At 38.5% G+C, this 137160-nt stretch overlaps 1 protein-coding gene across 3 annotated transcripts; it reads right to left on the bottom strand.

Annotated features, from left to right (window-relative positions):
* Positions 1-17583: 17583 nt before the first annotated feature.
* On the bottom strand, positions 17584-122723 carry SLC24A2 (solute carrier family 24 member 2). Of its 3 annotated transcripts, XM_088054248.1 has the most exons (11): positions 122608-122723; positions 119695-120769; positions 67734-67772; positions 66596-66704; positions 49935-49985; positions 42446-42541; positions 40727-40812; positions 27476-27607; positions 20444-20533; positions 19860-20026; positions 17584-17833 (listed from the first exon to the last, which is right to left on the bottom strand). In XM_088054248.1, the coding sequence occupies exons 2-11, from the start codon at positions 120625-120627 to the stop codon at positions 17584-17586; spliced, it is 1953 nt and encodes a 650-aa protein (XP_087910374.1). In that variant the 5' UTR covers positions 120628-120769; positions 122608-122723. The 3 variants fall into 3 exon arrangements, with proteins under 3 accessions (XP_087910374.1, XP_087910372.1, XP_087910373.1); XM_088054246.1 differs by lacking the exon at positions 49935-49985; XM_088054247.1 differs by lacking the exons at positions 49935-49985; positions 122608-122723 and adding an exon at positions 122387-122453.
* Positions 122724-137160: the final 14437 nt, after the last annotated feature.

Raw genomic sequence — 137160 nt, 5'->3', positions numbered from 1 at the left:
GGCATGTCTTGCTGGCTCTGGCATCTACTTACCCCTTTGCAATAGAGCATGATATGCAGGTTGGGGTTTTTGTGTTCAAAAATTCATATAGTCCTTCCACTCAGGAGACTGACTGTATACACAGCACTGCTAAACTGTTAACCCTGCTGGGGAGCAATCACCTGGGATAACAATCAGTCCTCCGTCCCTTGATGCCTGCCTGTAGCTGGCACTGCCACTGGGCTGGTGCCTACCTCAGCCCCAGCGAGGGGACTCTGTGTGGGAGCTTGTAGCAGGCAATCTGTATCTTCAGAACCACACCCTCCAACACTACCTGGTTTTGCTAACCCAAACCAACCCTTGCATGACTACTGCTACAGAAAAGACTTTAGCTACTGTAAAAGCCAGCCAGCCAGCCAGAAAAAGCAAACATGGGAAACTCCACAACCTGAAGAAGTTGAACTTAGAACACTTCTCTGCCTTACAAATTGAAAACCTTAATGCTGTTAAGGTATTTATAATGTCTCTGGCTCTCCTTCTCATGAATTCCCTATGCTTAAAAGTGCAGAAGGTCATTCACCTCTTTTTAAGCAGAAGCACTTGATAGCAACTATTTGCTCTGTACTAAGGTAGCTGCTTTGATGTAGCTCATGGAAAACTGGATTGCCTTTGGGATCTTCACCTTACTGTCATATCTGAGTGAAAGAATATGTCATCACTGGAAAGGCAAGCATTCTGTCATGTTTTAAAGGAAAGAGGGACAACTGAGATACTGGGAAATCTGTTTCTATTGATCCCCTGTTGTTCTGACTGCAACAGACTTCAATACCTTCTGGATATTTCTTCATTACTCTTTAGAAGACTGAGGTAATTGTCAAAAATCAGCAATTACCATTCCACAGGATGCATTTTGTCTTTTTTTCCCCTACAGCAATACAATGAATTTGAACTTCAGCACTGTCTCCCTAGCCCTTTTGTTCATGAAGAAGTATTGCACAAATTATACCCATCTGAGTGTAGTTTTAATCTTTTGTTGGCACTAATGGATTTGTCTTGCTTTTAGTTTTCTCTGTGCAATCTCTGAAAGCAACAGTTCCAGCAAGTAAGACACAAAGTCACTCTTTCAGGCTCACTCATCATGCATCTACTTCATCTCTCACTGTGAAGCCCACGGAGATTTTGCTATCACTGAGGGCAAAGCCAGTCCTGTAGACACTGTTCAGACTGTGAAATAAGCTAGGTTGGTTAACTCAGGCGGCAGTACAAAATTAAGGGAATGTACACTCCATTAGGAGTAATGCAGACCAGTTAAAAGGAGCAAAGAATTCTGGACCTGACAGAAACAAGACAAGGGACCGTGTCATGAAGAAAACTCTTTCCTTTTTGTATTCTATATCTGACCTATTTGCAACTACAAGATGATCATCACTCAGCCAGCACAACTGTACTGTCTGTGGCTTTGATCTGAAGGCTTTAGAGTGCTCTGTCATTGAAGTCTCCTGCCTGAACTTTCCCCAGTTGTCATCCTGACAAAGGCACTGAAGGTAAAGTGAATAGATTGTTCTTTGCATCTGCTCAAGGAGCGTTTTCCCCTTCTTTCTGTGAATTCTATGGTTCCCAGTATTTCCCTTGACCCAAATAACATCCCACAGTTAGAAGAACTCACAGCAATTCTTCAGCTTCAAGGACTGAACACTGTTTACACGCAGCAGAAATACCTTCCTTGACCTGACAGTCATTGTCAATGACAAAAATGTACTATGTATTGCTTCGGGTATGTATCTCAGGAAGGAGAGATCATTGTTCCTTGTGGGTTCTCAGTCATGCTGCTGTGGACAGAAAGCTGAAATGCATGTTAGAGCTTGTGGTACCAGACTAAAGAAAAGTCAGTAACAGAAATGCTGTCAGTCAAGTTGTCATCGAAACTGCGGGAAAAACCAGAAACTCTCCAACTTCATCTTTTCAGTGTTAGAGAATCAAGGCATTACTTTACTCTGGCCAGGATGTGCAACTGAAATCATTCCATGGTTCTTTAGCAGTCTTTTCACATACCTATATAGGCAAAACCCCACAAAATTCTCATACTTGGTCTTAAATTACACAATTCTTAGTATTCAGTCTCCCACTGATTATCATTCCCTTCACCTTCAGTGCTAATTGGGTCCTCCTTTGGTTCTCTTATCAGTCTTTTCCCAGACCAGGTGTCTCTGACCTCTCCAGGGGTTCATGTTTGGGATAATGTTTGTTAATGTTCATTTCTGTCTTGTGTGTCTTCTGGCTACTCCCAATCCATAGGTTTTAAGCTCATCAGGCCTCTCTGCGTGAACAGAGTCTTTTGTAGAGAAACTTCAATTCCCCTGCCCCTGGGCAAAGGAGAGCAAACCCTTGACTAAAGTTACATTAAAAATATTAAAAGTTGTATCATTTCCAACAAAGTCACCTACCTCAAACCTGTTTTGGCTGAGGAAGCTCTGAAAAATGAAATACATAGTAGTTTCCAGCAGCATTTTATTTTTATGGTTGAAAACCACTATCAGCTGAATAAAAACATGATTGTTCTGCTAGATTTTCATCCTATGCTATCACATCCCAGTTGGTGGGGTGTAAGGGCAGAAAGATGTTAACAGGGCCTGTCAATGCAAGGAATCTAAATGTTTCAAATATTTCTCCCCCATAGGTTTCTGCATCTCTTCTTGTCATAGTCCACAGAGAGCAGATGCCTTATGCCAGGATAGGGTTTTATTTAAAGCAAATGTTCACAAACATAAAGCTGAGAACCTCTGGAAGATGACTTTAAATAGAACAAAAGAAGAGATTAACTATTTCATAAGCCAGAGGAAGATGAGGAGCTGTAACCTCAGGAACTAACTGTGCCACTGTTCACATGCTAAAAAATAGGCAGGCAAAACTATTTGCACCAGGAAGACATTTACTCGAGCAGTCTGATGAAGGTAATGTAAAGGAAGCTTGTGGAAAATCACACTATGAAAAGCCAGTCCATAAAGGAGGCAGAGGAGTCCTGCAACTTTATTTGTATAGAGGGAAAGAGCCCATCCACTCTCTAGGGCATAGCCACGTGGGATTTCCCTCTCTCGAACTTTCAGAGGATGCAGCCTCCTTTTATCCTCAGCTCTTGGCCACATGTTGCCCCCTTCCTTTCCAAGGAAAGGCTTTACCTTTGGCTGAGGTACTAGGAAGGTACAGCCTTACCAAACCACCTACCACATATTCCCCACTGAACATGTAATTTTCCTCCAATATTTAGAAATGTAGGCTGTCTGGTTTCTGCAGTAGACTTTGTGAGGACCCATTTGTCTATTAGCCTAAAGTCAAACTAACTAGGCTCTCTAACAAATTGCTTCAGCTTAAGGGTGATAGAGACATTAAGACCCATTTCTCCTAAAGACCCTCACCAGCTGAAAGAGATGTTTGTAGCAAGAATCCTTCCTCTCAGAAGCAGGGCATCAACTGAATGCCTGAAAATTACAGCATAAGCTATATTCCAGCACTGTGTGTGAAACAAGTTGCCAGACATCCTGTAACTACAAAATCTTTTGTTTCATGAGAGACAGGGGCAGGGGAGGGGGTAAATTAAAAGGACCTAGTTACATGAGGACAAGTCTTATTTGAAGTGAAGGACATGAAATACACTAAAGGCCAGATATATTTTTAGTAATACTTTTGTAATTCTGGTGGAAACAAACATACATTTGCACTATTTCCAATATTCTAAATAGCTTAGATGCCTGGAACTGTTTTGTTTGAAATTTTGTGTTAAAAATATTACCTTATGCCACAGCAGATACTGTTGGAAATGATACAACTTTTAATATTTTTAATGTAACTTTAGTCAAGGGTTTGCTCTCTTTTGCCCAGGGGCAGGGGAATTGAAGTTTCTCTACAAAAGACTCTGTTCACGCAGAGAGGCCTGATGAGCTTAAAACCCATGGATTGGGAGTAGCCAGAAGATACACAAGAGAGAAATGAACATTAACAGTAACGAGCATTATCCCAAACATGAACCCCTGGAGAGGTCAGAGACACCTGGTCTGGGAGAAGATTGATAAGAGAACCAAAGAAGGAGGACCAAACATTGAAGGTAAAGGGATCAATAGGAGATTATCATACTAAGAATTGTGTAATTTAAGACCAAGTATGAGAATCTGGGGGGGTTTTGCCTATATAGGTATGTGAAAAGTCTGCTAAAGAACCATGGAATGATTTCAATTGCACATCCTGGCCAGAGTAAAGTAATGCCTTGATTCTCTAACACTGAAAAGATGAAGTTGGAGAGTTTCTGTTTTTTTCTGCTTTTGTTGACAACAACTGCACATTAGCATGCAAAGCCAAACTTCCAAGAAACAAATTCCCAGATACAAACAAATGCCCAGATATTGTCTCCCAATTCCACAGAATGGCTAGTTTGAAACACTCACTTGATTTCACCAAGTTGTGGTTAGACTGCAATTTCTGGTGCCAAAGAAAGGTGCTATCTTCTCAGACTAACTCTGCTCCCAATAAATGAGAAATTGAGGAAGAAGTACAGTTTAAAGTAGAATAATTACTTTTCCTATATGAATTTGACTTTCCAGGTTTTTATTTCATTCAAATTAGCTGTATATTAACTGAAATTAAAAGAAGACAGCCTTGTAGGAGAAAAAGAGAGGTTATTTCAGCCTCATTCCTTTGCAGTTTCTAGCTCTGTGTAGCTTGACAAACTTCTCAAAGTCATCAGATTTTCATTCTTCTGCTGCTGACTCATTGGTGGTCCACAGCAAGGTCAAAATCAGCAAGGCCTACAGATGCAACCAGTCTGGACAAGTTGTTCCCTGCAGCCTGCTGGCAGGCTGTGTATTGCACAGTGGGTTTGTGTAGCTCAGAATGTTGAGCAGACGTGTGCTTTCACCCAGAGCTCTCCTGGAGGTGCAGAGACCTTCACCTTCCCTTCCCCAGGAAATGATGGGATTCACTCCATTACTTGGCATGGCAACCAGAACACATAGTCACCAGAAGGAAATCTGTTGAATCTCTGTCTAGAAGGAAAATACAATCCAGATCTCTTCAGAGGCGTATGGTGGGGCTGAGGAAATTCACCCTGAGATGAGTGTTAAGTGGGAAGACATCCCCTACATGAAAGGCAAAGTTCCATCCAAGCCCAGCTGCTTCTTATTGTACCTTGGGCTGGTGCAGGAACCTAGAGAAACCTAGAGATTTGTTTAGGCACCTGCCCTGTACTGGCAAATGTAATAACTATTTACTGCACTCTTTATGATCTCTATCACTGCCCTTATTCTTTAACATTCAGAGTTGAAATCAGCCCAGAGGAGAATGCTTTTGTTGCAATGAAGGCCAGCAGGGGTTTTGACTGGAGAACAGCTGTCGTGATGCTAAGTATATATTTGGAACAAGGACACGATGAGATGTACTGCCCTGCTTAATGTCCTTGCCTGGCTGTGCCTTGCTCTCTTCCTGCATTAAGGGTTTTATTATGTCTCCTTGTCAGCAGAGATAATTGCCTGCAAATGTCCGCAAGCACACCTGCTACCAGACAATTTGCTATTAAGGTAATTCCAAGAAAATGAAAGCTTCAGCAACCATGCCAGCACCAGTTATTAATCCAGATAAGCCACCTTCCATGCACTGAGGACATGACCTGCTTGTGTTTCAGTCCACCTACCTCCTCTGACATTCTGCAAGATTAGTGTTTCTCTGGGAGATACTGTGCCCACCTCTTCCTGATTTTGTGGTGGATCTGGTGACTTAGAGATTTTTTTTCCCCTTTCCCAGAAGTGTCCACTCACAAGGAGTGCATATTGGGGTCTGTTTGATTAGCAGCTCTAGACAAGTTGGTACAGGTGCCAAGGTACCTTCATGCCAGTAAACTTCTTTCTGTAGGGCAGGAATGGTAGAGCTCACCAGGGCAGTTGAGGCAGTGGGTGCATGTACATAGCATCACCTTTCTGTTGCTACCCAGACTTTGCACAAACCCACTGTGAAACAACTAAGGATGCCCTGCTTCTGCCACTTGCTCTCTTTTCCTTCCACAGAGCCTGGTGGTGCCTGCAGAGCTGACCTTGCCACTCTATGTTTAGCTGCCAAGTGATACCACAAACAGCTAGAAGTGGTGTCAGCTGTGATGCCAGCTGGGACAAACTGGCCTTGCCTGGAGGATGGCAGTGCAGGCAGTGTGCCTGAAGGAGCACCATGTGGGCATTAGCCCCTCACAATGCTTTTTTCTGTAAGCAAAGCCCACTTCTCTCAGGGGTGTGATGGGTTACAAAAATACAAATGACTTATTGAGATACTAATTAAGATGAGTGTTATAGATGACAATACAGTATTGGCTTTCACATTTATGTATTAGCTTTTGCCTATTATTAATCACAAATATTTTGATATGGTACAATTTGTATTTCCTTTTAACTGCCTTTTGGTGTAGTATAATCTGTCAGTTTATGTATGCACCATATAGTTTATATAAATAGTAGTGTGATAAGTACGTCTTAGGTCGTAGCATAATATTGAAATAGAGACTATGTGAGGTTAAAATGCTTTTATTCATGTAACTAACTCAGAGAATAGTGTAAGATAATTAGGTAGTTCCTCACATTTATGGACTGTTAAAAAGGACTGCAATATGATATTGGCTTTTGCATTTATATATTAGTTTCTGCATTGATTGTAAGTATTTAGATATAGTATCATTTATACCTTTATTTAGCTTTTAGTATAACATAATCTACCAGTTTAAGTATGTACTGCATAGCTTATAGAAGTAGTGGGGTGAATATATGATATTATAGGCTTTAACTAAACACTGGGTGTTAAAATACCTCTATGTAACCAAAACAAATGGTGTAAGTCAATCATGTTACTCCCCTCTCCCCTGTCTTATCCAAGTGATAAGAGAACTGTGACACAAACCAGGGCTCCAGACGACAATTAGAAAATACCATGTTAAATTTAAAGAGGACATACAACAACAGGATGGAGACACAAGAAGGAATAAACCATATTGACTTAACACATAGGATATCATGCAGATAAACCAGAGTACGAAGAAACCAAACAGAAGAATTCCCGTAACATCAAACAGTTCACAGGAATGTGTGAATAATGTATGGACTTTATGAATATGCATGTACCTCTGTAATGTAACAGTATAAAAAAACACTATCAGGGACTACTAGCATGTTCTTTGGCTGTTTGCCAAGAGCACCCCAGCACTGAACTTTTGTCTCTTATTTTATTCCCTATTAAACTTTTTAAAAATTCTGAAGCATTATTCTATCCTTCACATGAGAAAAGGTGAAAATCCCAGGAATACACAAAACGAAGCCTCAAAGGAAGAACCTGAGTCACATCATGACTGTTTCATTCCTGGGCTGTGGATTTACTTGTAGATGAGGGTCCTTTCTGCTGCCTGAGCCTTACGAGGCATCAAAAGGCCTGAGACCTCCTTGCTCTGAGCATCACCTGCCTCCACTGGTGCTGGGGCATCATTGGTGACAGGAATTATTTTGGATGCTGGACAGTGTGAGGAACAGAGAGGATAGGAATGTAGAGGGAGCCAGGACAGTAAAAATAGGCCTGAGGACAAGAAAGATTTAGCTCCACCATGCTTGTCCCAGCTCTTCTCAGGACAACATCCTGGCATGTTTTAAATAGGTTTTTAGCAAAACAGGTGATAGTGGTGGGAGAAAGCTGCCCAGGTAATTTCTTCTTGGAAAAATTGCATATTAACAATCATGAACTTTTAGCAATTCCTTTTTTCAGTCAGTTTCTGGCAAAAGCTTTGCTGAAAGTTGTTCTTCTGTGTGGAAAGTAAACTGAATTTTACGGAATAATTTTTCAAAAATTCACTGTATAATATAACAGAAAATGAGTTTATTTACACTTCTGACTGAGTCAACACTCAAACTGATTTTTCTTCAATAGTCTTGTGTTTTGTAAACTTTAGTGTAACTCTCTAGAGCTAGTTTTGGCTAGCAGTATGTCCTAGTGCCAGAGGATCAGACTACAATATCTTAGTTCTTGAAAATCGGCAAGAGTTGGTCTCTGCTTTGAGAGGCAAATTCTGACCAGCAATATGGCATAGTATCAAGGCAGGCAGGCAGGCAGTACATGACAATAGCGGGTCCAGATCTTCACAGGGAATTTGACAATTCTGGGAATAATTTCCCTTTTCCTTCACACTAGTTAGTAGCAAAGAATAGGAAATAAGTGGGGGTGAGGAGCGGGCAGTGGGAGCATTTTTTTCACTGTTACCATGTTACCATACAGTGCACTAAACCATTCACAGAAACACTGAATTTGTAAGGTTGGAAGGCATCACCGGCAGGCTCATCAAGTCCAACCTCCCTGCCTACACAGTGTCCCGTAGAGGATGTTACTCAGGGTTGTATTCCTTCATTTTACAGCAAAATTAAACTGGGAAGGAAGGAACTGGAGGGAAACCCATCTGTTATATGTCCTTTTAGACATAAATTGTAACTGATTTTTATGTCAGTTTTTCTCAGTCTCCCCTCCTGCCCTGCTCTCAGGATCACAGTGTCAAATGCAGGGTCCATGGAAGCGGCATGTTTTCCCATGCCAGACAGTGCCCGCAAACACACCCTCCCACCCACCTCCTCCTCTGCCTCCTCTGCCTCAGACAGCAAGCCCAAGCCAGACCTGCTCTTCGTCTGACACAACCCCACTGCAGGCAGCACTCCAACACAGCAGAACCAGCACATGCATTTTCATATTTTTAGCAGCAGTTAGTGGAAAGCTGTAGCTGGGGGCTGGTATTTGCTCATCATTGCTGGTGCACAGGCAAAAAGTGCTTGCAGGCAACCCAAAAGTTGGTGGGACACCTCTTGTTCATTTGAAGTTTCATTCTTTTGCAAAACTGTTGTTCAAACATTATATTTGGAGTGTTTTAATCTTACAGGATGCCGGTAACTTCTCTGACTACCCTCATATTTAGCTAACAAGAAATGGTTCAGTTTGGATTTGATGCCTCAGAAGCTATACTGTAGATTTACAACTAATTGCTACTACTTCATCATCCTGCCAAAAAATGCCCCCTTGTCCACACAATATATATGTTGTTCAAACCATGATGTGAAAATTTGCATAAATAAGAGATGAAGGGAGGAAAAACATCTCTTCAGGGCTAAAATCTGTAGGCTAGCTCTCTATACTCCTTGCAAGTTTCTGGCACAAATATTTATTTCTCTGATACATGTGTTGACAGAAAAGGAATTCCTTGTTTTAAAGGGAAATTCTGAAGTCTTTCCAGGGGAGGGAAGTTTGAACTCCGTTTTAACATGCACATTGATTTCTCCTTGTCAATAAACACTCCAAATGCAACTGCTTGTAAAATAAAGAAGTAATAGTGAATGTTTTTTTCAGCACTACTGGTAAGGCAGTGAAGTACTTGCTTGTGGATACATAGTAAGGCAACTTGCCTTCATTCCCCCAGGCAGGACTGTGGTGGATATATAACATGTTTTTCTTTTCTCCCTGCTCAACCCAGTCATATACCATCAAGACCTGCTGTGATACTGAAGGATTTAAAATCCTCCTCACTGCAAATGTCACTGCACCTGAGGAAGGGATTAAATGTTAGCCAGCAGTAGGGTAAGTAAACACACACCCACAGAGCAAAGCTATGAGCACCTCTGTGTGTATGGATGCATGTTCACTTCTCAAAAAAAGTCTAAATGTCTTTTTACAAACCCTCTATCTCCAATCTAAATTTTGAAACATCCCACGTGTGTCTCTGTGACTTGGAGCCTACACCAACTTTGTTTTTTGCAGGATGTGTTTGACCTTGTTGTTTTTTGTTGTTTGGCAGGCATGAATGTCTCAGGACAATCAATGTTGTCAACTCCTTGGCTATCTGCAAATTTCTTTTGTTTCCAGTCTAAAATTTTAAGGCTCTAATCAGGTTAAAGATGAATGAAAATCCCCTCTCCTGAGCTCACACCTTCAGTGTTGGCATTATGCCTCACTAAAAACACCTTAATTCTCTGGGGAGGATGACTTCCTGGGGCTGCTGTGGGAGAAATATTAAGTAATAAAGTCCATGTGCAATGTTTTCTAACTTGAGAAGATGGAAAGTTTGGTTCATTATGGGAAAATCTGACCTTCTTTTGCTGTAATTTATGCAAGATCATTCTTTTATTTAAATGCAGCATTCACCAAAAGACTGACCAAAAAAAAAAATTAAAAAAATGGAAAAAGCCTAACTGGCAAGGACAACAGACTGTGCAGCCTGGAGATTAAACAAGGTGTCAAAATAAAGAATGGCATTCAAAACATCTTGTGACCAAATGTATCAGTAAAGTGTAAGGAAACTTGATCCTGAATGGAGTGACAGGGCTCCAGACATACACAGCTCCAGGTTGTTTGGATTCACATTGTGCTGTAGATGAAAAATCCTTGTCTAACAAAATTTTAAGCTCACTGGAAGACAGGCAATTTCTTTACTCTGTGTATACACAGAAGGTAGCACTGAGACACGGCAAGAGGCAAGCAGTACAGCTTGAACACTAGTAATGACAAGCAGCACTGCAGATCATCACTCAACCCAAACTACCAAAATCAACTGCTAAAGAAGGTTAAATTTTAATAGTTAATATACTATTTTCAGAGTAACAGCAAGACCAACCAAGTAACCAAGACCATTAACACAAAAGATACTGAGCAAACTGACACTCTCTTCAGTCTTTTTATTAATATTTATTGTTGTTATTGTTATTCACACTTAGACAACTCAGTTACATTAAGTGATTTATATGAAGAACTCTGTATTAATATGATAAGGTGAGAAAAGTGTACACACCACAGTGAAACATTCTGTAGATAGTGAAGTAGGACCTTGATAGAAGGGATTATTTCCAAGAGCCTATGTACAAATAAAGGTAACTTTCATACTATATACAAACTTATATTCACAGAGAACGTACTGATTCAGAGACACAAGAGTTTCATCTAGTGAATAATGATCCATACACTTAAACACATGAGAAAAACTTGAATCTTCAGGGGGTTGCCTGGACGTGCAAAATAAAAAAATACATGGCAATGTATTTTTACTTTTAAAGTTTGAAATGAGTAAAGATGGGGAACTTCAGATTTTTCTTACAATAGGCTGAAAATGAGGGGTCATAAGAATATGAAAACTACAAAGTGAAACAAACGTGCTAAAAACACTTTATTACAAAAATAGCATCTGATTGTCAGTTATAACACACTACTATTTTCACGTCACAATACCATGTCCTGATCTTGCCATCTTAAGTGACAGAAATAATTTTAATTCATATAAGTCAACTCCCCAGAGTCAGGATTGCAAAATTAAAACTGCAACAGAGATCTTGATAATGGAAATGAACACAAAACCAAGTGAAATCCTTTGGCATTACTTAATTTTGATAAGGGATTAAAATAAATTATTGATTCCTATTGGATAACCTGACCCTGAAAACTTTTTTGAAAAACTGATAGAAGCAACTCATTTCTTATAAACTTACTAAAACATAAGGAGCTTCCTTTGCTGTGATCTCAGTGGGAGAAAACCTCAGAGTAGCAGAATGATTTAATTGCTTCATTGGGCCTGACTCTGCAAGCATTTTATTCCTTCTCCTGGGGTGAACAAAGGTAGCAGGATTGAGTCCCTACTGCAAAGGTGCAGCATTTTGTACAGTCCCACAGGAAAACTCAAGAGTATGAGGAGCAAACTCCCCTGACTTACTCACAGCATCACTAAGGCAAAACCAGATCCTGCTTTACTGTACATTTATTTGTCAGTATTTGACATTATATCTCAAACAGAGACATGGAATTAATTCTTTACTTTAAAATTAATGATCCCCTTACTTAGAAACCCCATACTAGTCTTCTGGGTTTTTTATGGCTTCTTTTTACATTAAGACAACTATGTGACATAAAATAAAAATAAAAATAAAATAGTAAAGTGCACGATCTTTAAAAACGTGTACAAATTTCATTGTTGGGATTGGTTTTGTGTTTGATGAGTGGTGAATTTACAATAAATCTACATGAATGTACAGTTCATTTACCAATCTTGAATCACTCAGTCTTGTCCTGGGCTGTTTCACTTATGGCTCATGTAGGAATGATATGGCCAATAATGTGTCTGGATTACCCACACTCCAAGGGATTACATGGCTTCTAGGCTGGGGCTGACCTGTGCCTGGCTGGCTGGAGCACGGGCTCAGTGCCATGCTAATGTGACAACATGACTTCTGGAGAAGACACACGGCTTGCATCTGGTCAGGGGAAGGCTCAGACTACCTGCACCCATCCAGGCAGGAAGTCCTGGGGTGCTGCACACTGACACCTAGCAAGTGTGCTAGGTGTCTGACAACACTGCAGACCTACAGCATGGCCTGTCTGAACTACGGGGCGGTGAGCCATACATGACTGTTGTATTTGAGGGGTGCACTGAACAGCAGAACTTCAGTCTGGAACTCCCCAGTTCCAATGGAAATGACAGATACCTCAATACCAATATTCCTGTTACTGATGGCAACAGACCCAAGATGGATAATTTTAATATCAACCAGGAATGAGACCCATGGCTGTTGGAGAACTGGAGCAGGATTCTTCTCCACACTTATCCCATTTGTGCAAACTATCCCATTTGATAATCTCAAAATCACTTTCTGCAAGTATTTTTCCAGATGCAAATTCTTCAATTTAACTTTCCAGGAACAGCAGAAAAAAAAATAAAAAAAAAAAAGAATCACCTGCTCAAATCACTCAAATCAAGCCTCTTTCTCAGTTAGTCATTGCTATTTACAAGAGTTAAAATTTTTTCTAAGAATACAAATGAATGTAATTTATCTCTTTTTACATAGCTCCCAGGACAACCAGGTTTGTTATGTAACTGCATTTATGAAATACGGGAACCTAAAATAAAAGTCTCTGTCTTGTCCAGGTTAATGGCAGAATTCTTCTGTATTTTGTTGGGCCAGTTCTTAGAGAAGGGATTATTTCCTTGTTACAAATAAAGAACCATCTGATTCAGACTCATACTTGACTCAGAACATAAGTTATATGGACCACAAGATGCTATTTTAAGGAATTACCACTGAAAGAATAATAATTAAAAAACATCGAATATCCCCTTTTTTTTTGCAAAATATGTAATGAAGTAAAAGACAATCAGAGAAATAATCCCTTAGAAAACACCCAAACATTAATAATATTCTAAGCATCTATTTTTTCACAGTACTTGGATTAACTACATGTTTAATTTACCACTTTGTGGACCTTCATATCCACACACAACAGTACCATGAGTGACAGTGACCATAAACTACTTCAGAGTAGTATATGTGGAAATTATATGGTAGTTTCATTGCCATTACAAACAACACCTAGATAAGATGCTTGTCACCCACTGTGCTTTATGCTTCATGAAGTTTATGCAGTCAGCCACATCAACTGGATACATAAGCAGAAGCATACAGACACAAGAGCCTGTCTGCACTATAAGAAAGCACTAGCTTTCAGTAAAATAGTTAATTTAAAATACACAGAGCTTTGCTGAAAGATTTTTCCATGTCTACATGTAGTTGTTAAGGAGAGAATCTTCACACCACACTTTAAATCACACTTTCATAGCTTCTACCATGTCGTAACCAGGGTGGCTTCTGCAGAGAAGTTGTAGAACTTCTAGTTAGTTGTAGAACTCCAATGGTATTTTGTACCAATGGGGCCCATTTTCATATTTAATTCCAATGAAGCTAGTGCAGAAAACCTTTAAAACTGGCTACAATCTGAACCATGATCCTATTCAAATGCTACTAGAAACCCCTTCCAAAAACTGTGTTCAACATTTATTCCATTCAGAGATGATGGTGGCACAGAGGGTTGGTTATTTAATCTGAAGTTGCATTCTTATCTTACTTGCTATGTTGCCAAGCTGGTGTCCTGAAAGTGCTAAGCTAGAACAGGATCTTTATCATAATGCCAATTTTTCTACTAATTATTAGTTTCTACTTCGTAAGGATTATGCAGACAGCAGTATCAACTGAGTGAACATAGGCATACAGGCAGGTGGAACAGGCTTCAACACCAACCAGCTCGCTGTAAAACTTGGGCAGTGCAGGGGACCAGATCCCTAGTGAAGTCATTCAGAACATTGGCTGAAAAAAACAGAAACGGGCTTCTAGGTGTGCAATGTTGAGAAGAGTTCATGATTCCACACTGAAATAATTATGAACAATGAGAAGCACTTTATGCTGGGGAGTTTTCTGAGACTGTAAAATAGGAACTTTGCAAAAAGTGTGTGCATTTCTGGCAGCACTGAGCCTGGACAATTCACTGACATCCAGTCACTGGGTTAGAGCAGCTTTTGACTGTTTTCTCACCATTCCAGTTTAAGATTGAATTCCTACTGTACAGGATAAGGGACTAAGCTTCTCCCTCCATCCCACTCCTCTTTTTCTTTACCAGCCAGCAGAGCCTGTTGTCTTGTAATCAAAGAGCACATCAGCATCCAAGTGTCCATGAACAGTTTACCCCAGCAGTAGAAAGGTGCCTTGGCAAGTATAAACATCATTCACAGACAGCCTTCACAGAAAGTACCACACAACTGAAATCTATTGAAGATTAGGATCAATTCAAATCTATTGAAGTCCTATTGCCTCTGGATCTGAGGTGCCACGGGCACAGTTATTGAGCCATTTGGAAAATGAACTGCCCAACAGATACAAGGCAGTGGGAGCCATGAGGTGTCTCACTCTGAAGGAGAAAAAGTTACTTTTAATACCTTCCAAGATAAATATGTGATAGGGACAAACAGACATGTGAAAGAAATGAGACACATTTTAAGACAGTACAGAAAGATAGATACTAGTCCTTAATGGTGTACATAAAGTTCTTCCTATAAGCTGTTGATGCCAGTTACTCTCTACTCCCTACCTGCCCTCAGTGGGGCAGCAGTCTCTGCTCTGCTGCTGATGCCCTGAGTGCACTAGAGTGCTCTTAGAGCTCTGAAGGTCAGGTAGGAGTTTTCTTTCCTTTTCCAGTGTGGGAGTTGTTAACACCATGATGACATGAAGTAAAACAAAATTAAAAAAAAAAAAAAAAAAGAGTAGTATGCTAAACAGAGATCGGACTCTGGTCTGGTTTCTTGACTTGAAATGTCAGATCAGAGAACCTGGGCATCGCAGTATTTTGTAAGTGGCAGCATACACAGCCCTTCCTTTAGCTCACTCCTGTGTCCGATTCTGCTTACTTGGGAAAGGATTGCCTGTTTTGAGCACTGTCATCAGAAACAAAAGCATTTGGTGACTCCTCTGGAATAGACTGTACTGTGGAGTCAGCTATGTATTTTGGGACACACGTTTCAGCTCAGGTCAGAATTTGGGTTATGAATTTGCTTTAGGTTGCTGCTCTGTCAGCAGAGGGTACCACAGTTATGTCCATACACCCACCTTTCCATTGCGTACACCCATGGGAACAAATGTTAAAGAGACGGGCAGCACTATCGTTAAGACAGGTAAGGATTCTGCACCAGTGAAGGATCTTGAATAGAGGGACAAGTTTTTGCTCTCAATGTGAGAAGCTCACTCTAAAAAGCACAAAGAAGTAAGAGATGTTGCTTGTTGTATGGTTAAGATCAAATACTGATTCTGCATGTAGCTAGGACTTAGGACAACATATGAGTAGCAGACATTGCAACTCCTAGTATCCTTCATTTATTTCATTAACATCTCACTTTTTTCTTCATGGTATCACATAATATTAATATTCCTAATATGAATTTTTGTACTGCTTTCTCTACCATTGTTTTCTGTCAAGTCCTTACTTTCTAATCATACACCGTTACATACAAAGACATATAACAGGAAAAACAGTAAAGGAGAAGGGGATGAGTGAGAAACAAACAGTGCAGAGCAGGGAAAAACAGACAAGAAAAAATGTGCTGAGCCTTCTGTTACACAGATGTGAGTGTGGCATTGCCACTGTGAGCACAATACACATATAAAACAATGCTGAAACAGGTCACAGAAATGCACTGAAACTTCATGAACTCTTAATTGCACAAAAGACTTGGACAAACAAATGATGATTATCTGAAATAATTTCTTAACATTCATTCCAGTCCTCTCATTTTTAAAAAAGCAGCCAAACTACAGACTATCATCTACTACTACAGAAAGATGAATGTTAGTTGCTTTCTCCTTTCTTGCTTTATTTTTTTTTTTTTTTTCTCTAGGTTTGGACCTTCTCCTTCTCTCAGTATCTCAGAAAAAGGATGTTGCATTTTCACTCCTTCCTGAGTTTCTTTAGACATGTACACTTCCAGCAATACTGAAGAATTTTCATGTAAGTTTCCTGCAGCTCCACTGTATTTAAATTGTGTTTCTCCTACCTAGTTTCAAGATTTATAACAGCAAATGTGAACTGCCCCAGCTTTATACAACAGCTGGAGATCTCTTCCAGCAATAACTATAGGTAGCTGTGAAGGTCCTTACACTCCAAGGAATAGTGAAAGCCTATAAAGTATATATTCACTTAGCAATTAGGCTGCCACTTTATAACTACTTCTATTTTCTGTATGAAATACTATGCATAAGCAAATTAGCCTTTTTATTCTGGCATGAAAAGGCAAACTCATAACAGCATCTGAAAGCCATTGGTACTGTTGATATTGCTGCATTAGAAAAAATGGTGTGTTCGCATAGCTGTATGATGTCACTGCATGCTGTGTTGCCATTACAGAAGAAAGATTATCCCCATTCTGTCTTTGCATGAGAATGCAATGAAAATCTGCACCAGTTACAAAATGGTCAGGCATCATGGCTTCAGTGCCAGAGACAGAGTTTCTGGAACCTGAAGAGTTTTGCAAGATGTAAAAAAGCCACCATTAACATCCTGCTGATTGCCTTTTCAGACCTGTGATGCAGATGATCGAAACAGTGATTAATCCCCTGGCTTTGCTGAAATCACATCATATAAATCCAGTTACATGAAGAGGCATACAAGCCCTTCCCTGCTCGTGACTCATTGCTTGGTGTATGCTTTCCACTCAGGCGTTTCAGCAGGTTATCAGAAAAATCCTGTACCAGGGTGTGTGGGGGGGTGGTGCCTCCACAAAGTTAACATTAGCATTCCCCTTAGAAGAGGAGAGCTTTACGAGCCGAGCACACTGTGTGTCTGTGTATTCTACTACAGAGAACGAGAAGTCAGCGGGCATGTACCGTAGGCAGAGGAGAAGCAGTAACTTTCACTGTTGCCGTGCGTACGTAGCGTGTCCAGCGCTGAGCAGCGAGGATGTTCTGCAGCAGAGAAGCCCTCGGTGCACCTGGACCCAGCCCTTCAAGTGTAACTGCACTGTCCAGCAGCAGCCACTCTTCAGCTCTGAGGTTCACCCTTTGTATCCTTCTCTTTCTCTTTCTTTCACTCTTTTAAAATTGAGGAAGAGGAAATTTACAGATCCATGGGTTCTTCCCACTGAAGTTTTCCACCATGGTTTTTTTTTTTTTCTCTTTTGTTTTGACATATGTATCATTTCTTTAATAAATATATATGTTTTGTTTTGGTTTTTTTCTTTTTGTTGAGAAACATCACTTTCCACTAGATGGAGACAGGACACTGGATCACTTTGTCCTCCAGGAGGACACTGACAATCAGGAACACAAAATAAAGCCCAAACATGAGGAAACCCAGGATTTTATTCATCCTCCACTTGCAGGAAGCAATGGAGAGGATGACAAAGAGCAGCATGATGAAGAGGAGGACAATTGCACAGAACAGACCATTGCTGCTGACTGTCACCGGGGCAAAGCCGTTAACCACAGCATACAGGAGCCATGGAAGAGGAAGGCTGTCAAGAAACAGAAAAATTAAATTAAAACACTGGAGAAGTCCAGAAGGGAGCACTAGGAAGTTTCTGGCAACAGTTCAAAACACGGCCAAAGGATTCCTGCATAAAGTGAGGCAGGAAGAGTTTCAGCTCTTTTAATAATTGCATAAATACAGATTGTAAGCTTTCTCATGGTTCTTGGGGAGAACACATGGGCCCCCTTCCACCGGTTATACTGGTGAGTTATATGTCCCTTGGTTGGCAAATCACCTGGCATCCTGTCTGTGAAGAGGAAAACCCCTTTCATTTGTTACTAGATTTCACACCATCTGCAGAAGAAGCTATTTGCACTCTTTCCAAGAGCCTGCCTGACAGGAGGGTGGGTTGCATAGAAACATGTCCTTGCCATGAAGAACCAGCACTCTGCAAGGCACTGCCTGCAAAATTTCACCCTTAAATATCTTTGTCCACATTTACTGTATAAACCTCTGTTAAACTGTGAACTTCATTTGAACTTCAGCTTAACTTCTATTTCTGTGTTTGCTGTCATTGCATTTCTCATCTCTCACGCCACAGAAGGAGACTATATCCCTCTGCAGGATGTCAAGCTGAAATAAATATTTAAGACACTGATTGGAGCTGAGCAGGCTTAGAAAGCATGAAGTAAGTTGTCAGAAGCTCACAACATTAAAACTTTGAATAAGCAGCTTAAGAGAGAATAATTTATTACAGCTGCAGTACTAACTACACCACTCTACAGCTCCACTGTGCCATTTCTGTTGTAAATGTAGCAGACTGGTACAGGACAAAACCATTTCCATCAGCAGGAAGATTAAACATTTTTTAAAAAGTAAACAAGCACTGCAAAAGAGAAATAAATTTGAGATGCATCCTCTGTACTCCAAGTTGGAGTTATACTCCAAGTATGTTACAGGTTTGCTGCATATCAATACTTCAAAGACTTAATGCTTCTGGATTAATAGAAAAGTGGCCAAGTTTTCCCACTATGTCTAAAATACTGCCATTAGCTAACAGATAAAGTAAAAAAGATATTTATTATACATTCTAACTTCAGGATCCTTTTCTGTACCTCTGTGCAGTTGCTGGTGTATTTTCAACTGTGAAAACCAGGATCTCTTCTACAACCAGGCTATCTGGGACTGTAACAATGACTAGACCTGTCTTCTTCTGTGTGATAGCAAGAGACAACCAAAGATGGAGAAATTGAAAATATGCACATGATTCTAAGTACCTCCATCCTGTGTTGAAGATGGGACTATGGCAACAAAGACAGAATTTATCTGTGTATTTTCTGCACATTTTTGAAACACTGAGGCATAGATTATATCATTCCTGAACCTGATCTACCATGGTCTCAAAAAATCAAAAAATAATTTGAATTGTAACATTATGCCACCAATCATTACCCTAGAGCTGCCATGAAGCAGTGAGGTGTAAATAGAAAACTTCTGCACCATCTCATGCAGCTTCACATTGTCAGAGCTATAAAAAGGGTCCTTTTTGTTAACAGAGAATTGGTTTGTAATTTGGAACTTGTCAGGTATAGAAAAAAAAATTAATCACATGTCAACAGCAGCCTAAACGAGTTACACAAGACAAAGACTTTCTGTTGTTATTACAGCAAACATTATTACTGCAGAGGCAATGAATTGTTCCTGATCATCATTTATAAATAAAGCTCTAATATAAGCACAATGAGTGGTAGCAGAGAGCAAACAGCAACCTCACAAAAGTATAAAGAGCTTTGAAATTCTTTTTCGGAACAATGCCCTTGCACAATTTTAATGTGCATTTCACTTGCCTAAGCCTCTCTGTAATATATCAAAGCAAGGATTAGGCAACAAATTTATAACATTTCTTCATGCAGATATCTATAAACTTCGGAGCACTTGCCACAGTAACATTTGTTGCATATTTGTATCACTTTCCTTTTTAAAGATTGCTGCTTGTGGGCAATACCACAGCAGTGTGCTAAGAACAAAAGACTTGTTTAAAATAAACACAATTTTCTTGGCGTAGAACTTACCCCACTGTGATGTCAAATATGTTGCTTCCAACAGAACTGGATACAGCCATGTCCCCCAGACCTTTGCGTGCTACAATAACACTGGTAATAAGGTCAGGAATGGATGTGCCAGCAGCTAGAATAGTCAGCCCCATGATTTCTTCAGTGATACCAATGGTCTCTCCAACCTAGAAGGGTTTAAACAAAACCAGAAAAACGTGTCCTGCAGTGAAGAAATGTTTTCAGCTGTCCTGGACTTTCCCACTAGCTTGGAGAATACTAGACAAGATCAGAGAAATACTGTTTTTCACGGATTTCCCCATGTATCAGGAGAAAGATAACACTTTCAAATAGAAGCATAAGGTATTGACAGGCAGTTGCTGATGCTTCTGATGTTACAAGATGATCAAGTCCTGTGGTCTGGTCAACCACAGCTCTCTGAACTACTTTCAGTTTAGTGAGTAGTGATCTGCTTCATCCATGGTTACAGCTCCCAAAATAAAGCAGCACCCAGCATGAGATAGATGGACTCTGATTAGAAATGATCTTTTACTGTGCAAAACATAATGCAGGGCTTTTATTTTGTACCAGTATCACCTCCTTACCTGATGTGCCCACCAGACCATCAAGTAAGAAAAGAAGGCAATCCAGCTGATAGAGCCAAAAAACGTGATAGGAAAAAATTTTCTTGATGTCTGAAACAGAAACAAGGAGAAACAAGTGAAAACCTATATTGAAGGGTGACATGCCATATTCTTAATTATTTCTCAATATGAGAGTGGCTTCTCATTTTTTCTGATGGCCTGTTCTAAGCAACTGTTCTGATAATCATCAGATGATCAAAATACTTGTAAGAAAAGTAAGAAACAGATGCCCTGACACCGGTACTATACTTAACCTATGCCTCACTCTTCTAATTGCTTCAGTCATAAAACAGGATCTCCTAAGATCTTGTATGATGAATGGCAAGTTCTGGGTTGTGATTTTTATCATGATTTGTTACGATGCAGTTTGCATATGTGTTTATCTCAATAGTGGTTTGACTTCTAAATTTATTAATAATTTCATGCTTCCTCAGAATGAATGTTTTCAAATTGCTTCAACAGCTGCCCATATCTTTCTTTCCTACATTAGTAATTTTTTGCAACAAATTTCACAGTCAGTATAACAAAGACTGCCATATGGCAGAGCTAAAAACATGCACACGTAAAATTTATTTCGTCATTTACTCTGCTTGTGAAAATGACTCACTTTCTCAATAGAAGGTATGTTAAACACATACTTTCCATGCTTCATTTTGCAGAGGAATTTAATGTTATAATGTTATAAAAATATGCAAAACATACCATCAGGCCCTTCAATGAATTAAATACTCTGTGTAGCACCAAAGCGACTTAATTTTTCATTTTCACTATCTCTTTTACTAGTGTCATATTTTGAACAGAGTGTTCTTGCAGCCAATGAGTGGGTTATATTCAGATTAATGATTTTTTTTTTTTGTTTATGTTCTTTCCAATCTTCTGCATTTTCCATATTTCCTACTGACTAACTGAATCTACATAACAAAAAGAGGTCAAGTTAACTACTAAAGGAAGGAAACAAAACTGCAGTACTGCACCAGGCAAACACTCTAAATCAAATCAGTACTTAAAATTAAATTTGTCCTGTGAATGAATTCTACCAATCTTTATGTTCATTGCCCCTCTGAATGCAGATGTTACCCCAGATGATTTCTGACATGTGACTAGCAGAGTCCTATAAATATGCATGAATAACCAGCAGGGCTGCCTGTGGAAGTAAGTTATACCAGTCTGAATGCCTCTTTCAGCTGCTGCTGCTCAGTCCTGCAGTACTTCTTCCCATTTGGTCCTCACTAAATCCACTTCCACTCCAGAATTTTTGTGCCCACTTTCATTTCAGGTCATGCCCCAGCTGCACCAGGAGGCTTGTAAGACTGTGGATCATTCCTAGATGTTGTGGGAGTAGATGGGATTGCAGGACTTTACCTCAATGTGACTTTTGGAGAGAAAATACCATTTGTTCTGATTCAGTTTCTTCAAGCCATAATAAACACTTTGCTTTTAGGGAGTTTACTAGCTGCACAGCCAGCTTTTCTTATATAACAAAACCAACAGGCATTTGTATGAAACAGCTCACCTTTAGGAACTGATCAGCATGGAACAGTATGGCTGTAGACCAAGAGATGTATTGGGCTGGCCATTAGAGCTGGTCAAACAGGAATGTCACTCTGTTTTGCCAGCTGAACCTGAAAACAATGCAGCTTGTCTGTAGCTCAATGAGACTGTGTAGACTTTCTGCTGATGTAACTGGAATGAGCTCAGGACATCAACTTATGTAAAAAGGGTGAGTGAAGTCAGCAATGGCAATTGTGCACAATCATCTACAGCATGGGACAAATACAAGGTCCGTATCTGCTCCAGCAGCAGGTGCAGCTGCTGGCTGTGCTACACAGCACTTTCTCACTCCCTGTGTGTACTTTGCATAATGCTAAATGTCCTCCTGAGAACTGAGCATGTTGACTAGCATGACCTATACAATTTCACAACTGGATATACACAGGAACACACATTAAAAAGGATGCAGATTTAACAACACTACTAGAGGGATGGAAACCTATTTTGTGAGGAAAGGCTAAGAGAATTTGGATTGTACAGCCTGGGTAATAGAAGGCTTGGGTTGACCTATTTGCAGCCTTCCAGTACATGAAGGGGAGCCTCTAAAAAAGATGGAGGGAGACTCTTTACAAGAGCATGTAGTGACAAGGACAAGACGACTGAAAGAAAGTAGGGTTAGATTGGACATTAGGAAGAAGTCTTTAGTATGAGGATAGTGAGGCACTGGCACAGGCTGTCCAGAGAAGCTGTGAATGCCCCATCCCTGGCAGTGTCCAAGGCCAGGCTGTACCGGGCTCTGAGCAGCCTGGCCTAGTGAAAGGTGTCCCTGCCCATGCCATGGGGCTTGGAACTAGATGATCTCCTAAGGTTCTCATCCAACCCAAACCATTTTATGAATCTGTGATTCTAAATTCCCTCATAATATAATAACTCCACCTCTGCTGGAGTAAAAGAAGTGGTCCAGTAGGGGTTTTAAACAGATTACCCTTAAATTACCACCATGGCAGCTGGAAACATCCTTTTCATATAAATTCCACTGCTGTCACAAGCACTGTTTTTAGAACTACTGAGAGTACTTTGGTTGATCTATTTCTTAATTGCCTCTCAACTCACTACAGGGTTACTTTTTCAAAACAGAGTTCTAAATTTCTGTCAAACCAGAAAATATGACAATGAGCTTATGATATTTAAAACCTACTCAGATGGACTTTTAAGTTTAAAATCAAAATTTTATATGCAATGGAGGGTAGAAGACCGTAATGTGAAAAGGAACAAAATTTGAAAGAAATATATCTATGTTACAACCATCTGACACCAGTGGGAGCAGAATTAAGACTGGACTAGAAATAAATTAGTGAAAATAACCGTTTCCTCTTTTAAAACTAACCAGCAGCTAGCAGGTTTTTTCCCACCATTCTTAGTAGTCAACTTTTCCAACTTTCAACATTTTTCATCTTCCTTGTAAAAGCTGAGATCTTTTGGCAAGAGATATGGTTCATGAGACAATGGAGTAATAAACTTGTTTGAACTGGTCACAAAATCTGCAAAGAGCACCTTGCAGCAATGCAATTTGAATGATCACCACACAATACTCAAGATTTAAGCATACACTGGCTTAAGCAAAACTAATAGAACCAGAGCCATAGTGGTCAGTAATACCTCTCTGATGGTGTGATTATATACACCAAATGGTTCTGGCAAAACAAGGAGACACTGCCTATCTGAGTCAGACACCCACAGAATTTGGATGGCTAAGAATTACAAGTCAGTAACTTTGCAGCATGTGTACTCTTTGCCTGTCTTAGCTAATCCTCTCCCACTAAAATTAACTGATAAGCAGCAGTCCAAGATACTTTAATAAGCTTAACACTTAAATTACCTATTTTAAAATGGGGAACATTTAAATTCAGAAAGGGCAATATTTAAAGCTTGTGCATTTTACAAGCGATGAAATCAAAAATGGACTCCATAGATGCTGCTATATAATTTGCATATAGATGAAAATTTTAAAAAGCCATAACAAGAATGCTGATACTTTTTTGTATGCTAGATTTTATTCCAGGGTGTAACAATAATAATCTTGCTAGTTTTATAACTAGTTTCAGCATTCTTTTGAGATTTATGTAATTTCTACTCCCTAGCTCTTTGGAATACAGAGAGCTGCCAATTCTAATCATTTTCCTAGAAGTCTTAGTCAGAGACAGCAGACAGCAATACTTCTCTCCATCTTTTTCAGTAGTTGTTGTGGTGGTTGCCTTGTAAAGACAGAGTGCAGAGATTATTAGCAATTGGCTCGTGTGGTCCTAGTAACATATAAATGAGAGAATCATGGCTCATTCAGTTCATATCCTATTTTCCTTTAACAAAAGCAAAAGGATTTTGTAGTTCCACTGTAGATTAGATGTATTAGTGCTGTTCCTGTCTATCAGGAATGTTTAGAACATTTTTCTTTATACATTTCTATAAATTTATTTAATGCCAATGTCTGAAAAACAGGGCTATAAGTAGAAAAAATAATCCAGGTATGAAGGCTTTTCTTCTAAGAGATTGATTCTGGAAAGTAGTGTGTGCTGAATAATTTGGAAGGTAACTCTTTTCATTTTAGCCAGCATTATTACCAACATCTTTAACCTGAATGATTCACATGTTTGTCTCGTACATAAATGTATCTGCATTGCAAAGTTTGATCCTTCTTTCACACTTAACAGTGCTTAACTCTGATTACTCAGAACCTGCTCCTCTAACTGAATCTGTACAGGAACATGTTGTCCTTGTACCCTTGGTAACAGTGCATCTCTGTATGGCAACAAGAGTTCATGGAAGCTGTAGCTCTTTGTTTGTAATGGGAATTTGCAGAGAGAGAAGGAACTCCCCCATATGGGTCCAGTGATGGCAGGACTAGAGCCCCAAGATCCATTTTTCTGGCATGTAATGCAAAGGGATGGACAGTGGAGTATGATTATAATAAAGGAGGTGGTGTTCAATAACTGCTCCTGACCTACTGGGGCACCTTGGTCACATAGCTTTTCTTTCAGTCTTTCAATATCTGCTACTCCAGGAATGTGGGCAGTTACACATGTGACCTCAAAAGAGCCACTGGGGAAACAGCCATTAGTACAGGAAAAACACCCATTAATGCTCAAAACACCTGAGCAAAAACCTCAGGAAAAAAAATTCACCAAGGGCACACCTACCTCTGAGATATGCAAACAACATTATTGATGTTATAGTAAGGATTTAATATATACTGGCTTAATGTGAGCAGGTGTTAAGGCGCTAAACACATTAAAACATCTCAGCTAGTCAATCAGCTGACAGTTAGCTGAACTAACGCATAATCTACTCTAAGTATATAAAAATCTGCATATGTGTGCACCAGACCATAATAAGGCAGCAGAATTTTGCTAACTTTAGAACCAGAGACCTTGTCTACGAAATAATTTTTTCTAGGGCTTCTGGGTTTTATGGCACTAAATGTATCTCAGAATAGTATAAATAAATGCAGGGAAACCATCTTCTTTGTGTGGAGATAAAAAATACATTAGAAAAAAGACTGTAGATGGAAAGAACAACTTATTGAAAAGTGGACACCCACAGAGGATGTCAAAGGCTCCATAGGGTCTTTCAAATCAGTATACAGCACACAAGCATTCACTTTATATATGCATATGCCAATCTGAGCATCCTGATGCAGAATTTGGGTTTCTGACTAAAAATTACCACACTTGCAAATCGAGCCCCTGATGGCAGGCCTATCTAAAAAGTCTGAGTATTATTTTAGGTTTGCTTTAACTTTTATCTCATAGATTTCATTGAAAATTGTTTCATGATGCACATGCTGAGCTGTGATAGCAGGCATCATTTTTTGTTAGGAAGGGATTAGTGGGGATGGCACACAGAAATAAGTGAGAATATTGTGAAGATACAGTAATGAAGCATACTTAAAATGTTAGACAGTTTATGCAACCATCTGGTTAATTCTTTGACAGCAATGCTCAAAGTAAGTAGCTTGTTATACTGATACAGCCCATTACCTCTTCTGTTAATCCACATGTAATTACAAACAACATTTTTTTTTTTTTTCTGTAGAAAAAACTACTCCTTTCCATGAATGGAGTCTTAAAACTCTGTTGTCCACTTGTCTATCTGGCACATACAAGTATGTTTATCTTTCGTGGCATGGCAGGGTATTTTAGCTGCTGGATGTCAGCATGGAGTTCTGTTGTGAATGGTACTAGTGCTAATAATCACATGCATCACACAGTTGCAGGCAACTTGTCAAGATACTCACTTTCCAAAACTATTATTTACAAAACTGTTCTCATTTGTACAGTGCAGAATATTGGATAAAGCTAGAGGTCTTCTTATATTACCTTCAGATTTTCAAAACTCAAAATAATGCCCCAAAATATTTCTTGCTCATTTTAGATCAAAATATGAAAAAAATTTCAGGAATGGTTTGGAATGGTTTTGAATGGTAAAAGGAGGGCAAAAATTCAGAAATAAGTGATCTTGAAATTAATGTAGTATGTTCTATGTGTTATGAGACAAAAATGATTTCCAGAGTTTTCTGGAATTTTTAAGAAAAAGAAAGCTAGAAGATTGGGAAGGGAAAAAGTGTTAGAAGGGAAAGAAGGGAAAATCATCACTTTATAGCCTCTGGAACCTTTTATCTAAAAACAAGTCAGAGATCTTATTTTAGCTTCTTTCTTGCACTGAGTTGCAGTTTTTCAGCATGTGGGATGGGAAGCTTTTTCACTGTCTGTGAGCAGGAAAAAAGAATTCAGGGTGTTGATTTATAAACTTACATGCTGTGCATGCCTCTCTTGCAGCAGTTTTAAACCCATTTTGATCCAGAAAGGAAAAGAGATTAAAACACCACTAATTTTTTTTTTCTTCAGCTTTTGACACTCTTTTACTTTCCATGAGCTTTCCCAGTCAGGTCTATTTGTAGAAAAGTGGTAAGACTTGGTAACTTGTCAGTCTTATATTACTTCAAGCTGTCTTTAGGACAAAACTACCAAGTATTTTATATACAAAAGGACTTATGGATTCTCATCCTAGTATGAAAATGACAAGATTATGGGTAGAAGAGAAAGGTCTAATAGAACATATATTTAAGAGAAATGCATATATTTATGTCTGAACTACAGAAAAATTTTAGACAGTCTAAAATCCCTCCAGTCATACCCTTTAGGGCACAGCAGATACTCAGCACTCATATGTTCAGCAGAGATTCAGAAATACAAATCTGAAGACCCCAAAGAATTTTTCAGACCATCCACTTTATGTCATGAAGTATAAGTGAATACAAATTATAATCTTTATAGAGCTATTACCAACCAGTTGCTCATAAGCACTGATTTGAAGATTTGAATACTAATGTTGTGACCTCTTCAAAGAAGAAATAATTAAAAAGCTAATAGCTCTGGTTCATTTTTGGCATTTAACTAGAGTACCACCCTTTTTTGCAGAACACACTGACTTACAACAGTTACTTACAGGTTTTCTGACGTCTGGCAGGGTAGCCCACAGTGGGAAAACAATGGGTAACACAAGAAGATAGGTGACCTGTTTGCGTGGGGTTTCAGGCCAGGCCAGGCTGAGAGGCTGCTCCTCCTCATCATCTTCATTCTGTAAGAAAAGCTCCAGTGAGCAGATTATCAATGTGGATGAATGAAGATAGGAATTATTTCAAAAAGAGTTCAAGGACAGCACTGTGTTTCAGGGAGAACTATGGGGTCTGAAAACATTGCATTTACACCACACCTACCTAGCAATGTTAGCTAGGACACACTAAAAAAGACTTTGGCCGGACTGTGAGGTATCCCTACAGCACAGGACAGGCTGTCCATTTGTTGACAACGTGGCTGGCCCCCTGGGATGCACAGGGTGTCTCTGACAAGTGTTCCTTGGGATGGCTCTCCCTTGGGATGTGGGCTAGTCTAGTCAGGGGATAAGATGTGTCTGAGATGTGTCTGAGCTGCATCAAGCCTGGCCACACAGACAAGACAGAGAAAATGTGTAGACACACACACACACACTCTCACACACGTATCTTTATGCCTATACATATATATATATATGCCTTTATGCCTACTGTGTGTAGATGTATACATGTATCTAACTTCTTAAGCTTTTGTGAGTAATTTCAAACTTTGCTATTGAATATATATGCATATATATTTGTATGTACTGTGTTCTCTGCAGGGAGGGAGGGTAATTCAGGCACCTGGGGAGCTGTAGTGCTACTCTGCTGGGGTAAGACTGGGCTGCTCAGAGCTCTGCCCACTCAAACTGTGAAACCAGAAAGGGCAGAGATGGCCCAGTTTCTCCGGACCCCAAGACTGTTGCTGGATTGTCCACACAAGGAAAGGGCTTCTCCTTGTCTCTATCCAAAGACTCTTGTGTACAGACCAGTCACAACACAGGAGTGTTCCTAACAACTTGGTGCTAAAACTGAAGACACTCTTCTCCAATTTGCGTCGCTGATTTTCACATTGGTCCCTAGTCTCAATTTATGCGAAAGCTGCCCACCTGTCATCCCTATTATAGAGTAGGTGTGTAGGAACCCTCTCCTATGACAGAAAACATTTGGCTGCCACACACTTCTCTTTCCTTAGACTGCTTCTGTTAACAAAATGGAGCAAGTGTAGTGGGCATGACTCAGCCTTTTGCACTCATGAATCAAAATCACTTTTAAATTGTTAACATAGGTAGGTGATGTCTCCAGAACTGTATATAAATTGCAGAATCAGACAACTGAAAAAATCTCTTGAACAATACTTTCACATAGATGTGTGTAATGCAAACACTGTTAAAACTGTGGAAAGATTTCTAGAGAGCTCAATGAAAGCTAAAAAAGTCTGAAAAAGAGCACCCAGTGAAAACTGTTTGACAACGTGGGTGGTATATGATGACTTTTTCAGGTCGTGTTCTTGGGGTTTATTTTTGAAAAAAGGACAATAATTGAGATCTCTCCACAACATGCATGTTACTCTTCCTATAGATTTATAATTGGTTTCTTTTCAGTTATTGCCCTGTATTAAGACTGCTTATACAAACCTTATGACAATGCTATTTGAAGCAATCATTGAAATGACCAAACTAGTTGTTCTTTTCTAAGCAAAAGAGTTATTGATGAAATGTCACCACATGTTGATACTGCTAATAACTTTAATAACTTTTTTTACTTACTGCCAATTTTGAAGAATTGGTCTTGATTATTCCACTATTATGAACTTCTGAATTGTTCAACTACCTGAAATGATCAGTACCTACAGAAGCAAGCTCAGCTCTTAGCTTGGGATCTTTCACTATGAAGGTATCACCTGACATCAGTGGACTGGAAGCAAATTCCTGTTTACCTCTTGACACACTGACAAGTTGCAGCTACTTTTGAGTTACGTGTTGATGTCAACAGAGGACAATATTTTGCTATGCCCTATACTTTGTAAAACTCCCAAGTTGCACAACTGTATGACAACAGTAAAGTGAACAGGTCATAATGGTTATAATAATTTTAAAAAATTTAAAAATATATAAGCACAATTTTTAGCACTCAACGCAGTACTTCAGAGGCTCCTGAGCAGCTTAAGAGGCTAGCTTTTGCCTTTGGCTTTCAGCTTTTCACTGAAGTGTACATACTATACTTCATTGCTGGAAAACTACTGAAGCCAACTTTAGAGGAGCTGTGCTGGAGGAGAAGTTTGCGAGGCTACTTCCCAAAACCAAATCCATTCATCTTCCATTCTGGTAGATGCTTTTGGGGTGGGAAAATCAACCTGAGACACAGGCTCAGCTTTGAAATGTCATGACTGAGAAAAAATTGGAGCACAAAAGGACCAATTGAAGGGTTGCCTAGGTAACTCTTTCTGAATGGCCTATGTGTAATTCAATCAGCCAACTCAGCTGGAATAAAGCTTTCTAAGTGACTGCTGCATAAACAGCACTGAGTGGCAAAGTACTTCCTGAATTGCCATTTTTAGAGATTAGCCATGATTAACAATTACATTTAATCACAACAAAACTTTACATTACTCTGAGCTTGCATATGAGTCTTAAAAATATCTAGACAGTAATGCCTATGTTGGTTCATGCAACACTGTACCAGTACGCACTGTAGTTCAACACTGGGACTTGCTCTATTCTCATGTCTGTGTCAAACACCTCTGGGTGCGCATAAGCACAGAGGCAACACGAGTGGCTGTAGCAAAGAACCACAAAGAACTGCTTTTGGAGATTGCTAGATGTCTCCTAAGAAACCTTGACCTATCTGTTCAAGATCTTTCACCTTCAGTTGTCCTACATCATCCCTTTCCCCAAGACAACTAACCCCAAAACATAAGACCAAACACAAGCTCACAGTGCAGGAAATACACTTTTTCTTTCTAGCTTAACTCCAGGATACATTACAGATGTTGCAGAATGGATATTAATTTCCTAATTTTTAAATTAGATTTGGCATCTGATTTTCAATGCTGACCTTCCAAAATCAGTGGAAGTAATGAAGTTCAGAGTATTTGTAGATCTAACTTCCATGAATTTCAAAGCAATACTGAATTATCCACTGATGTTGAAGAAAAGAATGGGAAATAATTTCAGCAGCTCTAAAAGAAGACAAATGTGAGTGTCATGCTGTGGACTATGCAGCAGTGACAGAAAATGACTCAGCACAGATTTATGGCAGAGATTGCATGCGCTGTCTGTGGCTACAGCCACGTACATACTGAGTATGCACTATCACAGTTTGTAGAAGCTAATCCTGAAAATACAGTTTTGTTTCAGTCTGTACCATGAAAACTCCCTATTTGCAATGTTCAGTATGATTACATTCTGCAGTGCTAAGAAGAAAACTAAACTATTATGTGATATATACCCAGGAATTCAATTGCCAAAACATAAATGATGGTACCGTTTTAGATACCTTCTGGTATCTGCCTTGACCCCCACATGCTCTAACAGAAGTAAAGAATATCTACTCACTTTATGACACACCTACCATCATTGTGCAAAGATCTCCATTTCTTTAGGGCAGCTGAAGTGCTCCTACCTACCCATCTCCATTCTAAAACTCATTCCCTGCTATGACTCGGTAGCTAATTTCCTCTTGTCCTGTCACTTGCTACTTGGGACAAGAAGCTGACCCCTACCTGGCTACACCCTCCTTTCAGGCAGTGGTAGAGAGCAATAAGGTCTCCCTTGAGCTTCCTTTTCTCCAGGCTGAAAAAAACCACTTCCCTCAGCTGATTCCCACAGGACCTGTGCTCCAGACCCATCACCAGCTCCACTGTCCTTCTTCGATACACTCCAGCAACTCAACGTCTTTTTTGTAGTGAGGGGCCCAAGAGTGAGCACAGGATTGGAGGTGTGGCCTTATCAGTGCCAGGGGTATAGGGGGACAATGACTACCCTGGTCCTGCTGGCCACACTATTATTAATATATGCCAGAATGCCACTGGACCTCTTGGCCACACAGCTGGCTCGTGTTTTGTTGCTGTTGGCCAGAACGGAATCACAGCATCATAGAATAGATGATGTGTGATGGCTGGAAGGGACCTCTGGAGATCTAGACTAAATTAACCCCAGGTCCTTTCCCACCACAAAGTTTTTCATCCACTCTTCCCCAGCCTGTAGCATGGAGTTGTTGTGACCCAAGGGCAGGCCTCAGCACGTGGCCTTACTGAACCTCATACCACTGGCCTCAGCCCATGGATCCAGCCTGTCTGTCCCCTCTGAAGAACCTTCCTACCTTCCAGAAGATCAACTCCAACCCAACTTGTGTCATCTGCAAAATGACAGGGTGTACTCGACCCCATCATCCAAATTATCGATAAAGATATTAAACAGGACTGGCCCCAGTGCAGAGCCCTGGAGAACACCACCAGTGACTGACAGCTGGATTTACCTCCACTCACCACCACTCTCTGGGCCCTGCCATCCACTCAGTTTGTTACCCAGTGAACCATCCACACCCAGTCTATCCATCCACACCATGGAAAGCCAGTATCTCTAGAGGAATGATGTGGGAAATGGTGCCAAATGCTTTGCTAAGGTCCAGGTAGACAAAATCTACAGCCTTTCCCTCATTTACTACACAAGTCAATTTGTCATAGGAGGAGATCAGGTTGGTCAAGCAGGACCTGTGTTTGGAAACCCAGGCTGGTGGGGCCCAACCCCCTTGATATCCTGCACATGCTGTGTGATGGCATTCAGAGTGATCTGCTTCATGACCATCCCTGGCATCGAGGTCAGACTGACAGGCTTGTAGCTCTCTGGATCCTCCTTCCCACCCTTCCTGTAGCTGGGCATCACATTTGCCAACTCCAGTCAACTGGGACCTCCCTAGTTAGCCAGGACTGCTGGTAAAGGATGCTAAGTGGCTTGTGAGCACTTCCATCAGCACCCTCAGTACTCTTGAGTGGATCCCATCCAGCCTCAGAGATTCGGGTGTGTTAAGCAGTGTAGCAGGTCACTGACCATTTCCCCTTTGATTATGGGGGCTTCATTCTGCTCCCCATCCTTTTCTTCCAGCCTGATTGACCCTGGTGACATGAATCTTGCTATTAAAGAATGAGGCAAAAAGGGCATTCCATACCTCTGCTTTTCCCTTATTCCTTTTTGCAACGTTTCCCATTGTATCCAAGAAAGGATGGAGATTGTCTTTAAGCCTCCTTATGTTGCTGATGTCTTTCTAGAACCTTTTATTTCTAGAAACACATTTCATTGTCTTTGGCTACAGAAGCCAAATTAAGTTTTGGCTTTGGCCCATCTAATTTTCTACCTGCATAACCTCACAACATCCTTTAGTCTTCCTGAGCTGCCTGTCCCTTCTTCCAGAGGTCATCAACTCTCCTTTTTCTCCTGACTTCAGCCTAAACTCTGTTCAGCAAGGCCAGTCTTCCTCCCAGACAGCTCTTCTTTCAGCACATGTGGACAGCCTGCTCCTGCACCTTTAATGTTGTTTTCTCAAACAATGTTCAGCCTTCCTGCACTACCTTGTCCTCTTGGGACCACATCCCAAGGAACACTAACAACCAGTCCTGTAAACAGGCCAGAGTCTGCCCCCTGGAAGTCCCTGCCAGTTCTGCTGACCACCCTCCTTACAGCTCTGAGAATAGAAAGCTCTCCTTCCATGGTCTCTGTGCCCAAGATGGCCTCTGACCACCACATCTCCCACTAATCCTCTGTTCACAAGCAGTAGGTCCAGCTGTGCACCTTCCCTGGCTGGCCTCCTTACCCATGGTGTCAGGAACATCAAGGCATGTTTCACACAGTTCAGAAACCTCTTGGGCTGTTCCCTTCTGCTGTGTTATATTTCTAGCCAGTTTCTGGTATGTTGGAGTGTCCCAGAAGAAAAAGGACCAGCAATTGTAAGACTTCCTCCAGCTGCTTTATAGTATATTTTTGTCTTCCTCTTTGAACCGGTTGGATAGTCTATACTAGACTCCCACCAGGATATCAATTTTATTGGTCTTACACATAAATACTCAACCCTTCTATCATCATCATCAAGCTCAAGAAAGTCAAACACTCCATAACATACGGCTACCACAGCACCTCTCCTTCCTTGCCTATCCCTTCTGAAGAGTTCATAGCCATCTACTGCATCACTCCAGTTGTGTAAGTAATCCCACCATGTTTATATTACTGCAATTGCATCACACATTTTCCATCTGCTCAATGGCTTCCAGTCCCTCCTGTTTGTAGTGCATACTGCATGTATTGGCGTAGATGCACTTTAGCTGGGCTATCAGTCCTGTCATGTATTGGGGGGAGGAGCCTTAATTACTATGTGACTGTTCTCAGGTGCTTGCTTCTGTTGGTTCTAGTGGATTGATGATGCTTAGCTCTTTGCAGTTGTGTATGGATCTTGATTCACCATCTCCACTGAGATGGTGAAGGTGCCATGTGAATTAATACAGGGACATTTCCAATGTGTCTCGGTGTACCCAGCCTAAACAGTCTACATGATGGAGCAGACTGAACGACAACACTAGCACACTGTTGCTCAAACATAAATGTGCCACTCCTAGGCTTATCTCTAGCATGCCTCTTTCTTCTTTCAAATCTAGTTTTATCTCTTTCAATAAGCCCTGCTTATCTGAGCCCTCTGCCCCTTTAAGGCAGGTGCATCTTGTCTTTTATCAGCAGGCCCAATTCGTTTAAGCCAATCCATGATAAAAACTCCTAAAATTCTGCTTGTTATTGATCTTCTGCAAGTTATTGAAATTCTGCAATTTATTGATCTTCTGAGTCTTCCTGTTTCTTCCCTCATCATGTCCTGCAACTGGAAGAATACAGAATGACATCATTGTGTCCTTCATCCCTTAACCACTCATTAAAGATTTAGATGTAGCTACATTACATCTTCAGATATAATAGTAATTACTGTGTTTCTATGAAGTCCTTACTAATTCTGTCATAATTATTTTTATTCTTTATGCATAGGATCCTCATTTCTCCTTGCTGATGTTTGAGACTGTATTTTTTTTATAGAAACATTTGCAGTACTGAATATCAAATGTATACTAACACCTAGATGGGATAATTGTGGTACCCTGGCATATATTTTATTGTTGTTATTACTATTATTAATGATGATAAGGAAATGAATACTCTATTAGGAAAATGCTCTCTCTGCATCTTAAGAAATGAGATTAGAAGTGTTATTCTGCTTGGCGTTCTCTTTCATACATCTGTAACAAACACTCTTAAACCAATCTACATACATTCAAAACTCTATTCTTGCTACTTAACTCTTAACTCATTACAAACAATTAAAAAGGGACAAAAACTATGGATGAAACTGTGAAACATATTTCACAGCTCTTCATGCAAAAACATCTATCAAATACTTATCTGTAATTCCAGGGAAGAAAGAACGTACTGGTTTGCTCAGGACCATTTTAGAAACATGAGTTTGGGTTAGTAGGGACCTTAAAATCACCTAACTGCAACCCCCCTGCCATGGACAGAGTCATCTTCCACTACATCAGGCTGCTCAGAGCCCCATCCAGCCTGGCCTTGAACACTTCCACAGTTCCAGCTGGGGCACCCCCAAGTTCTCTGGGCAATCTGTTCCAGTACCTCACCACCCTCATAGTAAACAATTTCTTCTTAATATCTAATCTAAACCTATCCAATTTTCCCAGTAAATTTTTTTCCAAACAGGAAATTATGGTGTGTTTCACATTATGTAAACAATACAAACATGCAGTGACATTTCATCCACAATTATTTTGTTTAGAAACAACAGCTTATAGCAAACTCCATCTGCAAAAGCCACAAGGGAGTCACTCCTTCTAGAAAACATCACAAAACCACTGTCTCCAGAGAAGCTTACAGTCACATCACATTAGAAAAAACAGTTACTTTTCTGGCACAGCATTAAACAGAATTTTACACTTTTTTTCCACACATTAGGAGAAAATGGAAAACAAGTACAAAGAGCCACCTCAAACTTACCAGAAATACTGAATCTGCTACTGTTCACCAACTACTCATATTGTATAACAGCGGTAACATGTGAACTATAAATACCACATTCTGAGGATTAATCTGTTAGTCCATCTAAGATGAAGAGATAAGCTATAAATTCTCATGCTTGTACATTTCTTGTGCATTCTGTCTTCTGATTAATCAATAAAGAAATAGCACAAGGGCTCCAGAAGAAAGGAAACCTAAAACAGGAATTATGTGCAATTCCATTTGCTTAAGCTACACTATGAAAATTGCACCACCTATAAAGAGGTAATTTCTTTCTTTGCTTCTTAAGACTGCTCAGGTATTTTTTTGTTTTGAGGTGGGTTTTTATTTGTTTGTTTGCTTGTTTGTTCATTTGGAAATGAACTCTGTACTACCCAAATTTTCACAATCAGTAAGTCAAGAAAAACTGATGTGATTGTGATCTCAAATGTTCTCTATCCCAGAGGTATGTAATGATTTTCAACATTGAGGTTTATTTCTTTTTATTTAGAAGGCCACATCTCACATTAATCTATTTCACTAGAAAGGCAGAATAGAGGCAACTGGAGCCCTACTATGAACAGCCTCAATCTCTGCCTTCTGTTTCTTGTCTGTAAGCCATATCACTCATTTATCTTCTCCTACATGTCATTAAAAAAAAAAAAAAAAGACAAATAGGGTGAGATAGTAAGCTAGTACAGAAGTATGCAATTTCTATGGGTTGACTAAGATAGAAAGCAACATCTTTCCTCACAAATTCTTGAGTAAAATTCAAGCAGGCAGTAATATTAAATGCATTAGCTTTCAGAATGCTAAGACTTATGTTTATGACTGGATACTCTTAGGACAGCTAATTTCTGCAAATCCTTGCTGCACAGTAAACTCACTGAAAAGAGCTACCTTTTGAGCAGACTGTACAGGAGGGAGTAAGCTCAGGTAGGTGTTTGGTCCAGATTCTCCTGTTGATGCTTGAGTCCTCTTGGGCACTTGCAGAAATAAGTAAAATCACAGCTCCCAAAACTTATATGCTAGTCTTTATGCTATATTATTGCCAGCACTCTTCAGGGAATTTGAGAAGAAATTCTCAGAATGTAACACACAAAACTGCAGTCAGCTTACCAGGAGAAATTACAACCATGGTATCAGGGAGACACTTCTACAAAATAAGCCTTTGTCTTCATGCCATTTTTCACAGTCGTAATTTTCAAGTAAGTCAGACCGGTATACAGCAGCAAAAAATGTGGAGTAGGCAACAAAGTAACATTGTGAAAATGAAGATCAACCCCTTCTGATAGTAGCACCTTCTCTACAAATTACAATGAGCAAACAAGATGCAGACATTTACTTTAGACCAAGTGTGGCAACTGAAAAAGTATTTGGGTTTTGGAAAATAATTTTTTTATGGTGAATCAAACAAATACCAGGGATGCTGGAATATATCACAGCCTTACAATGAAGGCTGCTCTAATCTTCTCTATCCTCTCTCTCTATGAAATAGTCATGTTTAACATAGCTCAGATTAATACCCTGAGACAGAGAAAGCAATGGTACTCACATTCACACCAAGCTAATTTGATGTGAATGGAATGAGTATTCCAGGGCAGGGGAGATATGTCCCCATCAGTGCTCTGTCCTGAAATGGTGCTGCTGCTCTTCAGTGGGGAAGGCAAAACCTGCTTTGCCAGACTGTTGCCCAGGTAAACGGATTAAATCCAATGCAAGCAATGAAGCCTTTGCATCATCCTCCTGTGACATAAAAATTGCCTTATATTTTCATGGAAAAGTAATCTCAGTCATGGTTGGCATGTAAATACTTTCCAGCGGGGTTTCCACGGAAACAGGAAAAACTGTGCGCATGTGTATGTGTGTATGTGTGTATGTGCGTGCATGTGTGCGTGTGTGTGTAGGTGGGAGGAAAAGGTGTTATCTTCAGATTGGAAGCTATTTTTAGGTAAGCCATAGGTTAAAACGACTACCAAATGCTAGTTAAGAAGGTGGTGGGGGTGGAACTGGACTTCTCAGAAGGATCACATTCTGAAGGGCACTTTATAAAACATTTAATGAGCTACTAAGTGTCCTTTTAGTCTTCTTTCATTTTCTTATTCATGCTTGGTACCACTCTGTGAAGCCTTATATAACAGAATCTTCTCCTCTGTGGCAACCTGCTAAAGGTTAAGAGACAGAATGCTCTAAGTAGAACAAAATCCCCAAGGAAGATGCAATATCCAGCAGAAAGGAAGGCAATTTCTGACTTCAAATAAAGCAGTAATGTCTTACAGATGGTATGGTGGGAGGAGGTATTGTTCCCTCCTGTGCTGGCTAAGGAATGGGAAGGAGACCACAGTCGTCTGTCCTTCTTAGCTGATGATCCCAGTTTTATCAAAGAGTAGGACATTGGCAGCTGCTTGTAGCTAAGTGGGGTGATAAAAGTGTTACTGTCTGGCTCAAATGATTGGGTTGCTGGGTACATTTTCTGGACACCCTTTTTAAATTTCTGCAAGCAGCATTAGGAGAGAGGTTTTCTTGTTGCTCAAGGGCTTGAGCTAGAAAGAGAAAAGCTGAATTTCCCGGGAGGACAGTGGAGTAAGAAAAACGGAGTTAAACCCTTAGGAAAAAGGGAAAAGCAAGACAGTGGAGTTTGGAAGAGAGAAATGAAAAAATTAAAAACAAAACAAAAAAACCCTGAATAAAATAGGTGAAATCCACCTAGTCATGACACCTTGCAGAAATCATTAACTCGACACTGTCCTTGCATCTGTCTTGTGTGGTGTTCCAGCTCTGTGTAAGCCTTTTCTTCTTTCTTGAAAAAGAAGGAAGGGAGGAAAGAAAAATAATTTGGAAAAAATATAAAGAGGTTCCTAAAAAGCTCCTAAAGAAACTAGGAGAAGTAAACTAAATCATGGCAATTTGGAGTATTATGCTTAAAAAAAAAAAAAAATTACAAATATATGAAAATTAAAATACAATACGAAAGCTATTTTTTCTCCTTTTCTTGTAGCCTTACTCTGAGACTGTCTTTTCACAAGGGCCTTTTCCTCAACACTGTAGTTTTCAAATAATGGGCATTTATAAGTAAAATTGATTTATGTTCATATTCTGTTTTTACTAGGGGAACACAGGATATTTAATGTACTCATTTGCTCCAATATAGAGACTGATATTCCAAAATGCTTGTGTCTAGGGATCTAGACCCAGACACTATAATCTGCATCAGTGAAAAGTAATAAAAACCCCACAGATATGCTTGCTTTGCAAGAGGGAAAAGCATGAAGAACATACTTCATGGAAGTTGACAATGCAGGAGAAAGAATTAGGTCCCTATGCAGGTCTTCTGTATCATCACAGCAAATACGCTTCAGGATGACCTACTATATGACTATATCCACTTCACATCCTGCAGATTTCAGGACAACATTTTTTTCCCCCAAAGGCATATTTGAAGCTTTGTCAATCCAGATTGACAGTGTCTCTAGTTTTCTCAGTTCTATATTATCATTACCAGAACATGGAGACACCAACAGTTTTTTTAAGGGATTTTTCAAAACAGCACTTATGGATCACAAACCTGTATCTTTAGACTCTATAAGCTGAAAACCAGAGAGAAGCAATTTTATGCTATCTTTCCAAATTCTGACACTACAGCAATTCCTTTTTAACTAGAGTAAGGAAAAATCATCAAAATTTCAAGCTACTTGATTAACTTCTACTTAGAAACAGAAACAAATAGTGTCAATATACAATGGAGACACTTGGTTACAAAAAGATCAAAACTCAAGGTCAAGTTTGGAAAAGCTAAAAAGATGGCTTAGGAGTGCAATGACCAATTTCCCTTCTTCAAATTTTAATTCATCAATGGAAAGGGTCACAGAAATGCTGTGGGTGGGCTTCTGCTGTTGCCTGCAAATTTTATTGTCTTCTATAAATTGAGAGCAATCTTATTAGTGTCCATGAAGTCAATATACAGAACAGAAGGAAACTGAACCTCCAATGTTAGCTTCAGAGTGATGCTAGAGTTTGGAAGGTGTTTAAGGAAGCTATACACAAAAAGTCTGTCAATACATTGAGGAGAGGCTCTGGTACACAATAGAGTTGGCAGAGACCCTGACAGTAGGGTCCTAAGTATTATGGAAGCCTATTTACTTGTTCCATGGATGAGTAGACTACTTTCATTGCAACTTCTCAAAAATTCCAGTATGTATTTTTAAATTACAAAATAGGTTTCAGCATATCAATAACTCAAGCAGCCTAAGAAAGCTGCCAGGATACCACTGGAAGAAGATAAAATTGGAAAGGCCACTGGGGAGGAATCCAGCATGGACCATCTCAAAATGCTGTTAGGAGACTGCTAGTTTTTATTTTAACAGCAGATACCTGAAATCCTTTCATTCAGATTGATGGAGCTAAATCTGCAGACTCATTCCTCCACCAGTTACAAACCTCCTCGCTTTGCTCTATTGTGCCATTTAGATAAGGATAAATAATGTCTCCTACATCTCATACATAAAAATCATTGTTCAGAATGTCCTAATACTTGCTGAAATTAACATAAAAGTTCCAAAGCGTGCATCACTGCAAATTTAAACTGTCCAAAGGGAGATGAAAGGAATTTCACATTGCTGAGTAATGTACTCTTGCAATAATTTTCCCTTCTTCTCCTGCAGTGTCTTGAAACTGAAGCCTTTATCTCAAATGATAAAGCTCCTTGACCTTTCAGATTTCTGAACAAGCCTAGGAAATGTTTTATTGCGATATAAATTGATAGCATGTGGACATTGCTGTGATATGTAATTGCTTAAGATTGCCTTATCTTCATTGTTTTCACTGAACAATCTCAGTGGGAAAAAAATCATATGAAGCAAGGTAACAGAAGGCAGGATGCAGAAGTTTGTGTACAGGTCCTCCTTCATAATGAATTTTGACTATTCCATGAGGCACATCCTGACAGGTTTTCTTAAGAGAACAGGTTTTGTGCAATGTGACAAGTAATTTCTATTAGCTATATTTAGGGCTGCAAACATCTTACCTGTAAAAATACATTTCCCAAAAGAATAGATTCCAGACTCCCACCTTACCTTACAACGAAGGGCAGGAACAGAAGGCAAGATCTTTCATACGTGGCAAACTGTACACTGAGTTCAGTTGTAAATGAAAACTAAATATTATGTAGACAGTTCATACTGTCAGCTCCTTTCTATTAAGATATTCACTTTCAGTGAAAAGCACAATCAAGCATGCAATATATTTACTAACACAAGAATTTAAAAAAAGATAAAAAAAGGCATTAACCTCTTCAACATTATGGGCGATTCCATTCTGCACTGGTCCTGAATCACTTGGTGGTGTTACTGCAACTTCCACTTTTGCACCTTTCTCTGTGGATCATCCATGGATAAGAGCATAAGAGCAGGAAAACAACAGATCAGAACATTAAATTACAAATATACTAGTGAAATAGCTATCATATATTCAGTCTGAGCAAATTATCAAATATTAAAGTTGAACCAACATCTGTGTTAAAAGAGAGAGAAAAAATTGCCTGGTATACATTTTCAATAAAAATGTTATAAGCAGTGAGTTGCATTCCAATAAATTTTTAAGTTCATTGCAATATTCAGAGCTCTCTGATTATGCTAAATGAACTGAGTGTAATACTTCAGGTAAAAAGTGACGTACAGCATTCACCCCTGACATTATAGAATGCACTGTGCTGCATTTACAGGTGAGGGGATACATTCAGTGCTGTAAGTTTTCTAACACACTAACCCCTGCAATTAGTAAAGTTGCTTCCAAGCCATAATCCTGCTGTCTTCCATGCAAAAATGTGGGAAAGAGTAAACAGATGGTGTAATAACATCTAATTAGAGAGGATGATCTTTAAACCAGAATCCTGTAGTCCTTGTGCTGAACTTCCACATGAGTTTAAGGGATGAAGTTAGGCCTTTGGTTTCTGATGCCAAATTTTTAAAAATTTTTTCTTACTTTGACTATCTTGGAATTCTGTAAGCAGTAACCTCCATAAGTATGTAGTACATAAATGTGTCAATGGCCCTAACCCCCCTTGGACAATACAAATGGGGAATAGCAATATGAAATGCCTTACTCAAGTTCAACATGCCTTATGGTATGCTCTTGTGCATAGAAGTAAATACAGCTGTCTAGTTACATTACTGCTATCCTGAGATTCTTCTAAATTAAAAATCTGAGATCACAGCCACAGCAGACTGCCAGACTATCTGTAATTATTTCAGTATATGTGTGTTGTCTCTTAACCCCGCAGTCAGCATTACGGTTTATTAACAGACTGTCCCAACCAACTGCCTGATTTTGGAAACAAATAATATGTAAACATAACACAAGGTCAGAAAAAGTGTCAAGTAATAATAAAATTATTCAGATTTTATTTGACACATTTGTATCTGGTTTTCTAATGCAGATAATATGATGAGGTAGAAAAACCAGATTTTTCATGGTACAGATTTTCCTTTAGCATAGGAACTTTGGAACTAAAATATAAATTCTTGCCTTAATGGCAAACCCTAGTCAGTTAATTTTGCACAATTAGCACAGATGGGCCTCAAAGACTTCTAGCAAGTAGTATACAGACAAATCAAATCTTAAATATGAAGGTGATACTTTTTGTGACAAGAGTGTACCATATAAAGCACATGTTCTACTGGAGAATTTCAGTAAATTAATTAAATTTTCTTGTATATACTGCAAGGAAGTTTTGTCTCTCTGTCACTTCATTACATAACCAAAATCAGCTTTGATTTTTCTTTTCAATGTTGTAGAAGACTTTCTATATGCCTTGATTGGCTTTCTATGATTGCATTTAACTTCTGTCCCACTCATAATTCTCAGACTCTTTGGTACAGAGAATCAGAGTATTTTTATTAAAATAGCATATGTAATGTAGGAGAAAGTAATGATTGACAATTTTCAAACAAAATAAAACAATGAAAATACTATCAGGAGCATGTGATAAATCTGTAATGCTGCACTCACCATGATTAGCAGCTCCATTCTGCCTTTCACTGTCTTCCACCTGGCACTTCTTTTTGGCAATCTTATGCAGAATTGAGGCCCTTTCCTTGAACTTTCCTAAAAGAAAACATTGTCATTATTACAATGCAGCCATTTTGAGATGCAAAGTTTATTTGCCATACCTTAGGCTCCACAGATCACTGCTGATAATCATTTCAATTCCTCCTCAAACAACAAATACCCTATTAAACACTATCTCATGTTCCCATATACAGGGCTGGTGATTTGTTGGGTTTTTTTTGTGGAAATAAAACTGAATTTTTTTTTGAGAACTCAGCAACGAACAGAACAAGAAATTGGAAACAAAAGCTACGATTTTTCTTTGGAAGAAGTCAGTAAAAATCCACCTATAAACATGCTAGTGTAAGATTTTAGCTGAAGCAGAAGACGAATACACATAAATCAAGATATCATAAACAAACCAAAGAGTTTCAGTTCTCAATTAGTAATACCATAGAATAGAATTTCATATTAACACATATATTGACCATACTCGTTATAGTGAATGTGGTCAGCTTTGTCACTTTGGACTCATCTATGTGTCTGCGACTTCTACTCACTTCAGTGCTTGGTAAAATTGTGAAGATTATTCTGGGAGTTACTGAAAAACACCTGAAAGTCAACACAGTCACTTATCACAGCCAGCATGGCTTCATGAGGGGAAAGTCCTGCTTATCAAACCTGATTTCCCTTAATGACAAGATAACACACCCAGCTCATCAATGGAAACCAATTGATGTGATCTTTTTGGATTTCAGTAAATCTTCCAAGACTGTCTCTCACAGAATCCTTCTGGACAAAATGTGCAGCCCACAGCTGGACAAACACATCATGGGATAGGTGGTCAACTAGCTCATGGGTCAGGCACAAGGGGTCACATCAGACTGGGGACCTGTCACTGGTGGGTTCCACAGGGCTCCATCCTCAGCCCTGTGCTCTTCAACATCTTCATAAATTACTTGTATGTAGGACTGGAAGGGATATTGAACAAGTTCACAGATGATATAAAACTCAGAGGAGCTGTTGACACCCTTGAGGGCAGGGAGGCCCTGCAGAGAGACCTCAACAAAGGTTTGGGAAATCACCAACCATTTCAACAAGAGAAAGTGCTGGTTTCTTCATCTGGGATGGAGCAATCCTGGATGTATGGACAGACTGGGAAATGAGATGCTGGGAAGCAGTGTCAGGGAAAGGGACCTGGGGGTCCTGGTCAGTGGAAAGCTGAACATGAGCCAGCAGTGCCCTGGCAGCCAGGAGGGACAACCCTGTCCTGGGGGGCATCAGGCACAGCATCACCAGCCAGGCAAGGGAGGGGATTGTCCTGCTCTGCTCTGAGCTGGGGCAGCCTCACCTCCAGTGCTGGGGGCTGTTCTGGGTTGTGCCACAACATCAGAAATACATCAAACTGTTAGAGAGTATCCAAAGGAGGAAGAGGAGGATGGTGAAGGATCTGGAGGGGAAGCTGTATGAGAAGTGGCTGAGATCACTTGGTTTGTTCATTTTGGTGAAGAGGAGACTGAGGGGAGACCTCATTGCAGTCTTCCAACACCCTAATGAGGGGAAAGGAAGGGGCAGGAACCAGTCTCTTCTCTGTGCTGACCAGTGACAGGACCTGGGGGAATGACCTGAAGCTGAGTCAGGGGTGGTTTATGTTGGGTGTTAGAGAAAGATTCTTCACCCAGAGGGTGGTTGGAAACCAGAACAGCTCCCAGGGCAGTAGTGACAGCACCAGCCTGACAGAGCTCAAGAAGCCTTCAGACTGCTCTCAGGCGCATAGTGTGACTCTTGGGGATAGTGCTGTGCAGGGCCAGGAGTTGGACTTGATGATCCTTGTGGGTGCCTTCCAACTCAGCATATTCTGAGATTCTGTAATTCTAACGGGGAAGAAGAAATCTTCAGATAACTTCAGATATATTAATATCAAGTTCGTAAAGGTAAATTTTTTTCTTAACCTACTAGGTGGATTTTTTTTTGTCTCCCATGAAGTTAACCATGCAGCTCAACCTCTACGCTCTCTGGGGCAACACACTCTCCAGAGGTCCCAAGTTTTGTCACTCTTTATTGACCACTGTCTCCAAATTATACATTAAAACACAGCAATGTCAAAGATGTCAAATACCAAGTGAAAGAAAACCTTTTTCTGCCTTGAGAGATCTTTCTATATAAGGACTCTTTGGACATCTTATGACAACCTATGATGTGTAGAAAGTTGATGTATATGCCTTTACTGATTTATCCTGATTGTAATTGCACTTCTAGTATTTTAAAATATTTTTTAGAAGTCTAACTGGTGGCTATTTTACAGCACATTTTTCTAATTCAAAATACTATGACAATACAGGCCTGTAGCTCTTTTAATTATTCATCTCCAGTTAAAAAATTCCATTGAAAACTGTTGGGTCCCTGCAGCAAAACCAGCACAGACTTAAGATCAGAAGATATTTCAATGGAATTATATAAAAGATTATCAGTGGAAACTAAAAGTAAGAAGTCATTAATTAATTCAGTTATTTGGATAACAGTCACTTGTTGCCAAGCTAAAAACTTGGAGAAATTCCAAGCACACAAGGATAAATCATTAGTCAGGAAAGAAATCCTGTCTTCCCTCCTTAAAACAGAAGCTTCAAACCCCTGTACCCACACTTTTGTACGTGAAGAAACATATGAGCAGTTCACAGGGACTACCAGCTATCATTTGCTGTGAAATGGAGCTAGTTTCTTGACAGCAAACCACTTGGAAAGTAATAAAAATACCACAAATATTTATTAAGATTTTATTTATAAATATTTATTACTGTCCTTTCTGAAGTCCCTATCTTTTCACAAACACATCATGCTCCAAAAAAAAAAAAAAAAAGCAATTCACAATATTTTGCAAATATTATCTTCTTGGCACCTAGAGTAAAACGCCTGCAGAATAGTATTTAAGCATAGAACACAATCATAAATAATATGATTATTTATCTCATTATTTCACTGCACAGGGTAGAACCAGAAATTCTAGTTAGAAGGGAAGAAGTAACAAAGAGTTAAAGAAAGAGTGATAGAAAGAATGAGAATTTTTTTGGAGAGCAGATAAAAAAGAAGAAAACAGGGAAAAATACAAATCATATCCCCAAATATTTTAAGCCAAAATGCTGAGTCATAGTGGTTCCTAATTTCTTTTGAAAGAGTAGGGGCACTTAAAAATTAAAAGAATGACTTAGCTTATCCAGAAGAATGAGTAGATATTAAAAGGTATAATATAATTTCATCTTGCTAAAGGATTGTGCTAGCTTTAAGACTCCAACTAAGCTTTATATGCTTGAAAATTCAGTTTGTGATGCCACATATATACAAATTCATTTTATGCAATCAATGAACATGATGCAGCTGAGACATTTTCTGAAAAATATCTGTGGAGCCACCCATGTCTCCACCTATTCCAAGATGGTGTAGGACCTTCCAATTAAGGGTTCAGTTTTAGAGGTTAATTAAAACGATGAAGATCCTAAGGATATTCTAGTATTTCATTTGAGATTGTATGAAACTCTGTAGGTTTTTTTAACAGAGAAATATGGCTATTATTGAACTGAAAAGAAAATGTCTTCACAGAGAGTCACACCAGTTTAGGTTAGTTTAATTGAATGTGTCCTCCATTTTTTCACAGTTACAAAAACCTCCCAGCATCTTTAGAAAGAATTTCTGACACTGACCTTTAACAATTTTAAGTTACGCCATTTCATTCAGGACACTCTTCAACAGCTGTAAGTCACTGTCACAGAAGTCAAAATCAGCATTTGAAATGGAATATGTGTTTTGCTTTATTTTTATTTCTCAGTAGATGCATGGTTCAGTTTACATTATTTAACATCATTACCTTCCATTAGGTTCATTCAATGTAGGTAACAAAAGTGCAAGGAAATTATTAAAAAGCATTATTAGCTATCAAAAACATGAAACTGACAAAGCAGTAGCACCCACCTACATGAAGACAGTGAAATGTAAAAAAACAGCAGAGCAATGCCCCCTCCGTCCCTCCGTCCCTCCCTCCTTTTTCTAAGACTTTCCTCCTTTAAACCAAATCAAAACTTGCTCACTGAAGGGGAAGCACAGAGCCACCAAGAAAAAGGACCAGCTGAGGATATATCTATGTTATTCCAATTTTTAGAAAGCCACTAAGGTCAATCTTAGGCACAGATCTTCTGTAATGTCCTTTTTCTTATCTTTAGATGGGGTCATTAAATGAAGCATAGGAATCTAATGTCACTGTTCTTTTTTCTAGCAGGTAGGTGCTTATGTTTCCTCTGGAACAGTCCTATGGTTTGTCTTTGTAACAGAGATTTTCACAACAGTTGGTATAATGAGAGCTTTGGTGAATGACAGTGCATGCTTCCATGGCCTTAAAATAGGACAGATCGCTACAGAAAATTCTTAGTTAATCTACGTTCACTAAACCCCACCAGAACTGGCAGCTCATTTTAGTTTGCAAAGAATGTGGTAGAAGGAAGAGCTGATCAAGGCCAGATGATTACCAAAGAAGGTAGCTTAAAACTACATTGTTTTTATTTGAACAGATACAAACAAATCAGTATTGTATAATGTAGATATGCGTTGATCTGCATGAGTAACTCCAGCTGACATCAGCTGGCAGAGATTCTCCTCCTGATAAAGGATATATTAAAAAGCCAATCCTTTATCTACAAACTAAATTGCAGTCTAGAGACTCCCTGGGTCAGAAAAATATCTGATTTGACGTGAAAACAGTTCTTCAGAAATTCACTCATTTAAAAAATTCAAGACTCTATCCCTTGCCTTGTTTTCAGTCTGTGATCAAAGGAAAATTACTGCATCTATATAGCTATAGCCGAGCTTTTATGAGTCTGAACATGTCAAATCTGTGGCTGTTGAGCACTCTGAACTGTACTTACTAATTCTGTTATGACCTGCTGTGGAACATAACTAGTGAGTCACTACCAATCAATTCCAGAAATCCACCTTACATGCTTTCTCCTTGGCAGAAGTATCAAATGAAAACACATTCTATTTTGTCACGTTGTAGGCTATTGGTAGAGCACAAGATTACAGTGAGCCTCTATTCTCGTCTTGTAGGGCACATTTACTCTCCCAGTTTGATCTGATTAATCTAAAATTAATTTAAAGTCACTTTCAGACCAAAGAGAAAAAATCAAAACAACAGAAATCAGTTTCTAATGTATGGAACACTATGGCTCTCTGGCCATTAGGCTGAATCTGATCATGTATTATAGCTTAACCATTAATTCTTGTCCCTGATTGTTCTGATGCAGCAGGAAGAATAAATGCACCTGAGTTTCTTCACTGGAGGACTGAAAGAATATTCCCTATCTCGACTTCAGGTGTGAGGGCTGTACATAAGGGTATATTTTGTCAGAAAAAAAAATCAATGTATTTGTAACTGGATTTATGTGTTCCTGTGACTAAGTTGCTGTGCAAAAGGTACAAAAACCTCAGTAAAAAAAAAAAAAAACAAGAGGAAGAAGAAAATGGGTAATGCAAGTAAGTGTGATGCAGAGTGATAGCAATTAAACTTCTGAAAATCCAAACAGAAAGCTGAAAATATAGTTCACTTTGATCAAAATACAACTTCTGAGATAAACTAATCATTACTTGCTTTGTGAAAGACAAGTGAAAATGATGATGGTTGTTTTTGAGAAGGTAAACTGCATCACAGACTCTTGTCAGTGTTAGTGTTTCTAAAGGCAAAGAGCTTCCTTTTTATTTCTGCTACTGGATTTTTCCTGTTGCTACAGTATGGTCCTGAATTATTTATTATTGAGAAATGCATTCTGAGATGACATTGAATATTAAAAGCATTATTTCTGCAAAGGCACAGTAATAATACACATATATGTATGTATTATACTGCAACAGGTGTTTCCCTACAAATAACTACATTTAGATGTCAATGGAGTATTTATGAATTTCAGAAGGCTACTTTGGAAATAGTAGATTAAATATTTCACCATAAAAAATAAAAACCTTAACATACCCACGATTAAGGCTACAATGAGGAGTTACCTTTTCATTTTGATTGTAATGAAGACTGAGATAAGACATACTGCAAAAGCTTTACCTCTGGAAGTCATATCTGAGTGGCCCAGGTTAATGGCTCCTTACAAGTGCTTGAGAGGTGTACTTAAACAACATAGACACCACTGTTTGCCTGTTAATATCTACTTTAAGACATCTTTTGTTATATTGGTGCCACCTCTGTGGACCAGACGCTTAATATGGGCAATGGAGCTCAGCGAGGCATGATCATTCTACCACTGGAGCTCAGGCCCACCACAGATGAAAACAGCATCTTCCAACACCTGCTGCAAAGGTGCATGGAACCATCTGCCACAGCCAGCCCCAGAACCGGATGGTGGTATTGGTGTACCAACAGCAGATGCAGAAAGAGGGAAACAGACGTTTTCACTTTCCATCCTCCCTGAGAAGCGATCATGAGGAAGTCATGTAATGAAGATTCTCTTAAAATCTTCAAGACTACTCAACACTAGAAAGCAGCTGTGTTTTTAAAAAGAGAGAATTACGGTATTTGTCTTAAATTCCCAAGATTAAAAACAAATAGGAGTAGGTGGCTAACTTCTCTACCTCAAGATTTTCCCCATCCCCAAACATGCTGCTAATTTCTAAACTTAATATAATGAAAACATCTGTCTGACATTATAATCAGAGAGCTGGGCAAGAGGCCTAGATCCTACAGACAATCAGGTCTCAGTTCAGGGATAATTCCAAATTGTAGAAATGCTGACCGCACTAGGATGAAAAGTATGTGTTGGGAATTTAGTAGAGAGTTAACTGCTTTCCTGAATTAGTATGATAGAACTGCAATGCCTTTGAGTCAGCAGAAAAATTTCCTGAGATTTCACTGAGCCCTGATTCAGGCCCTAATTGCTTCCTTCTTGTATTGCTAGAATGAGGATTTCAAACTGCAAATTTTTTGCATTGCAATCAAGCATACAATTAATAACCCAGGATTAAACACGCCTACTTTTTAAAGGTTATTCATTACTTTTCAATAAGACAGTAAACTGAAGTCACTTAGCAATTGTTCTGAGTGATTTGAAAAATCCATAAATTAATTCCTCTTCTTGAATGCATTGTAAAACATGGCATCAAATAAGCACCTGCAATCTATGTTATACTGTGTCATATAATTTCCAAGTATGGGTTTGCACATGTTCTTTGCTAAAGGCAGCCCATAGTATTTCCTTACCTGAAATAGAAGAACTGAAATGTTGAAAAGCTTGAAAAAAGAGTCGTAACTGATTGAGCCATCAATAAAGACATGCAAAAAGGAGTTATTCAAAAATGGAGAAAATGAAACCAGGACCAAGAAAAACAAAGGAAAATGTAAACACATAAAAGGCGCTCAGGGGGCTTCAAAAAAAGCTCATACAAACAATTCTAAAATATTTCTTACCTTCTTCAGTCATTGTGTCATAATATTTTAGGTTTCCATATGATCCAAGCTCTATAACATCACAGTAAAAGACACAGAGATAAGGAACCAGCAGACATTCAAGAAATGTACATGTTTTTTGCATGTGCTTAATAAACTGGAACAGTGATTATGCAAAACATTTTCTAGGACAATGAAACACAGATTACAGAAATGGCACTGCTTTCCCCCTCCAAAATTTCACAAGTCATTGACTTTAGCTAAAGTGTTAAACTTGCTAAAGGGAGATGTAGGAGAAGCACTGAAATCTAAAATTTAGTCTTTTCAGGTTTCTTGACAATTTGGTGCCTTTACATCTGGGAAAAGATAATAAACCTTGAGAGTACCTAAACAGTGGTAATTTTGCAAGCTAAGCTCTTTTATCATTCCCCAGGTCAGATATTCAAATACTTCTGTATCCAAATTAAACAAGAAAGTCTCAAAACACATAATTTTAGGAACTGTTCATAATGCTTTCTCCTGAACACTGTTTTGATACCAGTGCTGATTTTGACTGGCTTTAGAGGGGCAACTTAATTTAACCACTTTCTTGTCACTTGTGAAATCAGAAAAAAGTTACTTGCTTCATCAGGTAATATGAGACCTAAATTAATTAAATCATTAAATCTATCTGAATATATTGCAGTACTATATTCTATCAGGGCAGAAAAAAGAATGGAATGCAGAGGTCTCCAGGTCTGTAGGGCTACTACTATTTGTTTCGGTGTGATACAATCTTGCATGAAATTACCTTTTTACTTCTTTCTTACTTTTTACTTTTTGGCTTTACACTCTTTTTCTTGAAGTGCTTTTTTCTTTACATTTGGCATATATGTTATTATATGTATCAGCACAATGATTAATATAAACCTACAAAATGGGACAATGGGAAATTAAGCTCAACAGGAAATTTGTAAAGGATCCGGCTGAAGAATTTGTGGATGACCACTCATCATTTTTATGTAAAGTTTAGCAACAGAGCTTCTGAGCATCCAACTGTGAGAGAATGTAACCATTAAAAAATGGATACTTAACAATTTGAGGATTTTTTTTCTTTGCAAATATTTTCTTTTCATATTTATGAAATGGCTCAAGCAATTAAATGCAAAAGTGATATCCAATTATTTTGTTTTTTGATGACGCATAATGATTTTTCAAAAATTTTTCACAAAGGTGAATTTCAGTAGAGGCCTGGCTATTAGTTTTTAACTGTAAAGTACTGTGATGATATAAACTCTGACACTTTAAGACATACATTTAAAAAATAAAAAAAAAGGAATCTCACATCATTTGCACAGAGAGAGAGAGAATGCCCTATGCCAGGCAACTAAAACACACAGGATATTATAACTGTTGTATATCTAGTAAGTATGATTGGATTGTAATGATTTTTCATGGGTATATTGTAAAGAAACTTGCAAGTACTCATATATTCTTGCTAGTACAATGCAGTGTCTTACTTGCCCATAAGTAAGCCAAACAGAATAGGACATTAGGTCTCTCTTAAAGCAAAGAAAAACGTAATTTAAAGACAGAATTGAATATATTGCCTTACAGCAATAAAGAATGCATACGCTCTTCTGTAAAAGTGTTCTTAGACTTGCAACAAAATCTTTGTAGCTGCTAGTACATGTAAGAAGCTATTGCCCTTCCACCCTAATTTTAGTCCTAAAGATTAATTTCCTTACCTGGAAAGACCTCCCTATAATGTCAATACAGACTTCCCCAATACAGCATTTGGAACTACTTGTCCTATTTAATTAGGGCTCAGTATTCACTGATTCTGTGGTTATATATGGTTATTCTATGGTTATCTTTGCTTATACTTATTCTCACTGATCTTTGCCTTCATGTGTCTGTGGCCTGCTTTGCTAGAACCTGGGCTGAGGCATTCACTGGAGATTGAGGACAGAACTGGAACACATATGCCAGAAAGAGTCTGCCAAAAGGAGTGTAAGAGTAAATAAAGGAATGAAGGCATATGGAGAACAAAACTTCGGCAGAGGACTGCATGAATGAAGTTGAGAAGAACATTGCACCATGCAAGCTACAAGGTTGAGAATTAACAGAATAGCATGAGACTTCTGACTCAGCAGATGAAGCAGAAGAGATTTCAGAGGAAACCAACAACAACTGTGAATTCTAAATCTCAAACAAAAATAACAGGGTGGCAGCAAGGCAGGACATTCACACACTGGCAATCCCATTTAAATCTGTTTGCTTCCCATCTGAAGCGAGAGATAAAAGACAAACAGGGAGGAAAAAAAAGGGTTGATCTGACCTTACAGAGACCAAAAAAGAAGAGAAACAAGGTGATGCATGACAGTGCATGATGCTGATGATAATCATGTTCTGGGCACTTCAGCAATTCAACAGAGCAAGGATTAAACTAGGTTAATTCCTGCAGTTAGTAAATTTCCAGGAAAACTCTAATCTTGCTGGTGAGATTATGTTCTCCAAATCTTATAGTCCTGTACTCAGAGTAGAACACTTTATACAATCATCAGCTCACTGACTGCAATGCACTACAATGATCCCAGAAAACAGCTGCATGTACTCACATGAATTATATTTAAGGGTTTTAAGATTACTTAGGTCATGCTTTCTTGGCAGCATGACAGATCTGCCTCTATACAGTCTGCCTCCAATATATGGTACTTCTGCTGTAAAATTTGGACTAAATCTGCTCTTTGTTTTTTGAGTTCTCCGGTTATACCATACCAAGATACATTCTGTTTAATACGACTTTAAGTAAACAGAAAACTAAGTACTTTTCAGGAAAAAAAAAAAAAAAAAAGTTATTTTGTAAAAATTTCACAGCTTTAGAAGTAAGCTTGTTTGAAATGGAATTGAAAAGGGTACTTCAAAAATTATCCCCAAATTCAATACAACTAAAATTTGACAATTCCATTTTTGTGAACATGCTATGCAATTCCCATGGTGAGGTCATAGTAGACAGACTGGATGACAGCCAGTACCTACATCCCTGCTGGTCACATGAAACAAAGAGGATGCAGAGATGCAGCTTAACAGCTGATCCCCAACAGAGTCACTGACTTAATTTGTTCCCTTCTGCATATTTTTACACTAGAAAAGAACAGAAGGTTCCTGGTAACCCTGTCTGACATTCCTGAAGGATTACAGCAACTTTGTCTAACTACCTACTTACTGTTCTCTGCTGTGTTTGTAGGTGTCACACCTCATCAAAGCAAACAAAAAAATATTGTTGGTTAATGGGGCTATGTTATTTGTGATTTCAAATTACATTCAAGACATCCAGCATGGCTTGACCAACAGAAAAATCCTGCCTGACCAACCTAGTGACCTATTATGAGGGAGTGACTACATCAGTGGACAAAGAATAATGTCAATTTTCTGGACTTCTGTATGATCCCCTCATGCTCCCTCTCACTGAATTGGAGAGAGATGAATCTGTTTAGTGAAAAGAAATTGACTGGATGGTTGCATCCAGGGGGTAGTGGTGAACTGGTCTCAGTCCTGATGGACGCTGGCAACAAGTGGTGTCCCTCTGAGATCAGTCTTATTTAATTTCTTCATCACCTACATTGACAGGGGAGATCAAGTGCATCCCCAGAAAGTTTGAAGACAACATCAAGCTAGGTGATGCAGTTGCCACATCCAAAGGGCAGGATGTCTTTCAGAGGGACCTGGACAACTGGGGATGGGAATTTCTTGAGGTTTAACAAGACCAAGTGCATGGCACCTGGGTTGGGGCAATCCCTGGTTCCAGAAAAGGCTATGGGATGGACAGATGAGGAGCAGCCCTGGGGAGAAGGACTTGGGGGTGCTGGTGGATGGGCACTCACAGCCCAGAAAGCCAAACATGTCCTGGGCTGCATCCAGAGCAGCGTGGGCAGCAGGGCCAGGGAGGGGATTCTGCCCCTCTGCTCTGCTCTGCTGAGACCCTGCCTGCAGTGCTGCATCAGCTCTGGGGTCCCAGCACAGGGAGGACATGGAACTGCTGGAGAGAGTCCAGAGAAGGGCTACCAAGATGACTAGAGGATTGGAGCCCCTCTCCTATGAAAACAGAACATTTGGGTTATTCAGCCCAAAGAAGAAAAGGCTCCTGAGACCATAGAGCAGACACTTAAAAGGGAACTGCAAAAAAAGATGGGGATAAACTTTTTTAGTAGGAGTTACTGTGGTAGAAAGAAACTACATTAGTTATACGTAAGGAAGACATTTTTTATATGGAGGATGTTGAAACAAAGGCCCAGGTTGCTCAGAGAGATGTGGTAAATGTCCCATGCCTGGACATACTCAAAGTCAGGATGGACAGAGCTCTGATTGACCTGATCTAGTTGAACATGTCCCTGCTCATTGCAGGGAGATTGTAGTAGATGATCTTTAAACGTCCATTGCAACCAAACTATTCTATGATTCTATTACTTAAGACAGCTAATAACTCACTCTATTTTACACTCACTAAGTATAGGACATTTCATCTGTGATGAAATACTCATTTCTGTCTCTTAAGTATATAGCCTCAGGCTGCTATAGAAGAAAAGCAGAACCTGTAATTCTCTTCACTGTGACTAAGATCTCAGATACAGACTGCAGCTGACCCTAGTAAGGTCAGAAATGAGCCTGTCTCAGAGTTTCTCCAACTACTCATAAGCCACACAGCCATTTTAGAGACAGCAACCTGCATTACTAAAGGTATGTATCCCTTCAAAAATGCAAAGTCAGACTCTCAAATGAAAGAAACTCATTGTGGATTTCTTCAACAAGCGTAAGACTTTCACTTTGCATAAAAAAATACATTTGTTATATATATCATATATATTATATGAGAATTCATATCACACTCCTCCAAGTTAATTAAAAGCTTCAAAGTTACTATGTCTATTATTTGAAACAAAACTGGTAATGGGAAATTACTGACAGCAATCCCATAATTTTTTACTACAATTCCACCATTGCATTTCCTAGACACAGCTTTTGTTTAACTTCTACAGTCATGAAGGTGTCAAGGCTTAATCCTCTATCCGCATCAGTGGGAGCTTATCTTAAAAGAAATTTTGAGGCATTCTGGAACAAACAGATGGAGAACACATATTTTTCTCAAGTTTTCATACTCATAAATTCAAACTACCAAAAGGTTGAATACCTAAGACACAGACAAGAAGTGAAATTAGAAAATAAGGGCTTCAAACTGGTAATTAAATTAAGAATATGCATGCAGCAAAGAACTTTAACTTAGAAGCAAGTAAATAATTATGAAAAATTCTAAACTTATAAAGTTTATTTCATAAGTAAACTGAGTACTGGAGATGGAAGAGAATTTCTGTATGAAGGTTATACACATAATTCTGAAAGTCAGCAAATTCCTGATTACCAAGACATTATATTGGAAACCCATTCTCTGCCTTTACATATTTTTAATATGACCTCTGATTTGCACTTATCATTGTCATCATGCTGAACAAGATGTCCTTTTTTATTTGCATTTTTTAAAAAGAAGGACAAAAAATAGGCCAAAGGAATTAGAGGAATTCATGTAACAACATCAAGGAGCACAAGGATGTCTTTACTGTTTTTTCTTCTGGACATCATGGTTTTGAGAAAATTTAATTAGATCTCATCCATAAACAGAAAAAGTGGGCCACTTTAAGAACTTTTTTATATAAGTTGTAGTAACTATCCAAAATAAACTGGAATCAAAGTTTGATTTGATTTCAGCATTGGTGTTAGATTAGGAACAAAGATCTCTTGATGCTAAGAACTTGTGAAAGATCTAGTGAAGATTAACATTGCAGGTTTAAAATTACAGTCCTAACCTCTAAGAGATCTTCAACAAAAGAAAATGCCTTTGTACTTACACTATTAGAGGAAAAACACAAAAGATCCCACCAACTGAAGGCTAACAGGAGTAGTTAATTTTAAAAAGAAAGAAATTTTAGAAATATTTTTTTTTTAGTGAATCTCATTCTGATTCCTAGCACTTACAAAGTTCATAAACCTCTTTGCTTTCTTACTGAGTAGCTATACTCCATCTGGGATAGACAGGGACTGCTGCAGGAGTTTGTATGTAGTATCATTGCAGAATGCAGAAGGGAGAAAACCAATATTCTCTTAAAAAGTAAAATAATTATTCTCCTACTACATCTGGATAATCAGATGCTGTACCCTGTATTTTCACTTGTGGACCTTCCAGCTGCCAGTCCTTCAAAAATGGAGGCCTTGACACTGAGCTGCTTCTGTGAAAAATACAAAAAGGTCCCTTTTGGATATAAGTAATACAGTTTAAAATTGCTTTGAATTTCAGAATTGCACCTTTTTTTGCTTATACTACTACCAGTAATGCTTTAATGCTAAATTAGTAATGCTTAGTAATCCTAAACAAATACAGAAAATAATATAAATGAAGCCTTTCAAGTATTTGGCTATTGGGCAGTAAATTTGGAGTAAATAAATAATTCAGTACTTTGCATATCTGAGCTCTAATAACACATGTGATCACCCTTCATCTTGTCTTTAAATTGCAAGCCTTCTATTCCTGTTGTCTCTCCTCATGTGTCCTTTCCCTGTTTGTTTTTTTTTTTTTTAGGTGTTTTTTCCCTGAAAATAATTTCATTAGAGTTGTCTGCTTTTATATAATTGGTTTATTGCAATTTTATCAAGTTGGAGTGTGAATAGAAATATAACTAAATTTTTTACAATCATATCAGTAGAGTTCTGGGCAGCTTAAGATAGTGACAGCATCCAAAAGCTAGATCTACCCATTACTTTGTTCTTAGTGCAACATTTAAAATGAAAAGTGAAAAATCCACTGTTTTCATTCTATACCATATAACAAATACTCTCGTGGTGACAAAAGGAAGTTTGTCAGGGTTTTAATTGCTATGGGTTAAGAGCAAATATTTTTAAGGAGATAGTCAATGACATATGCAATGGAGCAGAAAGCAAATTAAATTACTGTTGCATGTCATTCCCAGATTTTGATATTTTTAGGTGATTTTATTTTTCTTAAATTAAAGAAAAGCATGAAATTGCTTGTTCATGAGAGCTTTGTTTCTTCTTCCCTCATAAGATACCTTTGTTCAATCTGCCATCTAATCTTGATGACAACTGCCAAACATTCTCTATAATGTAGTAAAACCAAGAGACAACTAATACAACGGAATTTACTTGGCCTGGATCAAACATAATTCCTGCTGACTTTAAAGATAGTATTTATCTTCAAACAATTTTCAAATATTCATGAAAATAGGAATTCCAAGGTGTAGAAGTGAAAACCTCATTATGCTGATGATATTGGGAGTTCAACAACTGATTCTAGTGGGATGAGGATTTACTTGAGTGTCTGTTAGGCCAGGCACTGTAGGGTCTGGAAACCTACAACTCCAACCGAAAAAATTTCATCTCTTTTGCTTTCCAGCATATCCAAGGAGAATAACAGAAGGACAGCATGCCTTCCTTTCACTAGCCAGTCATAAAATCCAACCAACCTGTGGATGATGAAGTCATCTGTCATGTACAAACTGTACTAAAGGGAATCTCCCACTTTCAGCTTCAATGGAAAGCCCCTCACAGACACTACTATTCCCTGACCTGCACAGATTTATGCATTATTTATGATCTTTGTTGTTCATATTTTTAACAAAGAAATACTGACTTTGGAAGAAACTTAAAATGAAGCTAAAGTCATTAAGCATGCAAATACATAGTCAGGACAGCTGTACCCTGTGCTGGGATCATGTTTGTGTTTAAATATTTATGTCTTCCTCACATTCTCTGTAGGAAACCCCAAGAGGAATACGCTGTCTGAAGAACATCAGGGCATCACTGGAAAATATTATGGAGAAGAGAAACAAGAATTCTGCCTGCAGTGTACAACTTGAGTAGATTACATTTAAAACAACTAATCAGGGCATGCAGAAATAAATTGTTGTGAAAATTGACAACAAAACAAACACATGGATTATATTTTGGATTCAAAACTAAATTAAAAAAGTTTCAGAAAACTTTCATAATTTAAATTTTTCCACCTACAAAGATCAACACTGATTTTAAAGGGAGATCTATGCTTCAATTTTATATAACTAGAAATTCTCTCAGTGAAACTAGTACAACAGTGAGTTGTGCCTTCCCTATGAATTTTGGGAACCTCTGAAGCAGATGTGACACATCTTGCTACAGAGTTGGAGAGCATTATAAAAAAGAGCTGAATTTTCCCACTGAACTGCCCCTTCTGAGAGAAATCTGCAAGGCCTTCATTGCCCATGAGTTATGTTCAACAAAAACACAGTAAATTTTTAATATATGTGGGTAGGATAAAATTTGCAAGCCCACCCACCCTATAGTCATGCAAGTGTAGACCTGTATCGGCGAAGTATGACAAAAATGCAATGGTTCCTGTTTGTAAATGTAATAGACCCACTCAGTAAAATAATTCACTTTGAATGTCTACTTCTTTGATTGTTACTATATATTTATGATTGACCTATAAAAAAATCAGCTGAACCAAAACCTCATAATAAAATTCTCTTCACTAGCCCGAGATATGATTTTTCTTTATGCCAGAATCACACATTTTTATCGACAGCTCAGGTTTCACAGTTCTTACAGTGACATTTATTTCTGTATGTTACGTGGAAGTTTGTAAATACAACTGAAATCCATTCTTGGCTTTGAAGTCCTCTTAATACTGGAGGAAACACCTATATAACTTATCTCTCTCTCTTTCTGACAGATATTAACTAGGCTATCTAAAATACTGTCTCTGCCTATTTAAATAGATGTGCCCTTAGCTGCATATAACCCATATGCATTTCTACTCTATGTATGATGTTGCTGACTGTGGTAGTGTGGGATGTTTGATATTGGAGACACTTTTAAAATACTCATCTCATCAACATTATCACGGAATCTCAGGTATCTAAACTAGGAACACATTTTTGGTGGTCTCTACTTGAATTGAAACATAGTGAAAGGTGAAAGAAGACCTTGCTGGAGAATGATGTGCCTCATTGCTTCACCTATCTCATTTAGCTGTTTGAAAACTCCCCCAGGAAAAAGCTTTCTTCTTGCTAATGTCTGTGTGAAGGGTCATGCCACTGAAAGCTAGGAAAGTGCCACTACAGCAAAGGTGATCAACAGCACCCTTAGGGTGCTCCACAAGGAGAGCACTGCCAGCAGGTCAAGGAGGTGACACGTCCTTCCACCAGCACTCATGAGTCATGTGTGGGTGCTGGGACTAGTCCCGGGCTCACCAGTACACGGCAGTCATAGACACACCAGAGCAAGTCCAGCATTGGGCCACAAAGATCATGAGGGGACTGTAGCACCTCTCATATGAGGAGAGGCTGAGAGAGCTAGGACTGTCCAGCCTTGAGAAACGAAGGTTCGGGGATATCTTATCCCCATATATAAGCACGTGATGGGACAGAAGGAACAAAAGGGAACAACTCTTCCCTCAGAAGTGCCCACTGACAGGGGAAGAGTCAGTGGAGACAAACTAAAAACCAGAAAATTCCATCCAGATGCATACTGGGATGATAGGCAAACATTGAAATGGGTCTCCCAAAAAGACTGTGGAGTCTCCATTTGTGAACACCTTCAAAATATGTCTGGAAGGTGTCATAGTCAACCCGCTGGAGTTGATCCTGCTTGAGCAGGGGATTGGACTAGCTGGATTCTGTAATGCAAGAAGTCCCTTCCAACCTACATGAGAAAAACCACACCAATTTTATGAAAGCTAGATGCATAAAAAGAGTATGAGTATCTGCCTGACATGACACTACACTTTGAAGGTCAGTCCAATTGTCCTTTTCACTGGTTTACCACCATCATGTCAGACTGAATTACCACGGGAAGGAGTTAAAGAGAAGACAGTGTAATAATTAACAGCTACTAATGTGTATGCGAGCCTGGCAGGAAGCCCCCATCTCCTCTGGCAGAAGTCCCTTGCAAACATTTCAGTCTGCAGCTGAGGAGAGCCAAAATGGTCTGAGCACTGTGCTGAGAGTACTGTTTTTCCTTGACAGAACAGAAGAGGAACCAAGGACAAGCTGGGTAAGAACAAGAGTGCAAGAAGAAGAAGAAGAATGCTCAGCTTCTTTGCAGGCCTATAGGCATGCCTAAAGGATGCTCAAGAATGATGAATGATTTAAAGCAGAGATAGTTAATAACATATGAAACTACTTTTATTAGTTTTGTCTAGTTTTGCATATTTCTCCATGTTAAATAAAACACTTTTGTGTTTATATAGTTCTGAAGATTTATTTCTTCTCTGGCATAGCCACACCTTGAGTGCTGTGTCCAGTTCTGGGCCCTTCAATTTGTGAAGGACGTTGAGATGCTTGAGCACATCCAGAGGAGGCAACGAAGCTGGTGAGGGGCTGGGAACACAAACCTTGTGAGGAATGGCTGAGGGAGTTGGGGTTGTTTAGCCTGGAGAAAAGGAGACTCAGAGGTGACCTTATCCCTCTCTACAACTCCCTGAAAGGTGGGTGTAGTCAGGTGGGGTCAGTCTCTTCTCCCAGGAACAAGTGACAGAACGAGAAGACACAGTCTTAAACTGTGCCAGGAGAGGTTTAGGTTAGACATCAGGAAAAATGTCTTCATTGAAAGAGTGACTGGGCACTGCAATTATCTGCCTAGAGAGGTAGTAGAGTTACTGTCTGTGGAGGTATTTAAAAAACAGACTGGGCATGGCACTCAGTTCCATGGTTTAGTTAATGAGGAGGTGTTAGGTCACTGGTCTATGATCTCAAAGGTCTTTTTGAACCTAGTTCTTTCTGTGACTCTATGATGCTGTGATTCTGTGATTCTGTGAAGTGCACTGAAGTCCTGCAGCATCACAGAATCAAAGAATGGTTAAAGTTGAAAAAAGACTTCTGAGATCCATGTTCTGGAGATGAGGAAAGCGGAAGTGCTCAGATTACTTCAGCCATGCAGGAGCTGAGCATTACCCATGCGTAGGTGTAAGCTGAGCTGCCTGCCTTACTTCTCTGAGGATATCGCAAATGAACAGCTTCAAGCAAACAAGGTTTCCAATGGCACCAATGGCAGTGAGCACAGACATGATGGTGCAGCTCACCTATGTCATGGGAAGAGTAAGAACCTAAGATTTTTGCAAAATGAGACAAAAGCTGGGAGGCTGCTGAGTAACTGTGCAGGCAAGGGTTACCCAGCCTGTCTTTGGGGTGAGCTAACAGTACCGCTGACATGTAAGAAAAGTATTGAAGTAGCAGCAGCAAATGAAGCAGAACAGTTTGCAGTGAATGGAAAAGTTGGAAAATTCTTAAGACCAGTATGTAGGAACACAACAGAATCTATCAAGCAATTATAAATCATTCACTACTATGTCAAAAACTCTGAGGATTCCTTTTTATTTTCCTGAGAAGTATGAATGCATGTTTTCTGGTTGGTTTTTTTTTTTTTTGTCAGAATAGTGACAGTACTGTATTTTTCCATGTTCAGTGAAGTGACAGAATTGTAAGCTCAGCTTTATGTAACAGAAGGTTACTTCTCTCACCAATAACACGCACCATATTTATATCTTCAAAAAAAAGTACAGCATATAAGACAAACGATTCATTTTCTGCAGAATTACATCCTGTAGTTTTCCATTTTGGAAATAGGACTCGAGATGGGAATAGGAGAAAATTGCCAAAGATACCTACTTCTCACTGGGGACTAAGCCATGACAGAGATTTATATCACACTCATTTTCATGCAGAGGATGGTATTTGCATATGAGTTATAGCCTTGTCACACAGGAGCAAGAAAGTCAGCAACTAGCTAAATCCTCGCTTGTGGGAGATGTTTTGCTGGCCTGTGGCACCTTACCAGCAGGCAGAAAAGGAGTGCTATGATAATGAAAAGATCTCATTCCTCCTCTGTCTTGATAAAGCTGTGCAAGAAAAACAATGTAGCACTGCTGCTCTAAACCCTCACCCCAGTGCTGGTATTTTCCTTTTCAACAGGGCTGCTGTAGAAGCCTCCAGAGAGAAAATTCTCCCTCCACACTCCTGAAGGTATCATTTTTAAAGAAACCCTGTAAACAACTTATAGGAAGAAGGTAGGATTACTGCTCGTGGCACACTTTCATAAAAAATACTTACCATCTTATTCTTGCCTTGCTCCCACTGTGCAACAACAGCCATTGTCTATTAAAAAATGTAAAGAGGTCTTTGTAGAACCTAGGCTTTCATAACCTAGGAATATCCTTTTCAAAACTAGGACAAAGGTATCTGAGGTACAGGACTCAGGAGAAAACAGCTACAAATGATCAGTGATTGTCATGATTTATGTGCATGTTGCTTGGATTTTGGATTGGGGTCTGACCAACACAGCAGGTCAGATGATGCCATCCTTACTCATATGGGTAAGGTTGTTATGAACAGACCAGCTGGATTGCCAGACTAGCACTTAAGCAGAAGCAAATATGGCATAGGATTTCCTGGGGATTAATGACTGGCTGAGAGTTGATGATAACCTGAAACACAGGCAGTCATTAATCTTAATCCTCAGGAAATGATCTCTATCAAGGTCATTATTTCTGTAATAAGATAAATGCAAACAAAAACCTAATGTCATATAGATATTTATATTTTTAATGAATGATGATGCCGCAACTGTAAAGTTCATGTCCCATTAACAAGCAACCTACACATTCACCTGTTAGAGTGGCTGAACTCTTATCTTCTTAGAAGCTTTATGCTGAGACCAAGATATTGAAGGGGAGAAGCCTTCCTTGTCTAGACTGTTAAATCCACAGCATGACTGCACACCTGCCTGAATACAAAGAGCCAAATATCCAGCAGCTCCCAATCATCTCAGATATCATTCATCTTTCAGGGGTGGGCTGAACACCTTGCAAGCCTACTGATTCTGGAGAGCTTACAAGTTGGCTTTCACAAGACAGACAAAAGCCAACCAAAACCACATTTATGTGAAAAGGGAAAAGGAAGGGCAGGTTCACAAGTGTGTAATAGTGTATTGGGACTGCTCTGTTTATCCACATTTTGTGGAAAGTAAATCCTACTCTCTCATTTCTTGTGATCCTATTTGCAATTAAGTGCATTTTTAAGATGCTTTCAGTTGCAGCAGAAGTTGGTTCTGACTTGACAAATGAATTATTCAGAAGTAAATTTGATGAGCTGGTTTTCTATAAATACACTGAATGTTAATGCAATAATAATGGTGTGTAGGTCAAGCTGATCTTTTATAGTCACATGGCCTGTTTATACACTCTATATTGCTTTTGCTACCAAGAAGATGCAGATGGGACTTCTCTGTCACCCTTGCAAAATCTGCACAACTCCAAATGACAGAGCAGTGTGTCTTCTGATGCCCCCATTTCCCTTCTGATGCCCCCATTTCCCCTCCAATTATTCAAGGGAATGTAACAGTGATATTAATGACTTAAAGAGAAAGAAAAGCTGGATCTCTCATCAGAAAATTAGAAATGTAACTTCTAAAGGCAATATTTGATCTAGAAGCCCTCAAGAACCAAGAACAGAGCTCCCCGACTTAACCCATGCTTTTCCAGCCACTGAAAACACAGTTCACTTGGCTGTGACAGCTGCAGTGCTGCTGGTGCCTGATCAGGAAGTGATCTGACCAAAGGACCCAGAAGTCCAGAAAGACAGTGGGGCCTGAAGAAGCCATCTTATGGGAGAAGACTGAAAGAAGGTGGGTGCAGGTGGATGAGATCCAGTATGAGGAAGGCAAAGAAGTAAATGCTGAGAAATGGGGAAAAAGGAAATGCGACATGGAGGAGGATGACGGCGTCAGGAGTACGCCCAAATGCAGGGGGTGCCAGAGTCCCCGTGTGTGTCTTAACTAACTATGATAGACACCCTTCAAACTCTTTTTCTGTGAGACCAGCACTTTTTAATGCTTTCATAAACTGTTCTTTTTCTGCAAATCCAAAAATTTCACCAAATGATGCAATTTTTTTGACCTATTGATCTAAGTCATCATCTGGCAGAAATACTGAAGAAATTTAAGCTGACTAAAGTAAGACTGAAAGATTTTTATTACATCTTTCTGCTATTCCTTTGAGTCTGACCCATACTTCTATCAAATGATTTGGAAAAAGCCCTTTAGTCTCACAGGTCAGGCAGCAGGTCCATAGTCATTCATTACATGAGTGCAGCGGAGCTAATTTTCTTTACCGACACAAAACTCAAAAATGTTGTTTTTTTTGGTAGAGGAAAAGACATGTAAATAAATTGGAGAGAGCAACATGGGCCAGAGAAGGCATCAGGTAATCCTTTACATTTCTACATCTCCCCAAACAATGGGTTTATACAGCAAAGGACTCCATTTCTCAGACACTTTTAATAAATACTATTTCCTTCAATTTGTAATAATTAAATGCTATCAGCTTAAAAAATTAGCTGGCAAAAGACTCTAAAAACAAAGATGATGCACAAATTTGGTTCTCCAAGGTCATTATACACAGATTAAAACATGAAAACACGGGGAGAATCTGGTAGGTAAAATTCATACAGATCCAAGTAGATAATTAATACTGCATATGATAGGTACCCACATCCATTTTAACACATACTTTTTAAGTGAATGTAAGATTAAAATACAATGACATCCAAATTTATTAACTAGTATTACCTTTCTCGACCAGACAAAGTATTTACATCAAATAAAGAAACCTTTTGTTTCACAGAAGTTTGCAGAGTAAGCTGAATACAGAATAATTAATATGGACACTTAAAAGCTTAAAATCTCAGAAAACAACATGAGTGTGTTCAGTGGAGACATCCAATACTGCTCATGTTTGCCCTCCAAACTGCCTACAGTGAAAAAGATCTTGAAACCCAAGACTCTACAAATGAGGTGGTGCCTCAGAAAAGGTTAATAATGTGCTACAGAAACATGGATGCATTTTTCTCAGATTTTTCCTGCGGTTGTAAGTCTGTTTATAAAAAGCTAAAACCAGAGTTCCATGTCCAAAAACAAATTATTGAATGAATTGTACTTTCATGCTCTCATGAACTAAAACTTGAATTCTGTAGTCAGCAAAAGCTTGAAATGCTGTCTTCTTTATATATATTTGCACATACACAGGCTATTTTCCACCAGTTTTTTGGCCACTTCTTCATGAAAGTTTTGCATTAAAATACAGTAATTACTGTAGATGTAGGTAGATTCTTTTCCCCCTTTGTAAATTTAACCCAATGCGTTACTTTTAATGAAATGTCCAGATAATGAAATGGCTACTGCCTTGCACTTACTTGAAAGCCATGACATTATTTCTATTCCCATTTTTTTTAAAGAGTATTACTTCCAGGACAAATATAAGACTTTGGAAAGAAAAAAATCTGTGAACAGTGAAGTACTATGTGTGAAGAAACCCTGAAGAAAATGTTGCTGGATTAATTTAAGTAAGATTTATGCACTGTAAACACCTGTATCAATCCACAGTGATCTCCATCATTTTACTGACATAATGAAAACCAGGACTGAGTTACCTGATAAACTTAATTATAAGTAATACCTAATTTTCAGAAGTGTAGCACTATTGTCTCTCCCAAGATGAATTTCAGATTTCAAACTCCTTTTGTCCTTCACTGTTGTGAAGGGGGAAACCTCTGGATCACACTACACAGTGCAAGCTTACTACAGCAGAAAAGTAGACAGCTCTAAATACTGAACAAGCTATGTATGGGAAACAAGTGAAATAAGCTTGAGCAATGGAAAAATACCTGAGAGATGATCTTATTCTCAATTTACAGTAGGTTCAAATTGTGCTCCAGTCAACAATTCTAGCTTTCTTGTAGTCTAGTCTTCAATCTGTCATGTATGCTCGAGTGAAGTGCTATACAGTTTTTGGTCACTGAAGTTTGAAAGGTCTGTCAGTAATGTTTTAGGTCTCTTTAGTCCTTCCCTATTCCTTCACAAGTGCTATTTCTCAAGACATCTATTACTGCAGCAAGAGAAGTCCCACAGACACACAGACACCAAATAACACATGGCCTTGAAGTTTTTTGGTTCTTCTACGAGAATCCAAGAGTCAGATCATCCCACAATTACAAAGCCCATATGGTATTCCTGCCAGCTTCTCCAATCAAAGAAGTGGTCTTCTTGCTAATTTGTCAAAGAAATAATAAATCCCACCACGCTTGGATAAAGCAAGTAAACCATTTACATACACGTAACACAGAGGTATGTTGGCTGCATTTTTATTAATGTCAGCATTAAACAACCTGAAGTCAAATCAACAGAATCTCATTCTTTTCTACAGTGCACATGACAAAGTGCACCATTTTGACTTTTTTTAAAAATAAGATCAAAATCAGGGAGGAAAACAAAAGAAAATCTTTATGAAAGTACAGGACTATATAGTTTGTGTAACTTTTACATTGCTGCTGAAGCCAGAAGAGAAGAGAATCAGTAGTTATGCATCAACCAAATGACCAGTTTTAATTTCACTGCAATGAACATGTTTCCTAAGTCGAAAGTGTTGGTGGGAGTATGTATATCACACCATAAAAGTGCAGAACTCTCAGAAAATCCAGACACATTCAGAAAAGATTGATGAAAGCAAGAGAAATGCAAAAAATAGTTTCATGGTGAGAAAGGAAAAATAAATCATTTGTTTGCTTTTGCATCAGGAAAGCAAAAACAATAAAAATTAATAGGCATACCTTCAGCAAGTGGGTCAAGAGTGTGAATCATGAGCTGGAAGATGCTGTTCCTCATTAGGCTGTTGTGGAGAGATGCAGAGCTTCCTCCTCGCTGGAGACGTGGCTTGGTCTAGGGTAAAAAATATTGTGAAGAATTTAGGGGGTTTTGTTTTTTGTGTGGAAAGATGTCTGAAACATTATGAATTAATCTCACACCTCACTGCACAGTGAAACATTTTGAACTATCGCCTATAGCAGATTATGTTAAGCCACAGGCTTTATCACCCACTGTCATAAATATAGGCAATTTCTCTGGAGGGGATGGATTGTCAGAACAGCCATTAGTCTCAAAGGGACTCAGGAAAAAAACAGGGCAAAAAGTGTCTGTCTTTGTGAAAACTCATAAAGTGCTAAGAAAATGAAAACCTCATACTTGCATCAGGAAGAACTAATAATGTGTTTCTTTGCAGAACCTTTTGTTTGAATCACTGAAGTAAGTTCTAATTTTTATTACTTCGGTACACTGCAAATATGCATGTATGATCAAAACTACGGAGAGTAAGTGCAGACAGTACTCTTTTTTAATGGCACTCAATCAGAAACATGCTCCTCACTTTGGCTCAATCTACTGAAGTCTCATGGCCAAAAGAGACTGAAAGTGTGGCTAGGCAGTGCAGACATCTACAGCAATGAAACTAATGTACAAGTCTCTTTTGCATGCTTGTAATGAAATACAAAACATACTCTGAGATTCTGCTCCCCATGCAATTGTCTAGTACAATAATCGATGCACTGCATTTATCTCATAGAGTAAGACTGTTTTGTGGCTGTTTTTTTCAATAAAAAGGATAGTGAGAGCCAACAGGCTACTGACTAGAACAACCCTGAAATACAATTAGAGGGAAAAAAAATAACTCTGAAGAAAACAATATTTGGCAATAATACACGGATTAATCTTTGGTATCATACACATACAAAATGATTAATTATAGAAACCAATAAAGAAGATTAATTCACTGCTTTATGTTTGGAAATACAGTAGAGGAGGAGAAAGAAATCACAATAATTTAAAAAAACATTGATGCATGTCAAAGTAAGGTAAAGCTTGCCTCACCACCCCCCTGAGAAACAAATGCTCAGTTGCATAATTGCTGCCTACCGTCAACGTTTGGTCATCCTTGTCTCCAGCATTAGGTGACTGCATGAATGGGAAAAAGAACAAAAAGAAGTGTCAGATGGAGCACATAGGGAATGGAAAGGCAGTAGAACATCACACATGTCTGATCCTATGAATTATGTTGTGACAGATTTTTGAACCACTCAAGGCATCCTACTGATCAAGTAAATCAGAGTAAATTCACACTGCAGTGTGCAAGCATCTTTTAATCTTGTCAGTTTCTTGGACAGGAAACTGTTGTCATTTCAGGGCCTGGCACAGCAGCTGGGCTGCAGATCACAATGTTCACTTTATACAAGTATCCTGTAGAGCAACTAGTTTGAGAGAGTGAAGATAGAAGAGTAAGGGCAACAAGAAACTCAGGATTGACCAAACCGAGCACAAAAGAGTGAGTTCCACAAAAAGCCTAAAAAGGAGTAACCTCGGTATTTTGCATGAAGAGACTAGGCAAAGAAATGAAAAAATATATTTCAGTTTAACCACTCCCTACAAATTACCATTTAGCTCAAACTGGCAGCTCTGATTAAGGGCAACGTGGCACACACTGCCCTGCCATGAAGGAAAATGAGACTCTGAATGGGTCTTAAATTATCTTCTCCATCTCGAGGATTCTTTTTTACTGCTATGTAATACACAGAAAACAAATTACATCACAACAGTTCTATGGAACAATGTCTCCCATTCAGTTAAACCCAGTTTTTGGACACACATCAACACTAATTTTTTTGACTTTTGGGTTAATTAACCTTGAAGGTTAAGTGGAAGCTATGAACAAACACTGATGACAGAGCAAATATCCTTTACGTTCCATAATAAATACAAGAATAATGAGAACCGAACTCTCTGTCAAAAATGTGCTGCTACAGCTCTGAACCATTAACTCAAAGAAAGATAATCAGACAACAAGAATGTCTTTGTTCTAATAAAGGAACTAACTGTCACCTCTAAAATAAATCTAAATTTGTATGAGAAAATAATAGGAAAAAAGTTTTATGCTGCATTGAAGAAAACTACCACAAAAAAAAGTCTGAAGGAATAAAACTAAAATGAAACAAAAAAGAAAATATAAAATCTGTACTCTAAAAGGTCATTTTAAAAATAGATGTGTCTTAGAAAATGTTGGCCTAAGGTGTACATATATATGGTTATATATTATACATATTCATGCATCTTTCAGATATAAACCCATACAAATGAGCAAATCCACAATTTATATGTGGGTATTTTGAAGGATCTTCATGGAAAAAAAATTCATATGACAGCAAAATTTGCAAGAAAGCAAAAAAGAGAAGCTGCGAAAGCTTTTATTGTCTCCAAAAAGAAGCAGTTTAGGGTAGTTGAGTCCTAAGGATCAGTGGTTATAGTTATAGAAGTCTTTGATAGATGGATGAATGCACAGAACTGGTACTTGATTAGAAGTTTAAAAAAAAACATTACTTTTTCTTTATACCTTGATTTTCTGAAGATAGGAAATCTATTTTTTTTTTTATTTTTAATATTGAAAGATATGAGAATTGGTGAAACTGAGTAAATTGTACTTTCTACCTGACAAAGGTCAGAAGACTATCACTTTTCAAAATTTCATGTTGAAGGAAACACTTCTCATTTACTTGAAAAATAATGGGATGAAGCTAAAAGAATGCATAAAACCAGCTAGTTGATAATTTGCACCATATAATTTGATTAGTAAAAGATAATTATATAAAAAAAAGAAAGAATAATGAAACACATTTTCTATATGCGTTAAGGAAGCAGAAGTGTGAAATAATTTAATTATTTGCCAATACAAATTGGGGCATACACCATGAAATGGATTTTTAAAATTATTTTTTCCACACGTGATTAGCCATGCAATTGTTTCTGAGTTGAACTTGCCAGTCGAGTTAAATTCTAGCAGAAGTATTCAGGACAATTTCAAAACCAGGAATGTAAACAATAGTTTGACATTCTGGTGATACTAAATACCTATATTTCCTGGATTTTATTCTGGAGTAACAATAAAAAAACCCACCTTTAAATAACATCTTAAACTATGGCAGTGAAAAATTCAGTTGTGTTTCTGCTTACAGTATTGGATGGCATTTTGACTGCACCAGGATGGAAAAGTCAGAGTATTTTACTATTGTTCACAGCAAGTTTTGAACATGGTCTTTGCTATTTAGTTTTGGTATCATATACTGCATGGGAAAGTATCTTAAAGTATCATTTTTTTCATTGCAGAAACATTGAGTATTCAGGTATTTTATGCCATCTTATTTTGAGACAACACTTAAAAACTGGTCCAGTTGGTGGTGTTTCTTTGCACTGGGAGTGAATACTGCACTTGTGGACACGCTCAACCATGACATTTAAAAGAAAATACACGTTTTTTGTAAAGATAGGTTTGTTCTTAAATCATGGCAACTGTTGCATGTTAGTTTCCTTAGGATCAGAAAGAGATGAAGGTTCCATGTCTTATATAGTACAAATATTTCTGAAGGTTTTACTAGTGAAAATTATCTTTTGCAATTTTACACTTTAACTTCTTTAAACCATGAATTTATTATGATTCTGCAAAGTGAAAAAAATGCATTCTAGCATACCTTCCTATTCAAAAGTATTTGGGGCACAATCCATTATCATGTTTTTATCAGAATTATAAAATGACTAATCATTAGACAGATGACTAATTTTTTTAGAGAATTCATGTTAGTTCTCCCATGCCCCATCGCAGGCCATCAGAATTTGTCCATCCTTCTGCCACCATCAGTGATCATGCATTCAAACTTGCTTCAGATGAGCTAAAAGTCTTAAAAGACTTTGTTTCAGGAAGAATACATAAAAAATATCTACTTGCTATGGAGAAATGTTTTCTGGTACTCTTTTCACACATCTCTCCTCCTCAGTGACCTAAGTCCATCAGTGATTGAGCCTGACAAATTCCTTGCCTTATTTGGGAACATATGTTGTAGAAAACCAGGCTTCTGAGTAATTCATGCAGGAGGTGATGGCTCACTAAGTGCCTGGTGAGTCTACCAGAGCTTTCCTTTGACATAAAGGGCATCATGAAAGTCAAAGGAGGAGCAGAATCTGTAAAGAGCTCTAGGTATTTGACAGAGCATCCCTGTTAGCAAAAGGTGGCTAGTAACTTGTATCATCTGTTAGAGTGTGTAGTCCACAGCCAGAATCAGAGAGCTGACTGTCCACAGCAGCAGTTGTTGCTGTAATTGAAGCTTCCATGTTAAAGGTTCAGTAACCAGAAACAATCAGTGAGCTGGACTGCCCATTCTCTGAGAAATGCAAGCTGTCAAACAAAAGCAAGTAAAAATGCAATGGGATTTCAACACCCTTTCTGCAGAGTGGGTTCACATCTCTTTTCTACCTGATAAATATTTTCCAAATATAATAATGAAAAGCTGTTAAAAATCAATCAATCAATCAATCAATCAGTCAATCAGTCAGTCAGCTTTTCTGGGAATAATGGCATTTAGTGGTGTTTGTTGGTTGGCAGTGTGGTGCTAAATGCAATATGATATGTCCAATTATTGTATTATATGAGCCCAGACAGGAATTTGCGTAATTGTCTCAAGATGCTTTCTAGCACAGGACTTCTGCTGCTCTCTCTTACTCCTGCTTTAGAAAGTGGCATCTGGACACAGGAACTTTACAGCTGGTGGTGAGTCACCACTTGTCAGTCCTCAAGTAAATTCCAGAAGATAAGTTTTCTTGGAGAATATTTCTAGGATTCTCTAATCTTGCACTTAAGGGCTCCTAGGTTTTTTTGTTAGACTGGACTGCAGAAAAATGAGATAGATTTCAAAGGCAGTCACTGAAGTCAATCTAGTTAACATAAGACTTTATTTCTAAAACCAGTATCCTAAGGAGTGCTAGTAATGCAACTGGAATTGAACCATTCCACATTTCTTTGAAATTACATGGTAAGTCAGATTAAGACATAACTAAAATTCCAGCAACAAACACAGATAGGCAGATTTCAGAAATAAGCCTAATAAGCTTAGTGAGGGAACCAAAAATGAAAGTAATACTTCATCTAGTTCTCTTAATACATAAATTATTGAATTTTACCAAATTAGAATCCCCTAGACCTCCTTTCTGTGACTACTCCAAAACAATCCAGAATTCTAACCTTTACCTAGATGGTTGGCTGGAAAGATCAAATCCTAGTGGTCTCGATTATCTTAAACTAAAATTCTAGGTATCCATGGGAATAAAAACTGGCCATCACCACCTGCAGTACCTCTGTCAGTGGGGCCAGTACAACTTTGTAACTCATTACCCCACTCTCTAGACAATTTTTGTAAAAAAGCTGCAAGTAGCTGCAAGGGAATACCTCTGTATTTAAGCTATAGTAAGACACTGCTTAGACATCAGTATCTGAATCCATACTGTGAATTAACACTGCATACAGGACCTTGGATCTTATTTAAAATACAGGAAGAAAAAGCTTTAGTAACCACATTGTAGAAAAATACACTAAAGTTCTCTTTCATTTTGCCTTCTTTCTTCTTTTCACCTTTCCCTTTTCTAAAAGTAAAATAAAACAGGGAGTTTTACCTAAAGAAACAGACCTCTGTATTGTTGAAGAAAGTAAATACGATTCACAAAACCACATCCAAAATTAAAGTGAGGTTGTAGAGTTGCTTTACTCATCAAAATGAAGACTGTATTAAATTAGAGGTTGAACTTCCAAAGACATTAACCTGGACCACCAAAATGGAATATCTGGCTCCATTTACAACAGCTTTTTTAGAGGCACCAAGTGTGAAAGTAGTAGCTCTGGAAAAAGCAAAATGGCTTTGTTAATTCAGATCAGTTGTCTCTTTTACGCCAGTCTGTCCATGCAATTACCCAATGTGCATACACATAGTGAATCCTCATAAATGTTCAGAAGAGATGCATCTTAGCTGATTTGAGCAGTGACAAATAGATGGTGTAAGCCATCAGTTGCTAAATCACATGCTGAAGTTAGGTCAACTGATTTAATTCCAGATATCTGTGTATCCCACTGAGTGAAATAAGGCTCTCTCTTCTAGTCAGACTGTATAACCAATTATATGGTATTTAGTTCCCCATCATGTGTAAGGAGGAGTCTGCCCCATGTCTCTTACCTTCTCTGAACTTGCTTAAAGTCAGGTATCTTTGGCTTAGGGTGGCAATGTAATAGCTCAAGCTTAGACTTCATGAGTTTTTAATCACCTTAGTGTCAAAAGTAATTATGCAGTTTTAAGTTGTCCCTCTTATCCCCATTTCAAGACTTACCAAAGAAGTCACCTTTTGCTATTTTTTGACTCAAATAATTTAGCACCCACCACAGCACTGTATGTCTATGTAACTTTCAGAAGGGGAAAAGAATCCTTAAATAAATAAATAAATAAAATCTAAATCTATGTACTTAACAGTCATTAGATACACATGCAGAGAACATGTGTTCACAAGCGCCAGTTTAAGTACTTCAGTATGGATTTATGTGGCTAACTTTAAAATACATGGATTTAAAGCCTTTAATATGCTGCTACTTCATCAACAACATTACACGAGAAAGCACTAGTGAGTGCTCCAAGCATAAGCTCTCAAAACTTAAGAAATTTTGGAAGTAAAATCACCTATGAAACAAGAAGCAAATTGTAAGGAGGGGACTGGGAAGGTTCTAATCTGAACTGCAATTGCACCATAGAGACTACTGACAGGAAATGCCTGCTCTTCATTTTTTTGCAACTCAATTAAACATGAGTGGCTTAGCGAGAAGCCAGCAAAAAAAGCATTTCCTGATACTTCTCCTTGCCTAAATACACAAAGGATCTGCGACAGATAATGGAGGTTTCAGAGTTTGCCTTAGAAGTGGTCACAATAATTCCCAGAGGGAAAAATGTTTGACAAATCTCAATTGTTGCTGTTGCTATGCTGATTTGCAGCTCCTGAATAAATTTCACTGCAGTCTGTTGGCTGTATACTGCAGTGGCTTCATCACACAGACAAAAAAGCTGCAGTTTCACTGCCTTTCCACCTCTAGCGCCCTGGAGATCCTGAAGGACAGCTCCAGCTGCAGAGAAGAAACCAGCCAGCGCAGCCCATAGGGAGGAAATGCTGAATCAGCACATCCTCAGCTGCCCTCGTTGTGTCCCTGTTCCACCAAGATCTCCTCACTTCTCTCGTCTTGTTTCATGGCTGTCTTTCCCCTCCAGGCGACCTTTGTGTTACCAGGATCTCAGCTGGCAGAAATGCCTGACTGAGCCCTCCAGATAGTGGCTGCAGGAAGAATATAAGCAAATGTATGAGGGGCACATACAATAATGAATGACACTGGGAAAGCTAGCTGAGTGCTGCTGGCAGTGGATGTATCCCACAGTGTTAGAAAGGGACAGAGAACAGAATGCAGAGCACTGGCCAAAGGGAAAACCTTGGCTATCCTCTGGGACCCCCTCTCCCATGAAACAGTGATAACATTTAAAGTGGTCTAACTCACACATTAAAAAAAAAAAAAAGAGAGCAGGGCTAAAGGAAAGTATCAAAAATACAGTTGGTATTGAGGTACAAACATTTCAAATAACTGTGTTTCAAAACATACAATCATCATCTCTGGGAGCTTGCTGGCAGCTATGTGCTGCAGTAACATAGGTATCAGTTTTACACCAGTAATAGGTAAAATCTATCAGTCAGTTTCTGTTCCTCCATTTCCTCATTCATTAACTAGGAGTAAAGACACTATTTTGTGTCTAAGTTTATAAAGAACTTTGTTCTTATGGAGAGGGCTGATTGCTTTAGGGGTAGGTTACTGGGTATGACTGCCCTCTCCACAGCAATTAACTGTGCTCTTTTGGGTTTGGCATCTCCTGCTGAGCACAACATAGAGGTTCATTCCAATAAGCTAAAAAGCAAATCTTCTTTGAGAGCAGCATCTCCAATAGCTATAGGTAAAGGCTCAAAATGTACTTCCTACAATGCTTTGTTAGCTAATAAACATTTAATTTTTTAATCTTTTTGCACTATTTATGTCTCTAACAAATCTGAACCTAGGGGTTTACAAAATTATATAAGAATTCATGTAATCAAAACACACAGAACACTAATGCTTTTTACATCCCATAGGATGTTAGACTAATTCCTGAACACAGTAAGAGGGAAAAAAAATGAAAAAATGATGGTTTAATTTTTTTATTCATCCACTAACTGGATTATGTTACATGTTCTCAGTTTTACAATGTGAAACTAGACATCATGTCCAAGACAAAGTATTACTAAAAGAAAGTATCTTAATTTTACCTATTTGACTCAACAGTATTTCAGGCTCACTGTCCTCCTAACTACATTGAATACCATCTGCCTCTATATTTATCCTTCAGATAACCATTTTCAGCTTTTCCAACGCTGCCTCTTAGGTCCTTCTTATGAAATGAAATATGAAAATGCCATCTAAGGTTTTGTCTTATACCTGGTGCAGGGGTAGGAAGAAAATATTTTATGGAGAAATAGAGATTAAATTTTACAGAAGAACCTGCAGATAAGAAACCAACAAGTGTGCCCAGTGGAGCTGTGGACAGAAAAGCAAGTCAGATTTCCAAATTTCATCTACAACCATAAAATAAAACAAAAAAGTTTTCTTCAGTTTAGGAGAAGAAAAAGAGGACCACGTTAACTTCCGTCTTACTCTGATTTTGACTATTTTCTACAATGCTCTGCTTGGCATTAAGATGAAAGAGATCAAAGATTTGTGGCTCTGAAATCAAGAGCATCCCTGTGTGCTGAGATTCTAGAGACCACCACACGTGCTCTGGACAATGTTCAGTATGCATGTGCCAGGTTACTTTTAATTCTATTCAAGCCAAGAGATGGAGCCCATGCAGAAAGACCTAAATGATACTGTTCTTCCTAAATGAAGGGTTACAACCTTCAGACCTTAAATCAGACCTCCCCCATTTTGGCTCTCACTGTCTGGATCATCAGAAAAATTGTGTTCTTCATGGCATAGCCAAGGATAGAAAAAAAAAAAATCTTTGTGCTCACCTTCCTTAATCAGTTTGCTATTTCACACTGTCTTTTGCAGTACTGATTTGTCCCTACAACTATGACCCAGATGCCTGCAGGGAAACAATTGCCTGTGCAGAAGCTGTTGCTCTTCCCTGCAAAGTCTGGTCCTCCAAAAACAGCTTCCTAATTAATATTTAAGCTAAACATCCAGCTTCAAAGATAATTCCCTTGTGATCAAAGAGGACAGGCACTGGGAAAAGCAGATGTGCTGGAGTTAGGAAGGACTTACATGGATGTAATAGGAGACCATAGCTACGGGAAAGCCAGAGAGAGTTCATGAAGTAGTGAGGGCAGCAGCCTAAGCAGCTACTGATGGTACTGAGGTCCAGCTCTTAGCTGTATTTCACCTCTTTATCCCATTTACAGCCTATGGAAAAAGCATTTCTTTACCTGTAATAACAGGTAAGGTGAAGCCAGATGAGCTTCATGGCAAAACATGAAATTTCTCTGAGACTTTTCTGAGAAATGTTATTTTGGACACCAGCCAGAATAACAATCTGCAAGGTCTTTCAATTAGCAAGAGAAGGGAAACTCACAGTAACTCCATCCATCTTTTATGTAATTCCATTCCACTACAATAAAATTTAAAGTCTGGTATCTCTAAGTCTGCAGTCTCTAACTGCAGAAGTCACAAGCACAAGACCATGCCATTACCCCCAGCTGGACGCATCCTTTTAGCCATCAGTTACTCCCCAAATGCACAGTCTGCTTCTGTCATAAAATCACAGAATCACAGAATATGCTGAGTTGGAAGGCATCCACAAGGATCATCAAGTCCAACTCCTGGCCCTGCACAGGACACCCTAAGAGTCACAGCATGTGCCTGAGAACACTGCCCAAATGCTTCTTGAGCTCTGTCAAGATGGTGCTGTGACCCAGGTAGCGTTTTCCACCCACCTCAAGGTAAAGAATCTTTTCTGAATATCCAATCTAAACCTCCCCTGTCACAACTTCAGTCCATTCCCTCAGGTCCTGTCACTGGTCACCAGAGAGAAGAGATCAGTGCCTGGCCCTCTGCTTCCTCTTGAGAGGAAGTTGTAGATGGTGATGAGGTCTTTTCCTCTCATGATTATTCCCCAAGAACCTGTATCTTCATTGTATCTTAGACTTTCCTGCTACCTCTTTTTTTCTTCTATCTGATTGGCAAGCACATCACACAATGCCCACGGAAACCCAGCCCATTAGGAACATTCTGCTTCAGGGACAGGCGCACCTCTGTATCTGAGAGGGATGTCCCTACTGTTTCAGCTATCTGCTTTCAATAAGAAGTGTGGTCATAACACTCTGCACTTAGCAACAAGAGGGCTGTTACATCCCACTGCTTTCAGTATCGCCCAGCCCAAACAGTCCTTCTTCAGTGTAAAAGGTACACTAAATGGAAGGACTGGGGAGAGTTTTTAACAAAAATTATACCCTTACATTGAGTGAAGTCACCCAAGACAGAAGGGATTTGAAACTAAGAGCTGAACTTGCATAGTGAAGCTGGGCCCTCATAATGAAATAGACTGGGTATGAATTCTACTAAGACAAATAAAAATGCTTTCTGAGCCTTAATATATCCATTTGCTGATTATTTAATAGCCAGACTCCAGTTTCAGTGGCTACATTCTATGCATGTTTTTGGCTTTAACATCCCAAAATAAATCTGTTTCCAGGTAGTGCACACACTCTTGGATCTACAAAAATCTAGCTGGGAACAACCTAGTTCCCTAGGATACAATTTTAATACAATTAAATTAGTCATGTAAAGAAAACTTTTAGTTAAGGCAAAACAGAAATCACTATATGCTTTGCAGTGTTAACCTGTCTGGAAGTAATCAATAAACAGGAAAAATCCCATTGCTATGAATCTACATGTTTCTAGCTCAACATGATTCTGCAATCACACTGCAAGCATGTAAAAACTTCAGCGAACAATGCACATGATTCTTTTCGCAATATTCACCTGAGATTTGGATAATTGCAGTCTGTTTCAAGGTAAATTGTCAGTAAATACGGTTCTTTCATGTGGGAGTTCTTTCATGTGAGTATCCAATCAGGATTTTATGAATTTAAGTTACATTTTATTATATGGGGTTCCATACATGGTCTTTTACATTAAACTTTTGTGTTTATGATGCTGACCAAGAGAGTCAAAGGAATAAAAGAATTTGAATCTTGTAGAGTCATCTTTCCATTTGTAAAAGGGTGTGTGGACAGAATGAGGAGAAGCACGGATTAGAAGTCCCGAAGTCTGTCTGCTTCCTGTTTGTTTTACTGGCAGTTTTACAGTAGACATCCCTGTGTATGTACATTTGTAATATGCTCCATAAATAGCACTCCTGCAGTTGTGCTGTAGATGTCAATGGCAATACCTGAAGCGTGCTTGTTTTATTAAAATATTTTTTTTCTTTTTGTTCAAAAACATGCTTACTGAAAGGGACAGAATCATCAGAGCTATCATTGTTCAACTCCTGCTAACAGTGTTTTGTGTGCAAACGGAACTTTCCTATTTACAATCACAGAAATCTCCTCTCAAACCAATAATGTTTTTAAATATTTTAGTTAAATCTGAATTATCAAAACCTTTGCATTCTGGTTCACAGAGATTTAGCAATTACACAACAAAAATTAAGAAGATCAGGTAAAATCATAATCTTGATAAAAAAAGCAAGTACGGGGGACACTGGCATATGCCCCCAGATCAAAACAACAAAAAATACTGTCTCAAAGTCATATTTCACACCACTCAGAATTAATTTCATGGCATTAGCATAAAACCAAATTAATTGAGAACAGGATCTGATTGTGCATGCAGGAAAAGAGGTGATATTTATTCCACAGCATGCTGAAAGAAGGTGTCCATCTCATAGTTTGTTAGATAAAAAGCAAAAATACCGTGAAAATAAAAGGCATATTTTGCAATGCAAATTATGGTTTTATTATGATTATAATGAAGTTTATCTGTAGGATGTGCTCCTATTTCACACCTTTTCCCAGACCTTTCCGAACAAGGGCTTTTGAAGTCATGCAGTCAGGCTCTACACAGACCCTGCAGATTGCTGGGGTTTTGTCAGCTCAGCCTGGAGCCTCACCAAGCAAACAGCAGGATGCAAAAATGTGAAGACTTTGGTGTATTTTAAAGTCACAAGTGTCTGACACACAACACTGAGAGCTGGGAAAACGGAGGGCTCGACATCGACTTACTTACCCTAACAAGCCAGATCAAACTGCGTTGATGATCTGGAGAGTTCAACTGCTCCAACAAGAACAATTGCCTGACTATTTCTGCAAAAAGCGCTTTAGTCACTTCATATCCTACCTATTCTAGTCAGCTCTCACAGCAATGGCTGTTTAAAAAAACAATTAAAATTGCTATTAAAATTGCTTTCCCAAGGCTATAGCAAATCATGGTGAGTTGTGCTAGTGTTCCTCCCTGATAAAGGAATTCCTGGCCACTCCCAACCGCAGCATCCAGAGCGGCTTCACACACCACCAAGCAGTCACGCTGCGGCTCAGCCATGTGCCACACCACTCACTGCTTTCACTCCTGGCCTCCACCGCAGTCAGAGTCACAGGCAAGTAAGGACAACATTATAAACTACTCTCTGAGCTCATTAAAGGATGGCAAAGCAGGAACTATAACAGGATTCCAACCCTTTTGTGTCTCATTTCTAGCTGAAGGCTTGTTCAGGTTGGGTATAAACAAGAGCTGCTCCTGTCTGCTGGATTAGTAATGCCATCTGTGAAAAAAGGACTGGAGAATCGACCTGGGTGATCGCAGATTTTGTCGTACTAACAGAATCTATCACAGCATTTCCAATCCCTAGCAATCTTTTGGGCGCAGCTAGAGAATAGCAAAATACTGATTTGCATGGCAATGACTTGTCATTTCACCAAAGACTTTGGAAATAAAAGGCAACATAAAATCAACGTTTTGGTACGCCCTTTGGAAAAAATGTTCTTTGGATTCTTATTAGTTCTGTAGAGAAGCTGCATATGTTAATTCCACTGATGGGAATAAATTGTCTAACACAACTATACCAGCTTAATTTGTAACTGTATGTAATACAAAAGAATTCATTATTTGGTTTAGGCCACATTAAATGACATGGTATCTTGGATGAAAACAAGGCAAGAGATGGAAAACTAAAACAGACAGGACTGCTGCCAAGACACAAAAAGCACAAATTTTTGTGTGCCTGAATAAAGGGTGCTACGCACAGAAACACAGAATCAATGCTTTTCTCTTACCTATCTTCTTATTAAACAAAAGATCAAATGACTCCCTATATTTTCTGTCTATAATGACTTTCTTTTGTCCCTAAGAATCAATCACAGACCCATGGGCAGGCTGAACTCCAACCACTGATTTTTGGGGGAAGGCATTGATTTATGTTATGTATCTCTCAGAAACACAGGACAAAAATCTCCCAGAGAAATGTACCCCTGCTGGCTAAATTTTTCTAACCATGACTTCCCAAGGAAGACTGAGACCTATGATTGCATCTTTTTCTACAAAAACCATAGTGATCATGGAAAATTTGTGGCACAAGTTAATTACAATTATGCCTTCCAGGATGATGAAAGAATACCCAACAAAAGGGCCTTCATATGTCTCTGTGGAAACCTAATAAGAAAGACACTGCATACCTTGTAGCTAAAGACAATTAAATGTATCAGAACACCAACAGAACCAGAAGTAGAAATGCTCCAAACAAACAAAACCTAATCACTTTCATCACAAGTTTTGCAAAAAAGAAGTCATGTTACGGACAGACTTGTAAAAAACTGATGTGGCAGTATGGATTCTACTTACATAAAATGTATTTAGAAAGAGAAGGTTTTTTTTCACTGGCATCACAGCACTTTGAATTTCCTATAATCATACCCGGCTTGCTATTTAATTGAAAGAAAATGACTTAAAGCCTTTGCAGCAAGTCTTTTATTATCAATTTTCATGTAATTCTTCCAACAAATAATTGGAGCACTAATTTGTTTAATTACTTCAGGCATTTTTTCTCTCAGAATGTGCAGCCCTCTACTGAAAGGAGAATTGGAATAATTTCTACACTTTGTTTTTGTCATCTAAGACCTCACAGTTTATTCAGTTTATTGTGATGTCTGCATGCCTATTTTTTGTAGAAAAAAATATATTTGCTTTTCTTAATTAATTTGTTCCCTTCTGTCATTAGCTGAAGAGAAATCTTGCTTTGTGGTCTAAATTTTATGAACTCCTTTCTCCTGGTGAAAATAAAAGTATTTCATCATCTAAGTCATTGTTTCTCCTCTAAATTTCCCTTATTTATCACTTACTCAAAGTCATGCCTAGTGTCTAATACCTACAAATTCTGATTTCAGAAACTATGAAGGTGAATCTCAGTTTCATTTATAAAATGCTATTTTTGCTGCTTTATCCTTGTGAGGATAACCTTGTAAACGTAGATGGGCATAAACCACTTATTAGGATTAAACAAGTTAAAGCAAGCAAGCTTCATTTCTGCATTAAAGGGCTGAGCATGGTGGTGGGGCACGAAGCAAGAGCTAGTCTAGTACATACTGAGAAGCAAACCTTCTTATATATTATATCCCATATTTTTGTATTTATCTCCCCCAAGGTATCAGCAAAAGTTTTCAGCAATGACTGCTCCAAGACCAATGGTTCCTTAAAAGGTTATGGGTAAAAGGTATTGGCTTTTCACAGCTGCTTTTTCTTAATTTCTTAGTTTCTTCTAAGGGAAACTTCAGCTTCCAGTAGTACAGGACTCATTCTCACACATGAACAAAAAAAACCCCAAACTTTTCCTATGCCTTTTTACAGTTCTTTAAAGAGAATTTCTATTTTAGGATCTTAAACAGAAATAATCAATTCTACATGCTTAATAATAAAGGTTTCAGAACTTCCTGCAGAAAAGGTTTGATTCAGGATTCTTAGTCTGGTTCTGTTTTGGTCTTCAATCTAATACTCTCAGAAGAAGGACCAATTAATTGTGGGGTTTTTTTTTCCCTCAACACTTTCTGAATCAATCTTCTTTCTTACTTTTTTTTTTTTTTTCATTTGTAAGTTTTACAGCATTAACATATTCACTGCCTTGTCTTGCATTTTTCTGTAAAACTGCCAGGTTTTCTGCAAGGTCTGTCACTGGTCTTAGGACTAAAAGTTACATACGACCTTTGCTGTGGTCAGAAATATGTGATAATTTAAATACCTGGGTGGAAAATGCCATGCAGTACAAATCTTACTTCTTCGCAAGAGATCAACAGTACTACTCTGCTGGCAGTGAATTTGTCTGTTGAATTTGATTTGAATAAGTGTCGTGGAGAGATGCAATTATGACCCCTGTTGGTTCACCCCAAAATGTACACATTTATGCTACTGGAGCCAGAACATCCTGCAGCAATGGCTGCTCCCTAAACTACACCAGTGAATGGGAGACATATGGGAAAAAAAGCCTATAAAAATATCCAAGGAACAAACAGTTGTCAGTGTTAAACTAAAAAAGCAGCCTGTCAACTAGAGAGCCCCCAACACTGAAGTTTCATAACTACTTTTCCTAACTAACTCTTCATTACACCTTTTCAAGTGACTCCATTCCAAGATGTTTCTTGTAGTCCTATGGCAAAACTCTCAAGAGCATCAATTTTGAACCAAGGATAACAATATAAAGGGACTTAATATAAACTTCAAGGTCAAGGAGATTTGGTCCAAAAATCAACATCATAAAGCAAAACAAAAAGCAAGGCTAGAATACACATATGGAAGGTCACCCAGCAGTTTAGGGGATAACAGCAGTGTAATTTTATCCGTGGGAAAACCATGGCAAACAGGGGAGATGTATTGTAGAGTAGATTTGTGTCTCCATGTGAAGAGCTGGATTTCAGAATTCAAATGCAGTAGCCTGATATTTCTACTCTAGGTGATGACTCCGCTTCCGTATAAGTGTCACCGAAGCCCACAGTTTTAAATGAATGCAGTTTTGATTAACATCTACCACACAAATCCATTTGTTTTTTAGTTAGCATGAATGCAAATGGAGCAAAAATCCTTAGCAAGATACTGAGTGGAATGGAATAAGGTAGTTTTATAGGCTGACTCCCCTTGGGAATTTCTTGTACTTCCTGTCTTCTGCAATATTTTTGTAAGCACAGACTGGCTGTCTTGCAGACCCTTAAAGATCAGGCAATTCACCAAGGGGCTCATACAAGTAACAGTTTTTGGGACTGAGCTCATAATTTCTAATAGCAAATACATTAGGATTTTATAAGCTCAAAAAGGCTTGTGAGACTAATAATCCATAAAGCCTATTAAGCTATTAAGGTAACCAAATAAAGCATCTGCATTTTGATCTGTCTCCAATCTAAATGCTCAGCATGAAGCCTCCTTAGTGATATAAAAAAGAGTGAAGAAGTCATTCTGTGTAAGACAATTTTCTGTGTTTCAGCTTCTGTTAGGAAAGAATATGAATCCCAGAAACTTCTTACATTCTTACAACATGTTATGTCAGTGTCATGCTTTAAATATTTGAAAATGCTTTCACTGTTAAAATGATTTTTCATTCATTAAGACAGAGGATAAAATACACTGCTTCCTTTAGCCTATTTATATTTTTACTTGTTTGCACTATTTCACCTGCTACAAAATGCATCAGACGCACTATGCCCATGACCATCTCTGCTCCCCTTACTACTTGTGACTACTGCTCCACACTCTTTTCTGGATGTTCTCCACAAGCATTTGTTTCCTTTTTATTCTTCTCACTTCCATTCAGAATCTGCTTAAAGATAATTTTCTGTGTTCATCATAACAGGCAAGTTCAACAAAACTAAATTAAATGGAACTTTTTAGCTAATGTTCTTTGGAGGTTGTCATTTTGCATCCTAGCTATTTTGTTTTAACTCAGTGAATTGTTAATGTTCTCTGCCTTTGTCTCCTTTTGATGTATCAAGTAGGGAAAATCACAGAGATACAGCTAGCTTAGAATACATTTCTTATAATTTTTTATTAAGTGTCATGTGTTAACATCCCAAGCAATAATCCTAGAGTTTCTGCCATAAGCAAGCAGCTGCACATTTGCTACCCTTAATGGCAGTCTATTAATTTATGTTGAAAACCTAACTTTCATGCCTCTGGATGAAACTGGTTTACAGTACTGGTTTTGTAAATGTGAAATTGTATTCTCAGACATGAGATTTCATACACATATCTCAAAAAAATCATAGTCAAATGACAGGAAAAATGGTAATGCATTCATCACTGCAATGCCACTCAATTTCTGCAGTATTCATGTCACAAATATGTTTAGTATTTCTCATCTCCAAAACTTTACTATTCCAGAGAAATGCCATTCTTTTTTTCCTTTTAGTAAATGTGGTTCAAATGAAGCCATTCAGTAAAATTATGTGCTGTTTATCACTTAATTGTGAAGCTCCCATTTTGGCAAACTATTTCTTTACACTTTCTTTAATTTTAACTGTCTTTCCTTTCCCAGCTCTGAGAAAGTTTAGCTTCCAAGATCATGTGCAATTATAATCCAAAAATAACAACTAGAAAGGCTTTACAGACAAGCCCACCAAACAATACTATACTGATTATGACTGGAAATAAAAAAAATTAGTCTGTTTCCATGGTAAAATGTAACTACTATATTAGACATGGGTACTGCAGCAATAAACAGAACCATCTTCTGCCTGACTCCAACAACAGGCCACAGATGATATTCTCAAGTAAGGCTGATTTTCTTATTTTTCCTCTTTACTTTTTCATACCAGCTAATATTGTAACAACACATCATGTCAAATGACAGTACGTGTCAGAAAGTCTTAGATGACAAAGAATAGTGGTTCAGATGGTTTGTTTGGAGGATGAACTGAGCAGGCACAAAAATAACCCCTTCATCATATTTATCATTTTTATTGTTACTGAATTGTGCTCACCATCTGCATGTTTGAGCAGTATTCAGAAAAAGTGAGCATGGTGAGTTTGGATTTCTAGAGAATATATCATTAGCACTTGTTCAGTGTACTATTAGATGGTTTTCATATTTTCCATATATAGATACCCCAGGTTTGGCTTCAATGACACAAAATGAATAAAAAATATTTTTACAGTGTGAGGTAAAATAAAGTACCCATATCCCAGCACCCAGCCTTTGATTTGTTCAGCTTGCAGGAGGAGAGACTGTAACATTGAAATTTCCATAGTTTCATTTATTTTAAGCCTTGTGTAAGTAATGTAGTGATTGCATTTATTTTATAAAGCACTTTTGAAAGAGTGGAATGAAAACCAGTAAGCCTGCTCCTGAAGTTAAACTTCTGGTGACTTTAATGCCTTTAGTTCTCTCTGTCTATCAAAGAAAATCCCTTTATTTCTCTCTCAAAGACAGCTACAGTTCACTGTAAAACAACACAATAATTTGAGACATGGAGAGACTAAGAAACCTCTTGAGAAAATCAGGGCTATTTGGTCTATATTAAATATTTACTGAAGGGTGTGACAGTTTTCTTTATTTTTATTTAAATTGTCACAGACTGTTGTAGCATGTTGCCACATGGCTGCTGCATTTCACTTGAATTTCACTCATCTGTCAAGTGGCTTGTGAGGTACTCTACATCTATTTTACTCATACTGAACCTTTTTCTGGATAACATGAATTGTTCCTTTCAATATTTTATTATTAAAAGACTTTTATATAAGTCCCAGAAAGACTAAGCCAAATGTCAGTGGAAGCCCACATCCACACTGTGATTAATGAGGCTTCTTTCCTTGCTGTATACTGATTCTCATCATACTCTCATATGTACCATCCTTGGTACAGCTACACACAACCAAAGGCAGGAGTCACACAAGGATGTCATGTGCCCTCCTGCATCTAAATTCAATGAAAGCCTGTATAAATCAGTAAATTAGACCAACATACCAGAAATTTTGCTAAGTCTCTTTTACTGCAGTTGACTGTAAACTACTGAAATAAGAAGAACAAGGGTAGTCCTCTGTGGTTTTGGGGAAAACACTGATCTGCTGCTCCTCCCACACAGATGACAAGCACTGAAGTGGAATAGCAGGATTAGTGAAGAAAACTGCAAACTGTTTCCACCTTTGAAGGAACCACAGAAGCCATGATGAAATCTCACTTGCATCTGTATGTATGTGGATTTTGCTGTGCTGGACAAGTTAGATAAGTTCTAAATGATTTTGCACAAACATCTTTCCTTCAAATGGAATAAAATTAGTAGTGGACTTAAGTCGCATTTAAATATAAGATCCTTAGGCTATCCAAATCACTCTTACCAGAGGTGCTTTACAGTCAGCTTAGATCAGCTGTGCTGTCCCTTATGCAAATGGAAAGGATAATCAGGATCTGGCACTTGACCAGACAAATTTGTGACATCTCTTTCCTCCCTGAGATTTGCTGGGACAGAGCTGGGACATAATTTTGCCTGGCACACGGGAGGGAACAAGACCTCACTTTCATTTCTTCTATTAGAACAAGATTGTATTTAACCCTGGACATCTCCTGAGTGTACGAGCACAGGTTTGTGGTACTACAGTACTTTTCTCTTAAAAGCCTCCAAACTTATTCACATACTTTTTAAAGACAAAAATTACTCCCACACTGTGCGAGAATATCCATTTCTTATAGCCTTATGTATCTACATTTCTGGTCTGCTGAGAGACAAGGGAGCCCAATGCTAGGTCCATAATAAGAAAGTTTTCTTCCTCTCAATAAACCCACATTTTTATTCAAACTATGTTGATTCACAGGTTTACTTAGACGCCAGACAACTGTGCACAAGAGGAACTCCATTCACCTCAGTAAAGCAGCCTCAGATTTCCCATGATAGTTACAGAACTCGGCTCAGTACACCACATCTTCCTAACATTCTCTTTAAAAAGGGGGTACTCTCCTGCCAGTCTATACATTTTGATCACAGCTGTTTACAAGTGAAGGCAGTGTCACAGATTTGTCAGCTGGGGGAGTGGTCAAAGTGGGTTTAGACAAAGTCCTAAAGCAGTTACAAGAAGTGCAGCAACAGCACTTCATACCAGTGCTTCCTAAGTTTGCATTTTAGCATTTCCTTCATGTTGGGCAGGTAAATGGTCTCAACTATGCACAATAAGGAAGAGCTAGAAAGAAACATGAAATCTAACAAAGAAGGTGTCAAATTCTTGACCTAGATTTAGATCTTGTTTTCCTGTTTCTAGGCAAAAAATGGAATTACATTCTTTACGCTGCGGCTAAATTCTTGGGTTAAATGTTGGAAGAAATCCACACAACACTAGTTAGTGCTGCCGAATCTTGTATGTCCTATCACTCAACCTTTATAAGCAAAACCAGGGACAGAATTTCTACAATTTTGAGGGCAGAAAATGGTCATACAAGCTAGTGAAAGCTTTCAATTTACAGTTTGAAAGAACCTAAGCAGGCACTTATGTAGAATTTGTATATGGATTTAATTCATTAAAACATAAAATGAAAAACAGTATTGATTCAATGATGAACATTACTATGTGAGGCAATATGGTTATGTTCCTCTAAGGCAAGAGCTGATATAAGCTCTTCTTCACTTGACAGTAAATGTGAGGTTTAAGAATATTCTCTAGCCACTTTTCCCAGTCTTGCACAGACAATGGTGATCTAAAGTAGGAGAATCCTGGCTTTACTGAGAGCTTTATTGTTTATTAAGACAGGTAAGACTTGAGTGTCCTTGGCAGTCCTGGCAGAGGTGGAGAAGAGAACAGAGATATTTACAAGTGCTTCTTGTTATATATCTAACAGAATACAGTAGAACAGTGAGGTCATACTATGTTAGATGAACCCTAAATCCGAATCTGCCTTCTCCCCATTACTGACAAATTCTCTTCCCCATGTGTAAGCTCTGCAGCCCTGCAGAATGCTTGCTCCAAATGCTGGAAACTGAGGGGCCTACTTTGAAACTGAAAATCTTATTAAGTGTATCTTTGATCTCACTAAGATGTGTGATTAACAACCTTTGTGAAGCAGGTCCTCAGTGCATATGCAGCTTTTTTATTAGCCACAGAAAATATCACAAGAACAAGAGCTACCTGCCAAGAGCTAAAATTGTCTTCTCTGTGATGATTTTCCTTCTAGAGAGGGTTGCAGAATTGCTGCACATTTAGAACAAATTACAAAGTTTTAAATTTCTACAAACCAGCACTATCTACTACACCAAAGGACCACCCGCTTCTATGTAATGTATTGCTGTTTGTTTCCCCATCTGCAAATTTAAGATAATAATATGGATGTTTTTACAAAGAGCTTTGCTAATCACACACAAAAAATTCAAAGAATGAGCTAAATATTTGGTTTAATCATCCAGCATCTTACTAGTCCCTTGTTAATCAATATTTCTAATTCCATCTGCTCCTACCTAAATCCCATACATCTTGGGCAATGTTTTTTGGTCAGTGATGAAAACAAACATTTGAAGAGCTACTTTTTCTGTGTGATGCTCAGAATGCTTTTTATTGTTGCAATGCATGTACAAATTTGAAGAAGATACTCAAAGCATCTTAGAAATATTTTCAGAACTATTTATTTTTCATGTTATAAAATTTGCAAAACAAACATTTCTTTCAATACTGTAACATAAGTCATACCAGCAGTAAGCATGTACCAACATGGTAACTTGTTATAAGCAAGGACCAAATCAATGTAAGCAGAATCATCAGCAGAGTGGTATATAACATTCTTTTCACATTTTCCAGAAGTTTATATGTATAGTTTTCAATTACTGAATGTATGTGCATTGTCACAGCTGTTTCTTGCTCTGCACAAATTACTGTATTCACAGTTGTATGCACAGTGCATCTTCCAATTGTTTGAGTGTTTCTTTGGCTTTACTTACTGATTTCAAGCAAAGAAAACTCAAAACTGGAAGGTTCTTTATTTTTGTTCTGATTTGTCTTGTTTGAGTACATATTTTATTCATTCACCCAAAACAATGTTACAGCTTTTTTTCTGGTTTGCTGGACTTCATGAAGAATGATGAAGTTTAAGTAGTGCATTTGGTAGTATCAGTTATTTGATGAGTTCCTTGTACTAACAATGTGCTGGAAATCAGTCCTTCCCTGCATGCGTTATAATATGGCTCTTGCTGTGAAATAAGGCTGACAACACTGACTAAAATCTGTCCTTGTTTTATGAAAACAGTGCAGATGCTCCCCCATGGACAGGAAAAGGTCAAGGAAAGAGACTGAATGTTGCCTTGAAATACTCAGTTATACTCAGATATCACTGTTTTTCACTTGAATTGTTTTGTGACACTGAAAAAGGGAGTGTGTGAGTCAAGAGATGAGTTTGATTTTTTTATTGTTTGTAAAGCTTTTGATAAATTTACAGAACCTAGTTTACAGCCCTTTAAAAGGTACATGTTGGTTACAAAATGTACAGCAGCAACAACACCTATGAGAAGATAATGGAAAAAAAGTCTGCTCATGCTGTCTGTCCTTAGATACTTACTGGGGCAGAAAGCTGCAAATCAGGATACATTGTCCCTGTCTCTCTGCCTAAGCATTTTTTTGTCCTTCAGTACTGATGAGGCCAAACCAGATTCTAATCAAATCTGTGAACCCAGTAGCCTTGGGTTTTTTTAACATTGTTAAAATTCAGCAAAATTATAAAGGAATTCTTTTGCATGATTTCTAATGACATTTTGGTGCACAGAACTTCAATGGCTTCAGCACCTTACTGTTAAAATAAGGATTGCCATCTAATTCTGGAATTCAGCTACAGTAAGTGAACAGTGAAAATCACTGAAATTACCTTGATAAGCAAGTAACAGATTGCATATTTTGGATAGGTCTCTACAATTAAGTCCATATAGAGAAAGGGTTTTTTAAAGACATTCCATTACCTCAATTAGGCGAAACTGATCAAAACCTAGAGAATCACAGTTCATTTAGTAGCAACACAACCATTGCAAGGCACTATCAGTATGAAATTACAGAGAAGGAGGAAGGTCATATTGTGTCACAGGATGATGATGAGCCATGTACGTTTTCACTGTGGAAAAGCTAAATGCTAGGATGTGCCAATAAAAGTGTTTCCAGTAGAGACTGGCAGCCCTTCAAAAAGGCACTAACAAAGGCCCAGCAGCAAGATGGTGAACAGCTCTAGTCATATGCCAAGAGGAAATACAGGTTCTGACTAGGACATGTGCTGGGAAGGACACCAGTAAAGGAGAAAATAGGAGACCTCAAAGCTTTATTTCTCTGTGTAGGAGAAATGGGACAATGAGAACACAAAGGCCATTTTCGAAACTTATCAGTGAAACAAGGACAGAACAAAAGGTTATAAGCTGACCATAGAAACAAATAATCTTGAAGTAAGAAGGGGCTTGGCATACAGGAATGGTCAAATTCTGAGCACCCACACTTGAGTCTGTCTTTTTCCTGTGGCTTTGAGAAGTGTATACAAAGAACAGCATAAAATAATTGCCTCTGTTTACAAGCACCAGGACAAATAAGTCCATGCCAGTGTTATGTTGTCAGGTTCTGCAATGAGTACTTGCAGCATATCCAGGAGGAGATTTGAATTTTACCAGGATTTATCAAAAGAGCATTTCCTCTGCTTGGTGACATGCAAGTAACAGAATTCTACTTAATTTTAACAGCTGATATTCATAGCAGCAAATACAAAACATGTAAGTAAACACACCCCCTCCAACCTCCAAAACACTACATTTTGAATGAAACAGGATTTGTGGTTTTGATTTGGTGGTTGTTATTCTTGTTCTTCTTCTTATTATTATTATTCTTACAACTTGTTATTTTTATGAGCAAAACCTACTTTTTCTGAATTGTCTTCTAGTCAACACAATTCACTGGTGATTCATCACTTCAACAGTTGCTAGACTTCTGCAGACTCTTGGTAGGATGGGATCTTGTCACTGTTCCCCACTTTAAGTATGGTAACGGGGAAGAGAAGACTGAAAAACTGGGGTAAATTATTTCCCAGGAAGGAACTCTGGACAGAAAGGATATTTTAGAAAGCTTTATAGTCATCTACAAAAATAAATCTCAGTGACAGAAAGTGAGTACATTTTTGCATCTCAGTGATGCTCATGTGTCACTTTGAGAAATCTGCTTATTTTCATGATGGAAGAGAAAGAAGGTTCCTATAATTGCTTTCTCTGTGTACACTAAATGACAATTTTGAAACAAAATCCTCTGCAGGTTTTTACTATAGTCAGAATTACTATGAGCAAACCAGAATTAGATGTGAAATGACAATCAGCATTAATTCAAGATTATGTGCAATTTCATGTCTACCAAGATGGGATATTTTGTGCTTAAGCCATGGAAGATAGCAACTATTTCAAGGACTCAGCAGGGGCTATACTCATATTGCCTTTTAAATCCTTCCATCCTAGGAATTGTAGAAGGCCATCTTTACTGTGTTATACTAGCACTTAAAATTAAGGGCACTACATATATATATATGTTGCAGAAGCAATAATTTCCCTGGAAATAATTTGGTTGACTAAGTCAAGCATATAAATGCAATATCATATTTATCACAACGTATGTTCACTAAAATATTTAGTTATATAGATAAAATATTAAAAGGTCACAACAAAAATTGAAACACAAATATGACTTACTTAAAAATTTACATTTTGACTATATACTTTGAATTGTTGTGTTCAAATGAGAAATCCATGTAGTACATTTTGTGAAATAAACCCACATGGCCAAACTAAAAATAATGACAGGAAGTCCAAATAAATATTACTCGAATGCTTCAATATAAAACCAGATTATTTAATTTGGGTTTTATAAAGAAATTTAGTTGGTATGATACTTAAGAAGAATGCAGTTATTAATTTGAATGCAAGGTGGCCATACTGATATGATATGCTTTCATATGAAATAATGACCCTTCAAATATAAATAAGAAATAAAACATTGTGCAACTGGACTATTCAACTGCCTTGAATACTCTTACTTGGAAATGAGAATATTTAGGTAAACCTTCAGCTTAAAGTCTAATGTAGCAACCCGTTATTCCTGGCATAATACATAGGCAGTGGCACACTGCTGTCTATCATTTTTAAAGGAATTAGCAAAGCTAAAAAAACCCCAACTTATAATCCTCCATTTAGTTCTAATGATTTAGTTTTATCTAATTTTATGAAACATCATCAAAAACACTAATGCTAAACTGTGCAAGCACCTAATGCCTAGGTGCTTGGATTTAAATCCAAGAGGTGCTGAGAAAATGTACTTTAAAACAGTGCTAAAAGATGAAGGTATCACAATTTCTTCTTTTTTTTTTCTGTTTAAAAATCCCACCACCACCCCCAACCTTGATTTCCTATTTTAAAGCAAGCATTCAGTGCACTGTTGTGAGTCATACCACTGGGGTCTGGCAGGCATCAAACTGTGGAAACCAGATGACATTTTAAACTACAAAAGCTCCTTAAGGAGTGTGGATGGCTGAAGACACCTAAAAGCCATTGTGCCATTTTGCCTTGCACAGCAGGTACCTTAAACTCCTTTAAAAACACTTCTGCAGTCCTAATCCATGGATGCTAATTATTTAAGTAGACAGGCAAGGAAACTGACTCAGAAACCTTCTTATCTCTGCCACCTCCGCCAGAAACCCCCATTCACTTTTCCATAAAACTTCTGATAAGGCAGAATTTTAAACCTTTAGAAATGGAATCAATGAAAGTTCAAGCAGATGCATCTTTGGGAAGAACTGCACAAGTGCTATGAAATTCCAGAAGCAAATATGCCTTTTTCCAGTGGCCAAATGTTCTTCTGTCTCAGCCCACTTCTTCAGAGACTGCTCTCTCAGGGAAAAAAGAGTAAGGCTTAAGTTTTATCACAAAAAGTGTTAACTGTTACTAAAATTTTCCTCCCCCCATTCCCCCCTTTTTCTATTCCTCCCCTCTTGAGAAGAGAGCAAAAGTTCAATCCCTGTGGCTCAGAGATTATTTGCTGCAAGGCTTCACTGTGTACCAGTGTCTATCCCCTTTCTTCCAATTTTATTGTTTGTCTGCTTTTTAAAGACGGAGTTACTGCAAAAAAAAGATTTTTTGATGATGGCATCTACACACTTCTTCATAGCATTCCTACAGAGTTATTTCAATGTATAATTGATTTCTTTTTAATTTTTGACTGAAAATTACTTAAGCAAGAATAGCAGCTAAACCTCTGTTTAAAATATATATATATATAGTCCTGGGAAAAATGCATAGCTAGCCTACTTCTTTCACTACTTCTGCCTTTATATTCTTTTGCCAGCAATAGCACTGCAATGTGATCATGTGGCATGGTAGTAAGTTTTTGGCTAAGACAAGAGACATGGACTTGCTTTAATCTTTCAAAATTTCAAAAAGCATGTAGTAAAGTTATTACAGAGATGGGGGAAAAAAAAGCAAGCTAGAATAGATTCTAGCAGTGAATAGTTATGTCTCTGGAGCAAGGAGAAGGAAGGAATTAATTTAACACATCAGAAATTATATACCATGAATGTTTCTTTAGAAAAATAATGGTTTAGAATGCCTATTTTTCTTTTTCAAGGCCGGTGAGAGAGCCTGATTTATGTTTCATTACTTTTACAATGAGCTTCAGACACAACTTAAACTAGCCATTGTGCAACAGCTTTCTGACGACTCCTGCTCCGTGCCCCTCCCCTTGGACCTGCCATGGCATCAAGCAGAGACATTTTGCTGACACGGTATCATGTGTAGCAAGCTCCTAGTATTATTAAACCCCCTAGAACACTGCATCACTAGAACAAATAATTCATTAGTGTTATTTTAAAAAAGGGGATATAAGAAGTGATACAAGAAGCACTATCTGATACTGCACAGACACAACTTAGTCACATTGGAAATAATTTTCCAACCCCTTGTTTTAACATCAATAGCATCAATATTTTATAAATTTATAGATTTCATAAAAAAGAGGGGGAGGGACTTTTCACACAGGCAGAGACATTTTAACTGGTTAAAATGGTTTCAAAGGACATGGGGCAACAGTTTTAAACTAAAGAAGGAGAGATTTTGATAACAAGTTAGGAAGAAATCATTTACTAATAGGAGACACTGGAATAGGTTGTCCAGAGAAACTGTGGATGCCCCATCCTGGATGCGTTCAGGGCCAGGTTGGATGGGGCCCTGGGCAACCTGAGTGAGTGAGTGGGATCCCTGCCCACATCAGAGGGGTTGGAAAGCCATGATCTTTTAAGGTGCTTTCCAAACCAAACCATTCTGTGATTCCACAGTTTTTCTGCCAATGCCTGGGGGCGAAAAACCAGAGCAGAAAGGGGAGAGATCCTTTAATGTGGACACTCAAAAATTATTTCAGTTGCTGGCAAAAATGAGATTTCAGATTTCTAGAAGAATAAACGAACCAGTGCAACACCAGCACTGGTGATGGGGAGCTCTGTAGGGAACTGTACTCAGTACCTCCACAGGTGCACTGTGGTGCCACAAGGAGTACTGGCACAAGGAATTACATGCTGTTCAGCAATTATTTATGGTAACACATCAGAATGCACTAGCTGTATGAAACAGACATTGTAAAAAGCAATGGCTTAGTAATCCTGGCTACAGAAACCTGATGTGAAGTCTTTGCTGGGAAAGTCTTTCTCCTCTTTTCATGAGAACAGGGAAGACACTGACAATTTTTGTGTGAATTAAAAATATGTGGATTTCTGTGGGTCTGCTGTATTACCAGTTAAAAGTCATCTTTTCAATTTTAATTATTTTTAAACTAATCCCATTGTTAACAAACCCCAAAGAACACTTTATTTAAAAAAATAATAAATTAATCTTTTAAAAATTAAATACTTCCACAACAGATTATTAACTTAGAATAAGTTTTATATAATGATATTAAAATATTTAGTTGAGTATGTAATTTATAAAAGCAGTCAAACTCTAACCAACTGTATTATTGCAGACTATTATCTAGTAAAATAGATTGTAATCTTAGTAATAGAAGAATATTTTATGGTCAATGTTTCAATAGGAGCACCTAGTTTATTACTTGCATAAATCTACAACAGGCAATGAATATAAATTGGAAAATCACATGAAGCAGTGTGTCATATTATGGCAAAATGATTTCACCATGAAACAATTTTACTTAACATCTACAATATTCTCTACAGAGGAAGTGAGCATTCAAACATTAGATAACTGAAAACTTTTCATTTGCAAATTGAGTTCATGAATTACAAGTGAAAACTTAAAAGAGCCAGGAAATAAAATAAACATAAAATCAGATAAATTGTAACAAATAATGAAAGATAAGCATAGCATTTTTTTTTTTTCACATTTTACAAAGAATTCTGCTTATATGTTGGACATATGGGAGTTACTCATAAAGATGCATACCAATAATTCTTTGCAGAATTTGGAAAATCCTCAGTTAAAAATATTGCCTGCAAGTGAGCCAAGAACTTTGGGAGTTAAACATGTCATCTTCTTTTTTTGGAACAGGAGTATTCATTTAAACAATCTTGCTAGTCTCATTGTAGCAAAAACTGCCATTGTGAGCTATTTGAGGCCTGATTTAACCATCCTATTTTAAATTAATATGGAATAATAATAATAAAATCTGTTTGGCTCTTCCTCTGCAGGCTTATCAGTTCCTGAAAGCAATGTCACCTTCAATAACCTCTTTTTCCACATCTTCCCTTACCATCATGTCAATATTTCTTGCTTAGCAGAGCATAGCAAACAAGCTATATTGCAATAAACACTGAGCAAAAGCATACTAGAGACTACACAGATTTGTGGACAGCCCCAAAAGTCTTCAGGCCTGTGAATATCTTAGAATTATCGAACAGTCTGGCTTGTAAAGGACTTTTAAAAGGTCATCAAGTTGAACATTCCTGCAACAAGCAGGGACATCTTCCACTATACCACATTGCTCAGAGCCGCATCCAACTTGGCCTTGAATGTTTCCAGGGATGGGGCATCCACAATTTCTCTGGGCATCCTGTTCAAGGGTTTCACCACCTTCAAAACCATTACCCCTTGTTCTATTACAACAGGCCCTGCTAAAGTCTCTCCCCATTTTTCTTACAGGCTCCCTTCAGGTACTGGCAGGCTACAGCTAGGTCTTCCTGTAGCCTTCTCCAGGACGATCAAGCCCAACTATCTCAGCCTTTCCTCAGGGAAGAGGTGCTCCAGCCCTCTGAGCATCCTGATGGCTTCCTCTGGACTCCCTCCAACAAGCCCATGTCCTCCCTGTGCTGAAGACTCTGGAGCTGGACACAACTTACTCTTACAAGAGTAGAGGATCTTAGGGACAGAAACCTGGAACCAAATTCCTAACTGAGGCCCACTGGCTTCACATTCAATGCATGGAACAAGTGCATCAAAATGAGGTCCTGCTCAGCCCATGTTCATGAGCAGGGAACCTACTGGGACAGAGAGTAGGACACCAACAAGAAAGTTTTGGTATCTCACTCCAGGTAGCAGGAAGATGCAACTTTCTGCTTTTGTGGCCCAGCTTACAGCCGGATCCTGAATGTAAGCCCTGGCTTAGAGAAAGTTCTTGCCCGCTGAAGAGACACTTCTGCTACTGCTGCCCAATTTCAGAAGCACCCACAATCACTATGGTGCAGCAATCCACTTCAGAGTTTATAGGCACCATGCAACCACCACTGCCACTGCTGCTGAGGTCCCCAGGAAAAACAGCACTGTAGCCCCCCTGACCTTGTGTTCACTTCACTGGTTGTCCACATCCTCTCCCTCTCCCTTGACCACAAACAAAGCAATCCAGGTCCATGAAAATGAAGGATTAAAAAATTATGGGGTGCAGACACTTGTAAATAAATAACTCTCTTAACAGTATTCACTGTAATTCAGAAATTCACTCTTGGCTAACATCACTCACCTATCAGCAACCAAATAATACTGAAGATTACAGAAAAATCAGCTCATGAATATAAGGAATCATAGTGCTGCTGGCTTATCTGATGGTTAGAAACAGCACAATACCTAAATGAGATAACAGATACTGTAATGCAGCAATTCAGTAATTAAAAATTTCATTGTTTCTATTGAGAGACTCAGTAGTTTCCATTGCTTCTACTGAGAGACTCAAACAGCTATGACTTTGTGAAAGAATTCCCCTTCCCAACTGACAGTGCTGCCAAATATGGACTTTAATCAAAAAGCAAGTAATCTTTCCTCATAGTGTCAACAATTCCATTCCAAGCTAAACCTACAGAATGCAGTGCTTATTCAGGTACCAGGAACTGTGGCTGCAAGCTGCTTTACTGAGCTCCACTCAACAAAGTGGTCTGTAATTCAGTTTACATAACAGTGCTGATGAATGCTAAGTCTGTGTAAGGTACAGAGCAGTCCCTAAAGTAGGAAGAGATTAAAGTGATACTAAATCAAGTACTTCTGCTTCCTGCTCGATGGCTGGAATAAATTATCTTTCTACAGAAAGACAAAGGCATGTTAAGAGACAGTTTTGCTTTGAATCACCAGGACCCACTAACCTATTCAGAACTGAACATTCTGTGAAGTGTGACTTTCCCTCCCTTCCCTGTTCTATTAACCATCATAGGTTAACCTGATAGGTATGTGGATACCTGCTGGTTAATGAAGTAATTCAGCTTTGAGTTTCTAGCTGTCATGTAGATACTCACTTGAAGTAATTACTAGGCTTTCTACACTTTTAATATGACAGAGGGATCATTATCCTTGCTGGCTAGCTTCCTTAAAATTAATTACCTATTATTCACCAATGTTCCACAGATTTTTGCAAAGAATAAGATGATGTAGGGTCTGAGGACTTCTTTCCTGTACCAAGGGATAAGGACTACTTATGGACCTTTATAATAAAGTTGTCTTCACCTCTATATTCTTCTCATTCTATGACTCAGCTATCATACACAAGTCTTAATAACCTCCTATAAGAACCTAAGAAGATTAAGTCAAGAAGGGGTCATGAATGCAAGGTAATATTTCTTTGAATGTCTGTTTCATTCATCATTTCATTCATCATTCATCATGTTCTATATATACCAGATGAAACACCACTCTCTACCTGTGAGGACAGAAAGATTATCTTCTACCCAGAGAATCACTAAATACCTATTTGTATTTGTAAGGACTTACTTCACAGATATTTTGCACATTTCCATGAAAGGAGGATCCAGCCGTATTTAGCTCTTGTCCAAGAATTAATTTTCCCCAAACATTTTCAGTTGGGTATCACACAGTCTTAGCTCACCATTGCTCTCATCCATTGCCTTTAATTTAAATTAAGAGATAAAGAGAAAATGCCAAAGCATCCTCAGATGTACAGGTGCTTTTGGGCAGGCTTTTTCAACAATACTCCCCCATATCCATCAATTTTGAGTGACTGCACACTGCCCATCAGCATGAGACACCTCTGCTGTACAAGCTAGCAGAGAAGGACTTGGTCTTACAAACAGCAAATATGTCTTATCACAAAGCGTGCTTGCTTCAGACTATTACGACAGCTTGTGGTGGAAAAGATATGCTTCTGCCACCCTTGCTGAATAACAGCCCCACAGAGCTCATTACTAAATTACTTAGTCCCACTGTGATTTATGCAGCATGTCTAGTTAGCTCTAATTCAGTGAGGACTCCTAGACAGAGAAATCTCCCTGCTAGAACAATTTAAATGTTACCACATTTGAACGAGGCAACTGCTTTAAAATTGCCCCTTGATTACTGAATGCAAAGAAGACTGCTAGGCCACAGCAAGCTGGTGCAGACAGCTGAAACCACTACAGTGCACTGAATATTGGTGAGACAGACATAAGAAAAACACAGTTTTCACTGCTCTCAGCATCATGTCCTAGTGCTTATAGTGTGCTGTCGTATCTATGGAAGTTTAAGCACTGGTGTACCTGCAGAGGTGTTTACGACATAGGCATAAAGCTGTGAGCAGAAAAACCTGAAATAAGTAAACAATGTTGTGTGTCCATTTCAGCCACTCCCTGTTCCTTACAATTCCTAAATAACTCATTAAAACGGAAATTAACCTTTTTACTTGACAGCTGTTACTCATCTTGTTTAACTCTTCAGTAAACAAGCTCTATTTTCACAAAGATTGAGGATATTTTTCTATCATTAGCATACAGAAGATAGAAAATAGCAATGCTACAACAATCTGCCAGCTATTTTTCTACTCCCTCTTCCACCTCTTGATAATTTGCAATTTACATTTGGCAGTCACTCGTTACTAGTCAATTGTTTTAATCCTTTCTACTCCTCCTGCTGTGGTGATGTGCTTCCTGTTGGGGAACAAAGGGGGTGTTAAATCTTTGTGAATCCTTGAAATCTTTGTGACTCTGTGATTTAGATACTGAAGGTACTCAGTGCTTTCTTCCAATAACTGAAATTCAGTCTGATGTAAGGCTTCATAGCAATGTGATCCTAATACCTGCCACACATTATCCAGAAAACGGTGTCCTACCTGCCTGTCATGGTTGCTAGCTAAAAAGATCCTATACACAGGTCAGTCCTGTATTAGCAACCTTGATCACTCTTCTGAGGACTGTTTCTGAAGCCATGTCTGAAGAGTGTTCCACCTGAAGAGGTGGGGTGCAGCACCCCATCGCACCTCATCTCATGTCTCACATACCTGCTTGATTATTTGTCTCTTTCAAAGGATGTTCACGTTTAAGGACTGTGAGAGAGGGTCCAGTAATTGGAAGGAAATCAGCTGATATCAGGGTGACTCAATGAATTGAAGTTAGCCCTGAAATTGATTGACATTTCATTCCTTGCAGAGGAATGTGGCTTTCTATGTATTTTTATTGCCTTGCAAAATTAAATGTTGCTGTAACTGTAAGTAAATATAATGGTGGGGTTTTTAATCTGTGAGGCACAGAAGATAAGTGTGTTGAGGAAGAAACAGCTAATAAAATAAAGGTGATAATAAACTTATTTTCATATCATGAGAAAAATATCAGCTTCTCAGGCACAAGCTCTGCTACTACAAATTTCAACCAAAAGAAATTTAAAATAGGGGGGGTGGGAGGGGTTGGGCAGGCTGCTGAATTTTAATGCTGTTTAGAGCTGCTTGGAAGTCCAAGTTTCCAGTGAGATGTCACTTCTAAAGAAAACAGACCCATTGAGTTAGTCCTAGTTAATACTTCAGAGACTGCTCACAGAGAAGGCGTTTGGTTTCTACTGTGATGCCCATCACGACAGTATAAAGTGATCAAAGAACTCATTTAGTTCTTCTTTACGTTGTGCCTAGAGAAAAGTTCATCAGAGATTGGTATGTTTGTCTATAAGATTTGTGAGCGGGTTAAAAAATTGCTTACAGTAATCTCTAGAACACAGTCACATTGTTTCATCTGTTTTCTCCTATATCTGGCCAGGTAGCAGGGTATGACTCTGCAAGCAAAATGTTAACTGTTGCCATTTCATGTAAGTGTTTTTCAGGTGCTTCACACTTTATTCTCATTAAAACAGCATTTCTCTATGTTTTGTTGGAATAACTCATTTACATAAACACGAATTTTATGTGCTTTTCACAAGAGATTTCATATGACAATAAACAACAATAAAACCAGTATGCCAAAAGTACTTTTGTCCACTGCAAAAAGCAAGTACTTACCAGAAAATAGGTAAAAAGTATAGCTTCCTGTTTCTTTTCTTAGATCAAAAAGCTCCTACTGTGCTGGAAAATGTACCTGCCCTGCTAAGACAGGGCTACCAAAACTTCTCAAAAACTTTCCTCTTGTTACAAGAGTATTTGAAAAACTGAGTCTGCAATTTAAAAAGATAAATTTTAGAATGTTGCCATTAGGCTGACTGGTTTAAAATATGATTACACAAAAAATGGAAGTAGGTTTTGTCTCACTTAAACTTGTTTCATCATAACTGCAAAGATACCTCATACCATGCTCATGGACCAAGAGAAATCAGAGGATTTCTATAATGTACAGCAGCTGCTCTAGATTTTGGCATCAGTGGTGCACCTTTAAGGCGCCTTGTTTTTTGCCCAAAACTCAATCTCTCAATCTAACTCTATCTCTTTCAGCAGCTCTGCACTAGTCAGGGTTTCTCCAGCAAGAGAAAGCCATGAGGCAGTTCCTTGCAAGACAGCTGAAGTGACCTGCAGGAAGATATTTGTACTTTCAAAACGTAGCATATCTCAAGCATTTCCAACAAACATCTTTAGCTTGTTGGCCCTGTAAGAAAAGTGTCGCATTCTGTACTCATCCGTATTCCATCTGCAACAGAAGAGCAAATTTTTCACATCTGGCTTTTGACATGTTCTTCATGAGCACCTGTTAATGAGGTTTTATCTCCTCTCCATACATTCATTTTTGCTAATACAACCTAAACAGGCAGCAAGAAGTCCAGATCAGCATTAAAGCAACTCTCCGTAGCTTCCCCCCAAACCTCATGCTGTGCAGAGCAAGTTAGTCTTTTCCAAACAGTTATTTAAGCTGAAATACACCGGAATTAATTTATTCTGCAAAATCTAAAAAGTTGATCTGGGACAAGAGCATCTACAACATTTAATACACAATATGCAAACACATGTTGCCCTGGCTAAAAACTTAGAGGTTTTGGATTTGGAGATTACCAACAAGAATTCTGCCTGATACATAACTAGTTACTTTGATGCAGTGTATGTAACTCAGCCTAGTCTCATTTCTTGCTTCCTGTTAATTTCAAATATAAAACAAATGTGAGGTCATCCTGTACAATATTAATGTACAATATTAATATTAATGTACAATAGTAATTAACCACAGAAAATTAATACCCAGACATGAAAATAACTCCTTAAAATACTGACAGTTTTCAGCCTCAGGAAAGAGGTTGCCCATAAGAAAGAAAAAAATAATTGTCTGTTTCCATTACAGATGTTCAGGGTAGTAGGTAGAACAGATCATGTTAGGAATGAGAGGCTGAGAGAGCTGGGGTTGGTCAGTCTGGAGCGGAGCAGGTTCAGGGACAGCTTTCACGTGTGCATAAATACCTGACAGAAGCGTGTAAAGGGGCCAGACCCCCTCAGCAGTGCCCAGGGAAAGGGCAGGAAGCAATGGCACAGACTGAAATACAAGAAATTTTTTCGTAACCCTTAGAAGAAAATGTTTTGAATTACAGGGGTGGTCAAACAGGGGTCCAGATTTCCTACGGGCAGTGTGGATCCTCTCTCCTTTGATGTTCCTAAGTCCAACCAGGTATGGCCCCGATATGACCCACAGTAGCTGAGCTGCCTGAAGTGGGCTGAGTCTGGACAATCCCCAGAGGTGGGTAAGCCTCAACCCAGGTGTGATTCTAAATGGAGAACCTCATTAGAGATACTTTAATAAAAGCTGTTTCAATAAGCTTGCTTACACTCTCTGTGCTCTGAAGGGCAATATATTCAACCAGGGAAAATTCCTTCAACAACAAAAGAAAGCTAAAAACTGAACTTACATTCATCTTGTCTTTCTAGCTTACAGAATTTAACAAAAGCATCTGACTTCTAGAATTTAAGGACTAGAAGGACAAAATACTTTTGCTGGTGTGTGCCTTGCAGTACTTTTTTGTACCTCTGCCATTAAATAAAATCATAGTATTTGTGAGTATAGTCTTGCTTGTTAAAAATTTCTTGTTTATTTGCACATTTCTGTTCATACTTCCAACATTGGTAACCTACTGGAAATCATCACATCTGGGCCTTTATTTGCTGTACACGATACACCTGATGACTGATCTCTGATGGGACTATGTGCTTTCTGGCCTAAAGTGTGGATAACTAATTATCTATATAGACAGGTGAAGGGCATTTCCTATTACAAGTGACTATAATTACAGAGCAGGACATGTGATACCATATTTTATAATAATAACAGTGTACATGCAATAGTTTTCTTTTACTTAAGGTCTCAACTGCATCTCCTTTACTGGTGCCCTGCTCCAGAAACAAGAAGGTGGAGAACATGGGAAACATATTTGGAAAAAATTTAAGATGATCTTCCATTTTCCAACTGCTGCTGAGCAAGACTGATGATGACAGTGCTGAGTATTATCAGATTTCTTATCTTGTCTCTGAGTAGGCCCAGCAGGGGCACAGAAATCTCCAGGCGGTCCATCTGCAAAGCTAGGAGGCTGTATTTTTATTTTTTGTGTCTTTTTGCAGCTGAGAAGTTGAACAGGATCTTCAGCCCTATTACCTCAGGATCAAGCAAGAGACTGAGAGCCAGGGCTTGCAGCAGTGTGGAGAATCTGCTGCTCCCACAGGAGATTGAGCCCTATGACAAATGCCATGACAGATCAGCTCTAATCAGCAGCAGCAAGGCTGGCCTGTACAGGAGGTGTCATTAGACTTGCTGAAGAAACAGTGCATTAATAATCTGAATTCCTCATCAGACTGAATGAGTACCACAGTTCTCAGCTGAAGCAAGACACATACACACATCAGTATATGTAAAAGTTGTCTTTTTTCAATATGAGTATCACTAGAGAAACAAATATTCCAATTATTTATACACATGCTTAGACAGCATATCCTCATCTATCTCTAATGGGCTGATAAAATATCCTCTCTTGATAACTCTGAACTTCAAAGGAATTTGAATCTTAAAAATTAAACCTAAAGGCCTGTTGTGTTTCTAAGTGGAATGTCTTATGTTGAATCACGTATTTTCACTGCACAATCCGAAAGAGGGTCACCAGATGGCACTATTACACATTGTCATCCTGATTTCAGTCTCTTAATACACACAAAAAGTTTTTAATTGTGGAAGAACTGGTGTTATTATTACTGTAGCATTACGTTTATTTGGGGCAAGTGTGATGAGCAGCATCTCTGTTTTAATCTCTGCAGCCTTAACAAGTTCTTCCAGAGGAACTGTCCTCTGAGAACCAGATATTCTTTTGCAGGTTTAAACACAGACATAAAAAGAGGAAAGGTACAGACTGTTCTGTTATTTATGTATTTCTCTGCTCAAGGACTAGCATATAATGGGAACACATCACAGCAGGAACGCACAGACATTTGCCTATGCTGATTTTTCCTCTCTGGTAGGCAAAAACCCTCTGCTGTCATTACAGAGAGATTAAAAGCCCTAGGCATACTTGTAATACATACTTTTCTCTATTATACTAACAGAGACAGCATATCCAAGGTGCATCTTGGACCCAATTAAAATGCATCTGCACACCTATCAGAAAAATACTGCACACAATGAAAGCTGACATTTGAACCTCTCTTGATTGTCCTCAGCTCATCTTTTAACAACGTGAACAGAAATATTAACCTTAACACTCCTAATTGCCACAACATGTACAAATGGTCTGAACAACTCTTGATATGTCTATTTCACAACAGAAAACCACTGCTCATTTCTGTGGGTACTAATTTGTGATCCCTGATATGTGTGTCATGATTAGCTCTATAGCTTGTTAGAAGAGTAATTTAGAATAGCAATTTAGGCTTGCTAAAGCTTCAAGGTCGTACGTGTTTTTTAGCTTCGTTCAGATACAGCTTTGTTGAAAGCTTACACAAGCTTCCTAACAGTTCTTTTCCTGACTCACAGGACAAAAAACCAGAGTCAACAAATTACTATTTTGCTTTCACATATCCCATTCATAATACACTTTTTAGTTAACCATATCTTATACTTCGAAGAACTCATAAGTGGTGAAACGGGAAAAAAACCAAGCCATGAACTTTGGATGGAAACGGCCAACTGTTACAAGTCCTGACCCACACAAGGCTAACTAAATTTTTTCTGACAAAATGCAGTCATCTTTTCAGAATCTTGAACGGGATTAATGTGATAGCAGAGTTAATGAAAGAAGTTTACTTCATGTCAAGTGTATTACTGACATACATGCTTGCACTGGAGAAGCTAGCAGCCTTGTTGAAGGAAAACAGACTAGCTTTCCAGTATTGTATCTAATCTTACTGGTCATCTGAACAAAAGGTTTTCTCCTGAATTCCCGTTTGGAGAGTACATGCTTCCCTGGACATTCAGTACCCAAGTGGACCTAATCAAAATCAACAGAATAGCCACCACAGGCCTGGGAGAGCCCTGCCAGAAGTCCCCCTACATAGTTCAATCACACAGAAAACATTTCTCCTGTGTTACTTCTACAAGCTTTCATGCATTTTACAAGGAACAAATTCACCCAGCAGACAATACAGCAGCACCATATTTCGGAAGTAAACTGAGAAAAGCATTAGCATTTTTCACAGGAAATTGTGCTGCATTTTATCAAAAGTAAAATTCAAAAGCACAGATGCATTCCATAGTTATTTCTGATCATAGAAACTAGCAGTTCTGCTCAACACTGAGCTTTATAGTCATCCCACATATTTTTGTGAACTTAAGTAAGCTTTTTATATCAGGAGCACTGCAGACTGTAGTAATAATTCAAGCTAAGACTAAACCATAGTAATAGTTCAAGTGTAGAAAAACTGTATTTCTATCAAAGTTCTCCTTGCTGGAGAGGTTAATATTGGGCAGTATAGTTCCCCTCTAATAAACTCAGAAAGGTATAGGGCATCATGAATTAGAAAATCCTGCTTCCTTTTTCCGCAGTGTTTGATGCCAAACAACATCATAATGGTCAGCACTTTCTGCACAAAATATGCTGCAATTACATAAGGTCCTTCTAGCACTTTGAATCTACCCAAAACCCATTAAAACCAACAATGCTGATATCCATCTACTGTGAGCAGAAAGCCAGTCCCATACAGCTGTTCAGCTCTCTGCAGTGCACAATTCCTGGCTGACATTTGGAGTTGAAAGAACAGATCCTTCTGCTCTTGATGTCAAGATGCACTTTGCTATGTAGTCTTTCACAGGCTGCCAGAAAGTGTTTCTTGGCCCACACTTTGGGAAACAGTGATGCAACAATCTCAGCCCCTCACAGCACCTGACAAAGCTGACACATTGGAACAGAAATATCAACATATTAGGAAATCAGGTAGGTAATGGCTCCTTGACCAGAACCTGATGGTTTTCTTTATTCTTCCTTAGCTCTAAGAGTCTTGGTGAACAAACTGCAACCAGCATTGGCCCTACAAGAGGTCAGGGAGCAGAGACTGAGGTTTACCATTGGCCAGACGGCACCCTCTACATTTAGAAAGGAGGTACTCATGTCTCAAAAGGGTGGTTATAAGAGGGAAGACAGTAAATTTTAGGTTTTCCATGGCAAATGGACACTGATATATATGGTACAGTATCAGTGGATGATGTAACATAGGCATACCAATGAAGAGTGGCATGAAATCCTTGCTGTTATAGAAGGGATTCTGCCCTTTAAAAGATACCCATTTCTCAATACTAATTTCCTATACTTCTGCCTTATTCTTTTACCCTTAGACTGATATAACAGGGTAATCATTACTTTGATGATTCATTCATGATATCAAAATAGGGTGATGGTCAGAACCACTGCAACAGGAAGAAACAGATGATGCTCCACATTTCATCAGTGAAATGCCACTATCTTCTTGCTTCACGCAGATGTTGTAACATTGATTATTTTAATGGGATGACATCCAAGGATATTCAGGGTTTGGGTCCTTTTTCAGAAATGAGAAATGCAGGCATAGGATTTTACAACTGTGAAGAGATCTGAGACACTGTGAATTAAATTACTTGCTGAAATTCAACAAACAAGCCTGAAAGAGCCACGACTGCAAACTGATTTCCTTTTGTTAAGGACTGTATGTACACACCTCCTTACAGCAGGCTCTGTTCCCTCACTAAATTGTGAAATATTTGAAAACAACAATTACCATTTAATTGTGAAGAACAAACACCCAGAAACAATTATAAGCAGATGGAGCAAGAATAATGTAATCTGAATTTTCATAATTAAGCACTCCTTTTTCTATTGGAAGCTGGAGTTTCTGAATCCTAAGAAGGGTTTCCTAGCTATTTTAGGAGCTCTATGCAATATAACTCATTTATTGTAAATGTTCAGTTATCAACATGGAAGATTAAAAATTTGATCAGTTAAAGAAGGGATTAAGTAGTTAACCAATAGTGTAATTCTCTGAAAGTTAAAATGATGTCTCATTTTATAAAAAAGATAATCCAGAAAACTCTGCTAAGAATCATGTACAGTAACAGTGTCTGTGGCTGCAGTGTCAATATTTTTTCTATAAATAACAGTAAGACTCAATAGCTTATTTGCCTCAAGTACCTATTTGGAACCATATGTAGTATCTACATACTGACCTGAATAGAAAGATGGCAAATTAAATATTCACAGACTAGATTAACACTTAAATAAATGTAAGCATTTTATTTTGCTTGGTGGCACAGAAAAACAGTAACTTTGAATTACCTCTATCTCAAAGGTGACCCTGTGCTAAATGACATCAGGCTATCACCCTCACACAACCTGATGTAATTCTGGGTTCTAGAAGAGGCAGCACTCTGTGGTAATTACCCATGGTATTGCAATAGAAGCACAGGAGACAGCTTTTCAGGTATTACCAATCTCTTGCTACAGATGAAAGCCCAGATTTTTGCAGTTCAAGGTCAGGAGAGGATTATCATTACAATAAAGATCCTGTTGGTGGAGTATTGGTCCACAGCCAATCCAACACAAGCCAGCTGTGCCCAGATGGCCAAGAAGGCCAACAGCATCCTGTCCTGTACCAAGAGTGCTGCCAGCAGGACCTGGGCTGTGGTTGTTCCCCTGTACTCAGCAGTGGTGAGGCCACACCTCGAGTGCTGTGTCCAGTTCTGGGCCCCTCACTGCAGCAGAGACACTGAGGGGCTGGAGCGTGTCCAGACAAGGGCAACAGAGCTGAGCAAGAGTCTGGAGCACAAGTCCTGTGAGGCACAGCTGAGGGAGCTGGGGCTGTTCAGTCTGGAGAAAAGGAGGCTCAAGGATGACACTCACTACGCCACTACTAGTCTGAATCGAGGGTGTAGGCAGGTGGGGGCCATTCTGTTCTCCCAAATAACAACAGGAGATGGCCTCAAGTTGCAACTGGGTACTAAGAAAAATGCCTTCACTGAAAAGGTGGTCAGACATTGGAAAAGGATGCCCAGGAAAGTCTCCATCATCCCTGGAGACTTTTGAAAACTGTGTAGATGTAGTGCTTAGGGACATGGTTTAGTGATAGAGCAGACAATGTTAGGTTACTGGACTCAGTAATCTTAAGTGCTTTTCCCAGCCTGAATCTATGACACTATAAAAATGCCCATTCCTCTGTAGTGATTACGTAAGTAACATGAGGAGACTATATTCATAGGTCAGGCAGTGCAGCTAAGCCAAGTGAATCTGGGGCCAAGTTCTGCAAATGTCTGCATCTTGAGGTTCTCATTGATAATTCTGAGTGTAGGCCAACTAAATCTGAAAATTAGTCTTTGTATTTCTGCAGAGTAGTTTTCTATATGAAGAGTATGTAATTCACAGAGAAAAGCTTTCTTCCACTTGATCACTCACAAAAGCATGGCTGTATGTGTACCTAATTAACAAAATAGCTAATAGCTTTTCCTACCTTTAAGAAAGGAATTAACTGGCTTTTCCCATGCCCAGTCTTCCCATTAAGAGACAGACCCCTTAAAAAGGATGAAAGCAGCAGTGGTTTCTAGCAGTGGTCTGGGAAAAGACAATTATGATCCCACCACATAATAATTGCTTTGATATTTATCAATAATCCACATGACAGGACAGTTCATGCTGTGAAACACTGAGTGCCCTTTTCCAGTTTGAGTCCAAGGGCACAGAAAGCTGATAAAGCCTGTTTTGCTCACTACAAGTGCAAAAGAAATTGCTTTCTTTGTTTGCTAGGGGTGATTTAATATGGAAGGAGAGCAGCTCAGAGGCTTGGAATAATACAGTAGCACATAGAGATCAGAGAAGCAGCCAGATTGTAATTCTCAGTGTCCTGACTTTTGGGCTTAATTTCACTTTCATCAATCTCAACAGGAAAACTTGTCATCAACTTCAAAGCTACCTTTCATTGAGTTTAGTCCTTTCCCTCACAAAAGAAGAAAACAAAATAATTATTGAAATTTAAAAAATCTGCACATAAAAGGTTTATTCGAGTTCCATTTGACTTTTTTCCCTACTATCCTTCCTAAAATTTTAAGGAAGGACAATAATGTTAATGATGGGAAGAATTCTTAAGCAGAAAATTTACTTACTTTTAAAGCTTTGGCAAAGAGCTTATGCTTACCAAGATGCTTCAAAAAAAGCATGATGCAAAATGAGAGCCTCATGAATGCTATTTGGTTTCGTTCCACCAAGCCTGACCACCTTTTTCTCAGATTCCACCATGTTCCTGCTTTGCCTTAAGACCATTTTGCCATCAATACACTGACATTTCTTTTTCTTGCATATAGTAATCCAATCAAGCAAGCAGAAATAAAACTTTCCTACAGCACACTGTACAATGTTCTATGAGGCTTGAAAACCACAGGTTTCTAAGACAATTAAATGAAAGAGAGAACCACATCTTGACCCTTAAAACCGAAGCTAAGGCATGAGTTTGCAATTCAGTCCAGCCTGTTACTAAGGCTATTGATGTTATTTTAAGATGAGAGTCTGTATTTCTTTACACATGTCTACATATGGGGTTTTAAATCAACATTTATTTCCCATGGCCCTAAAAAGAAGGGGCTGCATGGTTTGGGGTTTTTTTAATGCTAAATATATAAACACCGTATTACATCCTAAATAGCCTTATTGTGTTTCTTGGAAGTATGAATTGGACACAGGAAGTTATCCAAATAATTCAGTAAGTAATTTCAATACTAATCTATTTGAAAATTCTGGTTTTTAAGATTTATTTTTGCAAATAATTACTAATATATTTGGAAATTTATTGTAAGAGACAATTAAAGAATAGGTGCAGAAACATCTCTATTCATTTGCTTAAAAGGGCTTATACTTTATAGGCAACTTTAAATGAAGAAAGTAATAAATTTGCACCCCAACTTACTACACAGTTTCTTACTTATGTAACAAATTTTATTTACTGTAATTACAACTGTTGGTCTTTCACCTGAACAAGAAATGGCTTTTTTCCACATACAATGTCATGTAGTAAAGAATAGCACCGTGGGCCATTCTCATGATAGAATCAAATCATGATTACCTCACTGTAAAGCAAGAAATCATCTGACTACAGTGATGTAGACCTACTGTTTCTATCTCTGTAGAGGGACAGTATAGGGAATCATTAATGTGATAAATTTGGTACAGTAAAATATGTCAATAGTTCAGTACATCATGTCCTTGGCCTCAGGCAGGGGTGATTTGTTTGTTTGTTGCTTAGAAGGAGTCCATATTTAAGAAGAAACAGACCTTTTTCTCTGAATAACTAATCTGGAAAAATCCTATGAGGAGCGTACTGCTCAGAAACTTTAAATATTCAAGTGAGTCTTACAAAAAAGGGTTAATAGGCAGAAGACAGGTGAAATGGTGTAGGAAGCATGCAAAATTACCATCCTAGAGAGCTGCACTGTTTCTGATTTACCTCCTGTATGGCGCACACGACACCTTTCAGACCGACAGTGTGTGCACACATGCACATGTACATGTAAGTGTGCCCACACACACAAATGAGAAATGGCTGCTGACAATGAGACAATCAAAAGGTTAAAAAATCACTCCAATAACGTTCTAAATTAAAAGAAAGTGTAGTAAATAAATACAATTAGTATTAGGAATAAAGCAGAAAAACAGTAATATTTAAATAAAAATATATGCAAACAAAATGATCTGTAACAGCATGATGCTTTGGAATTATTTCAGTTGACTTTAAAAATCCATAAGTAACTAATAATATGACAATAATAACTATTATTACTATTACTATTAGTAGTAGTAGCAGTAGTAGTATTAGTATTTCAAACTACTCCTGGACAAAGAAATTGTTGGAATTCTAAAATCTAGGGGTCTTCCACTCAACCGTTTGATTGGCATAAATTTTTAGTTAAATGCTAACTTTGTGATTGTGCCTTGTAGCAATAGAAGGACTTTAATTAGTAATTGAATAAAAGCTTGCAGCACAAATTAAAAAAAAACAAACAACAAAATTAACATCTGATTAATCCCCTAAAGAGTTGCTCATCCTCTAATGCTACAACCCTTGCAAACTTCAACTTTCTCCCTTGGGCAAAAGTCTACATAACTAGACAGGTCTCAAACGATGCCCTGAAGGTCAGCAAACACAGTCTGTGACAGCAGACATGCCTTCTCCTCAGTGATCTCTATCAGCTAGAGCTGTTTTACAGCAATGTGAGAGGGTAAAGAGTTTACACTAGCTGGTTATGCAATAAATGTCACTGGTATTACTGCTGACTTCAGACTAGACTTGCAGCATTAAGCAGTTAAGAGGTGATAAAGCAGGATTAATTCCTGAGGAAAATTTTTGATTAATTTATCAGCATAGTTTGTAGTAAAAATTCCCTGCTACCTTAATTCTTCCCCATACAGGAAAATATTTTGCACCAATCCATTATTCTCTTAAGAGCGGGATTTTATTGTGGTTTTAATATCATTTCACATACACACCTTTAAGTCTGTTTTCACACATTCACCGTAAAGGAAGTCATCCATGATCACAGCTATTTATGGCTGTTCATGTAAATCACAATACGGATGGCAATGGAAAGGCAATGGAATAGTGCAAAACACTGTAACGCAGCAGTAATTGTTCTTTGAGCTGCCCTGATTAAATTGTACCTGACAAGGACAGTAAAATCACCCAAAGTGTGTGAGTGGTTAAGGCAGGGCAGTAGTTACACTGCTAGATAAAGCTGCTTCAGAGGCAACGTGAGCTCTGAACCCTCCACCTGCTGTAGAAACAAATATATGATCAACACACTGAATTCTCACTGCTCTCCCCAGCCCTGAGGCCCACTTCTGTTACCAGCAAGGCAGTGGTTGTTTTCCCAGTACAGCGGGTTTTTTTTTCATTTCCTTTTTTCAGATCGGAACACAGGTACATGAACAAACCACCAATGACAGCAAATAGCTAATTTCCTCAAAGATACAGGTATTGCCTGCAAAATAACAAAAGGCAGCAATGTACTACAATATATATTCTGTCAGATGCAATTTGTTTGCCTGAAGTATGCCCTAAGGCTGCTTGAACTTAGGATTTTTCCATGTGCCTGTGACTCTGACCTGCACCTAGCAGTACAATTGCAAGAACTTCCAACACACAAATTTGCAGCAAAACCAAACTAAATCCAAACCGTCTGATCTGACTATTTTCCTCAAAAGCAAAACAGGGCCTCAGCAGTAGTGTTTTGACTTAGGTCCTGTAATACAAAAAGGTGCTGCCTTCTACGAGATACATCATTGATGACACTTGCAAAGATCTATTGCAAGATCACACAGAGAAATAAGCTACTTCTTTAAATCACCTCTTGGACATCTATGTTTAATAAATAATCAGCAACTCAGTGACAGCTTGGGTGAGGATGAAAAGATTGATGGTATGCTAGCAGTACATAAAATTGTATACATGACAAATCATATTCTTCTGATCAGGTACTGCGAATCACATTTATCTTTTTCCCATGATGAGTTTCTTTCCACTGAGGAAAGCAGCTGTGATTTCATACAGTTACCTAAGCACCTAGTCTAGGAGAAACCAGGTTATCATCTCATTACTTCAATAGGAAAATTAAAAACAGTTTAAAAATATGTGCCTGTCTCAGAACAATATAGTGTCAGAAGCATTCTATAAGGTGTTCAACTTGAGAGACCAAATTTCTAGCATTTTGAAATGCACAGCTAAGTATTAATAAGGTATTTGGCTTGCACTGATAAAGGAATATAGTGATTTTTAGCAGTAATTAATAAGCAGTTTTGAATTTGAAAAAAAAAAAATAAAATCACAAAACCAGTCACCTTCCTTTTTCTAAGCCACCTATATCTCCTGGTACATGTCTGTGCATGATAAATTCATTACAATTACCCAGTATTTGATCTACCTTGTCATTGTAGGTTCTAAAAAACTTCTCAGTGCCAAGAAAGCATTTGAATTTCTGGTTTGTGCCAATAGCACACTTATTGCTGCAAAGATTAATGGAAGCAGCCATTAAGTTAAATAATAAAAAGTGATGTTTAAATAAAAGCAGTTGAAGAACAACAGAGCATGGCTGATCTAGGCTGAGGAGAAGGAAACCATTTACAGAGTTATTAACATCACACTAGTCACCATTTGCAGGTTAGACAAAACTTGGTACATGTCTGGGGACAAATAAGCAAGTCTTATTCTTTATATTGAAGTTTATTTTATAAACCATAAAAAAGATGTTGCTAGATAGAATGTCGTAAGAGTTATAGGTGTTACAGCTGTTCGTTTACACTCATCTCCAAGACATCTTCCCATCTGTTCTATATGCCATGTATAAAACACTTTTAATACTCATTCATCCCACACAGATCCTTCCACGAGAAGCATGGGCACATATCTTATTTTTAAGAACTTTCCTGATCTCCACTTCTATATCTCTTTTGATGCAGGGCTCTCTTTGTTGTGAACACACTAGTCATTACACACTAAAAAATTCAAACTGGTTATAATTTTATTCCAGAGTTACAAAAGCAAAATACATGAATTCTTGGGGAAAAAAAAAAAAAATCAGATGAGAAAGGACACAATAGAGCCTATTTTCTCACCTCTACAGCTGGCAATGGAGAACTGACTCCTGCTAATAAAAACAACAAAACCCCAGATCATTAGCAGGAAAGAAGCACTTCATCAAACCTAATTTTTTGGCCTGTGGCCCTGGCAGTGTAGTGCTGGCTGCCAGGGGAATGTCACCACTCCGAAAGGCCAAGGTCACTCTGAAGTCAGCAGTGCTCGGAGCATCACACACTCCAAATGTGTGTGGCATGGCACCCTCAGCACTGCAACAAGCACAGCCCTAGGGCAGCTCCCACTACCCACATCCCACATCCACAGTCTAAAACACATGTTGTGGAGTGGCCACTACTGCCTTGTAAAACAAGATCTGGAGAGTAGGGGAGTCAGCTGTGCCTTGCCTCTCAAAACTACATGATGAGTGCAGCACCAACTTAAAATGGGCAGTGAATGTGGGAGATCTGTATGTAATTTCATAAAAGTTGAACACTCTCATCCCCAAAATCTGAAGACCTTGTAAAAGCCTTTGGATTTTCTTAAATATTTATCTGAGAGGTAAATCTGGAGAGCTATCTTGGGGGAAAAAGTAGAGGAATATGGGTCAGATGGAAAAGCAGTACCATACTTCCGCACCTGTGTCTGGCATTTCTGAACACAAGGTGAGCCAAAAAAGGATTTCTGAACCTCTTTTTGATTTTAAAGTAAAGCTCTTCCAGAGATAAAGCAAAGCACCCCAAAGCTGGCAGATATTTTGAGGTCTGGTTTACAGATTTGGGGTGAAATTCCACCTACAGTCTCCCATAGCTCTCACATTCTGTGGAGGAGTGGACCAAAGTATCCAAAACTGAGGAAGGACACAACATTTATAACATCCCTCGATTTTCCTCTCTTTGTACAGCCTCTGGTACAACAAATTTAGCCATGTCTGGAGTTCTTCTGATACACAGCATGGTAAACTTTGCCAACATAGCTGGTTTTGCATAGCCTCTAAGATGTATAATTTATCTTATTTTTAATTACATATACTTATTATTTTTAAATATACTGATGGATATTTTTTTCCCTTGCTATTTATTAATGGCGGCACAGTTCCAGACTTCCTTTTCCCATCATAATTAACAAGGGAAGCATCTTAGTGGATGGCCATGTTTTAAGAGAATTTAACCTACACTATATTTGCATGCTGTCACTTTTTGCTCATTACCAAAGTACACACATAAAATACCAAGAGACTCCTGTGGTGAAAACTATAATCATTGCCTCATAGTCAATAAATTACTGACAAGTGCTAAAAGAAACTGAGAATAGTTTCCATTTCACTGTACTAATGGTTTCATATATAAAGTATCAGCCTATGGTTATGTCAGTTAATAGTCCTAAATTGAAACAACAATGCTAAAAATGCAAGGCAAATTAACTCATAGTTCCTGTTACTGGAATAACATTAAATTAACACAGAAGTAGATTGAAAGTTTTTTGAGAGAATAAAAGCAGATAAAACGTGACACAAAACCAGACATTTATCTAAACAAAAGATATTTCAATGTCAGTGCTGAGGCTTACGTTTCAAACATGTACTTAAAACAATGCATCTGTCTTGCAAGATCCAGATACTCATAGCTCTGTATTCACACACGTGCTTGCACAAGTAGACCAACTGAGAATTGTGTCTAGAATAAAAGTCAAATCTTCCGAAGAACTATGAAAAACCATGGACTATGAAAACTACGAAAAAAAAAATCTTGGTAGTGAGAAAAGAAAGGTTATTCTGTAGATAGAGTTATAATTACTGGGTCTGTGGATTCAACATTAAGCCCTGGAAGATGAAGTTTCCATTTTTCTCATACACATGCAGGTAACTTGTGTTTTACCTTGAATACATATTAGATCAGGCATTATGACAGTGAATGTGCATGTGCAGTGCTGATACAACCACCAAGCATAAAAGCAACTAAAATACTGTTACTTTCCTTTAGAATGCAAATACTGCCATTAAGTACACCGTGGCAACACTTGAGATCAATGTGGATCTTAAAATATCACACACAAGCTATTCAAGCTTTTTGAGAAAACAAAATTGGCAATAAAATAATAGCTATGCCATGTTGGTAAAAATAGCTCATTTTCCAAATGCAGTTCTCTGTAAACGTAGAAAAACTGCAACTGTCTTGTATATACCATAAGCTATTTATCTAAAATGGTACTGTCAGTGAAACAGATGTCATTGTACAACATCCCTGTACCACCCACATTCTGTTCTCCTAGTTGCCAAACAGAACTGTTTTGAATTATTTACTGAACAATCAGATTCAAGCATTTCTGCAATGATCTCCATGCTACTTTAAAGGAAAAAAAAGTACTGAAGCACTGAAGTTTCCACGTGATGTTTTAACATGACTTAATACATTCAACAAAACTTCACCAATACAGACAATGAAGAACAGACTGAAATCTTAGCAGAAAGTTGTAAAAACGTCTTATTTTTAAGAAGTTTGCCCACTAGCTTTTTCTGTTTTCCTCTTCCTGTCTATTATAATCAATTTCAGGCTTATGTTTTTAAACATCTTTGTTCAGCTGAGGAAGATACCAAATTAATACCAAAGTCTCCACCTCAGTCCTAAAAGTCTTCTGTTCTTTGCTGGATAGCTACATAAAACCTAAAAATCATGCCACAGAAGAAGTTAGGCTGGACAGGACTTTGGGGGATATCAAGTGGTGGGATGGGTGGGATGGCACTTACTACAGTAGGGCCCATTCAGTGTGACTTGTTAGGGACCCATCTTGATCCACATATACCATATGCCATCCTACACTGTAGAACCCAGACATCTGTTTTTTATCTTGTCTTTTCAAGCTGTCTCGCTGTTTCATCTATCCTCCTTCTATTCATCCTCCTCACAGTGCTCTCTGGAGTTCATCAGTTATCAGACTGCCATCAGGCTTCCTAGGGGGTGGCATGAGGTGCAGAACTATCCACAGTTCAAACAGAACCTTGCCAATGAACCCTATGAACTCTAAATGAAAAAAGCTTGTAGTCTGTCCTCACCAGTGCCACAAAATTTTTCCAAAAATTAAAGTCACCAGATTTTCTCAACCTGGACTCTTTAATAATCCAGATTGTATATGTTTGAAAGCATGCAAAGGAAAATAGTGAGCACATTGAAATTCATACAGAATACTCTGTCTGCATTTAAATTTGTACAAGGAACCAACACACTAAAGAAAATAAGATCAGAAGTTCAAATAGTCACAATTTTCTAGTACAAAAAAAAATGTGCTTTAATTTTTAAGAATGGGGAAAGGAATCTAAAAGGCATCTACAGAGATATGCATGCATTGCAGCAACCTGATGAATGCACCTAGAGCAGACGAAAGCTAGATGAAAAAAATCAGTTCATATCCAAAGCCTTTCCTCATGGGAAATACCATCCATGAGAACATAAAACTTTCTTCAACCTCTCAGGACAACTGAGAATAAAAGCACTGATATTAACATTAAAACACATTTCAGTATCTCAAGATGTTTCTCATCTGATCAGTTTTTAATCTTTGGTGCTTGTTTGCTAATAAGCCAGCTAACTCTTCACTATCCAGCTTTATGTTGCCTTATTTAGACTTCTCAAATTTGTTGAGCTGCTTTCAGATTACAACAGTCTTAAAGATAAATACGACACACACATTTTTTTAGCAGAATACTTGCCAGTTTGGCAGCAGCAGACTCAACAACAAATACACAGAGGGAGTTTTGGTTAGAAGAGAGAGAATTTTCTCTGTTCTCCTGAAATTAAAATATTTCAAGTGATTTTAACACACCCAGTTCCAGAGAGCTGCCTAGCAATTCTCTGTCTCAATGGGGGAGAAGAGAGTGAAAAAGTTTCCATCAGAAACAACTGAGACTGCAGATTCTCAGTTCAGTACGCTAATTCGATACATATAATTGTACATACATGCTCTTGATGAGTGGAAGCAAGCTAGGCTAATAGCTAATACTTTGGAGAGGAAATATTTTTTGCCACCAAAAGCTTAGACTATCACTTCTGTGATACTTATAACCCTCACTGTTTAGGAAATAAACATCCATGTGCCTTGCATTCACTACGAGGCACCAGACCTCAGACTATTAAAGCATTTTATCCTTTGCTTTACACAGTAACTCCAAGCTGAAAGCCCTAGGCATCTCTGCTAGGCTTGGGACTGCACATAATAGTTTTTCTTTTCGCTTTTTTTTTTTTAAATTTAAAAAGCAAGACAACCAATTATCTAATAATAGCAAATAAATTAAGAGAGAACTTAACTGCGATTTTATCCAACACACATAATCTGTGACATCCTTGCTATTAAAAAATTACATTCATCCTCCTTAATGTTGTTCAAGCAAAGAATAAAATCATTCATAATGGCTTATAATTTCAAAGTGTCAGTGGAATATTCAAAAATATGTCTTTACAGCATAGCTCACAGAGTAAAAACATGGTCTGACACCTTGAAAAGCTATTTTCCTCAGGAAGCAGAAAATATGCATTAGCTAAATTGCAATAAAATTAGAGCATCTTTCATCTTTCTTCACCCCTCAATGATTCATGAATACATTATTTTATCATTTTAATTAAATTCAAGTTAATTCAGGAAAAATATTTTCATGAAACATACTATGCAAAGCTTGTGATTTTAGGAAAAGTAGCCAATTTTTAATTTTTTTTCACCCCTATCTGAAATCTGAGTACCTGTGTTATAAACAAACTCTAACTAATTAATATGTTAAACAATAAATGAGTGGTCCTTAAGGTATCCTTTTAAAATCAAGTCCATCTAGAGTTCTTCAAATATAAAAAATGCTCAGTGTGGTTCTCAAATTATTTTTTCTTCTATTCAGCCAAAAATAAACACCTTGATGTACAGCTACTCTCCCTTACCTTGTAGCCTCAACAACACAAGGCAGTTGCTTTTCATACTGATGATTGCTTCAGACCAGTTAGAGATTTATATTTTCTGTCCAGTTTTGGATAGATAAAGTTTGCTCCATATACCATAGTCTTTCTATCACCACGTATTTTTAGCACTGTCAAAGGACTTACAGTGCACTATGAACTCTTAGATTATTTAGAAACCAACTAACGTAGTGAAAGAAGCTCTTTGCTAGTTATGCAAGTATTTTGTTGGTATTGACCTTTCTTTTCATTTACTTATAAAGTCCGACGAAAATGAGCATGCTGATTTTGGAAAACAAACAAACAAACCCTAAAAGGAAAATACAAAGTTACAAGTAACTGTACAGCTGTTAAACCTTGTTAGAGAATAAAATAAAGGGAAAAAAAAAAAAAAGATACTTTTTTGGGTTTTGATTTTGATGGTTTGTAGCTTCCCCTAAAACCAGATGTATCTGTCACACAATGTATCCGTAACAATCTACCTCTCCTCCTGTTTATGTGCCTGTGCATTGATAGTGGTGGATTGTTTCTCTTCTGAACCATTTCACATAGGACTGCTAAACAAAAGAAACAGGACAGTGAGCAGCTAGGTCCCTGATAACGTGAATAATTACTGCATAATAAAGCTTTATCCGATGAATATACACAAAGTCATATAAAAACAGACATTCCAACCAATATACTGCAACATGCAAAAGTATTAATCAGCTCAGCTTCATAGGTCCTTTAAATATTGCTTGTTTTAAGAAGAAAACTGGATAATCAGTGGAGACCCACCAAGCCCTCTGTGCATAAATTTCATTATATGCTTGTGGAGAAAAATTAGTTTGCATAGTTGCAAATGGCATATGGGAAACTATCCTCCCTAAACAGAGAACCTATGACTTTTGCCATTGTGGTCACACTTTTCATGAGTTTTTTTTCATGTAATTGTCGCTAATTACAAAAGGAAGTTCATGCTGCATTATCAGCATCGGTAGATGAAAAACAGGTATAAAAATACCTCTGTACACTGTTCTGAATTATTGGTACCTCCTCTAAGGAAGAAAGTGCTTTAAAAGTCTTTAGAAAGCAAAATTTTGTCACAAGATCCTCCCCAGATATTGTCACTGCTTAATCCAAAAGCTTAGGGAAAAAATAGCTCAGACCTCATCAATGTGCCAAAATGCTGAGTAAAGGTTTATGTCTTTTTGCTGGCATTTTCTTTCTTGCTGTCTGTGTGATCAGGATCGCTCTGGAATGAAAAGCTATTTATTTGCTAGAAGGCTATTTGTTCTTTTGTTTTCAATAGTATCAGTTTGATTAAACAGAAAGACATTTGAGCAAAACACGGAACTTTTCTATATTGGTTACTGTACTATAATAGAACCCTTATGCTATAGAAAGACTTGGCACTTACAAGGACATTATTACATATAATTCAACTAAAAATTGAACCAACCTTTCCTTCAGCATCTGTTGTTACCTTCTCAACCTTGTTCCTGTTTAAAAATTTCTTCACCAATTCTTCTACTTGGACATTGAACTTCATAAATGTCACATAGGAAAAATACGCTGTCAGGAGTGTTATGCTTTCCCACCACATTATGAAGTTATCCAGAAAAAAGATGATTAGCAAGATCAAGTCGATGATGTAAAAGGACATATCTCGAAAGAGTGGCCACCAAGTAAGGTTCAAGATCTCCTTAGAAAATAAAGCACACATTCCAATAACAAATAGGATATTGAACACGGCAGATCCCACTATTGTACCAATGCCAACATTGCTGTGGGATATAAACACTCCTATCAAAGAAGTGAAGAGTTCTGGGGCTGACCCACCAGCAGCCATGAAGGTTGCCCCTGCCACATCATCAGAAATGGCCAGTTTTTCAGTGATGACAGTCAAGGAAGGAACAAAGAACTCATCACAGACTATGGCTAAGGCTATAAACATGTAAATCATTCCAATTATATGGAGGATCACTGCTCCCTGTCTCCTCTCCTCAAGAGAGAAAAGGTCCTCGGGGTACTCTCCCTTCGCATGATCATCTGTTTCATTGTCGCGCCCAGCTTCGTATTTCATAGAAGCATGTGGATCTGGAGTGCCATTTTCATTCTGTTCTGTGAAATCCAAGAGAGTTCTTTGGTGTCCACGCACCAGCTTTTGGCTATCTAGGCTGCTGACCAGCGCCATGCTATGTGGTTCCATCTTGAAAAAGGCACTCATTGAAAGTGAGAAAGTACTAATGGCCACTACACTGACAAGGAGCCCTACAATTCGTATCAGTCTCAGTTTTTTCCTAACATTCTGGTGCCACCTGCAACCGAACAGCGGTTCCGCCAAACACCACTCCTCCAAGACACCAACAACAGTCTTTTTCTGAAGAGCCATTTTGTGTTCTGTGCGAGATGCTGAGGGAGTCAGATGAACCGTTCCTTCATACTTTTCTCCAGCTTTGAAGTTAGAAGTTCTGTAAGAGTCTTCCCAGAATCAAGTACTTTTACTCTTCACAGGACGTGTTTTCTTCATTCGTCTTAAAAGGACAAACATATTATTGATATTAGTGAAACAGGAAGTGATTAGAAACTTATGAAAACATTTTATACACTGGGTTACATTTAAAATTTAAATCAGAATACACAGCATAAAGCTCTGTCACATCCCACCAGACACAGCAATTATATGTTTGTTTAAGCAGTAACCCTGTGGATAACAATTTACCAATACTCATTTTATGCCTCTCATGTGCCTCTTCCACTGCTCTCCTCAGTTGCTGACAAAAAAAATATCCTAGTGGAAGGTAAAAACTGTCCCCAGATGTTGTACAAAAATGAGGAAACTATTATTTTAATGGATACACCAAAGATTATTACCTGCTGTAATTACTTTCCACTATGAACATGTAATGTCCAAATCCCAAATGCAGGGGCAACACTGCCAGAAAAAAGCAATCAAAGTGCTAACAAGCATCTCATCAGACCTTTAGACAGCTGAGGCAGCATTAATTGAAATGTTATGTGTGCACACTGCAACAGTCATTGATGTGTAAGTAGAACGCTGGTGCTGGAACAGGACTGAAATGGGAGTAGCTCCTCTGTAAAATCGACTCAGGTTTACAGAGAGAACTTGGCTTGCTTCTGATCAGACCTAGTACACTGTCTTGGATGAGTCAAGACAAAATTTTCAGTCACCCCTCATTTTGTTTTGATTTATGTCATGCATTTAGAATAAATGTAGGATGTTACTAAGAATACCTACGCAGTACCTTTTAAAAGTCCTTCTCTTACCAATACTTAAGAAAATAGTTTAAATTTGCACAAGAGTTGATCCTGAAACAAATGAAATGGTAAAGAATTATGCAAGAATGACTATTCACGTATGGCAGAGATAAGTGTTCTTGACTAAAAGCCCTTCTAATACAGGGGAAAACCTCTAGATAATAACAGGTGTTTCGGTTAAGGAATTTGAAGAATATCTGTAATGTAGAAGTTAGTTACATATACGTTGTGCAGAGTAAGTTGTATTTTATATTAAACAAAAGATACTTTCTCAACAAACCTGAATGTTAGTCTTCACAACTACTGCCCAAAAATACTTCGTTACATCTCTTATTCATTTGTAGCAGTTGCTGAATTCTGAACAATCAGCAGAATAACTGATTTTATATTCTCTAATACGAGATTACAGCTATTACATTCAGTTATTTCCCTATAAGCTAATAAGCCATTCGCAGTTTCTCCTGATTTTTTTCAAACAGTTTCCACACTAAGATGTCATAGAGACATACTTCATCCGCAAGATGCAGTAGCCCAGCAGAGATATTTATTTTCCACCTCAGATTTAACACTCGACGGACTGCCACAAAAACACTTAGCAGGAAAGACAGCCGAACGGCACCGCCACCGCAGCCGCGCACAGCCGGCGGCTCGGGCCGCTGTCCGCGCTCCCTTGACCGCTGCGCGAACGGGATACGGGAGAAGCGCTCATGCTGTCCCCGGCACTGGCACGGCAGAGCTCAGCCAGACCGCTCCCGACACGGCGGACCCCAGACCCCGACGGAGCGCAGCGCAGCCCCCCGCCGCCCCGCCTTCTTCCCCGTCCCCCCGCGGAGATGCCGCAGAGCCTCGCCTAACTCAGCCCAAGTTCGCACCGCTCCGCCGCGCTCCGCTCCACGCCGCACAAACTTTTTCCACCTCCGAAAGGGGAGCGGGTCCAGCCCCGAGCGCGGAGAGCCGCGGAGGCACCGGCCGGGGTCTGGGGACACCGGTCACCCCTCGGCAGCCGGTACCGCCCATGGAGGCGGGAATTTGCGGATGGGAGTCCCCGCACCGCCGCAGCCCAACCCCCGCCCGCGCACCCCGCGGCGCTCACCCGGAGCTGCGCTGCGCTGCGCGCCGGCCCGCGGGCGCTCGGCAGGGGCACGGCAAGGAGCGGGATGGGGACGGGGACAGGGACGGGCGGCCCCTGCACAGCCCCGAGCCGCTCCGACTGCGGCGGGCGGCGGCAGCGGATCCGCCCCGAGCAGGCGGGGCAGGCGGCGCCCCGCCCCCGCCCGCCGCGATCCCGCGGGAGTCGGGGCACTGGCCGAGCCTGGGGGGCGAGGAATTTACTGCTTTCCCTTCTCCCCTGCACCCCGGGTTAGCTGGCGCGGTTTAAGCGAGGTAAAATGCAGCGCTTCTAGCGAAGGTAACAAGCCTCGAAGAGCGCGATTATTTTAAAAAGGTGAGGCCTTCTGAGCAAAATATCCTTTATGTCAAATGAAGGGAAATCCGGAAATGAAAGAAAAGGACGTTTCATTTTGGTTTTGATTTAAGGACGGCGACATACCCACGATTAAGTTATTCATCATGATTAATTTACTGCTGAGAAGAAATTTCTTAAAACTGCATTTCAAAGTTGCCAAAGAGAACAATAAAGGTGCTCTGAACAGACAAGAAAACCAAGGAGAATTCCTTGGCTGGAGCTATCTCCTTCTCTTTTGGTCTTCTGCTTTTAACATAAGTATTTCCCCAATAAGCTGTTTTTCATGAAGTAATTGCTTCAAAACACACAAACTTTGAAACAGTTAAAATGCAGCTCTGCCACAGCTAATTTCTTGTAAAATTTCTTTTTCTGTGCTGGAGATCTATTAGAGTACACAGGTGATGGGCTTTTGAAATAGCAGTTGCACTCCTCCTCTATGCCATTTTTTAAAAACCCTACATGGATAAACTAAAGCAATCCAGTGTAGGTGGGCCAGTACCCCAGGATGATCCTGATTGGTTGAGGGCGCTTTAAGAGGAACTTCATGTGGAAGTCTTGAAAAATGCAGAGCCCAGACAAGAGCAAGGATATTCGGATGGCTTGGGTGGGACAGCCATTGAGATCTGGGAAGAGTTTGGTAAACAGCTCACTAACTTGTCCACTTTCAGTGACATCCTTTGCACATTCTGAAAAGCCCTACTGTAAGAGGTGAACCCTCAGTCTCTTTGGGGTTAAAATAACCTTTTTCAGTTTCTACCTTCTTCATTTTGTACTCTGATTTCATCCCTTGGCAAACAGAAAATAACTGTTAATTGGTGCTTCACAAATACAAAAATGTAAGAATTTTTCTTAAGTGATAATACACAGATATTGTAAGTATTTTTACGACATCACATGAAAAATAAGGACTGTTGGTATAAGCCTGGCGTGCACAGTCTGTTTATATTTTCACATTTTGTAGGCATTTTGTAGGACCTGGGCTGTTTGGTTTGCCCTTGGCATTAATGGGAAGCCCGTAAGTTGTAAAGACTTAGGACATGGCAAAACCAGATACACCGAAGTACAGCAGGCATTTTAGAAACTATGTGGCCACGAAAGAAAAGATTACAAAGATATGTCCAAAATTGCACTGGTTTCTGGTGAGAGCACGCGCACAAAGTGCTCTTTAAGGCCAGAGTCTGCTCGTGCAGCATACATTTATTTCATGCTACTTATTTGGGAGGTGGTCATTGCTGGCTGGCAGCTGATGGAGGGGGCCCATTGACTATCACAGTTTGTCTTTGCCTTCAGTCTCAGGATGATGCAAGAACACATGTGGAGATTTCTTTTAACCGTGCTTCTAGAGACCCCACACAGATAAGAATTAGCTAAAATGTGGATTTACTTCTGTATCCAGATATGCAAGACCTAAATGAAAATTCATCTCAGAAATTCAACCTGTGTCCACTATACAGTATGACAAGGATTAAGGGTAGGTGTGGATATAAAATTTCTTGTGACTGCTGAATTGTTGGTTTGTAGTCTATGAGAAGTGGCCACTTGAAAAAATACCAAAAATTGTTTTACAGCTTCACAGGTGGCCCAAAGGCAGGCTGAGATATGTGTGTACTACCACAATTTTATCAATTTCTGAAGTAAAAATTGGAAATAGGTGACTTTTGCAAATGACCACAGGGAGAATATGTAAAAAAATCCACCTATAATTATGCTACTGTATTCCCTATGATGATATTATATACCATCCAAAACTCCATGTATCTGAATTCTAATATCCATCTGTTTCTCTCTACTTGCAATGGTTTTTCTCCCAACAATAAAAATATGTTGCGAGCCAGGGACAATAATATCTGTAACAAAAATTATGTGGCTCATAGATGGGTATCTCTATCAGACTTAAGCATTTTGAATCAGCTGACCCATTCTCCTATAAATTCTGCCCAATAATCAGGAGAAATAAGCACAGTTACATTAGTGTAAGAAAGATAATAACAATAAAAGAAATCCTTTTTTTTTTTTCCTCACAAAATTAAACACCTGGTATCCTGGTTAAAAACAGAATAACTAAATGATTTGAATGAATATTTGCTTCATGGCTGGTTCGATGTTTCTCCTTAAAGAGAGGGGAGAAGGCACCCCTGCACCTACTCCTACACATTTGTAAGTGTAACTAGGTTTTCATTTTTATTTATATTTATTTATATTCATGCTGAATATATAGTTTTTAATACCTTAGCCGTAGTTTACTGCATCATGTGTGAGGAGTCATTTGAATTCATAAGCCATAGCCATTCTTCTTCATCAATTCCTATTTCCAGGAAGCTCCAAGAAGTAAAATATTTTTTTCTTTTTTCTTTTTTTTTTCTTTTTTTGGTTTTTTGGTTTTTTTGAACAGTATTTTCGTTTTGTCTATTTGCTTGCTGTTGTAAACCTTCAACTTGGTAAAATCAAGCACAGAGCTGTTTTTTGTGCTAGAGAGGGAAGGAGGAGGGAGTCAAATGAAAAATCCTAAATAACGACATCTCTAAGTACCCCAGCAGTACCTTCTAAAGCTGGAAGATAAAACTGATGAGGTTACCATGACTACAGAGGCGGCATATTTGAATGAAAATGGATGTTAAGCTTTTAAATGCTAATTGCAGCTGGGAACAGGTGACATTTGAAATATCAAAATTATTTCACACTTTGCCATTTGTAACAAATGAAATGGGATGGAAAAGATTACAGCATAGAGTTAAATTAAAACACTGGATCTGGTTTCAGCGGAGATAGGGTTAATTTTCTTTAACCAGCTACTTCAATATTCTTTAAGCAGCCACTATGGGGTTATGTTTTGGCTTTGTGGTGGAAACAGTATTGATAAGTCAAGGATACTTTATTACTGGTTTTATTAGCCAGGATCAAGGCCTTTACTGTTTTTTACCACACCCCACCAGCAAGAAGGCAGAGGGGGCACAGGGAGCTGGAAGGGAAAGCAGCCAGGCAGCTGAATCCAGTTGACCCAAGAGATATCCCAGTGTCATCCTCAGCATATCTCAGCTGGGGAAAAGGAACAAGAAATGTTCTTGATGATTATCTTTGTTTTCCTAAGTTACCGTCACATATGACAGAGGCCTGCTTTCTTGGGAATGGATGAGCTCTTTTCTACCCATGGGAGATGACAATTGAATTCCTTGTTTTGCTTTGCTTGCATGAGCAGCTCTTGCTTTATCTTTTAAATAATTTTTATTGCAAACCCATGAGTTTTCTCACTATTTTCTCACTGCTTCTGCCCTCTATCCTGAGGAGGGGTAGTGAGCCAGTGGCTGTGTAGGTCTAGTTGATGGCTGGGGTTAAACCAAAATAGTCCTTTTTGTCACCCAGTGTGATTATTAAAGGGTGGAAAATAATGTTTGATTGGAATGTGCTAGATTGAATTTAAAGCAGTTATGCTGCTTTGCCATTAATCAACAGGTTCCTGTGCTTGCCATGGGGCTCACTTGCCCGGCTGTGTGTTAGAGACTAGTGCTTATTAGTGACTGCTTTTTGCTTTCACGCTTGCCGTAGAGCTGTGTTGCTGATCATGTTATTCTGCTGGGCCTGGGAACGTTCTGGTAAGAGCTGTGGTGATGCATGTGGGCTGGAAGATGGCCAGGGCATCACTGCTTATTCTGTTTAGTGGGCAAGCTGTAACTCCACTGTGAAATCAACTGAAGGGGACTGTGACCGGTGATTAAGTGCACACAGGAAAGAGCAGGGCACTCCAAAGTCTCTGTGGCCATGGTTATGCCCATACTACTGCAAGTACACCTCTGAGAGGACTGTGGCCCAGGGATTAATCCCTGCTGCAGCAAGAAGAGCTTGAAGCGTGCATGAGGTCATGTTGGAGCACCTCAATGTGTGTAGCCAGGGAGAAACCCACTACAGATCAGATGTGCACCATGAGGGGGTATGCAACCATGGGTAAGGCCATGTTGGAGCAGGTTCTGTCCTCAAAGGACAGTAGCTGTGGGTGAGGAACCCTTCCTTCTCCTTCCTCCAGCTCTACACACTGAGCATAATGCCTTATGGTCTGGGATGTCCCTTTGGTCAGCTGGGGTCAGCTATCCAGGCTGTATCCTCTCCCAGCTCCTTGTGCATCCCTACTCACTGGTGGGGTGCCGTGAGGGGCAGAAAAGGCCTGACACTGCTTAAGCCCTGCTCAGCAGTAATAAAAGCATCCCTGTGTCATCAACACTCTTTCTGATACAAATTCAAAAGATAGCCCTTAGCCCTTATGGATAACTCTATCCCAGACAAAACCAGAACGGGGTGGAGATGGTCTTTATAATTAAAGTATGTTAAATAATTTAGTTGTTAGTAATAATAAGAAAACACATTGCATATAAACCATTGTGTTTAAGGAGCAGAAACTGTTTATATTACCTGAGCAATACGTTCTTGAGGAATAAATTGAGCAAAATCAATCAGACTTCTTTAAATTAACTACAGTGACAAGTTTCCAGTAGCCAATATTAAAGAGGACATCTAAAATTAATATTCATAAACTAAAATTCTTAGTGATGAGTAAATCCTACAGATGCCTTAAGTTAGGAATGTTACTTATCAGCACTCTGTATATTGGGAAACAAAGTATGAGCATGTACATAATGGTACACATTCTTCACTAGAGTCAAAACCACAAGCTAAAATTGCATGTAGATAAGTATCACCATGTAACTATTGTAGTTTGCTGTCATACCATCAACTAGCCTGACTTTGGGATTTAGTTGTAGAAGATGAAAAATATGTGATTTACCTTCAACTGTTAGTATTGGCTTACTATTAAGCCTCAAAGATCATCTGACATTTCGGTTTAACTTGCAGTGGGTTAAATATTGCTTGCAACTACATGCCTTTTGAAACAGCCTTAGTGCTATTATTATATATATATCATGATTAGTTGTAGTGAAAACATACATTTTATAAAAATTAATTTTATATGTTTTGAGAGTTTTTCAGGGGGTCTTTGGTTTTGGTTGTTTTTTTGGGTTTTTTGTTTTTGTTTTTGTTTTTTGGCTGTTTTTTTTTTGTCTAATTTATTTGTTTGTTTTTAGGAATAAATAAGGTGAGAAATTTGGGGACTGTACCTGTGTACTCCATAGGCACAATGAGCACTATGAACAACTTTATTAAGGAGGCTAAAACTAATTGGTTTTTAAATTCCATTTTCTCTTAGTGAATAAAGTGATAGGAAAATATAAACTGAGGTTAACTTTAAACGTAAAAGGTTTTTTGGCCATGTTTCTTAAATAACATATTTTTTTAATATAATGTTTAAAATACTAATTAGACATAAGGCAGTTGTAAATTTTGTCATTATAACATGCTGGCATCCTTAAAGGACAGTCTAATTCAAGCTTATTGAAAGTATAAATCTTACTTCTCTTTATCTAGGCTTGAGAGACCCATCTCAGAGCAGAGCCACAACAGCACAACAGCCCAACATTTAGTGCTATGACAGAAAAAAATACTTTGTGGGAGTCATTACTGAATTCCACTAAAAAAACATCTGGGTGTATTATACTCAAACGATTATTTTTACTTGCACGGTAATTCCAAAAAACCCCAGCAGTATGGAGCAACACATCTTTAGCTTTCACATTACATTATCTTTCAGATGGAATAAATTGCTTCTCTGAATCTCCTTGTATCTAAAGTAACCCCAGTGAGCTGCCCTGAAATCAACAAGAATGTTTATTTCACTATAATCTATGGTCTACCAGCCCCCTTTATAACATCTGCAAGGTGGCAAGTCAGCAGAGTTAGGAATGGTTGTTGTTTTGGTGGATGGACTCCAGCATCCTTGCCAAGTACCCAGCAGTTCCACATGTCACATTGCTTAAAGCCTCGGCTTGAAACACTCTGCTCCCAGTGACATCTAATACTGAGGAGTGTCTCAGGGGCAGAGGTTGAATTTTATACTAGCTACAACTCTTGATTTCTCACACAATTTATTTATGACTAGGCCACTGTCCAGAAAGAGCTGGTAGGGAAGTCTTCCCACTGACCATACTCCTCTCACTAAATTGTCTTTGTTGCTACACCATCACACACATCACAATTCCCTTTTTCTAACATTTCTCTATCCTTATGTTCTCATAATCCTTCCACTTAGTGAATTACAAGTTATTTGTCTTCATCTCTGCAGTAATCTAGTTTTCAGGTAAATTATTACACTCTTCTGGATTTATTTCAGGTAAATAAATATGAAGTAAAAATTGTCCTCAAATAGTGAGGTTTGAAATAGTGAGGATTTATGAACTATGCTTAACTATGCACAGAGCTGGAGTACAGAGGAAGCAAAATGAAAGAGATAAGAAAATAATTTTATGACTGAAGTCAATGTTAACCCCTTGACATTGCCAATGAAAAGGAAGGAAATTCATGAGTCATTTCCCTCTTACATTGCTAGGTCCTTGAATGCATAGTACCAATTAGTATTGCTCAATTAGAGAGTCCTGCACACGTGCACTGAAAGTGCTTATATCACAGACTAAGGCATGCCCAGGTCAGCAGACAAGAGACCTGAACTATCAGCAGAATTTCAAAATTCGCAGTGGCTGCAAAAGGAGCAAAAATCCTTCAAAATACAGTTGACATAGTGGGCTTTGTATCTGGTAGTGGTCAAAGCGCTGAGTTGAGCTATATTGAATTTTAGAGTAAGGTTAAGGAGTGATTTAAAGCAGCACTAAAGAATTAGTCCCATGAAAAGAAAAAAAACAGATCTGTCAAACTAACAATGGGATCTGAAACTGGAATATAAAATAGAAGTTGGAACCAAAATAAATTGATGATATAAGTTTTCAGAAGACAAGAAACACATTTTTTTCAATGGAAGACACTCAGTCATGAGTTTAATAATTCAAATGTGTGTAATTTTCCTGCATTCATTTAGCTTTTTAGAGAAATGCATCCCAAAATCTATTCAAATTTCTGCATCTGTCTTGTGTAGAATTATTCTGCTCACAAATGAAGATCAGTGATCTTTTTTATGTACTGTAGTAGCTTTCTTAAGAATTAGAAAAACAGACCAGAGAAACATAGTAATTCAAGAGAAACAGAAGAGAATTATTTTTATAGTTGAGATTTAAGACAAAATACAAAAATGAGATCTGGAGCTCTCTGTATGTACCAGTTGCATTGTTTTTTAATACATCTTGGGTATGATGCAGTTTAGTGCACAGATTAAGGTAGAAATAAACAAGTGAAACATAATTTGAAGGTGGCTTAAATATTCAAAAAGCTTAAATGCATCACCCATTAGACATTCTAACGGTCACTGTAATATGTTCATTATATTAAGAACAATTTAAGAAGACAGATGCAATTACTTGATCTGGGTTTGTTGCTTTTTATTTTCTCCCAGATACGTGATCTTTAGTGCTAAGAATCTCTGTTCCATGTCACATCTAAGAGATGTTGACTTTTTCAACTCTTTGAGGCTGGACCACTAGCATCAGTTCCTGCAGAACCTAAACATCTCCCTCCAAATACCAAATGGCCAGTGATAGCCTGAATGCAGCCTTAAGTGATAAGTATTTCTTGACAGAAGATCTGAGAAGGTGCTGCTCCAAACTTGTTTTACTACTGCTTTTAAGGCAATTTTGAACTGTCTCATTGGCATTCACTCTCTTGTGGCATCTTGGTTTATCTCCTTAGCTGTCACATGAAATTTACATATAAGTGCAAAATTTATTCAAGTTAGCTCCATTTTAATGCCAAGAGTGAGTAAACATCTTTACTGATTTCTGTAATCATTGGGAAAGAGTAGTCTTTTTATGATCTCTTGTCATTTAATAGTAAATGGTATGCACCATGTCCCAGATCAATGAAGACTTAACATTACACATGCAGTTAAAATTAAACTGAGCATTTTAAATGTAGTATAAAATGCATGTTGAGTCCCTTTTAATCTTGGTACTCAAGATTTGTATTTCTCAGCACTCACTAGAGAAAGTAAGCTAAAAATATTCTTGTAATCATTCTGCAAGTAAAAGTTTGTGCTCGTAAAAAACAGGTATGCCATTGATTATGCAATCTTTCAGCAGGTCAGTGAACAGATTTAAACTTTATATTTGATGTTAACAACATTAGATCCAGCAGTTTAGCTAAATTTTAAATGTTCTGAGAAAATTAAAATAGGTCTAATCAATGCTGTCACTGAACTAAAGTTGACTACTGCCAGGTAGGTAAAAGGAGAGTGACTTTACAGACTTTTTGTCAGTGATGATATTACAGCTGATGCTACAAGGGCAAGTTTTCAACAAAGTAAGAGAAACATGACTCTCTTAAAACCAGCTGGCACTGGTTTTTGCACACAGGCACTGGCTTGTGTTTGAAACAGCAGCTTTTCTTAGTATGGGCTGTGTACAGAGTTTGAGACGCAAATGCTTAGCATTTCTCTTCGCATTCTCTTTGCTTGTAAAAGGAGAAAGAAGTCTGTTTCTGCATAAGTGCCTGTAGGGCAACAGGAAGCAAGACAGGGAAGCATTGCCTTGTGGTACGCTCCATGCATCTGGGAACTGCTCCAGCACAGCTCAGGTAATGAAAGTCCATTAAGCTTGTCCTCTCTCCCCAAACATGTAGAGCAAATGATTGACAACCCTTGCTGAACTAAAGATTTTTGAGTCATCTTGCTGGCATAGAGCAAGAGAAGAATAACCTAAAACCTGAAAGTACATGTTCAGATCTACTGCAGGATATCTTGAGATGAGAGCTGTAGCTCTTTCTTGAAGTTTTTTCACCTTTTGTAATGCACACTCCTATCATTTTTTTAGGAAGAACAGGCCTGGAAATCAGTGTGGTGATTTATTTCAGAACAGTGTGGCTGATTTCCATGCAACTACTGTACACAGCAGGCCAGCCTATGATGGTATGATTTTTAATTTTTTTCCAGCAATAAGTTTATTGTCAGACCTTTTTTGAAAAAAAATGAATGGACAGAATACCATGTTAAGCTGCAATTTTGCATGACTGGGGGAAAAGGGTGGCTGTGTGCTGAGGTTTTGTTTAAGCCCAAGTGAAAGACTAGAAATTCCTCCTGGCAAAAAGGCCAAATTGCTAATCCACTCTTTTTTTGGACAATTTTTTTTTTTTTGTCCTTTAAGGGGACATTCTCATTCCTCAAACGCAGCAAGAACTTGCAGGGTCAAGCAGCAGCAGCAGTGATGGTCAGGTACAAAGGGCTGGATCTCTCATTACTCATAGATGCCCTACATGTGTATCAGGGATCTATGTGGCCTTTGCTAGCATGAGCACTAATGTTTCATGCTTTCCATGGAAATTTTCTTTATCCTTTGCATGCAGGCTGTTTGCTTTATTGTATCAAAGTACAGATGCACCAATGCAAAAAGGTTTGGGACAGGCAAAATGCATAGTCTGGCAGATGCTGCACCTTGCTGGGGGGACATTTTGAGGGGGAATGCTAGGTGTGGGAAGTAAGCTTGGAATGGACACATGCAGGGTTGAAAGTCACTTGGGCCAGTAGAGGAGCTGATGGAGTAAATAAAGGATTTGTAGTTTAGGTGCCTTTAGAATAGACCTAGCTCCATTCTGTGGCCTGTGTGGACTTGCCTGCAAACATTAAGAGCCAAACCTATTTCTGCAAAGTTGTTCCATCTGTGAGTAATTTCTGTCCCTTCTAAAGGGCTCGGGAACTATGTTTTGTTTTATTTAATCTGTGGCTTAGCTAGTCAAAGATTTCAAAATGGATGATTCAGTTGTGGGATTTACCTGAATTGCCAGGGGTTTGTATGGTGCTTAACTCCTGCCAATCTAGTCAGTATTATCCCAGCCTGATGTTTTATTCTGGGGAGTGACAGGGAAAAATCTGGCTTCTTCGAAACAAAGGACTTTGCTGGCAACAGAAACTGGAAGTGAAATTATTTACTGGATTTGTTTTCTCATCAGTCACATTCTGTCTGTAATTTGGTTGGACTGGTGACTAATATATTTTAAAAACCAAAATTAAATATGCAGACACGGTACACTCATTTTATGTAGGCATACTAAATTCAGATTCTATAGAGTTAATTTGCTGAAACTTGGAATAGAAATTAATGCTTTCTTTTGATAAATTAACATACTTAAGAGCCAAACAGTATGTGTCTGCTCTTCGGCAAACTTCGATTTCCCACAAATAAGCAGAGCACGTGTGCCTTGAGTTTCAGAGGGGACTGAAAGACACAAATATGAGAAAGGAACTGCAGGGAGAGAGGTGATGACCAAGGTGCTTCTGCTTTCATGGTCTATGAATGTATATTTGAAGGTATATGAATGTATATATTCTATGTATGAAGAATGAAACAGAGACGTAAGAAGGAAATAGAAAATAGAATTTTCCCATAGAAAATTAGCTGGAGCTGCCAAGTGCTGTCACACAGCTGGTGCTGGGACAGCCCTGTCAGACTTTGCCTCAGGGGCAGTCCTGAGGGTCCGTGGGCAGGTGAGCTGCCCGCAGGCGCAGGTCCTGAGGAGGGGAGGCATGAGACAGGGACCAGCCCTGCTTCCTTGCTGCTCCTCACGGGTGTCCTGGCCCAGGGATGCTGCATGATATATTGGAGACCCCCACAGGCAGAGGAAACCAGCTCTCTGCATTCCTCAGGCTGCTGTGAATTGCCAGAGGAGGGCTGCATGTTTGCAAACACCAGCAACCACAGATTGCTGCAGGTCCCAAAGCTTTGGAAGGATGCATGCTTTTCTTCACAATAGTTCAACCATTACAGCAGACCTCCATGAGATCCCCAAATTTTCCTAAAGCTTCAGCTCCAATAGCATACCTGTTTTTCCCAAAGCATATTATTACTTTAACACTTTATTATACACACTGTCAAATACAATTAGGTTTTTTAATTCTTTACATTTAGTCTCTGGGTATCTCATCCAGTTGCTGGGAATTTCAGGATGTGGTAGTCTTTTCCTATAGCAGTTGATATCCTGAGTTATGTTGATGTACATGTTGCCAAATTTGGACTCTCCCATGTGCTATAGCTTGTCTCTTTCTCTTTTTCTAAAGAAAAAAGGTATCAGCTATTCTTTCAGTAAATCTGTATGACACCCCTATGATTTCCAATCATTAGTTTCCATCATAAGTTTATAAATATGTGACATATCCCATAATTTCAAATTGTTTTTTCTTGGATGCAGCTTTGCCCATTTCATCGTAATTCTTCTAATGGTAAGGTTCCAGACTTCGGTTTAACCACATATTTCCATTTTCAAATTTATGTTACCAAATACCTCTGTAGTGGCAAGCTCTGATTTAGTCATGTTTTCTTTAACAGTTCTACCTTCAAACTCTCATGTCAAATGCCATTTGGATTGGATGATTTATTATTCATATATGACTTTCCACCAACTTTTTGAACCAGTTTCAACAGGGCCTGTTAATTAGGAAATCTGTCTTCCCAGCAATTACTTAAACTGATAACAATTATACAATATCCCACTGTCAGACATGGTCAGTTGTATAGTGTCTGGCAAGAAAAACTTTGGCAAACAATCATGTAGTGGTCTGTGACCTATTTTCACAAAAAGTTGTTTCTGAGTTGTTAGAATAATAACAAAATTCCCAGTCAAAAATATAAAAGTTTTGTAAAAGGACCAAATTTTTCCTGATATGCAATGTAAGCATTTTTGGGGATGGCTTGGCCAGAACCTCTGATACACAGGAAAAATATGAGCTTTTTTTATTAAAAATAGAGTTATGAATGATACTTTCCATTTTAGTTGTAACTGTGCAATATCATCTGCATGGCAATTCTTGCTTTTACAAAATAAAATTGTCATTCTGTGAGAATTAAAAAAAAAAAGGACTATTTACTGAGTTAGAAGAGCAGAAAGTTTATGATTTCTATACATAGCAAATGAGAGTGCATTGCTTTTTCTAGCATACAGGAAGCAACTGAGAAAGGTTGCTTAAGTAATAATTTCAGATGCAATGTACAACACAGAATGCATTTTCAACTCCTGATTATAAAGGTGATTACTGCTTTGGCTCTCAAAAATATTATTTCCCCTACACACACATGTATCTTTGATGCTTATGTGGTCTTCTGGTTTCATTATGAAGAAATCAAACTTAACACCTACATGAGAACCACAGACAGCAGGAAGATGCATTGTAGAGTGTCTGGTAAGAAAGACTTTGTTAAACCATCATGTCGCAGTCTAAGATCTATTTTACGGATATGCAATAATGCTGGGTTTTTTATCTTCATGTTTTCACACAGTTGCATACTCTTACATTATAAACTATGAATTTGCTGATCAGATTAAAAATGTGAACCTTTGTGGAATGACACTGATAACATCATACATTCTCATTTAGTGAGGTACATGATGCTTTCAATTGCTGCTCTGTCTCTTGAAGTAAAAAGAACATGGGAGCTCATCCCATACTGTTAAGAAAATGTAATTAGCACAGATCATGAAAGGTATCTTCTCTTGCTCCCAGTGATACTTCTTTAAGAACTGAACTCTTTATTATTCACTTCCATCTTTTAGGAGGGTTTTCCTTCACTTGGATACCCAAGCAAGACCAAAACTTAACTGATAGAGAAGGTAAGGATCAAACCTTGGTGGCAGAATGGTTCTCAGACTGCTATTAAGAAATAACATCACCTAAAGGATAATACCCTGCACCAGTGAAGTAAAATGGCCAAGGATCATCCCAAAGGCAAAAGATCTTGAAATCTACAAGTGTCATTGCTAGTATGGATAGTAGTACTGCAACCAGGACAAAAATACTATGTTTTCTCCTCAGTTGTTCTTGTTTTACACTTCAGTAGAGTTATTCCAGGTTTATACTGAGCTGGTCAGACTGACCTTGCTAATTACTTTAGCCACAGCATGACCTCCACCTAGAGCAGGCTGAAATCTGGGACAGCAGCCAAGCAGCCTGTCTGTGCAAAAATAACATTTTCAGAACTCTCTCCCTGCTGATCTTTTCACTGCATGCTACCTGTGATATTTTATATGATCCTAATCATTGACAGTTATATTATTTTGCATTTCTTAGAATCTGAATAATGAAAACACATTGACCAAATAATTTTGCTCTTTTTACTTTTGCTTTATTTTTATTCTCACATCAAAATCATATTCTTTAATATAAAATTTTCCATGTCAAGATTGAAAAAACTGTGAAAGAATGGTTTTACTGAACGTACTGAGGGGGGAACCCACAAAAATGTATTATTAGTTTAAATTTTTTGGCAATCCTTGTGCTTGGCTTCATCACAAATGAAGTCTGAGGCATATCTTTTGGATAAGATAGACCTGCTTTTTTCTGCGATTATATATAATGTAGATGTTGAACCGATATGAAATGAAAACACAGTTCTGTACAGTTAGCACTTGCATGTGTTTAAAGAAGGAAAAAACATTTAAATGCAAACTTGGAAATAAAACATGTGAAAATTTAACCTTATTGAATGTATCCCTTGACAATTTCCTTTAATTCATTTAAATTTGTTTTAATTTTCTTGCTGTAGTGAGCTGAAAATGCATTGAGATGAATGAGAAAATGACCTGTTGTGAAATCTTTAATCATGAATTCCATGTGTACAGTAACAACTAGATCTGACTCCAGGAAATAATAAGTTTGGTTTCAAAACTATGCCAGGGACAAATGACAAAACAACCAAATGTCTTATGTCTATTGATATATAGAAGCTATGGCCATTGCAAGACACTGTTGTGATTTTTTCAAAAGAACAGTAGAAGAGTTCATCTGCAGAGGTTATTCTCCCGATCAGATGAGCTCTAATCCTATTTTAATCTCAGTGGGCTATATTAAACAAAAGCAGAAGGTCTGGATGTTAGAACAGATTAGCCTTGACCTTACTGAGATCAGACTTAATGAGGAATCAGGTGTACATAAATTGCCATCAACCAGAATTCTTAATGATGCATTGTGGGTAGTGATAGAGGGACAAAGTGAAACTTCCTTGTACAACAGAGCAAGTGAGAAAATTCAGAAACCACTGCACTGAGAAACTGTGCTGAAAGGCATGCAGTTTACAGTAAGATCCCCTCTCTCTATCAAATATTTTACTGTTCCTTAGGGATGAAAGTTTACTTCCCGTGGGTATTAAGAGGGGATAAGGACAAAAAGCTCAGCTGGGAGCTGCAAAGGACAAAGTGTTTAGAGTGTGTAAAAAC

Source organism: Pseudopodoces humilis, chromosome 4, assembly GCF_049639895.1.
Source record: "Pseudopodoces humilis isolate 2021_Gansu_Grassland_sample_001 chromosome 4, ASM4963989v1, whole genome shotgun sequence".
NCBI classification, from domain to species: domain Eukaryota; kingdom Metazoa; phylum Chordata; class Aves; order Passeriformes; family Paridae; genus Pseudopodoces; species Pseudopodoces humilis.
The sequence above is the reverse complement of the archived record's forward strand: the minus strand, read 5'-3'. Positions and strand labels throughout refer to the sequence as shown.

Excerpts from the sequence above, each read along its gene's own strand:
- SLC24A2 (XM_088054248.1), bottom strand. The coding sequence starts at position 120,627 with ATGGCTCTTCAGAAAAAGACTGTTGTTGGTGTCTTGGAGGAGTGGTGT. Across the intron at positions 66,705-67,733 it reads AGGATGACCAAACGTTGACG|ACCAAGCCACGTCTCCAGCG; the intron begins GTAGGCAGCAAT and ends TTTTTACCCTAG. Across the intron at positions 40,813-42,445 it reads GAATGGAGCTGCTAATCATG|AGAAAGGTGCAAAAGTGGAA; the intron begins GTGAGTGCAGCA and ends GATGATCCACAG.